This window comes from Scardinius erythrophthalmus (assembly GCF_964197995.2).
Source record: "Scardinius erythrophthalmus genome assembly, chromosome: 10".
In the NCBI taxonomy this organism is placed as follows: Eukaryota; Metazoa; Chordata; class Actinopteri; order Cypriniformes; family Leuciscidae; genus Scardinius; species Scardinius erythrophthalmus.
Genome location: NC_138230.1, coordinates 9855473 through 9999651, shown reverse-complemented (window position 1 = coordinate 9999651; position 144179 = coordinate 9855473). Strand labels below are relative to the sequence as shown.

The window sequence follows — 144179 nt, the reverse complement described above, 5'->3', positions numbered from 1 at the left end:
ATAAAGCTTCATAATAAAGTGAGTTTATTTTAGTTTTATTTTAAAGCCGCCTAACAACCACCCACAACAAACAGTATAAAGAGTATAATGCATTAGAAACTGAATTTAATGTATTATATGAAATGTTATGCTGCTGTTAAAACTGTTAGGAAAGTATTATAATACATTATAATAGTTTTATATATATATGTAATGCATCTTAAAGGTATTTTAATGCATTATAATGCATTATAAAGTTTTTCATAATACCTTACAAATGCAACTATTATAGTGTATTATAATAAATATATATGTATGTATAATTTTTCAAACAAGAACAAACTCAACTGCATTCACTTTTAAAATGATTGAATTATTTTGAAGTATTATTTACGTTTCATTTCATGTAGAATCTCTCCAACGACTGATACCAAACTCCACCTGTTTATTTCTGTATTTAAGCATTACTAAACGAACAGTTCATTCCATGTGTGGCAGAGTGATGTCTAAAACAATGTATTGTATGAAACAAGTGACGCGGAAGTCACTGAAACACACAGGTTCATGGGAAATGATTCCTTTTGCTCTTTTCTTCTGTTGTCATTGACAATGTTTATTTAAGCCAAAGTATTCCTTATCTCTTCAGCTTTAGGACTTTTTAAATTGAATATGATTCTTTTTTTAAACAACCGTTTATTACTTTTTATATTGTGTGTTTTTGCTTGTCAGATTTCTCAGCACTGATTCATGAAGCTGTTTTAAGTTTGAACTACTCCTGAAAAAGCTTGTTGTTACTGTGAAAGGCTTTCAGATGATAATGGTATTGATGAGGGCGTTTGATGTAATGGCTATTTATTTTTTTCCAACTTTATGCAAATAATAGTTGACTTTCAGTAGCAGAGCCGCACTGCAGAGGGCGACAGTGTACTGGGAATGAGAGTGTTGAGACTGAGCCGATTGTAGCTCTGTCTGATGTGTTGATTATGAATTTATGAGGGATTCAGCGAGTCAGAAAGAGTCACGTTTCAGTACTACTATTCTATACAATTCGTTATTACTACTATTATAGTTTTTACGCTTTTTGAAATGGCGTAATCTACTCTATTGCTGCAGTACACTGCAAAAAATGATTTTCTATTTAGTGCTTTTGACTTGTTTTCCAGTACAAATATCTACAAATATTAAATCAAAATGACAAATATTAAATATCAAAATTAAGTGAGTTTAAGCTTTAAAAAGAATAAAAATATCTGCCAGTTGGGTAAGAAAAGTACATTTAATTCAAAAGGGAATCATTGGCAGATATATGTTCTAAGCATAAAACTTCTGATTAATTTCTTGTGTCATTTTGCTTAAGTTAATGTAACTTGATTAATAAACGTTTGAATAAATTTAGATATTACTGGAAAACAGGATGAAAAATGCTAAGAAAACAAGTTTTGCAGTGTTATGTATAGTGTGCATAGTATGAATGTTCTATATGCATGAAATACCCCACGATGATAACCACAAAATTGCATTAAAGATGCAAAATAACTATTTTTAAGAACTTTCTAAGGATGGAATTGAATTAAACTTACAACCTAATGAGGTCATGCGACTACAATGATTACATACTGCATACAATTTCACATGCTACTTTAAAAAAAGTACAGTGTACAGTCAGTGTGTACTACAGTAGACAGTATGCTAGTATTCCATTCTGAACACAGCCATATACTTTTTTTTTACATTGGTTGAGCGAAATATTTTACAATTGAATACATTTGAATTGTTTCCCCTTTACAGTCCAAGTTGCACCTCATCTGCAAACACACTTTTGTAGAGAAGGACAAAAAAATTGAAGGGGAAGAAATAAAGAGAATTGGCTAGAGTCATGGCATATGTGAACATGATGTTTTTGAAACACAAGCTTTAGGTGTCTGTGTTCATGAGTGAAGCAGTAGTTGTGTAGAAGTGCTGTTCGTGTTGTGTGTAGGTGTGTTTGAGTGTATTGAAACCGAGTATTTTCCCTTTGCAAGAAGGTTTGATTGATTGTGATGTTTTGATAAAGTTTGCCTGAGCAGAATGGTGCTGAAACACTTTTATAGCTGCCTTTAAGATTATGGGAACAATAAATCTGCATGTCTTTTGTTTTAGACAGAGAAAAAGCTTTGTTTTTTGTTGTTTTGCACAGTTTTGAGGGTTGTATTACCAGTTTAGCAGCTGGACTGGGGTGAGTTGCTATTCAGAAGTCACATGTGTGTGAAAAAAGGCTTATTTTGAATTAAAGATGTGCCATGAATGGACGATAAGATTTCAGGCCTTGAGATGGAGAATGTTGTAATACAGAGTGGGTCATGATACCGACACATCCGTGACAGACTTTCAACACGGTTTTTCCTAGGAACTCCTGTCACGTATGTCATGCAAAAATGCAATGACTTTAATGTGTGCAAATGGATTTCTGACAATCCTTCTTAAGCGCCGCTCAGCAGGAAGTGGCGTGTGTAGATAGTGTATGATATGTTCTTTTTTTAATTTTGTATGAGCAAACAGCTGTGCTTTCCAGCACCTTTATTTATGTACAAATGCTCCTCTGTCAAATACTCTGCGGTCAGTTGAAATAAAAATGTTTTGCATTAAAAGTCGCCTTGTGGTCATCATTTACTGAAATGAAAACTTTTTGTCAGTAATAAATGGTGTATGCAGAAATTCCAGTTGATCAGTTCTTAAATATTAAATCAATAAGCCATATGTGTATTTAGCAAACTGTGTGTGTGTGTGTGTGTGTGTGTGTGTGTGTGTGTGTGTGTGTGTGTGTGTGTGTGTGTGTGTGTGTGTGTGTGTGTTTTTCATTACACAAATATAGGCTACTGCAAAACTTTGGGGAAGTCTCTTCTGCTCACCAAGGCTGTATTTGATCAAAAATACAGTAAAAACAGTAATATTGTGAAATAATATTACAATTTAAAATACCGTAAAATGTAATTTATTCCTGTGATCAAACCTGAATTTTCAGCATCATTACTCCAGTCTTCAGTGTCACATGATCCTTCAGAAATCATTCTCATATGCTGATTTGCTGCTCAAGAAACATTTATGATTATTATCATTTTGATTGTCATCAAATCTTGACTCAGTGTCTGGACATAGTCTGTTTTTAATATAGTCTTGGCTGACATTTTATCTTTTTGGCTCCTTTTTGCTGAATTCATGATGAATAGTACAATGTCAATTGTATAACCACTAAGAAATCACAATAGAGGTCAGACTGACTTGTTTGCTTTTCATAAGTCATTGGTTGCAGAAATATAATGTGACAAGAAGCGAGTTCATGGCCTCATGGGTCATTTAGTCTATACAGAGGCTTTTCATCCCCTTTAGCCGTCTTTCTGCAGCGCACCCACACTGGCACACCGGTGTGGACGTGCAGACCCAGCGCACCCTTACCCCCCGCGGACGAGAGACGCCCTCCTGGAGACATTCAGAGGGCGCCAAGGTACTATTTTTAATCTGAGCACTAAATTTGGTAGAAATCCTTTAAAACGGGCACGAAGACGGATGTACAACGGCCGCCAGTGGATAAAGGACGTGAGGTTGTGCCACACGGCCTGACTCTGGATCTGTTCCAAAACCAACAAGATCCCTGTCCAAAAGCAGCCTTTGAATGCTCTACGTTTACATTTAGGCCTTTTATATGCATTTGCAAGAGGCTTTTATTCAAAGTGACTTTGCAACATTGATTGCAACAATGATGCAATATTAGGCTAAAGTAAATTAGATGAATATTAAATAGAATGGATATTAGTATATTTATTAACACTTCTCACACTTTTCCATTTTCTAAGGATGGTTTCACTGTGCTTGTAAAGCATTTTGAGATTTGTCTTGTTTGCTATAAGGAAACATGCAGAGTTGCTTTAAATAAATTTATTACATGGCTTGGTTGAATTCTAATGTAGAATGCGGTGTGTTATTTCTTGATAATAGACCTCTGCTAAGTATAACACACCGTTGCCATGAAAAACAGAGCGTTGCTATGGATGCAGGATTCTAACCATAGAGACGGAACGGACTATTTTCTTTAGCGGAAGCAATACAATCGTTTTTAAATCAATAAACTCCTTTTTAAATAATATTTTGTGTCAAATTATTGATTTATTTGGTAGGTAGCCATGTAATAAGCGGGATAATGTAGAGCGAGGCGGTTGTTATAGCGAATACAACCCCTTCAGGCTGATTCAAGCTTTGCGTCGCGTCGGGGTCCTGATCAGCCTGTCGGGTTGTATTCGCTATAACAACCGCCTCGCTATACATTATCCCTTACATAGATACACTCACCGGCCACTTTATTTATGGCAGAGATTCAACAAGGTGCTTTAAACATTCCTCAGAGATTTTGGCCCATCTTGTCATGATATCATCACACAGTTAATGCAGATTTGTTGTCTGCACATAATCATTGATGATGTGAATCTCCTGTTCCTCCACATCCTAAAGCCGCTCTACTGGATTGAGATCTGGTGACTGGAGGCTGTTTGAGTTTAGTGAACTTATAGTCATGTTCAAGAAACCAGTGTGAGAAGATTTGAGCTTTGTGACATGATGTGTTATCCTGCTGGAAGAAGCCATCAGAAGATGATACACTGCGGTCATAAAGGTAAGGACATGTTCAGCAACAATACTCAGACTGTGGCGTTAAAATGATGCTCACTTGGTAGTAAGAGACCCAAAGTGTGTCAAGAAAATATCAATCACACCATAACACCACCAGACCCAGCCTGAACCACTGATACAAGGCAGGATGATCCAGGCCTTCATGTTGTTTACATCAGATTCTGACCCGACCATCTGAATGTCGCAGCACAACGCTTCATCAGACCAGGCAACGCTTTTCCAATCTTCCATGTCTGATTTTGGTGAGTCCGTGTGAATTGTAGCCTCAGTTTGCTGTTCTGATCTGACAGGAGTGACACTGGTGTGTCTTCTGTTGCTGTAGCTCTTCTGTTTCAAGGTTTGACATGTTGAGTGTTCAGAGATGCTCTTCTGCAGACCTTATTACTGTTACCTTTCTATCAGCTGATCCAGTCTGGTCATTTTCCTCTGACCTCTGGCATCAACAAGGCATTTTCGCCCACAGAACTGAAGCTCACTAGATATTTATTTCTGATCTTCTCTTTTTCTGATTATTCTCTGTAAACCCTAGAGATGGTTGTGTGTGAAAAACCACGTTCAAAGTCACTTAAATCACATTTCTTCCTCATTCTGATGCACAGTTTGAACTTCAGTACATTATCTTCACCATGTCTACATGCCTAAATACATTGAGTTGCTTCCTTGTGATTGGCTGATTAGATAATTGCATTAATGAGCAGTTGAACAGATTCCTAATTAAGTGGCTGGTGAGTGTATACATATTATTATAGGCATATTAAATTAAATTTCTTTTGTCTTTCTTGCTTTTGATTTTTGTTTCTCTGTTGTAATGTGTATGTTAATAATAATTGGACTTATATTATAGGAACTATATTACCTAAAATTTAGGACTCATATTTTCAGATGTTAGCCTGCAATGTTCTGTTAAAGTTTGCAGTATACAAAACATAGCATAATAATGCTGCAAACATTTTGAAATAGCCGTGTGATGCCACATATGCCATAAAATATGGCCTACAGTAGTCAGCTCACTATGTCCTGGAACAGTGACAGTCACTGATCAATAATGCTAGCTGATGTTTCTGAACAATCATAAACATTCCCATTTCAAAATCACAAACATGGATCAAAGCGTCAGCTCAATGCCCAACCATTGCGTCGTTTGTCAGCCACGTCACTCCCTATTTAGGCTGTGCGACCACATCAAAGCCCCCAAAATGAGTACCCACTGGAAACGTCCCAGGGCAAAGTATCCTGTGTTGAGGCCTCAACCCCGTTTGGATGCTTAGACCTCTGTGGACCTTTCCGTGGACCTTTAAATGAGCACAATGCTCATTACTTTAACAGCACCGCTGCGGAAGTTCAACAAGATGGTACAATAGAGTCACAGCAGAGGAATTTAATCAGCTAGTCTGGGAGTCAAAGTTCCCTGCTGATTATCGCTCGGTTTTGTTATTGTGTTATTTTGTTATTTCATTCCAGGATATTGTGTGCATTGTGCTGTCCAGCTCTGCTGTGCTTCAGCCGGCCCGTGTAAAGAGTCTTTCAACACTTCTAGTGAAGTATGGAGGGAGTCGCTAGGGTTGAGTGTTTCTACTTTATGCAACGTGCCTGGATACCGATTCAGGAAGTGCTTCATAAGAGCCGTGCATGAAGCCGAATCATCTTTTATGCCCAGAGGAATATTTTATTGTTCTCTTTAAATGCATGAAACGGAAGTTGCGATTGTCTTTTCTGCCCTATATTAGTGAAACGGCTTCTCGAACAAGAGCTAATGTAGGGCGGGATTTGATTTAGTCAATTGGGAATAGATTGGATGTTTGAATGGTTGTGGTTTGCTATTGGTGGATCTCATGTGAGTGACAGGTTGCCCCGCCCTCTTCATCAGAGAAGAGAAGAGATGCTCGCTGCATGAAGGAGGGGAAGTTATTTTGTTTAAATATCACAAGGCATATACAATAATAATAAAAAAAATAGGCTAATAATAAATAGTGCAATATTTCATAAATGAAGAATTGTCGATTTTGATTTCATGGCGACTTTAATTGTGCATTACATTTAATTGAGTCTGAAGTGCATTCATCTGCATATCAACTTTGTCTCATACATTTCTCTTAAAGGGATAGTTCACCCAAACTCACTCTCGAGTTCCAAACCTGAATGGGTTTCTTTCTTCAGTTGAACAGAAAAGAAGATATTTTAAAGAATGTTGGCAACCAAACATTTGACTGAGGCCATTAACTTCTATATCAGGAAAAAAATCCTATGGAAGTCAATGTGGTCCATCATCGGGTTACCAACATTCTTCAAATAGAGGTTTGGAACAACTTGAGGGTCTGCAAATGATGGCATAATTTACATTTTTGGATGAACTATCCCTTTAAAATATTTAAAATAGACAAAAAGTGTTGACATACAGACCATATAAAGCTTTAATGTGCATAGCTCTGATTTATCCTTGAGAATCTGATGAAATAAGTCTGAGAACAGATGAGACACTGTTGAGATCCCTTCTGAAACTCTGAAGAAGACGTGAGATATTTCCCATATATTGATTTTTCTCAGAACAGTGTTGTTATTGTGAACTATATAAAACTATTAATTGAAATATACACTCACCTAAATGATTATTAGGAACACCTGTTCAATTTCTCATTAATGCAATTATCTAATCAAACAATCACATGGCAGTTGCTTCAATGCATTTAGGGGTGTGGTCCTGGTCAAGACAATCTCCTGAACACCAAACTGAATGTCAGAATGGGAAAGAAAGGTGATTTAAGCCATTTTGAGCGTGGCATGGTTGTTGGTGCCAGACGGGCCGGTCTGAGTATTTCACAATCTGCTCAGTTACTGGGATTTTCACGCACAACCATTTCTAGGGTTTACAAAGAATGGTGTGAAAAGGGAAAAACATCCAGTATGCAGCAGTCCTGTGGGCGAAAATGCCTTGTTGATGCTAGAGGTCAGAGGAGAATGGGCCGACTGATTCAAGCTGATAGAAGAGCAACTTTGACTGAAATAACCACTCGTTACAACCGAGGTATGCAGCAAAGCATTTGTGAAGCCACAACACGCACAACCTTGAGGCGGATGGGCTACAACAGCAGAAGACCCCACCGGGTACCACTCATCTCCACTACAAATAGGAAAAAGAGGCTACAATTTGCACAAGCTCACCAAAATTGGACAGTTGAAGACTGGAAAAATGTTGCCTGGTCTGATGAGTCTCGATTTCTGTTGAGACATTCAGATGGTAGAGTCAGATTTTTGCGTAAACAGAGTGAGAACATGGATCCATCATGTCTTGTTACCACTGTGCAGGCTGGTGGTGTTGGTGTAATAGTGTGGGGGATGTTGTCTTGGTACACTTTAGGCCCTTTAGTGCCAATTGGGCATCGTTTAAATGCCACGGTCTACCTGAGCATTGTTTCTGACCATGTCCATCCCTTTATGACCACCATTTACCCATCCTCTGATGGCTACTTCCAGCAGGATAATGCACCATGTCACAAAGCTCGAATCATTTCAAATTGGTTTCTTGAACATGACAATGAGTTCACTGTACTAAAATGGCCCCCACAGTCACCAGATCTCAACCCAATAGAGCATCTTTGGGATGAGGTGGAACGGGAGCTTCGTGCCCTGGATGTGCATCCCACAAATCTCCATCAACTGCAAGATGCTATCCTATCAATATGGGCCAACATTTCTAAAGAATACTTTCAGCACCTTGTTGAATCAATGCCACGTAGAATTAAGGCAGTTCTGAAGGCGAAAGGGGGTCAAACACAGTATTAGTATGGTGTTCCTAATAATCCTTTAGGTGAGTGTACTTAAATAACTTAAAATATGAGTACTATATATATATGAAAAAAATAGTTTATGTTAAAGAAGAACTAAAAATTACTAAAACTTAAATATAAATTGAAGCTAAATAGAAATATATGTAAAAAAAAAACTAATAAAAATGACAGGCACAAAGAAAAATGACTAAATCATAAACTAAAATTACAATGAAAACAAAGCTAATTAAAAATAAGAATAATGGTGTTTAAATCCTAAAATAACACTGTATCAGATCCATTTGATCTGCATTTAATCTCATTGTTGTCTACGGGAAACAACCGAGACTTCTTTTGTAATGTTTCTTCCTATGAATGTTTTTATGTGCTTTTATGTGTTTTTGAGGTCAAAAGAAGTGAATAGTAAGTTCATTTGAGTCACACATACTGTATTATCAATCAGTGGCATAGGAAAGCAGTTAGTCATCGATATCTTGTTTTGTTCCTGAAGTTTGTGGTCAAATTCCCATCTCCTCGGCCGAAACAGCGGAGCGGCCCGACTTTATTGTGAATGTGTTTGACCTGGAAATGTTGGGAACACAGCGGGAAACTGCTGTAACGTGATCCGCTCAAGAAAAGACGTTTCCTTCAGCCCTTCTGGAATTTAAAGAATTGAACGGTGGGTCAGAAAAACAGATTCATTATCGAGGAGCAACAGTACGGTGAATGATTTCATATCAAAACAAAAACAAGAAGTGGCTTTCAGTGCTAAACCAGTTTGTTCTGGTTCGGCACACATTCAGTGTGGGGATTTATGGGGCACTGAGGACATCTCACGCCATCTAGTTTCAACCAGTTCAGCTTTTTTTTCATTTATTAGTCTTAATAGCATTTAACTTTTAAAAGACAACATCTACATATTTGAGATAGGGAATAAACAAGTGATTTCTTGTCAATTATATTTTCATGATAAATGGATTACACACACACAAACACACACACACACACACACACACACACATATATATATATATATATATATATATATATATACACACATTCAATCCATTTACAAAACTTGAACGTAACACTAAGGTCCCTCTTGTTGACATTAGTAACCAATATTAATTAACAATAAGCAATGCATTGGTTACAGTATTTACTAATCTTTGTAAATGTTAGTTAATTAAATTACAACTGTTCATTTTTGCTCAGGTTCAAATAATATTAACAAAATACAACTTTTCATTTAATAATATATTAATAAATGTTGAAATTAACATGAATTAGGAGATTAATTAAATGCTTTAGAAGTACTTTTCCTTGTTAGTTCATGTTAACATGTAATTAACTAATGTTAACAAATAAAACCTGTAATTGAAAAAAGGGTTACCAATTAAATTGTTTATTTTACATATTTGGATTTATTTTAGTTTACAGAAATGATTTTAAATTAATATTAATGAATGTTTTTTTTTATTTATTCATTAATTTGACATATTTTTATTATTATTATTTTGAAGATATTTTTTGATTTAATGAAAAATAACTTGTTTAATTCAACAATGCTGTGTGAAGTTAAAAGCACCACTGAAATAAATCTGATAAAAAAAATTATTAGTTTTATTTAATTCTAAAGTCAGTTGCACAATATATTTAAGTAATTTAAATAAAACATAAATAATAATAAAAAAAACAAGTTGAATTGATGTGCTTTAGAAGGTTTCATATCTAAAGAGTCCAAACTATAAACTGTGCTTGATTGATTTAAAGCCACTTGAACTTCCAAATACGGTTGTTTAATACTGTAAATATGATTTATGAGCTCTCAAAAGGGCCTATTTCATGCGCAAGACCTGCTCTTGTGTCTAGAAGACATCAAGACTGCATTCTTGAACTTAAGGAAGAAAATGAGGAAACAATGTCTGCATGCAGGCCTGCCCCCTCGACCTAAAGCATTATGATGAATTCCTCGAGCTGTGTGTCCCGAGGCTCCAGGTCCTCTGAAGTGTCTAATTCTGCCCCACCAAAGCTCACAATGTCCTGGGGATTTATGATGTTCGGTGTATCACGCTATTTTTAGCAGGGCCTCTAAAATGGACTCGGTCCTCGGCTCCATTGTTTCATAACACGCTCTCGCCGCCCTTTGCAGCCAAACGCAGACAATGGAGCATCCTCGCCCCTCGCAGGCGCCGGACAAGGTGCCTCTCCTTTGTTCATCTCCTCGGGGAGTGTGCGCTCTGTCGGGACAGCAGCGGGCGGTCGCGTGCGATGACAGGTCAGCTGTCCGCTGCTGTCACCTACTGTCCCGACGCCAGACACAGACCACCGAGACACGTGTCACTGAGGATGCTAACAGAAAACATCACTCCCTTTGACTTTTACCTGCATATGTCAGTTGCATAATCAGAAAAAGCTGTAGGCCTTTATGTTTAGACATGGCTACATTTTGGCTTCCTAACAAATTTTTATTTTTTTGTTAAATATTTTCTGCCACTTGGTCTTACATTCTAATGCAATGACATTCAAACATTTTGACGAGTGTTAATTTAGTATAATTATGCAACTATTATAGTTTTTAATCATATTTAGAATTTTTATTTTTAGATTTTAAAGTTTTAGTCATTTCGCAGTTTTTGTCATTTCATCTTTTTTAAAATGTCTTATTTATGAGATGCAAGTCAAAATTGATTTAAAAAGTCATAATTTTGACTTTTTATACCATAATTTCTGCTTTTTATTTCATAATTGACTTAGTATGTCATTATTCAGACTTATTTTGTCATAATTTCATTTTTATCTCATAATTATGTTAATGTTATAAGTTTATATCATAATTTAGATTTTATGTCATAAATTCTTTTTACTCTTAATTATGACTTAGAATGTAATCATTATGATTATGTCATAATTTAAACTTTTTTGCCATTTAATCAAAAGTCATTTATGAGATGAAAAGTTGAAACTGACTTTTATAACTATTGAACTATTAACTATGACATAAAAAGACATCATCATTTTGACTTTTTATCCCATCATAATCTCATAATTGATAGTGTGTCATAATTCTGATGTAATTCGTCATAATTTCATATTTTTATCTCATTATCATGGGTTATTATGTTATCATTTCAACTTTATCTCATAAATTAGATTTTTGTCATACATTTTTGTAATAAGTTTTGATTTTTAACCTTAATTATGAACTACTATGTCATTATTGTGCATGACTTATGTCATAATTTCGATTTTTTTTGTCATAATTTCAACTTTTTAACCTTTTTTTCATTTGATCATTTTAAATATATAGATATACATCACGTCAAACTAAATGTTTAATTTTATTTTATTTAAGTTTATTTTATTTAAAGTAACAAATGTTTTTTATGGTTTGGTTTAGTTTAGTATTGTCATAAACCAGCACAAGGGGGCGCCTGTGTCTCTCGCTCTCTATGCAGGAACACACACACACACACACACACACACACAGCGAAGCATCCGCTTGTTTGCTGCCAAGATTAGTCGATCTAAAGCACTCAGGTCAAGTTGTTATATGTGGAAGGAAGACATCATTACCAGAGTCATTTTGTTTGGATCCCTCAGTACTGAGACGGCATTGTTTAATAAAAGGGAAAATGCTGGAGAAATATTTGCATACAAAGAGCCAAATTTCTGAGAATCTGAGAATCAAAAGTGACTGATTTTAAATGACTTCTGGGATTGCATTTAAGCATACATTTTTTCAATTTGTCTAAAACTCGGCAAAGCAGCATAAAAATACATGGAACTTGCAGAAATGCAGAATATTTACAATTCTAAATTATTTTCGTATAATTTAAATACTATTTCAGGTTTATATATATATAGGTCTATGTCTAGGTTTAATTTTCATTTAACTTTTAGTTATTTTAGTGCATCAAGCATTATTTTATTTGTTATGGTTGCCTTTCTAATTCCTGCCACATAATAAATCCTGCTTCTGTAAACATGAAAAGTATAAAAATTAAATTTTTAGAAATTAGAAAAATTACATATAAAGTATGAGATGAAAAGTTGAAATGATTACTTAAAGTCGCAATTATGACAAAAAGTAATAATTTTGACTTTTTATCATATAGCCTAATTTGAACTTTTTAATCTCATAATTGACTTTGTCATAATTCTGATTTAATTTGTCATAATTTCATCTTTTTATCCCATATAATCATGACTTAATATGTTTAGATTTTCTTTTGTCATAATGTCAACAATGTAATATAACCTCACAATTATGACCTTTGTCATATTTATGACTTAGTTTGCCATAATTATGCTTTTTATATCATAATTATTATTTTTCAAATCAGAATTTTGACTTTTGTCATCATTTTGACTTTTCATATCATTAAAATGACTTAGTGTGTCATAATCTCGACTTTTTATGTCATAAATATGATTTACCAAAGCATGTTTTTTTTTTTTTTTTTTTTTTTTTTAGCAGTAATGGGCTTCCATAAAAATCAGAGTAGTTGGATAATATGTTAATATATTACTGGCATTATTCTGGCAGGAGATTTCCCACCAGATCATTTTTGAGAGAAAAAAAAATCTCTTAAGAGTCTTTGTGAGCACATGATCCGTGCTTGAACTCCACGTCATCATCGGTTCAACAGCAACCATCTCTGACTTTTCCAAGATTCCCTCCCACAGTTATGGTCCTCCGTGAGCGTACTGTATGAAATGCCGAGCGTGCGTCGATCCTCAGCAAACCCTTCGTTCCCCAAACCTTCACAATGGCTCCAGCTCTATCAGACATCAGCGCATGGATCTCACCTTCCGGTCTGACCCGGCTCTGACATTCAGGCTGTTCTAATGAGCCGTCAGCAATGTTTCTCCGCAGGTTTGGCGTCTCCCTGCCACCCTTCGCTCGGTGCAGCGGAGATGCTGTTTTTATCCCAGACATTCCAAGCAGTTCCACTGACCTTTCCATCGTGAGCCCTCGAAAAGCCCTGATTTAGATTGTAGGGGTGTAAGGCTACACAGAAGTCACGGTTCGGTGCGTACCTCGGTCTTGGGGTCACGGTTCGATACGACTTCGGTATATTTACATGTCCGTCCATCCCCCCAGATTCCTGACTGCTTGAAAAACAAAATTAAGGAATTGTTGATTTGTTACTCCAATGCTGCGCTGTAAATTGCAACGGCTGTTTTCAAACGTATTGGTTTGATTAACATGATGATGTTGTGCGTAGGGAACGATGTCATTTTCTTTGCGCGCAAGAGTTCATTAACATGCGGTGACAATGGCGGATACACAAAGCTCAATATTATGCTTTTAGTAGGAGAAAATGTCCCATCTACTGTACTGTACATCTGAGTCTACTTCCTCTCCACGAGGAGACAGCGAGTGAAGCGGCACCTTTCCCTTTCCAGGACACGCATATTTCATCATTGGACTGTAGTGAGACTTCCATGACACAAATCGGCACAATGCCAAATTATTTTGTCTCATTATAACAGCGCAAACAGCTTAAAACACTCCATCATTTATGGTCACATAAAATGTCTATTTTTATCTGTGTACACTCACAATAAAAACAAAACGTGCTTTTGTAAAACAAATAAAACAAACAGGATGCCGCTTTCTGCCGTCCTGGTTTCCTTTCCGTGACGTTTGGGAGCGCGAGTGGAAACTCAGCATATAGGCTAATAGCAAGCTCTTGAATGCCATCTGAACTCTTGTTTTGGGTTGGTGCGTAGATGCTATTTTTCCTGTTGTGGCGGTTAGCAAACAGCGTTTTGTAATATGGATTGCCTGTGACTGACGGTATTCGTCGTCTGACTGTATTCGCTGAACCGTGACGGTTCGGGACTAATGCATTTACACTCATATTAGATAGGGTTTTCTTTTTTACATAAGGTTACATAAGGCAGATGGCTCAATCAATCTTGAACTAACTCGAGATATTCTTAAAGGTGCTCTAAGCGATCCTGGGAGTCGAAACTTCTTGTTGACATTCGAATTGTTGTCAAACAAAATGGAGGCTAGCTAGACCCTCCCTCCTCCTCATCCCGTCTCCTCCCTCCTCCCCTCCCTTCCGACATAAAGGAAAGTCAAAGTAGTCACAAACAAAGTTAAGTTTTACTGATACTTCATTCAATGTGTAATGTCGCCAAGTTAGATAAATGCTTTTATATATTGCAGAACAGAAAGCAGAAAAAGAGAAACATTAGGCTATCTTAAAATCATTTCGCCACCTGAGGTTATAACTATAGCTCCCATACAAGGACGCAATAATAACAAGATAACGTTAGCTTCGCGTTTCCCAGTGAGCATAAACAACGGCGGCGGCGTAAACAAATTTAGTCAAAGTTGTCAACAGCCTATAAATAAACATTCAAATTCATAACAAACAGTGGGTGAAAACAATCATTCACACAAATTGTCGCCCTACTGTGAATTTGCTTGATCATTTACAATAGAGATTGATCACTAGCTGCTAGAAACATACATGTTGTATTCACCAAAGTTAACGCTGACTGCGTAGTTCTAGCTAATTACATCCTTGTGTTGGTTTGGCAAACATGAACGTCAGTTTAGAAAGAAAGCAAAAACAGAGCAACTGAATGTCGGATCGGAAGCCCTTCTGCCGGCGGAGTTCTCGCCACCTTTCGAAGGTTTTTCCGATGTAAATTCGGTATTTGGCGCGTTCCTTATCCTTGTCCCTCTTCTTTGCAATTTGTTCATCGGAACCTCGTCTCTTTGGTCGTGTTTTGGCCATAATTTAAACTTCCCTCGTCATGCTTCTCTCTCCTCCACACGCTCCACACCCACTTCATGTGTACTTGCACTAACCCCCCCAAACCCCACCCTCAAATTTTTCTTGTCGGTGATTGGCTGGAACACTGTTTGTTGTGTTTCGTAGTGCGGGTGAGCCCAGTTTGTTTTTGTTGCCGTTTGTGGAGCCTGTGGTGTCTACAGAGACCGCGTTTTTTTACAGTGTGTTCAGGGGACAGGCCGCTAGTTAATAGTGAGGAGATGTTTGCTGTATGTGACAAAAAATGTTTTGGCCTAAAAAACGCGTGGCATCGCTTAGAGCACCTTTAAAATGCATGACAGTAGTTGATCTGTAAGAGAAAACGGAGCATAAAGAAGACAGTTTTGCGCGTACACTCAACATAGCGCCCCTTGAGGCAATATTGAGAATGTAATTCAAATTGCGTACACTGTGAAATAAGCTCAGACACATTTTAAGATGCAAAAAAAAAAAAAAACCCTATGGAAGCTTGTTCCCGCCACAGAATACTTTTTATCTCACAATTGCGTGAAATAAACTTGCAATTTGTGAGTTATAAAGTCAGAATTGTGAGATGTAAACGCAATTCTGAGAAAAAAAAAAGTTTTCCCTCCGAATTGGACTTTAACTCACAATTTTGACTTTATATCTCACAATTCTGACTTTTTCCTGCAATTGCGAGTTTATATCTCGTAATTCAGACTTTATAACTTTTTTCTGTAAATGTAAATGTAAATGACTAGTACACTGTAAAAAAAGATTATTGGTGTACATTTAACAAGAAAATACTATTTCAGTCTTTCTACGTAGGCTACTTCAACATTTTTTCTTTAATTCAATGTATTGTTTACTGTCTCTTTGTAATCATTGATTTAAATTTACTGGCAATTTCTGAGTGAAAATAGTTTCCAAGTAAATCCTACAACAATTTTTTGCAAACACCCCTAATTATCTCCAGAACTTTTGCTTTTGTAGCAGCCGGAGTAGCAAAGAAGTGATTTAAATAACATCATAAGCAAGTTAGATATAAAGGAACACAATGAAAACTTCTTCTTGACTAAAAATAGATTCGCTACAAGGAGATGCCTAAACTAACATTTCTTCCAGGCAGTATCAAGGGGGGTAAAAGCAAAGTGAAAGGGTGTGAGTCATCAGCGCATACCCTCCCTAGTCTGGGTAAAAATACACACACATACACACACTCTCAGGAGCATATGTCTCCACGCGCCACTGGTATTACCTAACTCCAAGAGTGGGCGGCAGCCAGCGCCATGTTTAATTCATCAACGCGGAATTAAATCAAGCGCAAAACTTAGAAAAGCATATTACAATCTCTTCTCTTCACCTTCATCTCATTTCTTTGCCCGGTTTGGTCTGCTATTCAGGTTTCTAAAGCAAGAATCAATCATACGTCTCATTAGTTAAGAACAAAAGAGAATAAAGTTCACTGACTGTGCAAGCAAAGTTTTCTGTTCTGAATTACCAGTTGATTTATTCCAGCTACAATATTGCATAATTGCATGCCATTAAATCAGTGGTTGTCGACTGATTTAGCTTCACAATGTACATTTTACATTGGACATCAAGTGGTGAAAAATAAATTAATTTCAATGGTAATAATAATTTATTGCCGAATTCCAAATTTGCAATTCATTTGTGATGAATTTGTGATGAAGTTGGATTGGATACACAGTCTGAGATGACCCCGTTTGCAATGTATAACCATATTTATTTAGCTGTTCTCAATGTGCACAATTTTATTGCATTTCATTATTTGCATTGTATATTTAGAATTAGAACAGACCCCATTTTGAAGTGGCAACCCACCAGCTGACAATCACTGCATTGTAAAATAAGTTAAAAAGGGGGGCTGTAAGAATTGTCATGTATTAAACGCTTTTTACTGCCAATGTATGATCAGCTTGTAACGGACATTCAAAAACAAGACCTTCCCCGACTTCCTAGGTATGAAAGCCAGACTGATTTTTATGTGAGGGACTCGGGACGTTTTTGCCGGGAAAATCAAAAGGATGTGACGTTTATGCACGCCTCTCTTGAGTGACATACAGTGTTAAGGAAAATGGCAAAAGAGCCATTCTGTTCAGTAATATCAATGTGCCATGCAAAGAAAAGTGATTATTTCAAACTCGAGTCGCACATAGATCTATAGTCTATAGTTTCAGATATAGACTAGGCCTACTTTATAATCCATCATAACTGTACAGGCTACTTTTAATTACCTCATCTGTCGACATGACGCCAGTGACTGAGAGCTGGTGCACACATATCCACATCACCATGATCAGATGCTTTCGGAACTTCTGCTTTCTCAAGCTGTTATTTAGTCTCTGGACTAGTGTGTTACTTGTGCACGGGTGCGAGCATGAGCAATAAGTTGCTGTCTGCAGTTCACTTAACGTCCACCGGTGTCGCTAATATCAAGGGCTTCTGAATTCAATAGCCTCTTTAATACTAGTCATTTAAAACAGTTGCATAAAAATATAAAAAAAAAACATTTAAATTAAAAAGCAATAAAAAATTGAAGTATAAAACAGTATGCAAAGCCTGTTTGCATAATTATTGGATTGTGGAAGAGAATGAGCAAATATGCCTACTTGTATGTACTTGTGTTTTGGATGAAATGGAAGAATAGCTTAAGCTATTCACCAGATATTGTGTTGTTTTGCTTTAAAACAGACCGTCGAGACCAATAATGTACATGATGTAAGCATCTAAAACAGGGCTGTAATCTCATGTGACTCATTATACAAGAAGACCCTTCAGGTTCCTGGAATAAACACAAGCGTGTTCAGCCTACAGCCCACAGGAGGCGCTAGAGCACAGACTGGAGACGAGGGAAACGGACGTGGACAAACTTGAGTTGACCTAAAAAAAAAAAAAACATTCTATTATAATTTAATCACCCCCATGTTGTTTCAATGCTGTTTCATTTATTTATTTATGTATTAACACAAGCAGTCTTCACACAGCTCGTCTGTACAACAATAGTTTTACTGTGAATGAGATATCAGAGAAACGTGGGAAAATAAGTGAACAACGACTTAAATATGGGTCTAAAACTAGCATAACTTCAGAAGACTTGTAATATTGCACACAACATTGTTCTTTAGGATGTTATTTGTTCTTTTTGGAGGGTCGGGGCACTATACATTGATGTAAGTAGAAGAGATTCATAGAGATTATTTTGTTTTGAGTCCCACAGAAAAATAACAATATGGATGAACAGTTCGTCAGATCAAAACTTAACCACATTATCATTTCATGTTTATGACAGTCTGAGGTGGTTTCGGTTTTCATAGTTTAAAATTTATGGCTGTCTGGTGACATTGGTTTCTATTTCTTATAAAGATAAGGTGAAAGTGTTATCAAGACGTAATGTTCTTTTACAGAATTATAGGCTATAACATGAATATAAATCAAAACTTATAAACTCAAGTTTTATGTTTTACACAAACATATAAATATATTTTACACAAAATTGACTCAAAAAATTCACTAAAGTATTTGTATTTATGAGCAAAGCCTTTGAAGGTTTGGAACTAAAGGAGCCAGTGCTTTAAATCTCAAAATATCTTTCCTTTTATAATGATCCCTTTATTTTATAATTCTGATTTTATTGTTGTAGCAAAACGTTTCCTTGCTTGGCCTGTTTCTGTTAAAAAGTAATAAATTAAACCTGGAAGGCTCTGTGAAGATTTCTGGATGAGGGCATGTAAGGGACAAATGGTAGAGGCATGAATCGCATATTTTCTTGTGTCACATGCACTTCTGAAATCCCCCTTCTTCTCTCTCTATTAGCATTTTAGTCTCCAGAAGTTTCTTGCTCAGCGGTAAAGCACCTTCATCGATCGGCACTGTGCTTCCAGTGGGGGCGTTTCACAGACAGTTACCCAGAGATGATGCCCTTTCTGCAGGTATGTGGCAGTGCTCCGGTCCCTTGAGCTGCAGAGCTAGAGGAGGATTATTAGACGTGGTGTGTGGACCATAAATCAGATGATGTATGATCCAGTAGAAGTCTCCCCCGAGCAACGGGATTCACCCACTAAAGCCAGGATGGGTAATAATGATCTTTTTCTTCTTGCTGGCAGGGTTTCGGCTCGATTCCAGATCCATTCTGATGATTTAAGAGAATAAAATTAGTAATAGCTAAACCGATTGCTTCATGGGTTCCTTGAACTGAATCAACATTAAGGAAGTTTTGCTTGAGAGACTTGGATTAAGTTTAAAGGCATGCTTTGGGGTTTTTTCAACAGCTTCTAAGGCATGTTGCCAGAGACAATTTAGTTTGTAAAAACAAACAACAATCACATTTACAGTAATGCAGTTACAGTGGAAGTCTCATTTCCCTAAAAATAATTTGAGCAAATATATGAGTTTAATTAAAGGTGCACTGTGTAATTTTTAGCGCCATCTAGTTGTGATGTTGCGAATCGCAACCAACAGAAGTTACGGTGGCCGAGAGGAGATGTCGTCGTCTGAGAGTAGCCAGTTAAGCAATGATGTGTCTTTACAAAGATAAATTAAGAAAATAGGTTTACTTAATTATTCAGTTAAACGATATGTTATTGCAAATATTATTGTTACTTGTTCATCATTGTGTCAGTGTTTCATTCGCTGACTTTAGCTCTTTGCACGAAGAACAACATAGTGACGAAACGCATTTGTCCATATAGAGCTACTGTAGAAACATGTCAGCGTATTTCAATGTAAGGTGACCCCACGGTGTATGTAAGAAATGGCTCATTCTCAGATAATAAAAACATAACAGTTCATATACATAGTTATGTATATGATATTGCATTTCTAAATATTACACAATGCACCTTTAAACTCTTCAGAATGCATTAGTCCATGACTTTTTAAAAGTGCATTGTAAACATGGTTTTACAAGCGGAGGGACGAATCAATAGCAGGCCTATCATGCATGGTGTTTATAGAGTTCTACTTGTTTTGGAACAATTCATTTGATTGTGGCTGGAATTTTGCAAACCACAAACCGGAATCAAACTGAAATGTGGAGTGATTTGATTTATATTCATTTTGGGAGTCAGTGGAAAAGCTCCGGCTGATATTTTCCTCACTCTCTACATTTATCTGAAATGGTCTTTATTTGGCATGTTCCGTTGAGACGTCACCCCTACCGACAATCTGCCTGCTGGTTCTCCTGGAAATTTTGACTCTGTTCTGCATTTGGTAAAGACTGGATTCCCTGAAATGTTGCCTCACCGTTGTTTAAATGTTGTATCTGACTTGTCTTAAAAATGGAAATATTAAAAAAGTCATGGCAGTGATTTGAAGCCATAAAGAAGCACTTTAATTCCCAATTCTCGGTGCTTTCCTGCTTTAAGTTTTCTTCTAATGACATTCCAGTCACTTACAGATGGAAAAGAAGGACATTTTTCTTTCTCCTCAAACTGGTTTGGTGAGTTTTTCCCCCCTAAAAAAAATCCCCTTCTTTTTTCTTTTTCTTTTTTTTTTTTTGTCAAGACATCTAGGCTAAAGATTTTTCAGTCTGTCATGCTGGATGGGACATTTCCATTGGTAGCCATAGAGGAATGCAGATGCTAAGTGTTTTTACAGTGATGCGTTTAGTCCATTTTAATTTTGTGTTTCATCTTTAAAACAACCATTATTCTTTTTCACACAAATTATGATTACAGTAGCAGATTATCAATTAATAAAGACTCGCTGTGTCCCTTGACCGTAGTGCATTTTAAGCACTTACATTTTAATTTTGGCATCACATGAACAGCTCCATATTAATGGATTTTCTGATGCTCTAAACTTGCTCAGTTGCTCAGTATGTGCTTGTGATTCCAGGAACTCTGGTACTAGGAGTGTGAAACACGACACTTGACAGACAAGCTCAACGCGTTGTAGAAACAAGCTGAAATGACGTGGTTGCTTTTTTTTATCTCACATTTGCTTTTGCTCACACTATTGGTTTAGTATAGTTTTGTTACATGTAAACTGAAAATTCACAGTTGCTTGTCATGGAAGAGCAATAGGAAGATATGTGAGAATGTGTGGTGGAATTACGGGAAGACATAATAGTGTGTGTAAAAATGAATGAATTTTCAGTTACATGTAACATACATTTCTGCAAAAATAAATGTACTGTATAAGTAAAAATGTTCAGTTTCTTTTTGTGTACTACAGTATTGACTTTTCACAGTAAATATTTACCTATTAAAATCAGTATCTGAAAAGCTCATTCAGCTAGACAAAACAAAGACATTCTATAGACAAAGACATTCTTGTATATTGTAGAAAGCAGTCAATGTCATCAAAAAAGTTGAAAAAACATACAATTTGTATAACAAATACTTCCATGGCGGAAAAAAACCCCATCTAAACATATTGACCTCACACAATGACAAAAACACTTTCTATTTTGATGCAATCTACTGACACAATAAGTTTTGAAGCATGAGTCCAATGTTTTTGGCTACATTTTGCATTTCTGATGTTCCAACAAACAGTTGTGACAATTGCACTTAGAGTTTAGAGAATTTAAAGACTATATCGAAAAATGTGCCAAAATAACTGGACTAACCAGCGGACTAATCACATCTCAGAGTAACTTAAATGTTGGTTTGGTCATTCTGAAATGCCTGAGTCAAAGTCTGTCATCAAAATTATTTGGTTTAATTCCCTCCGAGAAGCGTCTCACATGATTGCGTTCCCAAAAACCAGCATCCGAACGCAGCTACTTCCATTTTTATTACCGATATTTTACACCAATTTCCCAGGAAGTGATGATTTTGTTCTCTTGAGTAAATGTTGGGATGATATTTCCATTCAGAGGTGCATCATGTTTTGGTCAAGATCTTGTATTGTCAATGCAAGAGTCCAGCTCTCTGTAAAGTCTCCTCCAGCACATCCCAAAGACTTTCAATGAATTTAAGGACTCATGTGTGAAAATGATTCTTCAAGCTCCTCCCAACCATTCTTTCACAGTTTGAGCCTGATAAATCTTGACTTTGTCCTCCTGGAAGATGGCCATAATGTGTCTTCCTACATGGTTGTTTAAGAAATGAAAAGCTACACACTCCATCAATTAGGCTTAGAAGAACTGTTGCCAAACATATAACATGCTAGAAACATAATAATCACTGCAGTAATGATCCAATTATAGACTCTTAAGCATTTGCCTATTTAAATCCAATCATAATTTGGGGGCCGGGCAGTGGTTTTTCATGGGATTGGGCTAGTTTTTAAATCATTTTAAAACTATTTGTTTGGAGACTCCCTCATCTAGACAGACATATTGGAAATGGCTTATATATGCACCAGATCCAAACTGAACAGTTATGAATCGCAAACATCTCTCACCAGCGGGCCATGCGTCATTGTCTAAATCATATCAGCCACCTGTGGGCTCTGCAAACACACTATAAAACAAGTCTGCTCAAAAGACGTCAAAACTTCGGAACGTGAGGAATAGGTGAAGACGAGACCATTCTAAAACAAAAAAGTAAAGAAATAAATCAAGAAAGGCAGATTAAATGGAACTTAATTGATTGAGTCCATACGGAAAGCAGCATGCATTAGGAACACCTGCACTGCCGTCCGGAGTGAAATCACACGTAATGCAAGAGTCTAGCAGATGGCTGGAAACAGAGGTCAAATGCCAGATGAATGAAGTACAGAGGAGATTCTGCTGTCTGAAAAAGCACTTAGCACTGTTGCTTTAGGTCAGATCCCAGAGTGAAGACAGATGAGGAAGGACCCCAGAGAGGAGAAGACAGAAACCGGACGGTAAATGACCTTGGCGCAGTAATAAAACGAGGATCACACAGCCACGAGCTCGTAAAAAGATTCACAGTGTTGCTATTGATATCACACTTGTGTATACAGACAGCGGCCTTCCTTTTCTCATTAGGGCTGTTTGGGATATTCCAAGGCTTTCCAAAATACAGTGTCGTTTGTTGATCCCACAGGCATGTTTTCATGAATAAATTTCATGCCACTGAAATGTAAGCAGATTTTAACAGCAGGGATATAATGGCAGTATTGTGGTCTTGGTTGCCAATATTAGAGGCCTTTCTTTTTTATAACATTAGAAACGACAAAAAGAAGATAGTTTGTGATTTGTTACTGAATACGGTACTTATTTACATTGCTTACTAATAAAGTACCACTGTATAGTTTTTTTTTTGACAATGGTACCATGTTTTTTTTTTTACAGTACCAAAATACAGTAGTAATCCTGAAATCAAAGATTTATTTGTCAGATGTGCAACTGTTACCAGTCCTACTCGAATTGGGGTCTCCGGCGTGGGAGGTGGGTGTTCTAACAAGGACGCTAAATACTACAGCCCCTAGTGTTAGTCGCTAACGTGCCTTTTGAAGCCAGGGAGTGAGGTTTACATGCACAGCTCTTACTCTCACGTTACACTCACCCCCCTTCACCTCACTCTCATCCGGGTCACGGCACCAAATGGATTTGAACCAGAGACCTGGGTCTCTGGCATAGGAGGCGGGGCTGCTAACAAGGACGCTAAAAACAAGGGGTGAGGTTCACACTTTTTGACATGAAATGTATTAAAAAAGAAGAAAACAACATTAAAGCTACACTGTGTAATATTTTAAGTTGATTTTTAGCAAAAAACACTTTGTTCTTTCAAAATTATACATTCTCATTAATGAGTAATCACTTCAACCAACTAATCAAGTATTCTCGTAAGTGTATAATCTGTAATTTAGAATACATACGAGCGAGTCGCTTGAATGGCGGAAGCCATGTTGCGCATCCATCTTGAATACATTAGACAAAGAGGGACAAGAAATTCAAGCTTCGCCTTTCGCGTTTTTACACTCAGTGGCACCGTGACGAATGGGTGGGGGAGATTACTCGCGACTGCCGGCAGATTTGAAATAATACGGCCACCGTAGGACTTAAAACGCCCTCGGAATGGGAGGGGCTAGAAAGTAATATTTAGTTGGTAGTCATATACAATTTCACCGCTAGATGGGAGAAAATCCTACACAGTGTAGCTTTAATAAAAATAATCAATCAATAAATATTGGAAATACCATGGTTTTTCTTTGAAGTATCTTGGAATACCATGGTAGCATCTGATAATCTTAAAGTACCATTGTGTGCATGAGCATCTGACCCAATAACTGTACTGTGTAAGAAAAACACATTCCAGAACTATGTATGACCAATATCCAGAGCTTTAAATTGGCCAAACTCCCTAGATGCGGGGCAACTGAGTGTCAGCCCTTTTGTTTGAACGTGGTGTGGGGTGGAGGGACGAAGAAGGAGGGGCGGGGCGTGGGAGTCAGGCAGTTGCCGTGGCAACAGCCTCGGTTATATAACATCATATGGTGGTGTGTAAACAAAGAAGTCAGTGCAGTGATGAGAGGATGGGCTTCCCCCGCCCTCCACCACTTAAAAACATTACAGCGCATAACATCATATCCACATTACATAAAGCCGCTCTGCAGAGCCCATCAGACAGTAAAACACTTGACTGCAGATTGAGTTATCTGGGCTGACTGACCATCACGGTTTTAAAAATAGTTTGCATATGAAAACAGACTTGGGTTCAGTGCTGATAACAGAATGATAAATGATGTCGATAGTCAAACTGAGTTTCGGCATGATCCTGATTTGATCGGGATAAACCACACATTGTTTTTCTGCCTGTTTTTTTTTTTTTTTTTTTTTTGCTTGAGGATCCTTTGCAGCTATTTCTTGCTACTTTCTAAATAGATTGTTTTTGCCAATTTAAGAAGGAAAGAATGTGAGAAAAGCAGGAGTGAAAGAAAAAATGTGAGAGTGATTGTGTGCAAGAAAGAATAAAAATTGAAAAACGTTTAAAAAGAATGTGAAAAGAGCAAAAGGAAAGAAAGAAAGATAACAAAAGGGAGATTAGATAGATAGATAGATAGATAGATAGATAGATAGATAGATAGATAGATAGATAGATAGATAGATAGATAGACAGACAGTATAGCAAAGGTAGATAGATAGAGAGAGAGAGAGAGAGAGAGAGAGAGCGACATGATAGCATAGATAGATAGGCCTTCCTGTAGATAGATTGATAGACAGTATAGCAAAGATAGATAGATAGATAGATAGATAGATAGATAGATAGATAGATAGATAGATAGATAGATAGATAGATAGATAGATAGATAGATAGATAGATAGATAGATAGATAGATAGATAGAAAACACAAGTGCATCCATGTGATTTGAGGGAGAAGGACTCAGGTCTTGCGGTCTACAAGCGGCTCATTGTTCGTAACAGTGAGACAGGCACATGTCGTCCTGCTCTGAACTCCCTCCAAGTTATTAATAGCTCCAATCTCCCTTTGCTTCTAGTGTGGAAGCACCAGTGGCTGGAGCTGAGACGAGATCTGCTTCTATTTACTGGTATTGTGTGAGAACTATTAGGCCTATATTAAACAAGCCCACCCAAAAATAAAAATTCTGTCATAATTTACTCTCCCTCATTCCAAACCTGTTTGCATTTCTTTATTCTGCAGAAGATATTATGAAGAAGGTTGGTATCCAAACAGTTTTGGTTCCCATTGACTTCCGTTGTATGGACAAAATATATAATGTCAAAAAAGTCAGTGGGAACTGAAACTGTTTGGTTATCAACATTCTTTAAAATATCTTCTTTGTTTCCTGTTTAACATGGTACAAGATAACCCCAGAAACAGAGCCACAGTGGTTTCCTCGATTGCAGCAACATCCATCTTTATGACAGATATTTTGCGTCAATTTCCCTGGAGAGACGATTTGTGTTTTCTTGAGCACATGGAAACGCTGCTTTATTTCCAAATCTATGTGATATAAAAATTTTGTGCACAAGTTAAATTTGCAACTTTGGATGGAAACATGCTTTGTTGTGTGGAGCTTATGCTTAAGTGAGTGGCTACATGATATCTAAAGTACGTAAATAGCATAGATAGATAGATAGATAGATAGATAGATAGATAGATAGATAGATAGATAGATAGATAGATAGATAGATAGATAGATAGATAGATAGATAGATAGATAGATAGATAGATAGATAGATAGATAGATAGATAGATAGACAGACAGACAGACAGACAGACAGACAGCTAATAAGTGCTCCATTTCAGAGTTAGGTTTCTTTCCAGAGTACAAGAACTTCAAATTAATTTGTTTAATGTAAAAAAGGCAGTACAATGAAGTCTTACACGCGTGTTGTAATATATTTGTTTATATATTTATATTTTAGTGATTTGTGAATTGAAAATGTAAATAGCCTTTCCCTTCTCCATGTAGTTTTAACATGGACTACACATTGGATGCACAGCAGTGTTAAATGTAGCCCTGCTAGCTTCCATATGCTAACGGCTAATTTGTTTATCTTTAAATAGCCTCTAATCAGAGATAGTGAATGTAGCCTACAGGAGATCCAAAGCTGACACACTATTATTATGTTCGGTGAGCATTGGAAGGCTTCAGCGGCGTGTACGATGACACTGATTTCTATCCGCGCTGGATGAAGTGCTAGCTAGGGTATATGCAGATAGCTTATTATTTTTGATGTGGTGCGGCTGAAACACGATTGCTCCCAGAGGACGTCTGTACAGACTCCAGAATGCACTTAGGATCAGACTGCATGTCACGAAACCAGCGGCGCACACGTCTCTCGCACCGCTCAGGGGATGATGCTACACGCCTCATTCAGTGAATGTTGACAAACTCCAGCTAGAATTACAGGCAATTACAGATATGTTGATATGACAAGCTGTTGTGTATTACAGTGATTTTACCATAATTAATGTGACACACAGCGTTTTAGCGTGTTTTTATGAAATGGCAACAGCAACAATGTTCAAAATAACCATTTTTAATACAGAATCATTCAGTAGGCTATATTCAGATTTATGTTTAGATCATTTCTGAAAACAAGATACCCAACAAGAACGAAGATAGAAAAGCAGTGATTAAATAGAAAATTTGCTATATAGACTAATAGTTTAGTGTGGCCTGTAAGTGATGCAAGTCTTTAAAGACAAAATAGGTTTTCTCTGGAGGAATGTGCACTAAATGAATCATTCTCAATAAAATCAGGAGTGTGTATTAAAAATTTAAATAAAAAAAGGGAGCAAATAGGGTCTAATTTGACTTTAGGGATTCATGCAGAAGATAAAAAAACTCAAAAGCAAATTCTAATTAACTCTCAAACTATTTAAAGTCGGCATTAAAAGGAAATAGTTGAAATAGTTTTTTTGTGATGTATATCCGAGTGAAGCGGCTTCACAAACTAGAAGGAATTTGGGGAGGGGCTTGATTTTGTCTAGTGGGATTTGATTGGATGGTTGAATGGTTGTGGTTTGCTATTGGTGGATCTCATGTGAGTGACAGGTCACCCCGCCCTCATCATCAGAGAAGAGAAGAGATATCACTGCAAGAGAGAGGGGAAGTGATTTTGATAACAGATAAATCATTTATGATAAATAATATTCTCAGTTGTCAATTTTGATTTCATGGTGACTTTAACAAAAGTTTGTAAACATTTTCAAGCTAACTTATTTGGGAGAAACAGCAGAGGCATCAAATGTAGGATGCCATTTTTGTAATTCATGGTGGTTCAAAGCGAGTGAGTCATAGACATATAATATGTTTATAGATATCTCCAATGTAGGCCATCATCCTTTTCTGGAAAGCTGCGTTGAAGCGATCTGTTTTGGAAAAAGAGCTATAAAAATAAATGTGAATTGAAAGGAATCAGTATTTTTATGCATCAGTATCATAATAATATGCAATAAGCACTGATGAATCATTCACAAAAAGTACGTAAATAGGTCCTAATTTGATTTTAAGTTTTCTTTAGAGATTCATGCAAAGCTGTAGACCAAAAAACAACAACTCAAAAACAAATTCTAACCAGCTTCGTGAACTAATATCGCTCAAGCAATTTAACAAAAGTTTGTGAACATTTTCAAGCAAACTTATTTGAGAGGAGCAGCAGAGGCATGAAATGCAGTGTGCCATTTTGTAGCGTGTGGCGTTTGAAGGCGAGTGAGTCAGAATGTGGAGCGTGTGCGGGCGGCTGGCTGTCACAGAGGCTTCTCTGAATGGAACATCATCACCCCCTCAAACCCATCGGGTGCTCAGCACAGGGACCACCAGTGTGACGTGCATGTGCTCTGCGACAGCAGTCTGCGGGGGGGTTGTTCTATGTACCAACTGAAATTAAACACGTGCAGTTGGATCCAAAAGTCTGACATCAGAAAGTGCAACTTATTTTCCTAATGTGTCCGGGGCCCCGGTGCCGGTTGTTGTTGTGGGCCCCGAGAATCGTCACAGCTTTCTCTCCTCTATAGCGACAGCCCTGCATGAACTATTTTACTTAATGTTAAATTCAACATTTACTAATACATTATTAAAATTAAACGTTGTGTTTGTTAATATTATTTAATGGACTTGAGTAAAATCAATATGAAATCAAAATTGACCATTCTTTTTTTAATGGAATATGCAGTATTTATTATAAATGATCCGTGCACATTATTATTTGTGTAAATTCATGTGCCCTTGTAATATTTAATTAAAATCACTTCCCCTTCCTCTTGCAGCTCTTCTCTTCTCTGATGACGAGGGCGGGGCAACCTGTCACTCACATGAGATCCACCAATAGCAAACCACAACCATCCAATCAATTCCCCATGGACGAAATCAAGCCCCGCCCTACATTTGTTCTTGTTCAAGAAGCTGTTTCACTCGAATACGTCACAAAAGGACTATTGCAACTAGAGTTCTCAACGGGTCGGGTCAGCCCGACAAACCCGACGGGACCCGCGGGTTCGGGCCGGGTTCGGGTCGAAAATATAATCAAATGACTCGGGTCGGGTCGGACCTCGGGCTTAATCTTTTCCGCTCAGTAAAAAAAAAAACAAACAAAAAAAAAACATGTATTAATCATTGCTGCTGGTCACCGTAAAGAAAGTCTGGCTGCTGCGTGTAACGTGCATCATGGAGAGGGGCGGGGGCAGACCTGACACCGCTGCGTGCACGCCTTTAGCCTGGAGAAGAAGATGGAGTTGGTGAGAAGTAAACTTGCCGCAGGTGAATTCACCGTCGCTACTACAGCCTAATTATATATTTAAAGTGTATTGTTTCAGTTGTTTGTATTGTTTGTATTGTTAAAAGGCGTGAACATTAAAGGTTGATTTGAATTCCCGTCTGCTGGTCATCATAATATGTGTATGAGAGAAAAAAAAAAACTGACGCGGCGTCGGGCCGCGGGTCGGGTTCGGGCAGATAATTCATGTTTATGTGTCGGGTTACATCGGGTCCGGGCTTTAAAAGCCACGGGCCGGGTCGGGTCGGGTTGTAATTTTCAGGCCCGTTGAGAACTCTAATTGCAACGTCTGTTTCATGCTGACTTTAACATGAACTAACAATGAACTGCACACTGTAAAAAGTGAATAGTTGGATCAACTTAAAAAAATTACTTCAATTGGTAACACCTAAATAAATTAAGTTTTCTCAACTTAAATTATCGTGAAAAACGTGATAATTTAAGTTGAGAAAACTTAATTTATTTAGGTGTTACCAATTGAAGTAATTTTTTTAAGTTGATCCAACTATTCACTTATGGCATAAAAATAAATTTGTATTGCTCATTGTTAGTTGATGCATTAGCTGACGTTAACCACAAAACCTGGTGATCATGATCTCCAGCATGATTTGAGATGTTCCAAGAGCATCTTGTGCTTCAGTGAAAGCTGGAAAATCTGGAGCCATGAACAGTGTTACTAATTTGATTAGTGATAGTCTTTTTCTTTAAATTTTGGAAACTCCCAAAACTTTCTGTTTATCCAAAGATGACAGAAATCCCAGATTTCCAGTGTGCCAATGATCCCACTGTTTGTGTGTGCTTGTTTTGGTATTTAAATATAGAATATAGAGTGTGAGATAGGGAGAAAGAGAGAGGCAGAGAGGGGGAGAACGCATATATATATATATATATATCCAGCGTGATGCTGTTCGCCCCCTATTCTTCGTCACCAGCACACATATGTATGCGTCCCTGTGGGCTTGTTGCTGGAGGAAGGACAGAACAGATAGTCACCTCTTCCACCTTCATTAAAAGTGCTATTTATATTCTCAGGGCTGACCTTTCTCATTAAGTGATGTGTCATTTGTGAACACAAACACCCGTGGACATATTGCGAGACGCTTTGAATGTGGGTTAAAAATAGCCGAGCAGAATTATTTGTGTTATCTGGTGGTGATGTCTCAGGGAGGCTTGGCACGGTTTTGGCGGATACGTGGTGTCCTGTGGTCCTGCACACACATCTGAAGCTTGAGGTCAACATTCAGTGCATCGCTTTTTGCAACCAAGGCAATCGCTTATATAGGGTATTTAAAGAAAATAATGCCATCAATTATTGTGAGAACAACCAAAACATCAATTAATAGATTAGTTTTAGTTTTTTAGCGCAATTCCTGCAATAAAGGCTGGTTTTAATGAGATTCTTATTGCTATTTTGGAAAGGTATTGATTAGCTGGTTTGACATGTGACAGATTGAACTGCAAATATAGATGACTAAGCATTTATTTATTCTTTCTTTTGGGTCTATCTTCTGAAATACAATTTTTCATAGAAATGCCATTCTTATATCTCCACTATATATATATATATATATATATATATATATATATATATATATATATATATATATATATATATAAAACAGCTTAAAAAAAAACCTTAAACCTTAAACTTTCTAAAAAAATATTTTCATCACCTTGGACATTCTAATTTATTATTGGTGGTTGTATTTTTTTGTATTCACTACACTGTAATAAATTGTGTAAAAAAAAAAAACAACAACAAAAAAAAAACAATTAACAATCTAGTAGTGCACTAAAACTGCTTTTATTCACTTGCACTGATTCTGTTTCAACACAAAATGAACTCGATTTCCTCCTAAGCTCCTCCTTCCTCCTTCGACTGTAGGCTACTGCAACAAAACGCAACGATCTGTTAAAGGAATAATGGAATACCTATAGAAGCGTGGATATCTCCAATATTACTCATTTTAAATGCAATATCAAACAACTTAACGCTGACAGTGACATCAGTGCACGTTTTCCCCTTAGAAACATCAGTACTAAAACGAGCATATTCGGTGCTTTCAGTTTTGCATGACTGTGAAACACACATTACATTTCAAGCGTTTACATTTCAGATCTGATTTTGCGTATCATCATTACATCGCAAACACACTCTGTGCGGCATTCTCCATTGTTTGTCTGGATATGTGCGGGAAAGCCCAGCGCTGGTTGAGGGGCACAACGTGACCTAACAAACAAGGAACCTCCGGGAACACCGTCAGTCCTGAACTATGCGCACAAGGGCCCGGTCCGAGGGGTTCCGCGAGAAGCGACACTTCGGAAATGACGCTCAAAATGTGTTTTTTTGCAAGTGCTGCTCGGTAAAGGCGCATTCATTTCGTGTAAACGTGAACTTTATAAGGACGGTTGACAATAGTAGTCACTCGGATAGAGCTTGGCACGTTTTATTCAACTGGTCCATCGGCCGTCGGGACACTCCCTGAGCGCGTTTGCTTGGCTTGGGAGGCGGAGACGGGACCCCCGTTGACGTCAGTGGGCCTGTCGGTTTCCTGCAATAGAAAGTGAGAGAAGATAGAACGAGAGACAGGAAAAAAACAGACCTCTGACCGTTGAAACCCTTGACAACAGTTCAGACTGCACCTGTAAGTACCAAAAGTTAAGAAATACACGCGTCTTAATAAGCGTTTGGACGCATGGTCCAGTGCGCTGCAAACGCATGCGGTGCGTAAACGCATCTCCAAGTGCTGTTGTTTTGGGACACAGTGTTTCCAAAAGATTTGATGGGTTGTTTAAACTTGTGAGCATGTTTGTGTGAGTTTTATGCTGATTTTGACTGGTGTCGGTCGCTCTGTACTGAGCCGGCCCGTGTTTTGTATCTCGCCGAGAGCGCACGTCTCCAGAATCCTAATACACGGGGTGTAAATGTTTATCAAGCCCGCAACGCTGTTGGAGAGAGTCGCCGAAGCACCGACCGCGACGGCAGGTAAGCGCCAAAACACCTTTCCTCGACCATGGGATGCAAACGACCGCCTTTCGGATGCGCTTTTCACGTCTTCGGCTGGTTTAAAGGGCATTTTGTTTTCGAATTAGGGAAGTGTTTCTCGTTCATGTCCTGTTGCAGAGGGGTTTTCCCCGGCTCCGCCCTCTTCATGTGTTTCTCAAAGGCAGTAATGCGCCATTCATCCTGTACGCACCTGGATTTGGCGCTGAACTGTGGCATGTTCGCGCAGTGGCTTTTTCTTGGAGAAGGTCATGGGTTTTGTATCCGTTAGGTTTGGACACATGGTGACTCATCGCATGCGGGTCTTATAGGCTGTAAGCATGTCAGATTGGCACTGGCATGGTCTGTCTTACAGGAGCAACCCCTGTTTAGTGCCATTTCCTTTTTTTTTTGCCAGTGCATGCATGCCAAGTAGGCTACACAGTATGTCCCATCATCACCCATCAACAGTTTCTGCTGATTTCAGGGTGTTTCCTAATGGCTTGATTGACAGATTCTTTTAACATTTTGCATTTATGTATTTGACAGATGCATGGCAAGGCATGCATTTTATTAGTATGTGTGTTCCATGGAAATCAAACCCCTGACCTTGGCATTGCCTGTCCTATTTATTATGAGTTGAACCAAGAAAACAAACAAAGAAAGAAAAAGAAAGAAAAAACGGCACCTCAGGATTGTGGTGCACTGTAACATTCAAGTTCTGCAATTACGTTGTATTCAAATTCGGCAGTATCATTCTGCAGTAACATTGTAACATTCAAGTTATTCAAATTCTGCAGCAACATTATTTCAGAATGTCAATGTAACAATGTCATTTTTAGATGATACAGTAGCATTCTAATTCTGAAACAATGTAACATTCTAATTCTGAAATAATGTAACATTCAAATTCTGCAGTAACATTCAAATTCTGAAATAATGTAATATTCAAATTCTGCAGTAACCTTGTAACATTCAAATTCTGAATTAATGTAATATTCAAATTCTGCAGTAACATTAAAATTCTGAAATAATGTAATATTCAAATTCTGCAGTAACATTGTAACATTCAAATTCTGAAATAACATAATTCAATTCTGCACTAATAACAATATATCATTCCAGTTCTGCTATTGTCTAGTTGAGATAAAAAAAAAAAACGGTCATGACTGCAGTGTAATATACATATATAGGATTTTGCTGATTATTTTACTCTTCTTATAATTGAGAAATATATCATCATATGTACATTAACACATATATATATATATATATTAAAACCATTATGTGTTAGTTTAAAAAATATATAGACACACATTATTTATCAACATTTTCAGATCATAGGACAGTCCTTGAACAAAGCTGTTCCTCTAATCAAGTGCACCTCGCTATTAGAGGCGTCATGTCTTGAAATGGATGCGTCAAATAATCCAAAATGTGCCATGCAGGAGGGCTTACTGGACCACGAGTGAAAAACACTATTCTAGGAGTGTGTGTGTGTGTGTGAAACCTGGTGCATGCGCTTTGTGTGTAAGTGTGAATGCTTAAATCCTCGGGGAGGTGATGTCATTGCCGTCGAGCTGCACTCGGTGGGAAATCATACACACTCGTAGTAAGCGTTATGTAATGTGTTGAGACGGAACATTCGTGTGGAATCTGGCACTCGCTGTGACTGGATGCTGGCGGGATGCAAGGGCGAGGCATGTCAGATGGAGCTGAGAAACATATAGAAACAAAAACCTCCTAAACGTTGAAACAAAGAGCGTCTTGTGTTGAATGTGGGGAGGGAATGCATCTAGTCCTGCAGAGCCAAGAAATGCATTTGCCATTTTGAGAGCTGCAGTTTTAAAATGTTTTGAAGTCTGGTGATTTTTATCTTGGACAACAAGTCAACCTTAGTGCGAGAGGATATACATCAACCTGCCTGATTGATTGGCTATTTATCTGCATGGATAGAGTATAAACTATGAATTTTAAATGTATTTTTTTTTGTCAAATATTTGCTATCATCATCAGCCTAAATTATATTGTATATTAGCATTATATATGCCAACTTAAGCTTTAGATTTCAGCAAAGATGTGCCATTAAAAATGTATCAGTTAACACAAGTCAATCTCTTCTGTTCTACTTTCATTGCATTTATGATTTGTATTAGAGCCGTTCACCCCGACGCCATAAAGAAAGCATTAGAGGGTTTGTTTTGAATTTGCATTGCTCCATTATTTTCATTTATGTTGAATTAACCTTCAGGGTTGTGCATTATTCAGAATTAAATGTATGCCTTTTAAATCCATTGTGTTTTTTAATGTTTAGGAAGTATTTGGTTTCTATATAAATGTATAAAATAATTTTTTAGATGCCATATTGTATCTAACACACTATGAAGTCATTAAAAAAAAAATGGTGGTTGTGGTGCTGTATGGCTAAAGTGACAGAATTGAACTTGGTAAATATTTAGAAATATGTATAATTTTGAGATGATTCAGAATTTTGAGCCCAACCTCACTTTTGAAATTCCCTGCAGTCTTTGCAAGATGTCAGAGATGACAGTGTGATTTCTCAGTTTGATGTCGGAGGTCTGTGTAGAAGCGCATCGACGGCAACAGATCGTTTAGATCAGAAATCTGATTCCTGCACCAGATCACCATATGATCTGTGTCAGTCCATCTAAAAAATCACACTAGTGATCTCTGTCACAGCAGAGACGGGGGACGCCACGGTTGAGTCGTTTCCAGAAGCAAGAATGTGTGTTTGTGGCCTGTTTTGCATTTGCTTGAGTTTATTTGTCTCTCATCCGTCCCAGATGTGCAGAGGGTGTCTTTCCTGTGCGGAATAGGAGATTGTCTTTCCTCCCTGTGATCGCCCGCATTCCATCCAGCATCTTTCCATGCGATGTTTCACTGAGCCTGCGGAAAACCACCCACAATGCCACGTACGAAGCAGAACAACCCCAAAAACCTGAAAGGTAAGTGTTGGCTTCCGCTTGACCAGACTTCTGTTTGTTTATTGGGTCGCCCCTTTCACAGGTTTCCATGCGGTCGCAAAGTGTCTCTTAAAACGTCTGTGAAGTTCATAAAGGGGAATGTTTGCATAGTTAATGCAAAAGCGTAGGGTTCCCAGTCAAACTAGTACATTAATTTACGTGGCTTGGACAATTGTTTTTTGTCAACTGTAAAATGAAAGCATTAACACATTTATTTTCCACAAATTAGTCAGCCTTCAAAAGTGTAAAGTGGTGGTTTCAATTCGACGTGTCTTTCAAAAGTTTTTCTAGTAATTCTAATTTGACGACACTGTAAAATCAGTTCAGAAGCACACGTTCCTTATTCCACGTTGATGAACTTCCTGTTGTGGATAGTTGGTGGTATTACAGGGTGCATTCTCTTATTCTATAAATAATTTGCGTGGAATCAATATTTATCGATATTTTTTTGGTCTGTTTTCCTGGAAGAGGAAAGCATTGAATTTGCTAAATTGATGTTTAAGAGTACACTAGAAAGTAGACGTGTCTGTTTAATTACAGCTAGCGGTATTTTATGTTATAATTCATCTCTGTGTTTCAGTTCAAGTTATTTTCATAGAATTAAAAGTACTCGCCATAGTTGAGCATGTAGCAACCCAGATTTTGAAGTGTTTGGATACTCATTGCTTTGAGCTTGGCCAAACATTATGAATAATTTAGTTTGATTACAGAACAGCATCCTCTAGAGACGACTGTGACTTTTCCCAATATTGGTATTATTAAGTGAAGAGAGGAACAAAAAAAAAAAAAAAAAATCCTATTTTTGCAAAGAAATGGCCATAATGATTATTTCTTGATTGAAAACAAGTTTAGGGGTTTAGTTTTAGAAGTATACACTGTAAAAAACTAGTGTAATTTTAAACGTAAAATATTGAGAGAAAACTTGTTAATAGGTTAACGGTTTCCATACTACAGGGAAAAACTGTAAAAGATCTAATCGGACATTTCATATAATTTTTCAGTAAAATACTGTTTTTAGAAGTAAAAATGTAATATAAATTACTGTGGAAAACTGTTAACTGACATTCCCAGAATTCTCTGTGTCACTTCACATATGAAAGAATTTTGTTTAAATAATTGTTTCTTAATAGTTTGTTTTATCAGTTATGCACATTTGGGTTTTATGTTACATCTGTGTTGTTTAATGAATGTTTATTGCATTATTTAAGTGTCATTTGTGTAACCAGGATGGTGTTTTGTGTTTGTGTGAATGACTATACAATTATACAATTTGTATTACGGTGGTTTTCAGTATATGTTAAAGACACAGAAGCAGTGTGTGTTGTTGGATTTACCGGTTTACATTTATTTGTTTGACATTTTTACTGTATTTTTTTAGAGAATTATTATGGCAACCGCAGCTTGCCAGGGCTATTATTATTATTTTACTATGGTTTTAATTACATCGCAACATTAAAGCTCTACATTATATTAATAACACTTTGGTCTTTTAAAAATACACAAAGACAAAATCATCGGGATAATGCACATGAAACTAATGCAATAAACATTAACTAAATAACAGAACATGTGACGTAAAACACTGTAATTACTGATAACAAAAATGAGAAGACACTCAATTATTTTTATTAAATATAATAATTTCAGATGTGTCATGCACATCTGCACATCTGGGACTTCTGGGAATGTCATTTTACTGTTTTTTTTTTATACTGTATCTCATAATTTTTACTTGCAAAAAACAAAGTTATTTTTGTGAGTTAAAGCAATGTAATTGAAAACATAATTGCATGAAAACATATGTTGTCGTTGTCATGACTTATTGATCATATAATTTGTTATAGGGTGTAGTGTTTTTTTTAGTTGTTTTCTAAAAGTAAAAAACTTTTTTTTACTGTGTGTTAGGTACTAAGCAGTTCTGGAGACAATCAAGAACTTTATTAACTTGAAGTCTTTGATCTTCTCCAGAACAAATTTGTTTTATTCACTTATTTTTCAAATCCAAAGTCGCTTTAAATATTTGTGTGATCGCGCCAAGGAAACGAAGCAAGCATGTCGGTACACGCCAGAATTGCGCTTCCATGCATGGCGTTTCTGTGGAATCCAAGACATTTCCTTTTTACCATTAACCAAGGATGCCCCCACCTTTAAATCCACCCACTCAAACAATTCATGCCGTTTCATGTTTTAATACAAGGTTCCTTGTCATTTAAGATGTCGAAACATTTGATTTTTACAGAATCAAAGTTTAATTAGAATCTTGAGATGCAATAAAAATGTAATAAAATGAAAGTCTCGCATAGTGTGGCATTTGGCTGTGCGAATGAAAATGGCTGTACGGCAATGTTTTGAAAGAACAAAAAGTATGAAAGAAAAAAAGAAAAGTACCAGAACATGGAACTAGAGGATTCCCTCCTTTGTGTTGGGTGGCTGTGTTGTTGATGTCATGGATACTGAGGTGACCTCTGTCTATCAGAACACACCCTTTCAAAGCAAGTCATAATGGAGTCAGATGGTCAAAGATTCAAATCATAAAGCTTTCATTGTTCTTGAGGTCGCCGTGTTATTCTAGCATGTTGAAATCATTGCTAGGTGCAGACTCAGCCTACATGTTGCTTTGTGCGTGTGTGTCTCATGACTTTAGAGCGGAGCAGGAATGCTTCAGTGACGCAGTTTGTGGGTAAACGGGCAGGAAGTAAGGAACCTCTTCCACCTCTCGCTCTCAGTGTTTACTCTTCTGAAACAGCTGGTCTCCAAACACACACACACACACGCTGGTCACATTACGTCGTGCTCACCTGCTTTTCACTGTTTATCAAATGATAAACCATTCGGGAACAGGAGGTCCTAAGTTATGATGTTCAAACTAGATACTAATCACAAGCACAACAGTCACAAATGGATTACGTTGCTATTTTGAATTTGAACCTTTGGACATTGCACTGCTTTAATATCTACTAGTTAAAGGAATAATTAACCAATTTGTTGACTCACCCTCACACTTGTTTCAAACCCATATGCCTTTCATTCTGCAGTGGAACAAAACTTCACACAGGTCTTTTTAAATGACCAAGATTTTAGCTACTAAACAGGCTTTCAAGTCCAACTTTTGACTCACTATTAGTGTATAATAACTTAACTTGATCTGTTACTCATAGAAAGCTATCTTGTAAATGCTTTTATGGTGAGTTTTGCATTTTATTTGAAGATTATCGTATGTAGTCGCTATGATGAACTGTTGTTGTATAGTGAAAAGCTATGTGAAGATACTTCAAAATTTGTGATCCTCAAGGACAAAATAACAAACAACATAGAGGTTTGAAATGAAAGTAAACGATGACAGAATTTTTATTTTGGGGTGAGTGATTTCTTTAAAACCTATAAAAAGGTTAAAGGCAGCCTTTTTGAGTTGTAGCATTTTTTACGAGAGTTTTCATAAATATAGTGGAAGAAAATCCGTACATTAGTGAGTTTTCCGCTAGTAAATGCACTGTGAATAGAGCATGAGGTGTTGGGCTGGGGAAAGGATTTGTGGTGGAAAGTCTTAAAGTCGTGAAATTTCAAAGTCAGAGTATTGTAAATTTAGCTGTAGAGGAGTGCATGACTTCACATACATTTGCTGTTCAAAAAAGAATTTGGAGAGAAAAATACAGTAAAAATTGTGAAATAGCATTACAATTGAAAACAACTTAATACATTTTAAAACGTAATTTATTCCTGTGATCAAAGATGAATTTTCAGCATCATTCCTCCAGTCTTCAGTGTCACATGATCCTTCAGAAACCAGCCTGATTTGCTGCTCAAGAAACATTTCTGATTATCATTGTTGAAACCAGTTAAAAACAAATATTTTTAATTTTTTATTTTTGCTCTATTTGGTAACTTTAATATAAGGTGGCATAGTTACACTACATGTACTTACTATAGTAATAACAGTAAATTATACATAATTACAAGTAACTAACCATAAACCAAACCCATAACCGTAGCTCTATAGGGAGTACTCGTAGGTACTTCTCTGTAATGCCACCTTAAAATAACGTGTAACCTAATATTGTTGTGGAAACAGTCACATAACAGGACATGACTAATTTGCATTGTTTTTGTAACCACAGTTTTGTTTTTTCCCTAGGCAATCCCAACAAAATGATTTGCACACACACAAAGAGGACTTATTATAATTATTTAAAAATAAAAGTCCTATTTGTATGTGTGCAAATGATTTTGTTGGGATTCCTAATAAATGTAAACGAGTAATTTATTACTCATAATTAATCATGAGTAATTCATAATCTGTTATGAGAAATTATGTTGAATGTCGGACCGCGTTGCACCTAAGTGTCCCAGTAACATCATTTCATAATGGTGACCGTCATTTCATTCACAGTGACCGTAGGCGGTGAAATTGCGGCGTGTCAATGCAGGAAGTTTCTCCTGTGGGTCTTCCTCTACTTCTCATTTCTTAAACGCCATTAAAACACGTTCTCTGTCTGAGACATTGAATTAACCTGCTCTGGGGCAAACACACTTCGCCCACACACAGGTGGTGCGGCTTGCAGACTGCTGCAGCTCGTGTTCGTGGGAGATGACCGCAGAACACTGAAATGGAAAAGCCCTATTTAGCGCAGCACCCGCACAGTAATCATGCGAGAGGCGCTGGCGGCGTAATCTGGAACGTCCCTTTTGAAGCTGCAGAGGTAAATGTTTTACCCAGAATGCCCATTTTGACTGCATGACCTGGCAAACCTGTTAATGATCGACTCGCGGGTTTGTTCGCTGACCTCCCGAGGGCCCGAACGTGTGGGGGGTGTGATTGTGTAACCCGGGCCGCTGCTGATAATCTCAGGTGTCAAGCGCGTTGGGCTTCTCACTGCAGTGATGGATGGGTCCATAGATTCAGAGTTGTCACTTTAAATTGTTTTTTTTGTGGCAGATGCCACCGTTTCTGTCTCTATTCAGTCCGTTGGCGCAGGAAGAGACTAACCTCCTTTGGGAATAACGCGGAGGAGAGACACTCATAGTAGCGGTGTCGGTTTATGAGACGGAGGAGTTTGATTCAATGTCCTCTTGTATGGTTGAGCCAAGTTTGACGTCAACCGAACACTGTAGGAGTATATATCTGTAGACATGCAGTATACGGTTTTGGGTTTGACATTTCAGATGGGCTCTTGCATGAGCAAAAGCATTTATCCCTCCTATGCTGTTTTTGTTGACGCATTTACATGTGAAACGATTAACGGTGCTTATACACTCGTGTACGATTTCCTGGTTTACTACCAGGTTCATTATAACTGTATGGTTGGCAACATGACATTGTGATAATAATTTATTATTTATGTATTATTTGTTGGATAATGCAAATAAAGTAGCATTTCCATTCCATTCAATCTTTGTGCGAAATAGAAACAGAAATGGACATTTGTAGCCACTGTGGGATTTTCACATTGTTTTTTTCGCTGAGGTAAATTTAGTCATGTGACTTTTTTTTTAACACACATTTAGAAATGTATTCAGTAAATGTGATTAAGTCGGGGTTTATGCATGTCGTCTTAATAAATTAAAAATTGTATTCATGTCAAGCGTTCAGATGTTTTTTTTTTTTATGTGAATTTTTGGAGATTTTAATCACATTTTTATGCAATATCCCAAAATACACTACTGTTTTTTTGAAAACCAAAAAAACACTAAAAACAGTAATATTGTGAAAAATGATTTCAACTTAAAATAGCTGTTTTCTATGTTAATATATTTTAAAATGTAATTTATTCCTGTGATGCAAACCTGAATTTTCAGCATCATAACTCCAGTCTTCAGTGTCACATTATCCTTGAGAAATCATTGTAATATGATGATGATTTGCTGCTCAAGAAACATTTATGATTATTATCAGTATTGAAAACAGTCGTGCGGTGCTGCTCCATATCAGCTATGCCGCATCAACTATAATACATTTTTTTCAGGATTCTCTGAATAACAGAACGTTCAAAAGAACAGTATTTATTAGGGCTGTCAAAAGATTAATCGCGATTAATCGCATCCAAAATAAAAGTTTGTGTTTACATAATATATGTGTGTGTACTGTGTATAATTATTTTGTATATATAAATACACACACTTGCATGTATATATTTAAGAAATATTTGCATACATATACTGTATATATTTATACATAATTTATATTATATATAAATATATTTTTTTATATATAAATTACACATTTTTCTTAAATATATACAAGCATGTGTGTGTATTTATATATACATTACAAATTTAATTATACACAGTACACACACATATATTATTTAAACACAAACTTTTATTTTGGATGCGATTAATCGCGATTAATCTTTTGACAGCCCTAGTATTTATATGAAATGTATAATATAAAATTTGAATATAAATGTTTTGTAACTTGATAAATGTCCTTGATGTCACTTGTGAACAGTTTAGTGCATCTTTGCTGAATAAAATAATCAATTTCCTTAAATAAAGAAATCCCCTGCCGAAACTTTTGAACGGTAGTGAATGTAAACCCAGTGTCTGTGGTCAGAAATTTGAGGATGTTTTGAATGTTTGTGAACTTTTGAGTTCTGAAAGTTACTGAATGTTTTCACAGTACAATGAACTGTTTTATTTCAAAAGGGCAAAACATTATTTCTCATCATGTGACCTATTGAAGGAGCCACAGTACGATGAATTTTTATCCTGTAATTCACAGTGGTTTTACGCTTCTGTTCAGCCGAGGAGATGACGAGATGGAGAGGCTGTCTGAATGCCATTTGTTGTTTTTCCCCAAAGGGCACACACTGGCTTCAGTTCTGACATCAGAGGTCAAGAGGTCAGGCTTGGGGTTAAGAAGGGGTCTTGAACTCAATGTAAGGCCTGAATTATAGTCTGTCTGATCTCAGAGACAGACCCCATGAATATTCCTGAGTTGTTTCAGTCTAAAGTTAAATGGTTCTGGCATCTCTGTTCTTTTTATAGCATTTCAAACGTAAAGCTGCAGTGGCAGCTGATGTAAAATCAGCATAGTTAGGCTGTCCATTCATACTAATATACACGTCAATCGGTTATTTCATGAGAGCACGGCTCAAGTTTTTCAGGTCTGATCACAAAGAAAGTGAATATTTTCATGTGAACAAAACGTGAGATGGAAATCAAAGCAATGCATTCCTATGTATTCATGCTGTCATTTGTCAGATGACAGAACAAGGTTTTTTTCCCTTATCTAACTTCTGCTTCCTCCTTTATTCTAGTTGTTTCACTAACCTTTTGGTAGCTAAGCTATTTTGCTTATCCTGCGTCTTTTCGTGTGTTTGGTTTTCCTGTTCTTCGTGGTTTGCGCAATGACTTTGCATTGTGACACCAATAATAATGAAGTGAATTTGCTTTTCATTGTTTTTAAATAATATTTTCGCTCTTGGTGTAAACAGGACTTTTTAAAAAATGGTTGTTATTATTAACAATAACCGTATTCAAAAAGTTTCTGTTTATAATATTCTGAACGAAAAATGAAAAACCATTATGAATCTGTTTCTGAATATCTTTTTTTTAAAGTGCCTAAATTGTAAAAAATCCATTGTATGTATACACTGTAAGTATACTGTACATGTTATGAATTTAATTTATGCTTATTTAAATGTAATGGATGATTCTATTATTGTATTACATTCAATTTAGGGTGAAATATGAGCTTATGAACTAAACATTTTACACTATAGATTCATATAAATTGAGTTTTGTGAAGATGTGGATTAAATGAAGTTCAGACCCTGACGATATAGATAAACGCTGCATCTGAAATCAAATGCAAACAGAGTAGTACGTCCGAATTCATAGTATTTGAAAAACAGTAGGCGAAAAGTCCCCAGATTACCTAATACTTCCCCCAAGATTCTGAAGTGTGCATTTGATGGACACTTTATTTTCCCATGAGGCCACGGGAGAGGATTTATGAATAAAAAAGTGAAGCGATGCAACTGATGCTGGTAGGTCACATGATAGTAACAACATGGCAGAGGAACCACGTTCGGATTTATACCCATATTCATACTATATAGAGCATGATTTTTTAACAGTCGCGCTTTCAGTATGCAGTCGCGTTTTAACAGTCGTGCTTTCGAGACAGTATGCGCTTTCAGACGCACTGAAACGCTAACAGTTTTAGATCTCTCAAAGGAGACGCTGTGATGGAGTTTTATTGTGGCGTCAGATTTTTACCTGTTGTGTCATGCTTATTAAAGCAAACCAGTATTTCCACACTTTACTGTACAGTTTGAATATGTGAAACCCATGCTGTCCTCGCTCTCTCTCACTCGCACTCCTTGTTCCCTGCGGCTGGGATCACCCTCCGTTTTAGCAACAGTAACTAAAACAGATGCGCAGTAACAGGTTTGGCCATGTCTGTTTGGCTCCCTGCAAACCTTAGAGAAATTTAAGAGTGTGTGAGTATGTGTGTGTGTGTGACAGAGAGTGAACAAAAAACTGAATGTGAGAGAGTGTTTTTTTTATAGTGATGTATGGAGCAACTGTGCATGTGTGTATTATCAAAACCTCTGTTCTTCTGTGGTCAGTGAAGATCTTTAAAACGTATAATGAAGGGAAAGGTATAATTCTGCTTTTTATTTCTTTAAGCAATAATTCTTTTTTCCCCCACCCATGGAAACACTGACTCTTTCCAGTCATTAAGCTATAAATTTAACAGCTTTGCTTTTTTTTTTTGTGTATTTTTTTAAGTGTGTGTGATCCAGCACATGTTGGTTGGCAGTCGTACAGCATGTTTCTTTGTTTGCCCACAGTGGAGAACTGAGGCGGCCACCTTAGACTCCGAATCATTGCTGGAGTTTCAGTTGTCTACTCTAGTGAGCGGTGCCAAACTAAGGCCATGTCCACACTAATACGTTTTTCGTTTGAAAACGCATCTTTTTCTCTCCGTTTTGGCCTTCCGTCCACATTGAGACAAGCTGTTTGAAAACACTCTCCCAAGTGGATAAATTTAAAAATGTCATTTTCGCGTTGTTGTGTGGACTATGAAAACGGAGGTATTTGAAAATGATGATTCATGTTTAGTCATGTGACGCATATTGTACCCATAGATATCTAGGGATGCACGATATATCGGCCGATATATGTTGATTTGTAATGTTATCGTTATCGGCCCTATAAGAAAATTTGGAAAATAAATAATGGATTTTTTCCTTCAGCTGAGACACTTCAGATGTGCACTGTTTATCATGATGGTTTTGAATTGCTTGAAATATGATTGGAATCACTTCAAAAAAGGAAAATAGTTAAGTGCAACATGTGCAGTGCAAGTCTGACATATCGGCTTCATAAAATTATAATGAGAATATTATAATTGTGTGCTTGGGACATGGCTTTTAATGGTGAGACTTTTGTTTTAGTAATCAGGCTATAAAAATTTGGATTCCGATTTATCGGCCATTATATCGGTTATCGGCTTTCAAATAAAAATTATCGGTATCGGCAAAACTTTTCGTATCGGTGTATCCCTATAGATCTCTATGGTTTCCTGCAAATTCTTGCAAAAAATCCTGCAAAAATTTTAATTTACTCGCAATTGCTGTCCTGTGGCAAAACATTACAGCTGCGTTTTAGACCATGTGGTTTTGAGTGCAAACTGGACGAGTAGTACTGGGATATTTTGCTAAATACAATTCTCACGCTTTTCTTCTGGCACGATTATTTTATATGTCTGCTCTCTCTGTATCATCTGGTATGTTCTACGCATGCACTGTAAGGTGATACTTACTGTAAGTATTTTCAGATGTTTCAATGTGGATGTGGACGCTAGTGCGGACAGGAAGCGTTTTGGACTGTTTTCAAATGTAGACGTAGCCTAAATTGTTCCCACTCTAATTAATGAGACGTTACACTTTAACAGTGTAGAAGCTTTTTTAATTATAATTGAAGCAAAGTAGTTTTGTTGTAAAAATGTGGCCCACTTATGGAATAGAAAGTCTTGTTTCTCAATTGCAAACTCTTGCACTTTCCATTAAATGTACATATTTCACCGCTGATGGAGGAAATCATATGTTGCCATTTTGTTTTTATCACACTAGGGGTCAAACAGTATTTTCTGGTTCAAGTCTGTTACAAAAGCAAGGTTTTATATTTCATTTTCCTACAGCCATAGTTGCTTTTGTTTAACAAGCTAAATCTGTTGCCATGGTCACGACTAAATGTATTTAACATTTTTCTTTGAATTGTTCCTGTTATACAAGAAACCCTTAGTTTTATCTAAAAGGTAGAACAAAAAAGACTGTGCTACTTGATATCAGCCTCCGTTGTCTTGGCTCTTGGCTTTTACAGTAGCAACAGTAACTGTAGTAATCAGTGTTTTGGTTGAAACTATGGTTACCATAGTAAAAAATTACCCTCACTCTTGAGCGTCTGTCCTCTTCTGTAACACTTTTAGCTGTCCTGCAAACCCTCAAACTGCTCACTCTCGTAAGGTTTATAATACAGCCGGTGTAAAATTTCATCTCACTACTTCCCTCTTACTGCACACAAGATTTTTCTTGGCTATTGTTCGTTCTTGCATTACCCCCCCCCCCCCCCCCCCGTTCGTTCCACCCCCTCGCCGTGCCTGAACACCATTCAGACTTTCGTTTTGAATGTCTGTCAAGCTCTGACTGTGTGTCGGACCAAAGTGACTAATGCTGGACCGACGCCACCCACCTGCTATAGGCTGAAAAGGTTGTGCGAGTGTGTGTGTCTCACACTTCAGGCCTGCACATTGCCTTATTTTCTCTTCAGAGGTATTTCTGTGTGAGCACTGCATGTCGGTCCAGCGTTTAGAAGAGATTGTATGTTTACATGCACATTTTCAGGGCATACGCCCACATACGCCTATACGCAGGAGTTTAGGCCTTCCAGTTTTGTGGTCAAAACAACGATTCGACTCTGTTTGGCATGACAGATTAAGATAGCGACAGAACAGCGTGTTTCTCTCTCTCTCTCTCTCTCTCTTTCTCTGTGTTTTCACGTAGTCAGTGCACCACATGCTCATTGCCGCGGTGTCTGTCAGCACGTAATGCTCTTTTTGTGTTTCTGTTTAAACGCATTGCAGTTCAAACACTACGTCACACTAATGGACAGAATATTCCAGTTTTGTTTCTTGTGGTTGCAGCTTGTGAATGAAAAACACCACACTTGTTGAATTTTACAATGTTTGTAGAACTGCACAGATTAATTAAATCCCACAAGTAAATCCCAGAAATATCCCAGGTCTTAAATGTGTAACCCTGCGGCGTTTTGTTCTTTCTAAGTCAATCTGAGGTTTTAGGCGCATTTGATTCTTGCGAGCTCATAAAACTGCATTTGAGACCCATTTCGCTTCCGTAATGTGATGTATTTCAACAATACTCAAGAAAAAAATGAGGGCAGAATTGATCAGTCAAAGTGTGTTTAATAATAGAATGAAGTCAGATCTAAATGTGAGTTTGCAATGCACTGTGGGGGATATACTCCCCATTGTTGTTTTTGTATCATTTATATGCTAACATAGTATTTTCATATTTTCAGTTTTCATTTTAGTATTTTTTTTATCATGTGCTTTTGTCATTTTTAATAGTTTATTTTTATTTTTATTTAATTTCTTTTTAGCTTTATTTTTATTTCAGTTTTAGTAAATTTACAACTTATTTCGGTTTATATCCCAAGGCAATATTTTGTGTAACAACATTTTTGTTTAAGTTTTCCATCTTAAATTTGCACTTTGTTTTATTTTAGCTTTATTTCATTTAACAAAAATTATGTTTAGTAGATTTAACAACACTGCTGTTCCCCAAATCTGTCGTTATTTGTTTTTTTTGCTGCAACCTTTACTACATAAATGTTAACCGGCATTCAATTACTGTTATCTATTTCAGAAAGGCTGCATTACCTACAAAAGTAGTCTAAAACAATGACTATTTGACTATGGATTATTATTAATCAGTAGTTTTCATGTCCTAGGTGGCATCAGCTTTTTAGGCTTGATAAAATATTACAAATTAGTGCTGTCAAAGCGATTAATCGTGATATGTTAGATGCGATTACTCACGATTAATCGATTTTGAAAGGACTGATTTTGTAATATTTTAGTTGAAAAAGCCTTTCCATTTTGGCTGATGTCACGTGTTTGTGTACAGTATTTATGTATGTATATCTATATACATATATATATAGTAGGGCTGTTAAAATTTTAAATCAAATTAATTACTCGATGTGGTGATAATTTTTTCTATAATCGCAAATTAATCGCATATCATATTGGGCTAAGAAATTGCCCCCAGAGGATAATTTAATAAGTCATTATAAAATCATTTGAAAATCAATGAAATGCGTTAATAATTTTAACAAGTTATTTTTTCCAAGAACTAGTTAATTTAGGCTAATTAACGTGTAAAACGTGTAAAATATTTGCAGACTTTTATGTTAGATGCGATTAATCGAGATTAATCTGTTTGACAGCACTATTAGGCTTCACATACAAGCTTTTTTTAAGTAACATGCATTAATGGATTGTGCACAATATGGAACTTGCATTAAAAAAAGTAAACTCTAAAGCTAAGGATAAAGTGATGCTCTATTTTTGTGAATGTGTCTTTGTTTGAAAGCAGAATTGCTCTAAAGATATCAAACCCTGACTGCGGACTACCGGCAATCCTTATAAGGGTGTTGTGTGGGGCATGCCTGTGTGTGTGTGTGTGTGAGAGAGACTACACTGGCAAAGCCTAACGGTTTACACAAGTGAAGCTGGATCTAGCTGTTGCTAGGGCAACAGGAGCAGCATGAGTGTGTGTGTGTGCAGGTGCCGTTCCTGTGTGAGACTGCGGGAGGAAGCAGGGAGAGAAAGAGGGTTTTTTCTAATTTTAGGAAGGAGGAATGACTCTGTGAACGATTGATTATCTGTGGGAGAGACCCCAACGGGAACGAGAGGATGACGATAGAGCAGAAGAAAGGATTGAGAGAGAATTAAGGGTAGTTTGATAGAGAGGCAGCTCTGAACGGGAGCCCAAGGACCCAGCGGGAGTGCGGTAACCCAAGTGACTTTCATACAGAGAGGAAAAAAAGACATAATACAGTAAAAGGGTGCAGTGATAGAACGTATTCAGACATAACGACTCCTAGAGATGCTGTCAAGCTCCAACAATGATTCAAAAGCACATGAAAATAGTCCGTTTGAGTCATATGCTATATTCAAAGCCAGACACTTTTGGGAGATTTTTATATTTGGGGTGAGCTATTCCTTTAAGGACTTATTTATGTGTTCATGTGTACTCTGATCTCACAGCCAGAAAAATCTGCTGCCTGCGCTGCTCTCTCTCTCTCTCTCTCTCTTTCTTGTGTGTGTGTGTGTTTTCAGAGGCGCACAAAAGCAGATTCCCCCTGCCAGCACAATGCCAGATTCACCCGGTCCGTTCTGGAAATTCCTCCAGTTCTGACGGGGAATCTGGGCTTTGCCAACCGCTTTCCTGCTTCATCCAGACCCAGTCTCCAGTCCCTCGTTTCTTTCCTGAGGTCACAATCATAACAGACATCGAGAAGATTTTTTAGAGGTTTTTAGCAAAGCTGATATATGATGCAGATTAAATGTGAATTTAATTATAGCAAATGAGATAATTTAAATAAGCAAATAAGTCATTTTAGCAGTTTTGTGGACATTTATTTAAATTTTTTATTTAAATAAACTCTACTGTTCAAAAGTTTGGGGCCAGTATAAAGTAAAAAAAAAAAAGGAAAAAGAATGAATTGCATTTAGAATGTTGTTCTTTTGAAGAGCTTTAATGTATTTTTAATCAAATACATGCGTCCTTGATGAGTGGAAGAAACCCAAACTTTTGAACCATAGTTTATTAAAATGTTATTTCACATGAAAAATAATTGAAATTTGAGATGTATCAGTATAATCTCTCTCCATTATAAAACCACTCATTAACCTGCAGGGTTAAAAAATAACCCAACCTTAACCCCACTGCTGGGTCACTACTGGGCAGAACACGCGCTGGGTTGATTTGAGTGCTGGGTTTTACCATTTAACCCAGATTTCTGGGTCATTTATTTGACCCAACCAGTGGGTGAAATTAACCCTCTTGCTGGGTTAACTCTGACTCATGTGCAGGGGTATTTCCGGTCTCATTGCCTTAACAATAATAATTATTGTCTCTGTAATACAATAAATCAAAGGGGCCACTGTAAAAAAAAAAAAAAAAAAAAAAAAAAAAAATATATATATATATATATATATATATATATAATGTTTTTTTTTACATTTTTAATGAAAAATCAAAACAAGTTATTCATTTTAACTCTAAAATGAGCGTGCTGCTACCACAACGTAATGTATGAAATGAATATATTAAATATATTAAATATTTCATATTAAAGTGGCGTGCTCCTCGAGTCAGACATGAAGAATCCAGAAAGTTCTGCAAAGAAGGAAAAACTAATAGACTAGTTGCTGGTTCAAAATAACCCAACCAGCTGTTTATTTGTGAATGACCCCCTAACAGCTCATTTGACCCAGCATGAGCAACCCAACAAGTTGTTTACAGAAACAACCCAGCATTTTTGGGAGTGTGGTTGATATAAATGATAAAATGTAATATAAGGCTGATAATCTAATAATTTGAAACTTTTGGCTGATCAAGATTTTCAGGCTTTGGTTTGTCTGAAAAACGTTCAGCTGAAGTGAACTCTAACACAGATTCGCAGAGGTGACCAGCGTTTGAAAATCCAACACTTTCAAAATGAGTATTGTTCATTCCCTTCTCTCAAATGCTTTGTAAAAAGATGGTCAGGACTAGATTCAGATGTTTCCTTCTGTGTTGCCATCACACACTTTCTCTTGCCCTTTTGACCTCAAGTTGCAAAGTAAATGTTTGTGTGCAAGTGTAAATGTGTAAAATGTGACTGTTTCCCTTTAAAACAGATTCACACCCCTAGTGGACGAGTGCCAGAGCGAGTCTTTGATTCTCGATACAATCTGTCCAGCAGCAGGACACCTCCTCTTTCTCTCTCTCTCTCTCTCTCTCTCTCTCTCTCTCTCTCTCTCTCTCTCTCTCTCTCTCTCTCTCTCTCTCTCTCTCTCTCTCTCTCTCTCTCTCTCTCTCTCTCTCTCTCTCTCTCTTTCTCTCTCTCTCTCTTCTCTCTCTCTCTTCAGCCTTGGCTTTGTCCTTGTCCTTCAAAAACGTTATTTTCAGCTCTGAGTGTCTTAGCGAGGTCATATAATATAACATACAAATAACTGATGCAGAAACATCCAGTTGTATTATATTAAAATATATGGTAAAAATATTTAAAAAAAAAAGTATTTTTCACATTCACATTTCTTTCTTTCTCTCTCTCTCTCTCTCTCTCTCTCTCTCTCTCTCTCTCTCTCTCTCTCTCTCTCTCTCTCTCTCTCTCTCTCTCTCTCTCTCTCTCTCTCTCTCTCTCTCTCTCTCTCTCTCTCGTACACACACACACACACACACACACACACACACACACACACGCTATAGAGCTGTATTTTCATAAATGCTACACCCTTACATAATAATAACATTTTTATTGTTACAACAAGTACGCATTACTAAAACGATATGTGTATTACTTCATATAGTATAGTTTAGTTTGTTAAACTAAATATTTCTCACTTATTGACCTGATGGTTTAGGCATCCTGCAGGAGAAATAGAGTTAGAGCGAACAGAAAGGCAAATGACCGTAGGAACAAGCGTCTGAATGAACCTCTGCATCTGTGAAGTGCTTTTCAGACAAGTGAAGTGTTTTACATGTAAATGAGATTCAGCACATTATTATGACAGTGAAGCACCTTGTGTATGATGTGAGACTGCCGGCGAGTTCCTGTCCAATCAGACGCGTCAGCAGAGACAACAAGGAACTAACGGCTGTGTGTTTGAAGTGTCGCTGGCCGTGCTGTTCACTGCAGGGTCAAACGTTTATGGCTGATGTTAGTATTGATTGTGTAAGCCGACACACACTGTAGACTGCACGTTCACGACACCTCTGATCATGAAACTGGGAAACCATGTAGGGCGGAGCTTCATTTTGTACTTTGTAATTTGATTGGATCTGATGGGTTCCTATGGATGCTGGTTTCCGCCACGGAATAAAACAATTTAAAAGCTAATTATTTGTAACTAACTTTTTATCCTTTTATCCCACAATTCTGACTTTTTCTCTCGCAATTGCGAGTTTACATCTCGCAAATCTTCATGATTTAAACTCACAATTCTGAGAAAAATGTCAGTCTTTTCCCCCCTCAGAATTGGACTTTTTAACTCGCAATTGCAAATTCATCTCACAATTCTGAGAAAAGAAATCATAATAGCGAGAAAAAAAGCCAGAGAAGTGAGAAAAAGTTAGAATTACGAGTTTTACGAGAATTCTGACTTTATAACTTGCAATTGTGAGATAAAAAGTCACAATTAGCCGGAAAAAAGCTTCAATATGTTCTGATGGTATTGATTAAAATAAATTGTCCTCATCCAACCCAGCTATGGTTTTATGTCTCCAGAAAATAAATATTACTGTTGTTGTTGTTGTTATTATTATTATTATTATTAGTAGTAGTAGTAGTAGTAGTAGTATCAAGACAGTAAACCGAGTCAATCTTTTAAAGCACAGTTATTTAAGTATTATTTACATACACTCATTTTTTTTTCAATTAGCTTTACATTTAAATTATTAGCTTTTATTTGAATTTAATTTTTATTTATTTTATTATGTGCTTTTTTATTATGAGCTTATTTCAGTTCAAATGTTTTAGTTTAGGTTTTTCATCTAATATTTAAGTATCTTCATGTCATTATAGTCACATTTTATTTTATTTCAGCTTTATTTTTATTTTTAGTATTAGTTTGTAGATAATAATCCTGCGTGGAAGTCAATGTAAATTGCCATTCCTAACTAATTTGAGTTATTCTGGAAATTCCATGAAACCATTAGAGTAGATCGGGACTTTATCCAGGAAATGAACAGTGTAGGAACTCTGATATTCCTTTTAACCCAGCAACAGAGAAAATACCTATTGAAAGTCTGAAGATGAGATTGTGTGATGGCATCATAATTATATTTCTGGTTTATTATGATGAAAAGGGTGTGAACTAAATGATTTGAGAGGCGTGTATGATTTAAATCGGAGAGCTTGTGAAATATAATAATGCTGAGTATTGATTTCTGCAGAGAAAATGACCGGGGTGTGCTTGGGAATAACTCGCGCTCGTAAAAGAGCAGAGATTGATTTCTGAATGAGTGCTAAAGAGGCACGTGAAGGTGTGAACGTAGAAACGAGAGATTATGAGCAGGAAAGGGTTAAACCGTTAAACCGGGAGTGAGCTGGGATGAATGGGTGTTTGAAAAAGAGAAAAAAGCGGAAAGACAGACGTTGATTGGCAGAGAGGGATGAATGGGAAGAGGTGGAGATGTGTTTGCGGTTCATGCGAGTTCTCATTTGCCCTCAAGCTTCATCCTCTTGTGTTCCTTCAGCAGCTGTTGCCATGGGAATTTCCTCTGAGTCTTCCCTCCTCTTTTCCTTTCATACATCCAAAAATTAGAAACAAATTAGTTAGAAACCATGCATTTCCTGTCTGGAGAACACAAGGGCGGCACCCTGACAGACAACGACTCTGCAATGGAATGGAATGCTAGTGCACTGCACACTATAGATTGCACACTACATCCTGCTTTTTTTTTTTTCTACCGTTTATAATTTTGGAAAGAAATGAATACTGTTATTCAGCAGGGATGCATTAAATTAATTAAAAGTGACAGTAAAGACATTTACAAAAGATGAAATACTCTATTCATCAAAGAAAATGTCACACGGTTTCCACAAAAATATGAAGCAGCGCAACTGTTTTCAATACTGATACTAATAAATGTTTTTGAGCAGCAAATCATCATATTAGAATGATTTCTGAAGGACCATGTGACACTGAAGCCTGAAAGTTTTGATTATATTTTAAAATATATTGCAATAGCAAATTGTTATTTTAAATTGCAATAATATTTAATAAAAAAATATCAAATAAATGCAGCCTTGTTGAGCAGAGATAAGTTAATAACATTAAGAAAAAAATCGTACCGACCCCAAACTTTTGAATGGTAGTGTATAAAGCAGTCTGCAAAGGTAAACATTAGTATGCGACACTGATGTCACATGACCTCATCATTTAGCATTTTTAATTCAGTCGCCCATTTGTCCTCTCAGAAATAGCATTAAAATGATTCTAAAATTATTATTTTGCAATTTAGATCCATTTTGTGTAAAAATGTCAGTCTAACAAGAAAAAAACGTTTAATATTATTTTTGTTTCATTGGTGCACCAGGAAATTGAATAGTCCATTGCATTGTGGGTGTCCAGCACGGTTTGTTCTATTGTACACTAGTGCATATGCAGTAGGTGCTCCATGCATACCGAAAATGTGCACAATACTACTCAAAAATCAGTAGTTAACTTTTAAAAATGAAGGTTCCGAAAAGGGGGTTTCCCAGCGACACTACAGAAGAACCATTTTTGGTTCCCCAAAGAACCTTTCAATGAAAAGGTCTTAACAGACCTTTTTTTTCTTAGTTTGAAGAACATTTAAAAAATCCAAAGTATCTTTTTCCAATATAAAGAACCTTTTTTTTTAATGGAAAGGTTCCATGGATGTCAAAGGTTCTTAATGGAATATGTCAATAAGGAACCTTTATTTTTGAGTTTATGGTGGGATACTGTTCCAAACATATTGCTTTGTTTTGGTTTGGTTTATTTCTAGGTTTTAGTCAGTAGGTTTTAAGTTTTTTTAGTGTATATGGGTCTGTTTGTGAATGTGTGTGAGGGCTTGTTTATAGGAATAAGGTTGTGAAAGTGTGTGTGTGTGTGTTTGTGTGCTCTGAGCGTGAGAACCGCTGGGCTCTGACTAAACTGTGCCTGAGGTCTATATGTGTGTGTAAGTCTAGGTGTATGATGACTAACTCCATATTCATGTGTGTGTCTGTTCGAGTGTGAGAACAGAACTCATCCACCCATAACACGAAGCTCTAGCAGGTGTTAACCAGAGAGTCACAGACAGCTGTGTATAGGTAAGCGTGTGTTTGTGTTTGTGTGTGTGTGTGTGTGTGTGTGTTTGTGTGTGTTTGCATGCCTTCCGGTGTGTTAGCATCTAATGTGTGTGTGTGGTCACAGTTTACCACAGCAGATGAGAGGAGCATGTCATGATCGTGACTGGTCATGTTTTTTCCCGTTACTTTTAGTTGTTTTTCACCTTTAGAGGCATTTGTGTGTGTGTGTTCTTGTGTGTTGTGTTGCCCAAGAGTTACAAAAAAAACGTAACATTTTGCGAAGATGAATGTTGTTTGGCCAGTAATTCATTTAAAGCTTATGTTGATCATTAAAAATGGCATTATGTTAATCTGAATGTACAAATCAATGTTTTGTGGTTATATCAGCTGAATGATAGATATGTTGGTAGTCTTAAAATATTGTTTGATTAATCGGTTAACATCCTGTGACATTTCACTATCGTAAACTCAATATCGTAATGTAGTGTAAATCTTCATATACATCTCAGAATATCTGATGATTCGGTTATTGGCTGATGTTGATGATCTAAAAACGTTACGTAAAAATGAACACTATTCAGCCAATTATTTCGTTAAACAGCCTGTGTTGATCATTTCAAATGTCATCATGTACATCTGAATGTATATCTCAATGTTTTGTGGTTACTGATATCGGGTAAATGACAAATAATTGGCGATAATATGGTGATCTCGATATCGTAATGTAGTCTAAATCATTATAAATCTCACAATATCATCTGATTATTTGGTTATCAGCCGATGTTATTCATCGATAATAACACAATGTTGGACGTCTCAATGTTGTGATTACTGACATCACATGACAACTGAATAATCAGTTGTATCTGCTGATTTATCTTTTATTTACCAATGTTGGTAGTGTCAAAATATTATATAATTTATCCATTAGCAGCATGTGGCATTTCAATATCACAATATATTGTAAATCTTGATCTAAATCTTATTTCGTCATCAGCCGATAATCTAAAAGTGCTGTAGCCTACTAATTGTTAATATACATTTCAAAATGTTAGCCAATTGTTTGTTGAGTAACATCAAAATGCTGGATATCTCAATGTTGTGAATCAGATGATAACAGAATAATCAGCCTCAAAATGAAATCCAAATGTTGTAATGTAAATTCTGAAGTATCTGCCGATTCATCTGTTGTTTACCAATATCATAATCTCAAAATGCCATAGTGAAAATCTGAGTGTAAATCAGAAAACATGGGCTAATTACTGGCCTGGCAGATCTGAGTGTTGTGTGTGTGTGTGTGTGTGTGTGTGTGTGTGAGCATCTGTGCAGGGCTCTGTGTTGTCTGTGTACATTTCTGAGCGTTTTGCGTGGGCGACTGTGCCGTGTGGAGTGTGTGGGCCCGACTCATGTATTAATAGGAGTGTGTGGCGGTACCGTGGGCGGCGACTCTCCACAAGTGGGTTAGAAGCTAATCTGATGCTGACAAACTCTCGGCTTCCATCGCTGTGTGTGTGTGTGTGTGTGTGGCTCGAAGCGTTCAGCCAAAGGAATTAGGCAGCCAGCTTTTTATAGCCCTTCCCTCCTGCTTTGTGTCTCTCTCTCTCTCTCTTTATTCACGGAGAGAGGAAGTCATCGTAGCGGTAGTCAGGGCTTTCCCAGTAATTTAGCGCAGGGATTAAAAAAGTAGTTGGGGAAAAAAAGAGCAGAGGAGGAGGAGACACCGAGATACAGGGAAGGAGGGAGGGTTGGTAAACGGTAGCTTTCACATGACCGAGTGAGTGAGTTAGTGAGTGAGTGAGCTATCAACACCCAGCTGGCTTTTCAGTCGAAAGCGAAAGAAAGCGAAAGGGAGAGTTTCTAGGCGAGGTCTGTCCGCTGTCTGTTGTGGTCGGAGGTGGTTATGCGGTCGGAGTGTGTTTGAGAGAGAGAGGACACACTCTTAGGGGAGGTCCAGGTGTTCCCCAGCGATTCAGGGAAATCCGGCTTGTCCTGATACAGACACACTTTCACTGGAAGACAAACTGAAGCAGCTCTGCCGCTCAGGTACTCATTGTGAAGGTGTACGATCATAACATGTTTACCTCCTTTCGCATGTTGACTTCTTTTCTAGTCTAGACTTGACTTAACTAGACTTGTTTTGAATGATTGGCTGTTCATCTGTCTTGCATGATTGGCCAGATTTACATTTGTATTGTTGTTGACCGTATTGCATTTATTTATTTATACAGTGTTACAGGATTGGCCAGCTTAATGTTTGTGTTTTTTGGAGTGTTGCATGATTGGTCAGCTTTATATTTGGATTTTATGAGAGCAATGCCCAATTGGTCAGTCTTGCATTTATTTGTTTGTTTGTGTACAATTATGGCTTGATAGGTCAGCTTAATGTTTTTGATTTTTTAGATTTTTTGCCCAATTGGCCAATATTACAATTGCAGTTTTTAAAAATGGTTTCATAACTAGGCCCTTAATTAAAAAAAATTTGTGTTCTATTTTTCGAAATAAAATAAAAAATAAATTATTTTCCACTTTATATTTGCATTTTATAAAGTTGTGGCACAATTGTTAAGCTTTGAATTTGTATGTCATTTATTTTAAAATATTGCTTGATAGGTTAGCTTCATGTTTATTCTTTGATTGTTGCCTGATTGGCCAGCTTTTTTATTTATTTATGCATGATCCATTGCATACATTTGCCTTTTTGAAATTGTTGCATGATTTGACCAGTTTGACATTTATTTATTTTTATTTCTAACTGTTACATAATTGGCCAGCATTGATAGTGCTGTACATTTGTTTAGCTTTACGTGTCTCTTTGAAGTATTTAAGTGTTTGATTTATCTGATCTTATGTTTGTATTTATATTTTATTTTTCACTTGTGTAATTCTTGTTTGTCAGTCGTCATGTCAGGATTACTGTAGGTTAGCTTACGGTCGATTAGTGCTGCAAGGTCATGAGTCTCTCCTGTCTGCTCTAATGGTTAATAGTCTTAATAGGACGGCCAACTTTAATACTGACCAGTGCCAGAACAACACTCTAGTCTACATGCTCTTTTTTGTTATTAAAGACTCATGCTAACTTTTAGGCATCATGATTGAGGTTTTGCATGGGTCACGGGGGGATATCCTCCACCCACCCCCACCGAGGGCTGAATAACTGGACTGGGTGGAGAGGATCAGCCCAGAATGGATGAACGGTTATGCAACCGAGTCAGAGATGGACGTAATGCTGAAAACACTCAGTACAGGCCTGGCTCGAGAGTTCTGGTTTACATGAACACCAGAAAGACAAATGACCCCCATTAGCTGGCAAAAAGTATTGTTCACAGGCATTTCATGCAACCATGTGTGTTTGTTTGAGTAAGAGAGTTTGTTTTGAAGTTGGCATTTGATGGGTCGCAGCTGAAGCTGTGAGATCTTCATCATATGGATGAATGGACAGAGAAAATGACAGGGAGCTCTGAGCATGAATCAAGTTCGTGAAGTAATATTTGTTTTATCCAGGACTCGACAGTAAGAATGACCACATGTCCAAACAAATGGAAATGAAATGTCCCTGTCGGCTAGTGTTGTGTCACTACATCTCACTGAGACTGATTGATATTTTCTTTATTGCAGTTTTTCAAACACTCTTGACCCTATAGAATGGGGTACATTTACAATTATTTACTTTTATCCAAAGCGACTTACAAATGAGAACAATAGGACAATATGCAAGTGCCATGACCCTTCCCAGTTTAATCTTACGCAGTACGTGTACTTTTTTTAATTTTAAGTTTTTATAAAGAGAATAGATATGAAATAGAATTGTTAGTATTAATGGATCAAGTGTTGCCGAAAAGTGTAAGCTGTGTCAGAGCTCAACTAATAGTAAGCTTTGCATCTAATACAGTATTTTGAAGGAGAAAGTATAGAAAGAAAAGGTGAGAGAGAGAGAGAGAGAGAGAGAGAGAGAGAGAGAGAGAGAGAGAGAGAGAGAGAGAGAGAGAGAGAGAGAGAGAGAGAGAGAGAGAGAGAGAGAGAGAGAGAGAGAGAGAGAGAGAGAGAGAGAGAGAGAGAGAGAGAGAGAGAGAGAGAGAGAGAGAGAGAGAGAGAGAGAGAGAGAGAAGTGTGTAGGTATAGAAAAAAAGAAAAAATATGTGCAGATTGTTGTCTCTATAGCGTCTCTGAATTGGCTCCCGGTCCATTTTAGAATTAGATATAAAATATTATCGTTTGTGTGTAAATCGTTAAATAACCAGGCCCCACTGTATCTTTTAACCCCATATAACCCTTCCAGAACATTATGCTCAGATAATCAAAAACTACTTATAGACCTGCAGTAATAGGCCTGCAGTAATAGGGCCGAGACAGTGGAATGAGCCGCCGCCTACATCAGGTCTGCTGTCAATGTTTAAGAATTTGTTGAAAGCGCACCTACTGTTGGTAGCGTATAATGGTTAGATGTGGTGTTTTATATGTTGTCTATTTATTGGTTTATATGTGTCCTCCTTATTTTGTTTTTATTTTTTATTAAAAATTTTATGTACAAAAACAAGAACAAGGTGCATTGCGGAAGAGGTGAAGATGAAGGGAGAGATGGATAATTGTTATTTATAGATTCTCCGTTTCGCTCGTCTCACCGGGTGTGTTTTGCCGTGTTAGATTACATAATGCTGCCTCCAGCCAGGCTCTAATCGGAGCGGGAAAACACAGAAAACAACACACACACACACACACACACACACACACACACACACACACACACACGCACACACACGCTGCCATTCCGACGGTCTGTAAGTCATCATGGTGCTTTGGCTGACACTCTGAAGCGCCAGGCAGCCTGACATACACACACACTCACACACATGCTGCTGTATGGCGAATTAGAGCCAACGGAACTCAAATGATATTCTCACAATATTTTCCTGGAATCTACTGCCACAGATTTTGTGTTCCGGCTGCATCCTAATTCAAATAGATCCTACGCTCTTAAGACTAGGATTAGCGCAATGTTTTCAGTGGATTTAAAAAAATATGCATTGGTGCATGATGTTTGGGCTGATATTACCCACAACCCCTTGTGCTGTGAGGGAGGAGGAGTTTCTGACCGTTCTCTATAACAAGGGTCTAAAATTAAAGGTGCTCTAAGCAGTGTCATGCGTTTTTTAGGCCAAAACATTTTTTGTCACATACAGCAAACATCTCCTCACTATCCTCTAGCTGCCTGTCCCCTGAACACACTGTGAAAAAAAACTAGGTCTCTGTAGACAGCCCAGGCTCCACAAACGGCAAGAAAAACAAACTGGCCCAGCCTGGACCACAAAACATAACAAACTGTGTTCCAGCCAATAACTGACAAGAATGGTTTGGGGTTGGGGGGTTAGTGCGCGTGCACATGAAGGGGGTGTGGGGAGTGGAGGAGAGAGAAGCACGAAGAGGGACGTTAGCTAGAGGAGAGATGTCCTAGGCAACGACTAACTTTAGAATTATATTCTCTTGAATTTTGATATGGCCGACACACGACCAAAGAGACGACGTTCCGATGAACAAATAGCAAAGAAGAGGGAAAAGGAAAAGGAACGCGCAAATTTACATCGGAAAAGCCTGCGACTCTTTCATGACTGTTTCAGGAAGCACGGAAGGGAGGGGAAGGGGACGGGATGAGGAGGGAGGGTCAAGCTAGCCTCTGTTTTGTTTTACAATACTTCGAACGTCAACAAGAAGTGACGTCACCCAACATCGCTTAGAGCACCTTAAACACTTGCTAAGTGCCATATACGAGTGTATACATTTTAATGAGTGTATAAAATGTTAATTTGCTGGTAACAAGGTGATCTAATTTTACTGCTGAAGTTAAAAATTAAATAAAAAAAATTATGAATTAAAAAATGTTCCTCAAAAATTTGGAACATGTCGAATCTTCCTCTATTCAATTAAGAAGAACAAAATCGCTATGTCATGTGGTTTTACAATATAGTCCAGCCATGTTCATACTTTAAATGAACAGCTGTTGGAGTGTTTTTATCTAGGTGAGAGTTACGGGAAGTAGTTCCCAGGTCTGCAGGTGTTGCTGGCATGAGGATGTGATAGTGTGTACGTATGAAGACAGGAAGTACAGTATAAACTTCAGATGAACCAGCCAGAGGGACTCTGTTATTCACAAACAGACAGGAAGAGGCAGAGAAACACCTGTCACCTGTCTCCTGAGACACACATACACACACACACACACCCACGCAGGAAGTCAAATGATTAGTGTACTGTGCAATTGACACCATAACATGACTAGTACTATTACTCATACTTGGGTTTAATAAACTTTGCTATGAAGCCCTGTTTTTTTTTAGGAAATGTGAGCTGTTACTGTACTAAGCAAATTAGTCATTTGTATGTTTTTCACCTGGCAGATGATAAAATGAAAAACATCCCAATAGACTTGCATTGTAAAGTCAAATTTAGAGAGCACAATATCACAGAATATCACTGGTTTTAGCTGGTTGTCAGCTAGTCTCCCAGTCTGACCAGTTAAAGTAGTGATTAAAACTCTTCTACAACCAGCCTGCTAAACCAGCTATGACCAGGTTGGAAGACTAACTAAGATCAGCCAATCCGCTACACACTATTCCTTATCTGAGCTCATATTTCCTTTTGGAAATGTGAACCTAGAAGCCTACAATTTAACACCAATCAGATTGCTTGCCTATACTTACCTACAGCGACACTTTGATATATCATGACATGTATAATCAAGGTTACCCTGCAGAACTAAGGCAGCGAGAGAATTCCATGAATGAACTCCATGATCAGCCCCCGGTCTAATGAGCTCGGAGGGATTAGCATGTTCTCTGTAAACATGACCCATGCCGAATCCCCTCGGCTGCCCCGTAACAACACGGTGTTCCCTGCCTTTTTAGTGCCCTCGGACTGCCTCGTCATAATTCCACCGCTATTGACTTGGCTAAATCCATTTAGCGGGGGGAAGTCACAAATTCTCTTTCACATTAGCGGTGTCTAGTTGTCGACGGGCGTTGTGTGGAGGATTTAATGGGTTTCGAGAGGGAGCTGGGTGGGGAGTTACATGAGAGTTTCTGCTAATTTAATGCGTTTGCATAAGACCAGAGAGAAATCCTGCCCTCGATCCTTTTAAAGAAAATCTGACGTGTGATTTGCCAAAAGCCCTCATTAAACGTTGTCATGGGACAACAGTGTTCTAAAAAAAATAGCGTGCAGTTTGCTTATATTCTATTCAAACATAGCATGTATACTTGCAGCTCATGACCAAAAGTACTATGGGCGATGTCAGTAAAATTTATAGCTGGTCGTAGAATCTGTATTTCTGTTCTGTTGAATTTATTTGAATATACACTATGGTTTAAAAGTTTGAGGTTGGTTTTTAAAATGTTATTGAAAGAAATGCTCACCAGGACTGCATTTATTTGATTAAAAATCCTGGAAAAACAGTAATATCCTGTTAAATATTGTTGCAATTTAAAAGAACCGTTTTGTAATTTCTTCCTGTGATCAAAGCTGAATTTCCAGCATCATTACTCCAGTCTTCAGTGTCACATGATCCTTCAGAAATCATTCTAATATGATGATTTGCTGAGTTTTGACTAAGCGGTTAGCTGAAATATTCCAGATCTGTGGTGATTAAGTGGGAAACACGGGTTCGATTCCAGCCTGTGACGGACGCGTCTTCTTCCCATCTTGACGTTTCTGCCAATACAAAATAGCAAAATCCCAGAAAATAAATAAAAAGAATCTGAAAAGGATTCTCCAGTGAAAGCCAGTTAAACAGTTGGTCTACGAGACGTCGTGTAATTACCGTAAATGGCACGCCGGCTTTCAAAAGAAAGCATTGCCCTTTTCTCCTTTTCATACGGTAATATTAATTTTTGATGAGAGCTGGATTCCTTTGCTTCGCTGGAAGTATATGGATGAATAAAGCTCAGCGGCATAAAGGACGGGAATGAATGTGCTTTTGTGCTGGTGCGATACAGTCGCGATGACAGCTGCATTCGACACGAACTCCACCGTTCTCTCACTGAGCGCCTCTGAAAGGGAACGCTGATGGAAGAGAGTTTCTGTCTCCAGCGTGAGGCCTTTTCTTTTTCTTATTATTCAAACTGTCCTTTTGTCACATTCAGATCGGTTTCAGATTCAAATGCAAAGAGACTCTTCTAGCAAAGCTGGATTGAGTCTGAGGGAGTGAGCGAGAGAGAGAGAGAGAGAGAGATTCTCTTTTAAAACTGAGTGTAAAACAGGTATGTTAATCCACAGGTATTTTCATTTCAAACCTGCAGACCTGGCTAGTTTGCTATTAAGCAATTGGATGTATGATTTTCAATAGATGTTATCTTCAAACTGGCAAAAAATCCCTTACAGTGCACTTTCATTTTGACAATAGGATCTGAGCCCTATCTAGAGAGCAGAATATCAGAAATACAGCAGAAACATGACTTTAATATGTTACGGTCTGTCCTCAGCAAAGGTTTGCTTTGGTGACATTTTGGGTGTTGGTTTACACCATGTGAAACAGTCGCCCCTGTGATCGTTTAACAGGTTTTTTTTTTAACTAACCAATGAGGGGCTTTGGATAAGCTGCCAAAATTCCCCCGATATAAAAACATTAGCAGCTTATAAAAGTAGAACACTGGGGATTTCCTAACTATGTTTGTTGTTTTTCGCACTTATGTTCACATTTATTTAAATGTAGCCTAAATAAGAACCATCTTGTGTATTTATGTGTTAGTTGAGGTTTGAGAGTGCCCTCGTAAAAATAACAGGTTTGGCTGCTAGATGGTTTGGAGATCAAAAAAAGGTTTTGCTTTATAGGTTCTTCAGATCAGTGTTTGGTGTCTGGGTTCTTTAAATCAGCCGAACACTGATGTTTTTTTGTTTTTTTTGAACTAGAGAATAAAAAGTTCTCTGTGGAACTTGTGGAAAGTTCTTCTTCTATGACATCAGGCTGTTTTTTGTTCTAAGTGGAAACTTTATTTTTTAGGATGTTCACACGCAAAAATGTTTCCAGAACAATCAGGGCAAATGACAAACTGCAATCTTGTTATCCTGGCTATTTAGATCTCGGATTAGCCCGTGTCCGTTTCCAAACCGAGCTCTGATTGGAAGTGACACAGATTTCCTTTGTCAAGCGTCGTGGAGTTTGTGCAGTGAGAAAAACCAGTCAGGAAAGACTGTGAAGAGGAGAGGCTCTTTCTGTCTACCAAAGTGCTTTTCTGTTTTTCTTTCTTGTCTTTGAATCAAAACATTCATGAGTGAATGTCATGAAACCTGTCTGAGCCAAATCAAAAACAGAAGTGATATTACTTCAAGAAAATGAAGCCTATTTAACATTATTATTTATAACAATTAAGCACATTTTGTCACCAAATCTCTTTACTGAAATGCATATATATATAGCATACATCAGCATACATTTCAAAAAAAAAAAAAAAATAATAATATATATATATATATATATATATATATATATTTATTATTTTTTATTTTTTTTTTAATGTATATATATATATATATATATATATATATATATATATTTATTATTTTTTATTTTTTATTTTTTTTAAATGTATGCTGATTGAATATATAAATCATTGTATTACTATATAAAAGATATTCTATTGCGAATAACCATAATGGCAATTACAAAAACTGAAATGTAAAATAAATAGTTGGATGCTTTAAAGTAATGAGTTTTTTTTACAATGAGTTTTCATTTGTTAACATTAGATAACTAGTTTGAAAACACTTCAAAAGTTGTATCTGTTAATATTATTTAATGGACCTAACATGAATAAACACTTCTGAACAAAGATTCATAAATACTGTAACAAATGTATTGCTCATTGTTATAATGTTAGTTATAATACATTAACTAACCTTAACAAATGCCTTATTGAAAAGTGTTACACAATTTTTTGCTCAATTGTCATGAAAATATAAATACAAATATACAAAAAAATATTTTGCATATGCTTAATTATAAAAATAATGACTATTATATTGTCACAATGAAAAAAAAAATCGTAATTTGTTGCTTAATTTTTTATGCAAACAATATTTATTTATTTCTATTTTGATTGAAATGGGACCTGGACTTGTTTTTGTGGGATTTGTGCTTAAAGTTTATCCTGTAGAGTCGTGTTTATTGAAATCCCCCCAGTCGGAGCAGCCCAGGGCTTAGAGGGTTAAACCTGCCCGAGAGAGAAAGAGAAAGCAAAACAGGAGAAGTCCGAGAGCGACGCTCATAAAGGAGGGATTGTGTGGGATTGTGTGAGGCAGGATAGAACAGGATCGCCCACGCCGAGCTCCAGCACTGATGATGACATCATCTGTTTGTTTGGTCAGGAACGGCTCGGCCTGCCCTGACAGGGATTCCCCGTCCACTCCGCATGGACACCATGTGACTCCTCTTTCTCTCTGTGTGTGTCTGTGTGTGTGTGTGTGTGTGTGTGTGTGAAAATCAAGTCCCCATAAAACCTGGAAACCCAACAAGTGTGTGTGCGTGTGGTATGTGTTTTATGTGTTTTGTGTGTTTTGTGTGTCTGTGTGTGTGAGTGAATAAATGCCTGTGGCGCACGGTCACATTTACACAAGTGCCTCCTCTATATTTTGTGGAGTAGAGGGTGTGGTTGCTTTAACTGGGCAAGCAGGACTCTTCTCAGAGGAAGAAGAAATGCACACTTTTGTTTTATGCTTTCTCAGGTTAGTTAGGTGAATTTCAGAAAATCTGTCGAGAACACTTCTAGGCCATATTTCACCTCAAGAAAAAAAGAAATAAGAAATTATGTGTTGTATAAAGAAAATAAAGCCAATTTTTTTTTGGACCATTACATTTTTAGAAAGAGCTTTTCTTTCCCAAATTCTCTTCACTGAAATGTGAAAATTAGTATACAGTAGTCAACATTTGAAGTGGATCAAAAAAGTTCATCAAAGTTATCATCTATGACAAGAACGGGTATTGTTTAACATAACTTTGATAAAAGGTTTTGATTACTGTATATTACAATTACAGCATTTTCAGTATTTGCATCATATTTTTTCTTACTTATTAAAAAATAAATATCTAAAGAGAATCACTGTTGAAATTATCATGTATGATTATGCTAGTTAAAAAAACATTCAAAACTCAAGTCATATTACAGTAATGATAAGTGGTTAAAAATATGTAATGCTTTATTTTCTTCATGCAAAATAGAATTACTTAATTAGTTTAATACTGTGATAGTTTTGTCAGAAAATAGATTCTTAATTTACATCAAAAAATGACAAACACAAGTCAGGAGAAATAGAAAGTCTTTGCTGAATGGTGATGTGTGTATGTCTGTCTGTGTGTGTTTGCGTGGATTGTCCACTGTTAAGTGCACTAAGAGAATCTGATGTTATGGGAGGCGACAGGGAACAGCTATTCTGCTTTCAGTCAGACAGACGGCTGTAAACACACACACACACACACACACACACACACACACACACACACACACACACACACACACACACACACACACACACACACACACACACAGCTGCACGCTGTTCCAGATCACTCTGGATGCAATATATTATCCTGACACAATGAGGAAATGAAAACTCACTTCAGAGAAGTGTCACAGATTCAAACATGTCAGCTGTGCCTGAAGAAAACAGGTTAGCCTATCTTTTATTTTTTATTGTGAAAATATATTCACTCTCTTTTCAGGGTTTTGTTTCATTTGGTATGTTGTTATATTTTTAGCCATTTTAGTTTCTGTTTTTATGTATCTCTTATCTCTGATGAATACTGTTAAAATGGGAAATGCTATTCATTTCAAAATACTGAACTTATGTTGGGTTTACTTTTGGTGTGTTTCGGTGAATATCATATTTTCAAGGCTGATTATCAGATCTGTTTTCAATTTGAGGAATGTAATGAAGAAAAAAGTTGTAATATTTGATTGAAATAAGGCCTAATTAAAATATAAACACTAGGATTTTAAAATATTCAAAAAGGATCATAATATCTATCAAGCTAAGATATGACTGTTAACGTTTTAACCTGTTGCATTTTCATTTGTTATGCAGATATATGGTTAAAATGTTGAAATAATGGCTTGATGGTAAATGGCCTAATTTTAGAGTCAGGGAAGCTTCATGTCATTGTCAGTTCACACTCGTGTTTCCCTGTTTTAAGCAGATTCTGGTAGTCTTGAGCTTTAACTTCTGCATCTGAAATGTGAGAAAAAAAATGTCACACTCTTTGGGCAAATGTTTGTAATCATAACAATCTTTTTTATAGTAAATTGGTATATGTCTTTTTCAATTCTCAAAACATTCTGACACTCAGCAGTTGATCACTGTAATGGATGTCAGTTTGTTAACTTTGAGATCGTACATGCTCCTGTTTTGTGTCCTGGTGTATCTAAATTCAATATGAAATGTCTTTCTCAACCCATTTTACTTCTGTTAATGTGACATTTTTCTGAATGAAACATTTTATTCTTCATTTGATTAATTAAAAAAAAAAAAAACTATATATAAAAAGTATATATCTAAATGACCCAAACTTGTTTGTTTGTTTGGCTGAATTTCAGGTGAATATTCCTAATGCAGATGTCCAAGTTGTTAATGTTTGGGTGCAGTAAATGGTTTGGAAATATGGCCAATATTGTGTGTGTGATCGTATTTTTTTATTCACTTTAATTCTTGAAGTTCAGTGTTGTCCCTCTACTCTTTATTTAAATACAGTGCTCTGTTTTGGGAGCTGTGGTGTCAGGTTTGTGATGCACTTGGTTTGTTTCAATTCCTGTTTATGGGAGGTAAAAAAAAATAGGAGCATGCTATTTTGCGCAAGGGCATAATAGTCGGTCTCCGAACCTTCCTATTTTCAGTGGCGTGATTTCTTTTGCAAGAACAGCTATTAACATTGCGGCATCAATATGAGACATGCAGCTCAATTTGGTTTGTCTTCAATCTCTCTTGAGCGAATCCACAGCAAAACAGAGCGAGTTTAAAGATCGGCCTGTGTGTGTAAAAAGATGTGCACTGCGTAAAAGTGACTCCAACCTCCGAGTGCAGGTGACCTGCAACGGGAAACGCTTCTTCCATGTGGATTCTCTCAAGTCCCTTTGTTAGTCTGTTTAGCATTAGTTCTCATTAATTATTGAATACAACAAGTGTTAGTCCCAGGTAGATCAGCGGTTGATGAATAATTAAGCCTGTGAATAAGGTGTGTGTGAGAGAGAGACTGTGCGGATGAATCACCTCACCCAGCTGGATCCAGCGGGAACATTCATTGAGAGAACACAGGGTCTTTAATGAAGCGAGTGAGTGTGAAAGATCCCAGCATGAACTGCAGGAGTAACTCAACTTTGATCCATTATTTTCCAAATTTGAATTTTTTTTTAGCTCCAGATGTAAAAAAAAAAGGTGCGTTTTGAGACAAAAAAAAAGTCATTGCAAACGAATAACAAAATTGCTGATTGCACAGAAGCACACTGAATTCAGTCCCGATTAAAAAAAAAGGTCTAGCAATATTAATTGTGTAAACTGTATGGTGCAATTAGCAATTTAATCCAGCTGATTATCCCTAATTGGTGATCTACAAAGTAAAGGTTGAGTGTTTGTTGTAATGGGCTGAAACTTATTGCTTTTAATTCATGTGCACTTTGCACTTTTTTAGTCCATGCAGTTTATTTATTTAAATTAAATTAAAAAAATGTATTAGTCTGCACTGAATTTATTAGTCTGCACTGAATTCAGTTTGCAAATGCATTATTAGCCACCCAGAAAACTCCAGCAACTGCATAGGAACACCCTGACAACCATCCAGAACACTTTTGTAACCAGCATAGCAACGCCCTGACAACCATTTAGAAACCATAGCAACACCATGACAACCATCTAGAACACCCAGCAACCATATATCAATACTATGACAACCACTCAGAACACCCTATGGACCACATAGCAGCGCCCTGACAACCATCCAGAACACCCTAAAATCCATGTAGCTGTACCCTGACAACTATTCAGAACACCCCAGCAACCACATTGCAATGCCGACAACCACCCAGAAAACTTTAAAAACCACATAGCAACACCCTGACAGCCATCTAGTGCATCCTAACAACCACACAGTAACTCCAAGACAGTCACCCAGAACACCCTCAAAACCACCTAGCAACGCCCTGACAACCATCCAGAAAACCCTAGCAACCACATAGCAACGTCATGACAACCACCTAGAACGCCATAAAAACCAAGTAGCAGCACCCTGACAACTGTTCAGATCACCCTAGCAACCGCAATGCCCTGCAAAACATCTAGAACACCCGGCAACTGTTTAGCAATGCTGACAACCACCCAGAACACTTAAAAAAAACAACAACTAAGCAACACCCTGATAAGCATCTAGAGCATCTAGCGTCTAGGTTTGGTGCCTTGCTCAAGGGCGCCTCAGTAATTTCCTGCCAGTATTGAGACTCGAACCCACAACCTTCGGGTTACCAGTAGCAGCCACATACACAACACCCTGACAACCATCTAGAGTATCCTAGCGACCACACAGCAACGCCACCCAGAACACCCTATCAACCACATAGCACTACCATGATAATCACCCAGAACAACCTAAAAACCACATAGCAACACCCTGACAAACATTCGCAAAACCGTAGCAATGTGGCCGTGAGATTGCACCGGCAAACACCATTCATATTTTCTTCAGAATGTTAAAAGGTACAATGTGCTAAATGTCTGATGGTCTCTCTCAGTGTGTTTGCGGTATGGGAATATAAATATAACTGTTGTCTAGGAGGTGTATGTTTGTCCTAAAGATGCTCTGGATCAATGTTTCACCAGCGTGCCCACGCAGACTTCACTATCAGCTCCGTCTACTGCTGCATCCACCCACCACTTCCTGCGGGGGCAGTCTCGCGGCACACGTGTGTGTGTGTGTGTGTGTGTGTGTGTGAGAGAGAGAGGAGTTGACAACAAATGGTTCTGATTTGAAAGCATTCTTTGCGGATAAGAAGTGTGAATTGATGCACACGAGTGTGTGCATTGCTGTGTGCACAGGATATCAGTAACAGATGCGAGTGGTGTGTGTGGGTGGGACACAGAGGTCATGATCCAGAAGTGTGGTGTGAAATCTCTGGAGAGTAGATTCATCTTATTTTGCATCCGTAAAAGTGCCGCCACTATACATTTGTGCAGTAGTGCATATGATTTTAAACTCGTCTCGATTTTTATTGACGATTAATTTTCTCAACTTCTATTCATCCTTTTCAAACTCCATCATTTGTGAATATTCGTTGATTTATAAGGTTAAAAAAAATGTAGGGTAACACTTTATTTTAAGGTGACGTAGTTACACGTTGCTACTTATTATAGTAATAACAGGATAATATGCATAATTACTAACCCTAAACCAAACCCTATCCGTAACTCTATAGTAAGTACATGTAGTTAAATAATATTACTCAGTACTTATTTGAGTAAGTACATTAATTGCATCACCTTAAAATAAAGTGTAACAAAATGTAGGAAGCTCATGTACATCTCAGCATTTGAAACCGTTTCTCTTCACGTCGCTCTCATTCTTTGTGATTCCAGCCGTCTCTTTATTTTCACGCATTATTAAGAGTGGCCTCGGGCTCGCAGTAGTGCGCCTTATCAGTAATGCTCTGTTCTCTGCCACTGACTCCAGAAACATCTAACAAAAACTCTCCAGACATTCCTAAAAAGGGAGTTTTTGGAGCCTCCTCAGAACTCTTCCAGTTTTCAGGAGATGTTTGCGTGTGCTGTTTGAGCGTTTTGTGGAGATGAGCTCTGCAGAACTCATGTCTCGCTCTCAGTCCCGTTGGTTTCTTCTTGACTGGGGAGTCAGGAAACTCATTTCGGGGGAAAGAAAAGAGGAAGTTTGATGATGCAGCTTATGAAGATAGAGTGTTGTGTAATGCAGTCTGAGATGTGTTTATATGTGTTTGTGTCAGTGGGTGTGTGGGCTCTGACAGTAATGAGGAGGGGAAGGTTACCGACTCTGCTTCTGGTAAGCGGCTCCCTTGTTTGTCTCATGCGTGCTGATTGGTGGCTTCAGGCTCATCAGAGTTTCCTGTAAGGAAACCTTGGGAACCCTGTGAACTGCTGTGATGGTCTTTTCTCTAGAAGAGGATTGTCTATACACTGGATAAACAGTGTTGTGTAGTGTTCCTCGGGGTTCCTTGTGTTCTCTGGTCACTCTGCTGCTTCTAATTGTTGCTTTGTTTCACTTTCAAGTTGTTATTTAAAGTGGTCATATCATAAGGAATTAAGTTTTCCCTGGCAAATTCTTTATACATATCAGGTTTTGTGTACTTTGAAAACTTTCAGAACTCAAAAGTTCCTTTCCATTCCAAAAAGCATTACCATCCAGTCACTGTAAGGTAGTACGGGAAGAGTACATAATAAAAATTGGTTATAATCTTAGATTAATGTTTTAGTCTCTTCTGCTCACAAAGGCTGCATTTATTGGATCAAAAAATACAGCAAAAACAGTAATACTGTGAAATAGTATTGCAGTTTTCGGTATCATTACTCCAGGCTTCAGTGTCACGTGATCCTTCAGAAATCATTCTAATATGCTGATTTGCTGCTCAAGAAACATTCGTATTGTTATCAGTGTTGTAAACAGTTGTGCTGCTAAATATTATATGGTGGAAACCCTGATACATTTTTCAGGATTCTTTGATGAAAAGAAAGTTCAAATGAACAGTATGTTTTATAACATGATAAATGTCATTTTTAAACAATTTAATGTATCTTTGCTGAATAAAAGTTTTAATTTCCCCTTTCTGAGTGGAAAAAAAAACATTTAAAAATGTGATATGACCCTTGTAAATGCTGAAAGGTCAGAGAGCAAAAGGTTACTGTACATGCAATCAAAAGGCTTTTCCGAGTGCAATTTCTTAACAAGTAAATTTGACGTGACAAATTACTAACAAATGTTCTAGGCGGATGTTATTTCAGTCCTGTGGCAAAATATTAGGGTGCAAATCGTAAAGCTGATCCAGTGCGGTTTGTGGAAATCCTTGAGCAATCAACTGAGGATTTTGGCTCCATCTCTCCCAGTGGAACAGTGTGGGATTGGGAACAGCAGTGCTGGATTCGGGAGAATCCTGGAGTAAATTCCATGGAAGTGTGTCCGTCGAGTCCTTGCGTGCTCGGATATTAGTTTCTAAAGTATGTGTGCGCAAAGGGGCCAGATAAACCGCATGCAAAGGAAGTGCTATAGTTCTCTTGATTCTTGCAGGTATTTCCTCCTGAATGGCATGTTTCTTTTGTTCTTTCTGTGGCAGTGTGTTACTTCATGCATGGCAGGACACAAAAGGTTGCATAATATGCTTTCGTCATGTGAATCCCACAGATTGACAGGCAGCAGTGATGTTGTCTGATTTGATCACATCTGGGACAGACGTGCAAATGCTCAGTTAAGTGTGTGGACAAGTCATTCTGATTTAGTGATCCACTCTTAATAGATGCAGGCATTGTATGCAGGGCTTTTTTTCTTTAGTGTGTGTTTGTGTGTGTGAGCCAGGCTGGTTTGCGGGCACTCAACCTCTGTATGCCATAACAAGTCCAATGCTATCAGGCAAATGACTTTAACCTTTTGACACCTACTCTGTTATTTGTCAAAACACGTGGTGTGGAAAACTAACAGCGGTGTTACACAGCCAGCCTCTGATGATGCACATGCTACACACTGCAGAGTTGGATGCTGCAAGCAATTCTGTCTGTTTTGTCATTGTAGATTAGATCAAATTAGGTACATTTATTATCGATTTCACTCCATATAGCCTACAGAACTTAGCAGCAGAGATTTTATTTTTCTGTCCCAGATTTTTACTTACTTTATATAAATACACACACACACATTAATGTTTAATACATGTGTAATAACTGAGTACGTATAGCCATATCTCTTGCATATGTGCAAGAAATAATTCCAAAATGAAAGCTACCCAGTCAGATTGGAACTAGCTGATTTTGCCTGTTCTTGCCATGTGCAATATGCATCAAACTGCTTTCGGACACTCTGTGGCTGACTATTTTTCTAATGACCCTGCTCTTTACGACAGGTACACTCAGTCCAGCTCTCATTTAAAATCTGTTTGTGAATAAGCACCACCCACTCATGTGATATTTATACCCACATGCTGCTCTTACTGCCACGGCCATTAAAAACAGATCTCTGATCACATTAAATTTCCATTAGCCTCTATGTCGTTAGCGCACATGCGCTAGCATCTAATGAAGTCTCATGGACCAGTCGAGATGACCAGTGCATGTTCCTTTATTGAAGAAAGCCACTTCAGAATCTCTGGTTGTCATGGCAGCATTAAACAGGGGAAATTTCAGCGTGTATTATTGTCCTCATTTGCCACCTTTGTGCAGCAACTCTGTTTTCCAAATCACCTTGCTAAGTGTTCCACTGAATCTGAGGTTTAGGTTTGGTGTGGTTGCTGTTTTGGAAGGAAAATCTTGTGTTTTGGGGGAAAGAATGTATGTGGGAGAGATAAATATCTGGAAAGATGTCCAACTGCTGCCCATCTACTGTGGTTTGTCCCATATGTCAACTGCAATGAATAGCAGTTGATCCTCATGCCATTTAATAGCAATAGCAATTGGTCTACAGTTCAAGGAGTTCCTCTCGAAACATTACAGTAGATCCACCATATCTACAGACTCATGATTTGAAAATGCCATCATAGAGCAAAAGAGGAAGAGAAATCTCTAGAGGAGATTCTTTGCATTGTGTTCATGACTAGCAACTTTCTGAAGTGTTTCTGTTCTTCTTTCACTCTTAATTTTGTCATGAGGTTCCTTCCCTGTCAGGTCATTAGACTGTGTATTTGTGATGTAGGTGAAAACATGACTTTTGAAACTAGAAACGCAAATATAGAGCCCTACACCTGAAACATTTTCTAGCCGTTTCAGAACAAAATGTGCAAAAACAGCTCGGTAATCGTGATTTCGCCAAGTAAGACATGTTCCTGGATCAACTGTTTGAAATTTTAGTTCTAATCCTAGCCCTACCCATAAGCTATCCTTAAAATCAGAGGGAAATGATAGGTGAATAAATCTGATGTTGAAGCACCTAACCCTGGTTGTAAGTCTAAACTTGACATAAACTGTAAACTTGTCCCTCAGATCTGATTGGATGATTGGAATAGTGTTCCAGGATCAACAAAGACGTTGATCCAGGAACATGTTGTACTTGTTGAAATCAGGTCAACAGGTCCCCAACAGCTCATCACTGGGGTAGTACCCTTATCTTTGTACCACCAAAAGGTAAATGATAGAATAAAAGCCTAAAATAAATCGGATCATCATATAAAGCAATTGTGTCTCTCCACAAGACTTGGATTAAACGGCTCAATTCATGGATTTTTTCTCGTGGGCTTTTTTATAACCTTTTTGGATCTTTTAAATTTTGTTCACCTGGACTTTCAATGGACGGATCGAAACCTCTCATGTTTCAGTAAAATATCTTAATTTGTGTTTTGAAGATTAACCAAAAGTCTTATGCACAGTTCAGACTACACGATTTTTGGCACGATCTGTTTGATGTGTCATGGGGATTCGTAAACAACAAGGGGCGTCGGAACGCAAGAAACGATCGTTTTATCTCATCTAGTGTGTTAAAGTTGATGACAACCAACTGAGTCTGTGATGCTTCATGACGTCACGACAGAAAGACTGGCATGTTTGATTTTTTTCTTTCTTTTTTGGGGTTTTCTGACAAAAAGACATCCAGTGCAAAACACTGGATAGCCATTGGCCACTGGATAGTACTTCGGTAGCCATTGTTTGTTTATGCTCGATAGTTCTGCATGTCAGTCGATAGTTCTCATGTCATTAAAGATGGCAAGCGATAATTTGTCGGGAAGCAACGTGTAGTCTGACTTGTTTTTTGTCAACGACACGACAAGAATTTAGGAGTCAAAACTGCATAATCTTAACTCCGTGACTATCTAAGTATTGTGTAGCCTGAACCCAGCATTATGAGTTTGAAATGACATTTTGTCCCTTTAAGGGTAAATATTACTACTCTAAGGTTCTAATAAGTCTCTTCTAAGGGCTAGATAAGGTACAATGTTGTCCGTTTAAGGCTATTGCCTCAGTGACAAGGTACATTTTTTGCTAATTTTTTTGTGTCTAACCAGGCATGAAGTGATAAGCTTCTCTTTCACTGAATCTGTTTTGTCCTAGGCATCTGTGACCGCTATACGTGACAAGTAACATGACAATTTATCAGTTGCTTGATTTCAATACTTGTGTGATGTTGTTTTGCACAGTGAAATCTCCAATTCATGCAGTTGTGTCATGCTGCATTTACTTTTTCAGCGTGGGCAGACAAGTTACTTGTGACTGGAAACTTTTCCTGGTTTGGACACGGTGTTAATCTCATGTAGCAGTTGAAACCAAGCATAATTATCTCTGGTAATGATTTTCCTAAAGTATGCAAAGAAGTCACTCGGCTCAACAGTGCTCTTGTGTTTGAGGCCGCTTTGCATTCGCTCAGTCCACAGTTGAGGAAGCAGCACCTGCAACCACTCTCTTTTGCTTCAACCAAAATATTCTGATTTTGATTTCTTGTTCACAGGCTTTGAGTTCTTCCATCCTTGGTGGAGTTCTCGATCACCATCTAACCCGAGGAATTCGGGGACAGGGTTGGGTGGAGGGGGGTCCTATTTGCGGTTCATTAAGTAACAGTTGTTATCTGATCCCTCAAGTACTGATGTCCATATGCTCCATTTATTGCTCCAAACGGATGAGGGTAGGATAAATCTGAATGTGTGGTTAGACCAAGCGGTTCAACCTATAAATGTCTGTGGTGACTCAGCATCCAGAAATCCCCTAGATGAAGGTGCAGAATGGGATGGTGTTATAATTGGTGATGACTGTGATGCAGTGATGCTTGAGGTGGTTAAGTGTTACGAGAACGAGTGAAGTGATGCAATGGAAGACACTAGAGTTTCCATTCTTAGGGTTTAGATGAGCCCTCCAGAGATATGGAGCAAGTTTAGGCTCTCACGGACACACCGATCATGCTGACCTTGGTGATACTGAGTGTTTTTTGTTTAACCATCTGGTGCTCTTTGGTCACTTTTGACCACGAAGAAATGTAGAGCAGAGGGTTAAAGTGTTGCTGTTTAAGATTCTCTCTCTTTTTCTGAGTTTTTTTCCCCAAAAAAACATTTAGAGACCTCCAGTGGAGGATTTTGCAGTGTAATACTGCTGGGCATTTTGAGCTCTGTAACTTTTAATAAATGAATATGCTTGTGTTGTAATATAAGAAAGCATTTCTAGAAAACAAGTTGTGTTGTAAGAAAAGAAAGAAAACTTTTCGATTAGGGAAAGAAAAAATTAAGAATATTTCTTTATAGTAGGCTAATTTAACTCATAATAGTTCTTAATGAAGTGATTTAAAATTCATAAGTGTTACTGTGATACAAGAAACTAAATGATATGATTTCCATCTTGAAACATTTTAATAATTTATGTTAGTATTTAATAATATTTTATACAATATTTTCAGACATCTGTAATGGGGACATGGAAATGTACTGCATAACGGGAATGACTCATTGTTTGTAGATTCATCAAAAGTTTCTCAAGTTGTGTAACTTTTGTATTGCACAGGTTCCGATTTTAAAGCTATTTGTTGAGATTAAAGTCTTTTGTTGTCAACCCGGGCTCAGAGACATGCTTTTCCCCTGAATATACTTGCATGCTCAATGTTAGCATGCACACTTACATACAGTAACAGTTAACTCAAAAATCTATTTTTTTGGTTTTGTGTGGTAAGTGATGCTGGATGTGGGTTGAAGGGAAAGATTTGCGAAGATTGGGTTATATATAAATATATATTGGGTTATATAACAGATTGAGCATAGAGAGAAAGAGAGGGGTGGGGGAGTTAATCAAGGGTGTGCCTTCAGCCCACTCATCATGACATAACATGCTGAAACCTTGGTCAGTGGGCACCCCCTCGCAACTCCACCCTGTTCCTCATGCAGAGAAGAGTGTCATTCCCATTACAGTGATCCAAAGCAGCGTCTGGGAGTCTCTTAGTGGCCAGGGCATTTTCCAAACATCAAGCAAGGATTCTTTCCGAAACCGCTCCGGTTCTTGCTTCACAGCGAGGCATTGTTTTCAAAGCAAACCAGTGTTTGCTCATGCTTTGTAATGGGGTTATGTGGTTGAAACACACCACACCAATCTGTTCTGCTTTTAAATGCTTTTTTTGTATTTGTGTATGTCATTGCTATGTGACTTAAGGTAGTGAAAGGAGATGACTGCTTCTCATTCCCCTTATAGCACATGTACATGCATACATACAAACAAACACACACACACACTCAGTACACACTGTCCTGTCTTGTCTTATATAATAATCAGTAATTGCATTCTAAAATTGGGTATATTTTCAGTGTGCATATCCCTCCCACACACAGAGCAGATGATATGAAATATTAAATGTCTGCTGTACCTGTAAGATGTGAGAAGGAAAGATAGGTTTTTTTTTTTGCAGACCAAATTATTATATTATATTATATTATATTATATTATATTATATTATATTATATTATATTATATTATATTATATTATATATTTACACAACATATTTAATATGACATTTATACTATTATTATTGTATTCCATAATATTATTGATTTAGGGATACATAAATATCCACCTCTAACTACTGTAATACTGTTGTATAATTAAGCCTTGGTATTATTTTTTTAGTGTTGATCAAAAATTCAAATATTGGTTGATATTGTCACCACTGTCTCTAGTATTGATAATATTTGGATTAAAAAATTACTTATTGTACATTTGACTTTGACGTTCTTTGTTTTTTAAAGCTGTATTTTGAAATGCTACTTCACTTTGTCCTGAAATGTACCATAATTTATGTTTATTACTATTATCCAATATCGGATTGCAATGTGGCTAAAATGGAAATCTCCTTTTCTGTTTCAGATAAAATAGAGGAAGCACAGAAGGAGCTCAAAGACCCTAAAGTTGGACACAAAGGTATGATTCATCATATAAAATAACATTTCTGTGACTGTTCCTTTCAAATAACGTCCACAGGAAGCTTTTCTCTCCGCCCCCTCCTCAATACCAGAACATCCAGTACCTAAGCTATTTCATTCTCTCAGAGAGGCACGAGCACGTCTGTTGCTTTAAAGAGGAATTGCAGGGTCTTTGTGCCGCAGTTGAATCGCTCTGCTCATTAAGTTTTCAAGGTAGATGCTTGTCACAGGAGAGAAACACAAGATCCAGTTGCGAATGAAAAGGCAGTTTATTAAGTAAACAGAGAAAAGATCAAGGCAGGATGGACTGATGCAGAAGTGCAGGTCGGAGTTCACGTCTTGGCAGCGAGGAGACTGCAATGGGCTGAAGTCCGATGATCCCTGTAGAAATCAACCAATTGTGAACAGAGCAGATAGTCCAAAACTAGAGCAGGCAGGTAACACAGGAACAGGTAACACAGGAACAGGTAACACAGGAACAGGTAACACTGGAACAGGTAACACAGGAATAAGTAACACAGGAACTGGTGACAGAGAACCACTGACAGGACTAGGAGACAAAACGTGAACCTCAAGAACGATCTGGCGATGAACACGACAACCACAGGACTACTTATTGGACACATAAACGAGCTGCACCTGCAGTTGATCTGATAGCTCGTCAGCGCAGTTGGTAACTAAGCGACGCTGATAGGCAATCAGTACACACAAACATGAACAGGCAAACCTGCGAACCGTGACAATGCTTTTCTGTGTGGAATCCAGGGCAAATTTCTGAATATTTTTTCATACTCTGCATATTCTGCTTCTCAACATTTAAATGTTCTGCCACACCCTTTGCTTGTACCGGACTGTATCTGTACTGAGGTTATCTGGTCTGCCAGCATGTTGCTTTCAATGGTGCATTGGATGTTCTGGGGGTTTCCTGAAGTTCCAGCATCTCTGCTGGCTTTCACCTACGGCCACCACATTTAGCTCTGCTGTGCATGCACTCTATGAATGTACCTGTCACACTTTACACACCATGGCAGTTAACATGTCTTTGGTTTAACCAGAAAATACGTGGAGCAGCCATTTCAAAGCTGTGTTTCACTAGCATACATAGAAAAAGAGCTGATGCATAATAGGCTGGAATGGGAAAAATGTATATATTATGTAAAAGCAAAAAGTAAAATAAAAAAAGTGTATGAGCTGTTGAAGTCTTAGTTTATATGAGAACATGGCACCATTATGGAATTTTTTTGAAGAACATTGTACAATGTAAATAAAATTTAATCCTTTGTTATCATGTAACAATAATATGACCATATTCATTTACCATCGTAGCATGAAGGATTCATTTTAAATATGAGGTTATTAATAATTAGGTTTATCCTGGCCTTATTTTTCATGTTGGGATGGGTTACGTCAGAATGCAACTGGTTCAATAATACATAAATCCCTTCTCAAAATACAACAGGCAGTCATCTCCGTGTTAATCCCGAATCTGTTAAAAGCGGTTAATTAGCTCAGAGCTCAGAGATGTCCTCATATCCTCTTTCTACGTTCTCTAGAAACATGTAAGGAAGTTGTCTTATTTAGGTATAAACAAGAAAAAAGTTAGATTGAAGTCTTGGTGAAATCCTAACAGGCTATTTGAATTTCTGGGGAATTTCTAAGGCATCCAGGAATTGATGACTTTGTAGTTCTAATGCTAACCACTTCTCTCCACCAACCATGCCAAGCAAAGTAAAGAAGGGAAACCCTAATAAGTGCAGGGTTGCCACAGATGTTCAGGCATGGTTATGTGTTTTGTAACTACTTGGTGCCAGGCACACAAAGAGCCTTCAGTATATCTTTAAAACCACAGGGAATCCAAACACAGCAAATGCGGTAAACTCTGCCCATCAGTGCGTAATTGTGAACAAGTTTTAGTTGTGTATGCTCTACGGCAGGTTTCCTTTTCCAAATTAATAGTGATTTGTTTTCTGCAAGATGTTGACTTAGGTGCTCAGGTCTCAATGCTCAGTCTCTGGACCACGTTCAATCTTGGGACAGATTTCACGAATTCACACAAGCTTATTCATCCACATAAACACCTGCATGCAACTTATGTCTTATTGTCTTTCTCTGCCAACTGACTGAGAGCTTGTAGAAGAATAGAACAAGGTAAGGCTCATCCTAACACAATTGCAATGTTGAATGAGATGTTGGAGAGCAAGTTAGGGAGGGTTTGGAAAGAGAGAGCGAGAGAGGGATGGTGACAGAGGGTTGAGAAACGGAGAGTGGGTTTTGTACATAATGATGCGTGGGCCTCAGTAGCAGCTCCGGAGATCTTCTAGATTCCAAAACAGTCTCGTCTATGTGCTAGCTGTCAGAGGTACCTATGCAGCTTATAGTGTACTGGGTTTGCTAAGAAGAGGATTGTATTTTTTTTTTCATTGTGAATTGAAGTTCTCTGCCTACACTACAATTCATCAACACTCGTTGCTTAGGTATGTTTTGGTTGGTCTGATATAGCAAGATTTTTGCTGTTGTTGATTTGTCTGAATTCCGAGTAATTTGTGCTGTTAAACGTAGAGTTTATGTTGATGTTTAGGTGTTGTGGAAAGTGCAGTCTATGGTTGATTTTGTTTTTCTTACGAACTTTGCATGATGAAAGGTATTCTGCCAAAGGGGGAGGAAATGAAAGCAGAAAATAACACATGGGTGTTTGTTTTGAAGACTGACAGGAAAATGCCTGTGTAATTTGTGTGTTGATAGATTACATAAACGTTGGCTAAATTTTATGAAGAATCTTATGTAGTGCACACTAATAGAGATTCATTTGATTTTTTGATATGAAGGCTTTTTCTGCGCCTTTTTCTGTCTGATTTGAGGTGTAGGCTACATGTTGTTGTGCTCTACACTGTACTGCATAGTCAAAATTGTCAACAATAAAAATATAATTACAGTAATATGTCAATAATTCAACTCAGAAGCCAGTTGTTGCAAGTTGTTATAATAATCCTGTTATAATATAAATTGTAATGTAATCAAGGATCCTACATTTTGGAAACTCAAAAACTGTCTCTAATTTAATAATGATAAAACAATTAACCTTTACAAATCATTTCGAGTTATTGTGTAACCGGAATGTTTTTGTTTTTTCTTTGTTTTTTCCTCAGCCTTGTGGATGGTCATAAAGATTTGTCTATTTAAATAAGGAATATTTCATATATTATTTTTCCAATTATCTGAAAAAAATCTCAAAAAGTATTGGACAGAGTACGGTTGAATTTTGTTTGGGTTGTTCATTATTTTATTTATTTTTTCCCCTACAGACACAAATGAAAGTACTGGCAGAAACTCTGAGGTCATTAAAGGACTGAAGAGGAAAAAAGTTGTGGTACAAAACCAGCTAAAGAAAATACCAAAATCTCCTGTCAAAAAGCAATCGCAAACCAAGAAGTCAATTTCTCCGAACATCTCTTCGTCCAAGGAAGCCACACCCTCTTCTTCTTTTTCTAGTGGTTCATCACATGGATTGCCTGACCCTCAAGATGCTGAAGATGCACCGCAGGAGGCATCTGAATCTAGAGCAGTAAAAGTGGAGCACGAGGAGTCATCAACCTCAGAGCCACAGGCTCTCAGCCACAAAAGTTCTGAAGAAGAACCTTGTGCTGGAGGGCCAGTGCGGACAAAAAGCTGGTGTTGCAACAGCAGCAACAAAAACGCATCTCCCTCTCACACAAGCGCTCCCCTTGAGGTATTGCTCAAGGCTATGGAGCCAGATTTCAATACACTGACAGAAAGGAAGAACAGCAGTCCAATAGGACATCTTGGAAAATCAGTTTCCATTCCTGTCACATTTTCAGACCATGCTGTGGCTATGCCTGCTGTTAATTTCAATGTCCATTCACAACCCTCATTTATGCCACAATTCAACACAGCCAAACACTTCTACAGCAGTGTGGCATCTACAGGGCAACACACAACACAGCAGTATGTGAACATGTCAGGAAATCGTCAGCAGGACAAACCAGGGTTCCAGAAAAGCTACAGTGTGGGTCCTTCACTTAACTTGACGCATGCACCTGTTCCATCTGGATCAGGTGGTTTCCCTCAAAGCCAGCCCCCTGTTGTTCAAACATGCCAGTCTCTGTCAGCCACAGTACCCAACTCAATTCAAGTCCCAGTCACACCTGGTTTCAACCCTGTTCAGATGACAACTGTGGTCAACTTTGGTGCAAATCAAGTATCTGATATCTCTGCAAAAGATCAAAAACCAAAAAAGCAAGGGAAGTATGTCTGCGAATACTGTAAAAGAGCTTGTGCCAAGCCAAGTGTGCTTCTTAAACACATACGGTCCCACACAGGAGAGAGACCTTACCCGTGTGTGACTTGTGGTTTTTCATTTAAGACAAAGAGCAACTTATACAAGCATAAAAAGTCTCATGCTCATGCCATTAAACTGGGTTTGGTTAAAGACTCCGGAAGTGGATCCCTCTCCCAAGAATCAGACAAAGGTCTGCCAACACATTCTGATGTGGAGGAAAGTGGGGACAGTGATGAAGAAGGTAGTACAGCTGACTTAGACCCGGATTCTTCACAGAGCAGTCTAACAGCATTATCTGAGAGCAGTTTGCAGAGTGCAGGCATGGTACCAGGAAGCCAAGGTGAATCAGAGCATTTGTTGGTGTTTGAAACTCTGAAAACATTGGCTACACAGAGAGGATGTGAGCCAAAGGTCACTGCTGCTCTCCCTAAAGTGGTTGTCCACCCTGTAAATGTTTCGCCTTTGCGTGCAGACAGCCCAAGAGTTACAGATTCAGCACCTGAACATGCCACAGCCCAGAGGCAAAGGGATTTCCAGCCAGCAAACCTTCGGTCCAATGTAATGGTTCTGTCCTCACTGAAAGAAGTGGATTGCACAAGTCCTCTACAAGATTCAGTTAGTGAGGATGAAGATCAGCATTGTAAATCACCACTGGGAGGCAGCCATGCTCAGCTACAAAGGCAACAAGCAACTGATTACTCTCAACAGCCACAAGGCAAGTGCCTGCTAAGTCCTCGGAGTCTTGGAAGCACTGACTCAGGCTACTTTTCACGTTCTGAGAGTGCAGATCAAGCTATGAGTCCCCCAAGTCCTTTTGTTAAGATTACTCCACCAGCAGAAACCGACATTACAAAAACCCCACAAGTTCCTCCTTCCCCGGTTGTGGCAACTGTCATGCATGTAGCATCTATTGAGAAGCCTCGAGTTCCTTCTGTACAAATGCGTCCTCCATTGGAAACTAAAGCTCTATCTCTTGAGGAGCGTATCTCAAAGTTGATCTCAGACAACGAGGCTGTTGTGGATGACAAGCAACTAGACAGTGTCAAACCCAGACGGACTTCTCTTTCCCGAAGGGGTAGCATTGATTCCCCTAAATCCTACATATTTAAAGACTCTTTTCAGTTTGATCTAAAACCACCAGTAAGAAGATCTAGTTCCAACTCGGACATACCAAAATCTCCTTTCACTCCTACAGACAAATCAAAGCCAGTATTTCTTCTTTCTGTACCACCTCAGTATCCAGCTATGGATTGTTTACCAATTACAAGAAGTAATTCAATGCCAACCACACCTGGTCAGTCAGCTCTCTTCCCCAATCTAACCCCTCAACCTCACCCACTAAGGATCTGTCATTCATTTGATGACAAGATTAGCTCACTAAATGATGATGTATTCTCTTCAGCTCCCTCTACTCCAAATTCTGCTGTACATCCTCGTACCTTAGTGAGGCAGATAGCAGTTGAGGATTTGTCCACAAATGATGGTCACGTTCTTATCTCAGTTCATTCCATGGATGAAAGCCATCATGGACCAAGTATTACACATGAGCTGAGAAGTAAGTCCTTTGAGCATGCAACAGAAAGAAACCGAAAACCCCAGCAAAACAAAGGGACAATGTACGAATGTGAGACTTGTCGTAACCGTTACAGAAAACTAGAAAATTTTGAAAATCACAAGAAGTTTTATTGTTCTGAACTGCATGGTCCAAAAAACAAGCCTATGCATGCCAGAGAGATTGAGCCAGAAGTGTTTGGACGTGGAATTCAGCAGCCTCTTTTGAACAGAAATGCAGTAATTACTGGCATTGTAGAGCAACCACTCATGGTAAGAAAAAGAAGGAAAATTAAAAGTGTTGGAGATGATGATGACCAATCTCCAACTGAAACCACGCCTCCATGTTCAAGAAGTTTTGACTCCTGCCAGGCCTCTACAGATTCGATAGGGCGACCTTATTCTCACCATACCCAATCTTTAAGTAACTCTGCTATTTTAGGACAAATACAAATCATTGGTAGAGCTGCTGAATCCCAAGAGTCAAGATTATCTCCAATAAGAGAGGCTCAGATCAGCACACCAAATAAAGAAAGAGGTGACCTCCAGAGACAAGGAAGTGGAACTTCAGTCATTCGACACACCAACTCCCTCAGCAGACCAAATTCTTTTGAAACATCTGAGTCCATTGACAGGTCATCTCCAGTTGATCCTGGGGAAAAGGAAGTAAAGAGCTCTGTAAAAGGCCATACAGAGGCTGTAGTGAACTCTTTCTCACAAAGTTACCATGACAGAATGTCTACACCTAAATGTGCCAGCCAAGGGATGGAACCTCATGGTAAGCAAACCTTTACCATTGCTAGTGATGGCACACCTGTACAGCAATCACGGCTTGTGCGCCAGAACAACATTCAAGTCCCTGAAATCTTAGTAACAGAGGAACCAGACAGAGGTCATGAAACTCATGAAAAAGTTGTAGAATCAACAGAGAAACCTGCCGATACATTTAACTGGCCTCAGAGGAGTGAGAGCTTGTCCAAACTGCCTACGGAAAAACTCCCCCCAAAGAAAAAGCGCATCAGACTTGCTCAAATGGAACACTCTTCTGGTGAATCCAGCTTTGAGTCAAGTCTCTCTCGTAGCCTCAGTAGAGATAGTAGCTTGTCAAGGTGCTCTAGTATTTCAGCCTCTTTTGACAGAGATGATCCACCAAGATCTGACAGCCCATCAAGGGCTGATAGTGTTGGGAAGCCACCAGAAGCTCAAGCGATCCCAGTAGCAAACAACACTCTTGGAGTGCCAGGCATGATGAGACGCGCTACCTCAGAACAGATCAGCTGCACTCAGTCATCATTGGAAATTTCTTGTGACTACCGTAGCAAATCCTTTGACTGCAGCAGCATGTCACCCAGCAGGCCTTTGCCACCAATACAGACTGCCCTGCCAAAAAATGCACAATGTCCTCCAACTACCCAGGTGCCTCTCATTGAAAGAAGAAGAGGGCCTCTAGTACGTCAAATGTCCTTGAAGATTGCACCAGACCCTCAATTGGCAGTGAAACAGACTCCCCCCATCCAAAGAGTCCCCTTCACCAATGAATGCTCTGGGTCCCAACCTAGACCAGTAAATCTGAACACATCTGCAATTGTTCAGTCCTTTGTCCTACATTCTGGAGAGGCCCCGCTAACGAAAAATGAGCAAATGGTTCAAAGCATCAACCTTGGAAGCCAAACCCAACAACCCCAAGTTCACGGCCTTCCACATCCATGGCATCAGACCTCAAGGGTTGTGGCATGCCACATGCAACCTCTGGTCAATAAGGGGGCTGGTCAGAGAGACATTCAGAAGAGCTCTGATGAAAAAAATCAGAAGTGCTTTGAACCTAAATACCAAATGAATTGCCCCGTACTAAAAACAGGCCAGACATATTCTTTAGCAGGTGTGCAAGGCACGCAGATCACATTGCCAGTCATAACAATACCAATTGCTAAGGAAATTAAAGTGTCACAGTCAAATGATGGAATGCAAAATGTCTATGTAGCACAACAAGCTTATCAGGCTGTAATCAATAAGCCTCCAATTGTACTGCCTGCTGGTGCACTTGCTGATACAACATCTCACATAACACCAGTATCTACACCTGTACCACAGATTCTAATCACAGATGAGCACGCCCTTGCACCTGCATCTGCGGTTTCTAAGGTCAACTTCCCTACGGTACATGTTGTGAACAGTAATTCAAAGATTGGACCAGAAATCCAAGCACACAGGCAACATGGGTCTGTTGCTATACAGATGAAAAACAACATGAAAACCACTGACCAAAACCAAACCACTGATAAAAGCATCCTCTCCCTTGGTTCACTGCATTGTACACAAAAACTGGCTTCTGCAAATTTATGCCCCCAAGAATCCACTGCCTCAAGCAAACGTATGCTCTCCCCTGCCAACAGCCTGGACATTGCTATGGAAAAGACACAGAAACGGGCTAAAGATGAGCATGGAGCTGCATGTCTCACTGATGGTAGATCTCTAAACTATTTGAACTCAAAGATGTCAGAAATTACCAGGCAGAGGAAGTTAATGCTGGTTAGACAGGTCTGTACCACAGAGCCAGTGGATAGCCCAATTGAGACTGATGCCCCAGAACAATTACCAGAGATTTCTGAAGCTGTAAAGAACACCCAGGCACCAGTATCTCAGATAACAACAACTGAGGTCAGTGAACAGGAGATGGAGAGGAGAACACCTACCACAACACCTGCTACACATTCTTCACCTGGAGTTCGAAGCTATGCCATGCCAGAGAATTCCACTCTGAAGCCACAAGAAAAACCTGAAGAGCAGCGCTGGTCTCCATCGAAATCACCTCTGAGGCCTTCGACATTTCAAGGACAAGTGAAGTTAGCTTCTTCTGTGTCCGTTGTCAACACCAGAGACAGCCATCGCCTGTCTTTCCCCAGTCTGAAAACAGCTACAACCTTCACCTGGTGTTTTCTCATGAAAAGGAAATCCCTCCATATTCAGCAGACAGACCAGAGGATCTCTGCCTACTCTGCATGGGTAGTAAACCCAAACAATCCCAATCCATTGGGACTTCCCACCAAAGTGGTTATGTCCTTGTTCGACTCCAAACAGACATCCAAGAAAATACACTACACCCAAGCAAAAACAACAACGTTGAAATCTGACATTTTGACCTACTCTGGGAAGCTGAAGGACATCTTACCAAAAGTAAGAGCATTTTCACTCGACTGATGCTGCTTTAACAGATAGCTTTTATATTGTTTGCTATTTTTTTTTTTTTATTTTTTTTTTTTTTTGCATTTGTTATGGTGCATGCATGATTAACAAATTATTGTATTTTGTATTGTTTCAGGTTTTGATTCAGCAAAGATCTGTGCCAATTGAGAATAGTGGAAAAATAAAACCAGAGACTCAACCAATTAATCAGACCGAGTCAGACAGAGAGTCCTCCAAATCTGAACCCCAACGAGTGAAGATCTTTGACGGAGGGTTTGTAAATCTTGACATTTATCTTACCCCACTTTCTAAATATTTAACAGGAAATTGTGTTTTGATGTGCTATTTGTGGTATATTTTCAGTTACAAATCGAATGAGGAGTATGTGTATGTTAGGGGACGTGGAAGAGGAAAATACATCTGTGAGGAATGTGGAATTCGCTGCAAGAAACCTAGCATGCTGCGGAAACACATCCGAACTCATTCGGACATTCGTCCATTTCACTGCACGCACTGCAACTTCTCTTTCAAGACTAAAGGTGGGTTCAGTCTGAAACACTGATTTTAAAGCGGTAATGGGTAAATTTAGTTTTCTTCCTCAATTGGCAATTATTGTAACCATTAATGAACAGGAAAAAGAAGATACTAAAAACCAACTTCATTCACAAATCTAAACAGGTTTTTAACTTTAAGTTTTAATGAAATGTGTTCGAATTTGAGAACATTTAGGTAATTTAGATCATTCTTAGGGATGGCTGGAAATGGCTTTTTTTTTTCTTACCTGCTTTTTTTTTTTTTTTTAAGATTCTGCCTGTTCTCTTTAAAAAAGCCAGTATGATTCATCACTGTTGAACTTCCCACGCTGCACTGCAGAACAGCACACAGTGTCAGACCAGCCCACGTTCCTTTAAGAACTTCTTTATCAGTTACTCACCCATTACATAGAGCTAGTGCTTGGGAACATGTCATGCTTATGTAAACCACTCCCATGCCCTGCATCCGCCTCCCACCTGAGTGACCTCTCTGTTCCCTTTATCCACACAGGGAACCTTACCAAGCACATGAAGTCCAAAGCCCACAGCAAGAAGTGCATTGAAATGGGAGTTTCTGTGGGTATTATTGAAGACCAGGACACAGAAGACTCAGGTAGAAGTCTCTCATGCGTTTTTGGGAATATAAGTCTTAAACATATTGAATATAAGTCTTAAACATATTGAACAAGGGGGTTCATTTCATGAGGATCCACACTTTTACCAGCTTAGAACAGCTTAGTTTTGATTGCACCATTACTTAGTTATTTTTCATTACATAATCAACCTGACCATTAATAGGTTTACTAATAATAGAACCATCTGTTAAATGTGGATTGTGTCTAGCTATGTTCTATTGCAGTGATGATCAATGGCAATGCCACGGTCTAATTAGAGATTCTAAACGCAGTCTTTTTCCTTGTTAACTCTTGGTGCATGTGGGCGGCATACACAGCGTTTACTGTGAGGAAATTGCAGCATCTAATTTTAGCAAGAAAGAGAGAGAGAGAGAGAAGCTGTGAGCTTTCTCTGGTCTCAGTTACGGAGAGCATATTTGTTTTCCTCTCACACAGTTCTACACAAGCTGTCAAGCACAGGCTGCATTTGTGGTCTGAGGTGTTAATGTCTTCCCTATATTATGAGAGGGGTGTTTCTAGACCTATTATTCCTTTTTTGCTATGCAGAAGGACCAAACATTATTTAAAGATGGTCATACTAGATCATACTATCCCAGTGGTGAAATAATTTTTTTGCATCATTTTGAAAAAATAAAGTGCCTAGGAGAATTTTCCAAGTAAAACCTAGCTCTTTTATAGCTATGTGTTTGGATTAGCTATTTTATATTGTAGAATTCCTCCTGTTCTTTTTGGTCATTACCTTGTTTTTTTCCCCAAAGGTGATCGAGGAAGAGCAGGAAGTGCTGACAGACAGGACTCAGATGGTGATGACTCTGATGGCCCAGATGATGAAGATAACGATGGAGAAGAGGAAGACGAGGAGGACAGTCAGGCAGAATCTGGCCTCTCTGCAACACCTTCTGTTTCTGCAAGCCCACAGCATTTTCCTGCTAACCAAGCCGACACAGCTCCTAGCTCTCTGCTGGCTCAGATGTCCATCAGCCCGAATCCAACCCCAGCTCCTCAGCCTCCTCCAGCTTCAGACTCCCAGACCTCAGACACAGAGTCTGTGGCTATGATGAGCCCAGTTTCATTGGTCAGACAGATGTCAATTTCTGCATCCTGCTCCAGCCCCGGCCCTAGTCCCACCTCTTTCACATCCCACCCCGCCCCTGCCTCAGAATCCCAGACCCAGAACTCTGATACTGACTCCGTACACATGATGAGCCCAGTGTCACCTTGCAGGCAGATGTCCATCGACTACCCTGAATTTGACGTTCCCCCTAGTCCCCCAGTGCCAGGCAAGGGCGCCAAGCTCGGCCAGGTGAGACCCGTGTCCTCGCAATCATTGTCTTTCTCGTCGTACATCCCTCCCTCTCTACATGTACACCTCACCCCATACCAGTACCCGACCCCATATGCATTCAAATGTCTTGAGTCTCGCATGCCTGGCACGTCAGCAAAACTGCTTTGAATGCATGAAAAGGTGAATAGAATTTTAACTGGTAGTCAGCGACTGCAATTTTGTGTTGCTTGGCAGTGTTGATAAAAGTATTCATAACATTGTTTTTTTAACAGGATGGAGTGTCGAGCACCATTTCTCAGCCTGCAAGTGAGTGCAATGCCAATGTCGACCGTGGTACTCAGACCTCTTCTGACCCTCTTCAGGGACCACTGCACTTTCCAAATGCAGGTCCGATCCACGAGTCCAGAATAGGAGCCACTACTCATCTCTTCAGCCACCTGCCTTTGCACTCCCAACAGCCCCCTCGTTCCCCATACAGCATGGTACCTGTGGGTGGAATCCAGCTTGTTCCTGCTGGCTTGGCTGCTTACTCCACATTTGTACCCATTCAGGCTGGGCCAGTCCAGCTAACCATCCCAGCACTCAGCGTTATTCACCGGCAGACTGGCAGCCCTCTCCCAGCCCCTAATACCTCGCCCCGGCCAGATGGTTCTCCGACCCAGCCACTGGTAGTCCAGGAGCCAGTCAGTAGTGTACTGCCTTGTTTCCCTCTGGGCCAAGTGGCAGGGCTTCAGACACTTGGTGCTCCCCAGACTGCCCTGCAGCCTATGGGTTTGGAGACCTTGAGTGTTGTGGGTTTAGCCAACTCCACCCAGCTGGTGCCTCAACAGAGTCTGCCATTAAATGCCACCCTAGGCGTGCAGGTGTTGGCAGCTAGCCCCACCCCTCAGTGCAGCACTGCTTCCCCAGCACAAATCCCTGGCCTGCAGTTTCTCAATATTGCCCTGCCCGCCCTTATACCATCCCTAAGCCCTCTCTCAGCTCTCAGCCCACTCCCTGCAGCCCAGGACAAGCCACGTAGCCCTGGGGGTGTAGCGTCTGCACCTCCACCAGCACAGGTTGCAGAATCACTACCAGCAACTATTCCCTCAGCCAGTCATCCAACAGCCAATCCAGGAGATGATCCTACAAAAGCAAAGCCATCCATAGAGGTGAAGCAGGTCTCTCAAAACAGCACTAGCGCTGGATCTAAGGATACAGGGCGCACAGAGAAGACTACAGCCATGGTGGAAAAACCAAAAACACCACCACAACCATCTTCGTTCTCCTCCCCCTCATCCTCTAATGAGAGAGGCTGTGATCTTGCACACAAGGCAACAGCAGGTGGGGCTAGTGAAGTGAAACCACGTCAACCTGTCTCTAGACAACCAGTGACTGATGACTACAATGAAGCCTCCAGCGATGATGAGGACAGACTTGTCATAGCTACCTGAGAGTCCCAATAAAAGCTCTTTCTTTTCTGCCTATGAATTTCTCTCTTTCTCTTTCCACCTCTTTCTCCCTCTTTTTTGTAAAACTGTGTCACTTTGTAAAACTGAAACACTTCAGGAGGTTTGCAGCTCTGCAAGCCTTCTCTAAAAGCACATTTTCTGACAGTCATATTGTATGTGCAATCATAAATGATGACCAATTATTTTATTTTGTACTCTTTTGTCAGCACCAGACAGTTATTTTCTTTTTGTACATGTTGTATAGACAATTGTGCCTTTTGGAGTTTCACGTTTAGAAACCTGTATATAATATCTTATAAATCTAGTAGTTGCCTATTAAGTTGATATGGAAATTAAAGAAGAATAGATGAAATTTGTTTTATTTTTAAATGTTTTCATTTTGAAAAGTTTTATGTCTATCGTAAATTGATGGGGAAATTAATGTTGTACTGATATATAAACATTTCTATGGCTTTTGGGGGTCAGTGTTCCTGTGCACAGATGTTGTGGTCAAGTATTTATTATATTACACCTGGTGCCCATTTTGAACTCCATAAGTCCATAGGTATGAGTAAAATGGTGGCTTTACATTTGCTGTATCTATAATATCGACAGTATCAGTAAAACCTTGTTTACAAGTGCAGAAACGCCTCTGAAGTCTCCTTTTTTCTTTTTTAACCGGTGTAATTAGCTATCTGATTTGCTGTCTTTTTCTTCTTTAATCAACCCGTAGAAAGGGTTGTTCCTGGGGCTCTTCAAGGCACTACAATTATTCAGCAGTTCAAATCACTAATGAAGAGCTTGGAGAGGCCAGCAAATGACGTCACCAATCAGCTCCTTTACGAGGATTATTGACTGTGACATTGTCCTTGCCTCAAGAGGCTTGTAGCAAAAGCTCTCATTACAGCCCTGGAATGACTCATTCAATTGACAGTATTTGCTGTCTGCCGCCGCAGTCTGCCAAGACTGTGAATCAATAGCGTAACCTGCTGGACGGGTCGTGTCACTGCAGGCAAAGCAGAGGAGTACAGGGTGCATCATGCAGGAAGGTGGGGTGGGGGAATATGTTGCTTAGTTACCCAGCCCACAGAAGAACATAAGTGTGGGTGAGACTCTCTGGAAACAGCTCTGAACATTCAGTCCATCCAAACCTAGTGAATTTAGTAAAAGTGAGAGTAGAACATTAAAATCCCTTGTGTATACTAAACTATTCTGCATCCAATAGAAATGTCATTCCATGATTTGACTATAATCTAAATCAAACATTCCCACTTCATTCTGACCAGAAATGTTTTCTTTCATTGGTAATTTTGCTGACTTCAATGCATTTACAATAAAGCAATGCATGTTTACATCAGTGCTGTTTATATATATATATATATATATATATATATATATATATATATATATATATATATATATATATATATATATATAAAAGAACAAGTATCATCATTATGACCTGTATGTACAGGTGAGGCTTAACAGAATATTTGGAAAACTATTACTGTATTCATACCACCCTTGCCTGAGGAGAGCTCAGAGCAACATTGAAAAACAGAACTGCATATTTCCATAATTGTCCTTAATGCAGCATCCATATGCATCTGATCTTAATAGATTGCTTTTATTGTTGTCTTAATTCTCTGTCTTAGATGGAACAAGCATGAACAAGCTACACGTATGGAGTCTTCGTGCTGTAATATTTAAAGGGACAGTTCAGCCAAAAATGAAAATTCTGTCATTGATTACTCACCCTCATGTCGTTCTAAACCTGTAAGACTTTCGTTCATCTTTCGGAACACAAATGAAAAACTTTTTGATGAACTCTCCAGTGACAGCTTCGCAACTACCACTTTGATGCTTCAAAAAGTTCATAAAGAGATCATAAAACTAGGCCTAAATGAATTATCATCTAAATGAATTCCCTAAGAGGTTTAGTCCTGAAGAGACATGATCGCTTTATATGATGAACATTGAATTTAGGCTTTTATTCACATGAAAACATTGATTAGCGAACATAAACAGAAGCTCAACCGAACTTGCTTGATGCGTGAGAGCAAACCTCTTGCTGAACTCAAACGAGCTGCATAGAGAATGAAACTCATTGGTTCTCGCATATCAAGTGAACATGCCTGAGCTTCCGTTTATCATAACAGATGTGCAAGTTGATGAATGTGTATGAATAAAAGCCTAAATTCAATGTTTATCTTATAGAGCGATTGTGTCTCTTCAGAAAATTTGGACAAAACTGCTAAATTCATATGGATTCGTTTTACGATCTCTTAATGAAGTTTTTGAAGCGTCAAAGTGGTAGTTGCGTAGCTGTCAATAATGACAGAAATCTCTCAGATTTCATCAAACAGATCTTCATTTGTGTTCCGGAAAAAAAAAAAAAATCTTACTGGTTTGGAACGACATGAGGGTAAGTAATTATTGACAGAATTTTCATTTTTGGGTGAACTATCCCTTTAATACATTTTTGGAGCGGGTGGATGAGGGTTGGGTGATTGTGAGCGCAAACTGGCATGAGTTTCTATTAACAGGGTTTTCCATTGGGCAGGGACAGAGCTGGAGGCTAAAGTTTCTGAACTGCTGCTGCTAGTATCATTCACCTTTTAAACCAAAAGGGATTCAGGGAAACCCAAATTATTCTAAATGACTCTTGTAAATCTGCTGTGAAGATAATTTTTTTATCACATTGATATATTCATAGGCTAAATTACAATTACAACGAACAAATATTTGAATGTAAATGTAATGAAATTACTATACTGGTGAATCTCGGCCAGTTTTGTGAGTTGTTATGTGTTTTATAATTTGTTTACTAGTTAAATTGTGCTGAAAAGTCTATTTTACTAGTTAAATTGTGCTGAAAAGCCTATAATAGCAGGTTCAACTTACCCCATATAGAGTGCTCCAGTAGCTCCAAAACATATTTAAGGAACTATTTTTTTTCTGGGCAATATCGACGAAAATGTTTTTTTTTTTTTTTGACTTGACATTTCGCTTCTATACACAACTAACATTTCGATACACTAAGAAACATTCTGTAAAACGTAACTGAAATAACCTAAATGAATATATACAAGGAATTTGAAGAATTATATTACTTACATTTATTAGTCAGAATAGTCACATTATTCCTCCTGACTTTTTGTGTGGGAAACGTCTTTTGACGTCTCAGTATTTGTGTGCGTAGTCTGTACTCGCGCGCCCTCTACTGCCCTGTATGAAAACTACTCGTTTAAGTCATCTTTCTTACCATAAAAACTTGGCACCGAACGACCGCCCGGCGTCTCCATCCCGCTGGAATCCCAGGAATACAAAGTTCTTATCTCGCTCCACACGTTGCTTGTCTGTGACTATTAACAAACAGCATTGTGTTCGCGTGAGTGAGCGGGCGGGAGGCGGAGAGCGCGAGTATATAAGCGCTCCTGTACTAGAGTGAGCTCGAGACTCCAGAATGATGCGTTGAGAAGACCGCAGCTTAAATCTTAAGATTTGTTACTGTTTGCGAATTGATTGGACTATCACCGCTTGTGCTACATCAGGGACTTGCATAAGATTAAATAAAATGGATTTGAGGATTATTTTTCCAGTGTTGTCTATGCTGTCATCTGGAATGTTTGACTTTGGTATGTACTTATTTTAAGTGTATTTATACCCAATATTTGTGGTAAATATGATTTGACTACTTTTTAAATAGTTTACTCTGTTACTGTAAAAGTTTTTTTTAACTATCAAACAAGCTAGAATGTGTAGTAGGCTATACAGAAAAGTGCAGGTATTCAAATACAATAAAGTATTAGTACTACATGACGTTGCTTAAACAACATAAACACATTCAAGATAAAGTTTTAATATTCTTGTAGGCAGCATATGTTGAGCATCAATGCCATTTTAATTGAGCGTGACAAATTCCAGATTTTCCAGTCCATCAAGCATCTAGGTTGTGCAACTTAAGAGTGTAAAATCGCAGTGCATGTTTGTAGGTGGGAATCTTTATAAAGTAAAAGCTTATGAATTCAACATCATTTTATGGTTTTAGCTGCTCCAGCATCTTTGGGTCATGGCACAGAACCAGGCACGTCAATCTCTGCGCACCACTCCAGGACTAAGAGGTGCTCCTGTGCAAGTTTTATGGATAAAGAGTGCGTCTACTTTTGCCACCTGGACATAATATGGGTCAACACACCAGAGTAAGTCATAAAGTGCATATACTATCAAATCTAAATATATATCTTATAAATATAGAAAATATGAATCTATGACTTTATAATCATAACTCTAGAAATCATTATTTAATGATGCATACCTCATGCTCATTGCATGGCTAAATTTGTTTTCTAATCATTTTTTTGTTTCCCCCTAGGCGAACAGTGTCATACGGACTTGGAAACGCTCCACGGAAGAAGCGCTCAGTCACGGAACCTGTTGTGCCCAAGACTCGCTGCAAATGTGCAGATAGCAAAGACAAAACATGCTCTTCATTCTGTCAACCGAACAATGCGATACGGTAAGTACGCACTGAATGCAAATAAGGTGAACATGGTCATAGTTCAAAGCCAGATATTTGAAATCTTAAGAGCAATTTCAAGGACACCAGACTTACTGGTTAAGAAATATTTTGGGACACGCTTGTTTTCTCAAGCATAAGCTGTGCATGGCATTACCGTGCAGGCATAAAATCTGTCACTACATGACTTGACAAACTTGCAGAAACAGGTTTCATTTCTATTTGTGGACTTTTATCAAACTTGTTCAGGAATTGACTGCTGAACTTTCTTTCTTAGGTTTAAAGACAAGGCAATCCATGCCTCCCAGGGCCACGATTGTGCCGAGAAGCAATGCAAACACAAGCTGGCAGTCAAACAGACAAAGATTAGACGGTAAGACAAACCTCATAAACTGAAAAAAAAAAAAAAAAATGCATTAAAGCAGCACATTCTCATTCTCCCATGCATTTGAGAAATAATTGGGTGCTTTAATTACAGCCTCTGTAAGATTGATGTCTCTTGTGGCTGCCATTTTCATGACAGATATAAGCACATTAACTTTGAAAGTAAATACCTTTTCAAAGACTCCATTTAGTGAATTATACCTTTAGTATGTTCAGATTGTGGTTTTATTGTATTACTAGAGATTATTTCATGAAATCTTACATTTCAGTCAAATTTTAAAACTGAATTCTCAAAGCACCTGATTTCAGTTGTACAACTAATGCTTGCCTGGAAAATCTGTGTTTGCTGTGATATTGACCTCATTGCTTTGCTTTTCTATAGGGTAAAAAACACAGAAGAGATTGGAGATGTCCTCTCCAGGGTGAGGGCCGTCAAGAACATCCATCTTCTCCTGGAGAAATGGCGAGTGAGGCAGCGCCACAGGCCACGAGCGAGGATGACTGAAAACGCTTCCTCGTAGAGCTCAACCTCAGCTTTTGAGCTTCGCTGATCCACTACAGGATTTTCCTGAATAAGAAGCTCCTCTCTGCTCATTCATTGCACATGTCATGCAGTCGTCAGGTGTGTTGGAATACCTGCAGATGCAACCGTCTTGGATTGCGGTTTTTGTCACGTGGTCTCCACCCTCGGGGAGAGTCAGCATCAGCGTGGAGCTCAACGGGAAGAGGAATCAAACCTCTGATGGAGATGTTGACTGAAACAAACCGAACCTCAAATTATCAAGACTAACCTCTACCAACCTTTCTGAACTAGAACTTTTGGTGCATGGGATAATTAGTCGGAGAAGCCAATGCGTCCTCCAGATTAAACTGATCGCAAATAAAGACTTTGCATTGAAGACACTTGTTGCACAGGAGGAATATGCTAAATGAAACTGTGGACTCCAGAAACCCAAAGCAGTGTGTGTGTGTGTGTGTGTGTGATGCCCATCCAGCCACTACAAGCCAAAGACTCTGGTGGAAGAACGGTTCTGGTTCTTGTTACTGGACTTTATACACTGTAAAACAATGAAGCTCTGCAATTGTGTTTATGCATCAATGGAAATGTTATTTTTCACATTTATGTTAAATATCTTTAATTTAGCCATATTGGCTAATAAGATTTTTCTTAATGTTATTATTTCTATGAAATGATAATATTTAATTGCCATTTTTGTGGTAACCATTTTTAATTAATAATAAATATGTGGCATTATTTAAACAACTTTTTTGTTTGTGAATTTTTCCGTTAACTTTGTTTGAATCCCACTGAAATGCATCATTTAATTTGTGCCAATGATAAGTTAATAAAATGTCATCATGTGCTCCAACTAACGAAAATGTACTAAAAAGTACCATAATATATATCCATTTCAATTTCTCAATACCACAGTGTACAGTATATACTGTAAAAGTGCCATGTACCATGTTACCATGCTGTACCATGGTGCTGCCATGTTTTTGAGAGCAGACTTTGTGCCAAGTTTGCCTTTTAAAATGATACGTTTATGAGCAAAAGTGTTAAAGATTTCCGTTATGAGACAATAAAACAACTTTGTGCATCAAAAGCACTCCTTTCCTGGTAAAATGTTTTTTTTTTTTTTTTTTTACTTGAATCAACAAATATGCAATTGCTGTCAAACACGTCATTCTAACATGTAATTTATTTAAGCCACAAAATAAACTTCATTCAGTAAAATAAGTATAACGAACTAAGCAAAAAGCATTTCGAACATCTCCAGCACATTTTATAATCACCCAAAAACCAAACATATTTAACACCTTAAACACATTATCACGTCCGTCAAAAACTATAGGCTGGCTGTTGTTTGGAATATTAGCACTAAAAACAACAGCCACACTCATGGGAATCAATCACGTCACTGAATACTTGATTATGTTTTATTAACAAAGTTCGGGAGGAGCACGTTCAGATAATTAACACGAGTGGAGAGCACTCAGCAATCAACGGTAAGAGGTATACATTCAGCAGTCTCACCTCAATCCATTGACAGTTTAGCAGCATCCCTCCACCACCCCTTCTCCACACTTCTAGTCCTAACCACTTACATACGGGGGGGGAGTACTCTGGGTTCGGGCCGAGCACCGAGGTCGGACGCCAGCACGCCAAATACGCATTAAACTTTACTCCCTCTAATTGTATGTAAGTGTGAACTCGTGAACTTGCTAAGAAATAAATAATTATTACCTGAGATCCATCTGTTTTCAAATCCACATAATTTAAATATCATTACATTGTTGTCTGTCAAAAACTAACGTGCACAATACATGGTATAGTATTTATTTGGATGCAGTCTAGGGAGAATGTACGCATTCCCTGGGAAACCCACACTACCGGATGTTTTGACTATGTCATTGCTCTCCAGGAAGAGGGAGAACATGGCGGAGTGAGCGGCATCAACATGCTGTCTGTCAGAGACGATAACGTGCAAAATACATAACGCGCGTAAGTATAAATCTGTTCTTCACTTGCTGAAATTGAATAGGAATGATCAGGGAACTGAGTGAAATATGTCACACTGCATGCAAAAGAGAATAAACGCTAATCCAATTGAAAAACTTTGCCAGGTTAGTGAACATCGTTCAACATGTGTAGGTTCCTGAAGGAAACAGGAAGTTGTACGTTATATTTTGACACCGATTTTTTATGCACAAACTGCACATTCTGATTCTGACATTCATAATTTTGTCAAAAGATGAACTGTTAAATGAGCGATCTTGAGACGAGTCCCTGTAGTCGTCCAATTTGACTATGCCAATGTAATATACTGTATCCTTTAAACTTGACTTTTGACGTGATTTTTATAAAATGTAGCAGAATACAATGTTCTAAGTTGTTTAAAAGATTAAGGCAATTTTCAAAGTTTAATAAAATGTTGAAAGATGATACATTTTTACATGATTTGTTACTTTTAATTACCACATAGCAGATTATATATAATATAATTGTAAGGCCCTACTGATACTACAACAAAAACAACTTATTTAGAGTGGTCTATGCTTATATGCACTGTTTATTAAATTAATTTGGCTTTATTTACACCAACAAAAATTCAAAACGGTTTATTATACATAGTTCCCACATGACGTCACAACATACGGGCATTTGCCGACCCGGCGCCATTTTTGAGGGCAGAACACAACATTCTTACAATGCAGAACATGAGAAGAAGAAGCTGAAACGGAAATTTTGTGATTAAAAAGTGAAAATGGTCATCTCCTGCTGAGTCAATGTATGTTCCAATCGTGCCGGAGGTTCAGTTAAATTGAGTTTTTTAGCATTTCCCGACCCGGCGCCATTTCTGTGGGCAGAACAATAGTAGAAGAAGCTGAAGCGAGTTAATTTCGTGAAAAAAAGTGAAAATGGTGATCTCCTGCTGGGTCAATGGATGTTTAAATCGTGTTGGAGGTTCAGTTAAATTTGGATTTTACAGTATACCCGTCATTAGACTTCATGAATGTGAGAAGACTAAGCTTTTGTCAGAACAACGAAGGAGGTTATGGCTGGCGAGGATAAACCGGAAAGAAACTCCCTCAAAACACGCAAGAATTTGTTGTTTTTTATTGCGAGTGTACACAAATAGAAGATAACACTTTGCAGTTTGAATTTTGTCCTGTATAAACAAAATGACGAGATATTAAAAACATACAAAAACAACATTGTTTCCACTGTTCGATCACGCCCGCGACTCTCTCACTCTCTCTCACACACACTCACACGCACACATTCCAGCACGGCAATCTCAGATTATGTCCCTAAAGAACCCGCGTATAAAGTAGTTCCGCATTACATTAATTAATTTGCACGCGAGTTTTATTTATTTTCATACCGTGTATATTCGTATTCATGCACATATTTCCAGGCTCGGAATTGCTCACATATATTAAAACTCTTAGCCAATACCAGATAATGGCACACATGATAATACTGTATCTGAGGCAAAGCTGCATAATCAGTGCTCAGTGCTTCCTTTGTTAGCGCATACGTATCCACACCATTTATGACTGAAATTTTCGCATTGCACCTCTCTTTGTCTTGTGTTAATAGAGTCTCTTTATAATCTCTGTCACTTTGTCTCTTCATGATTTTCGTAACATTATAAATGGAAAGAAATATTCGAAATTTGCTTGTAAAACTCATAGACAGTATGGTAAAACATTGTAAACACAGCAGCTTTTGCCCTCAAAGATGGCGTCTCCGGGGAGGTCACGTGACATTAATTGGCCTGTGGGAACTATGTATATTGTTAATAAGACTCCATCCCCATTGCATTCCTGCGTTACAGGAGCCTCAGAAAATACATTTTTAAAAGTAACCATTTTTAATTAAAGGAGAACTCCGGTCAATTTTAACATTGAGCTCATTTTTTTGTACATTTGGAGTGCTGTCAATACAGAGAACAACGACAAATATCGGTGTTACCTGTTTTCGGGTGAAGTCCAAAGTAGTCGATTGCCGAGTTCACGCGCGTGATCATAGGTACTAAACCTATGCGCGTGAACTCGGCAATCGACTACTTTGGACTTCACCCGAAAACAGGATGTAAACAGGTATTTGCGCTGGCTTAAATAACATAATTTTTATACATTTCTTTCACATCTACTGCAGTCAGATCCACTCGTGTTCACTCAGAAGGAATCACTCACATTTTCTGTGCACTTGTAATGACACATCAAGGATGTTAAGAGGCTAAAAGCAGGTTTAGTACTTGCCCTATTGAAGTCAACAGGGTGCAAATTTTAAAAATAGAATAACTCGGTGTAGGCAACACCGATTTTTGTCGTTGTTCTCTGTATTGACAGCACTCCAAATGTACAAAAAAAATGAGCTCAATGTTAAAATTGACCGGAGTTCTCCTTTAATAATAAATATGTGGCATTATTTAAACAACTTTTTTGTTTGTGAATTTTTCCGTCAACTTTGTTTAAATCCCACTGAAATGCATCATTTATTTTGCGCCAATGATAAGTTAATAAAATGTCATCATGTGCTCCAACTAATAAAAATGTACTAAAAAAGTGCCATGGTATAATACATAACCATTTCAATTTCTGCCTCAGAAAATACACCCTGCAGGGAATTTCCGATAGATCCTTTTGATTTGCCTGTCTTTGTCCATACGTGTAGAAGAGAGCAAGAGAAAGAGATATTCTAGGATCCTCTAAAGTCGAGCACAAAGGCTGCCTCTCCTCCTGAGCTGTGCACTTTTCGCACGCGGGTCTCCAGGGGCCGGGGAAACTGGCGTAGGTCATTAGAGCTTGAATAGAGCTTGAGCACAAATAATAGCCCATTATGGCACAAGGAATCTCCTCGAACCGACAGGCATTCAGCGTGTATGGAGCGAACAATGGAAGATACTCTGGGAGGGGCAGACACTCCTCGGACTTCTGACGTCTCCGCGTGCTGCCGGGGTCACCGCCCTGAGCTACCTTCACACACACATGCAAACAATGCATCTACCTTACACACACACACACTGCCATTTAATAGCATAAAACATTGACGCAAACATGGACCAAATTCCAGCGATGTCCCGGGACTGTGATTTTGTGTTGTTCCAGCTCAGTCTCATCACTCATCATCTCAGAGCTAGACGGTCATATGAGAGTTGAGTGATGGGATCACTGCTTGTTGAATGAGTGCTGATCAGATGATCTAGGCTGTCTTTTACACTCATAAAAGTTCTAATTATGCTTTATATGGCTCATGGAGAGCAAATTACACTCATACAGGTGAGTTGACTCATTAATCCTTCTCCGCCAGGTGTAGTAGAGATGACGGCAGATGTGCTGCATGACACATTGGGTCTGTTGCAAAACCAAAGCAGGGAGCATTTCATGGCAACATACGCACGCTAATGACATGAGGGATATGAGAATAGATACCTACCTTGTCCCAGAATCAAGTCAAGACATTTATCCAAGCCCAGAATGCAGTGAGCACATTTATCCAAGATGGCAACTATTCAGTATTTAAATGAATGATTTATTAAACTAAACCGCTAAACGGCTCAATTCCTATGGATAGTTTTACAAAGTGGTAGTTGCATAGCTGTCAATGGAGGGGCAGAAAGGTCTCAGATTTCATCAAAAAGATCTTCATTTGTGTTTCAAAGATGAGCGTAAGTCTTACGGGTTTGGAAAGACATGAGGGTGAGAAATTAATGACATAATTTACATTTTTAAATTAATTACCCATTAACCCATACTAACTTCAAACTCTATTGCGAGTCAATATTATATTTGTGGCATGCAGAGACTTTTACATCAGTCACTTATGAGGTTACATTAAGTTTTTGAAAGAAGTGTCTTCTGCTCACCAAGGCTGCATTGATCAAAAATGATACAGTAAAAACTGTATTTTGAACTATTATCACAATTTGAAATGACTGTTTTACTTGAATCTGTTGAAGTTTCACTATTTAGTAAGTGAACACTATTTTGACAAGTAACACATTATTACTCCAGTCTTCAGTGTCACACGATCCTTCAGAAATCATTATGCTGATTTGCTGCTCAAGAAACATTTTACTGATACCAAGCTTTTGAACGTGGTGTGGCTTGTAGGCTTTGAAACAGCTTTCATTTCACAAGGCCAGGAATCAACATAGACTTCATTCAGTCTTTTCATCCTAATCCAGCTTTCTCTGTGGTAAACACACATTTCAGACACACACACACACACACACACACACACACACACACACACACACACACACACACACACACACACACACACACACACACACCTCTAAGCCTCCAGTCATCTCCGTCAGTGACAAAACAACATCAGAAAGCTATTATGGAAGATCCCCAAAACATTCTCAGAATTCTTTTTTGACAGACAGCAATTTGCAAATGTCTAATGAGCTCAGATGTACGTAACTCGTGCTTGTCTTTATGAAAATTTGACACACATTTCATGCCATGAGGGCTTTAATAGTCTCACAAGCTAGAATTTTGACTATTTACATAATGGTTTTTTTTTTCTCATCCAGATTTTAGAAAAGTACTGATCCCATGATGTGCTTGAGCAGTTTGCAGTCTTTTGACACGAATTGCCCTTTCTTCTTACATATCTCCAGTAAAACTCAACATCACACAATATACATGACTTTTTAAAGACTTTATTGATTACCCACTGGCTTATTCACTTAACTAGTAAGTATTACAGAGACTTAAAAAATATGATATAGTGCCAAGGAGACTTGATGTAACATGCATGAAAATACTGTGATTTTCAGATCAGATCTGTTTGTTGACACTGCCAGGAAAGCATCACTCAAATTCAGAAAGTGAAACTTACACTGTCTATTTTACCAGAATAAAATGGTGTAAGTTTCATATTTCACTTGAAAATGGTGGAAAAACAGAAGAAAAATAAAATCACAGAAATATGTCATTTTCACACAATGTATAAACCTTAAGCTTTTCAGTTCACCAAAAAATGACACTGACCTGAAGAGTTAATATTTCAAAAACACCTCAGATAAGCAACGAATACGTCGCAGGTGTGTTTCGAGTAATATTCTGAAATAGAAAAAAGGGTGCGTGCGAATGGGCCGTGGTCATGAACTCATCTCTTTCACATAATATTCGCTTGCACTTGACATTTAACCACCCAAAAGCTAAAAAACATATATAGGTGCTGCAGGCAAAACCTGCATGCTAACTACATACTGAAAATAGAAAAGTGCTCAGAGTGCATTCCAGCATGCCGCATCATCAAAGCATCCTGGCACGAAACACAAAGGCCTCTGGGAACTCCAGGGTCCCCTGCCGCAAACAAATCAGACAACGCCTTTTACCTTTGCCAGGTGAGTAGAAATGTCTCCTTTGGCTGAACCAGATGGTGTCTGGTTATTGGAAGGAACGCCTACGCAAAACCTTCTATTGTTTTTTTTTTTATTATTATTATTATTATTACAAGGATCCAGCTCCATTCCTGTTGAAATGCAGAGAGGAAAATATGTCAATTTCATGCCACCAAAAATGTGAAAGTTGTTAAAACATCTGCTGCAATATAATGAAATATTTGCAATTGATGTGTAATAAAACAGATGCTTTTTGCCCACGTCATCTACCAACTGGTCCATACTAACCAGTCAAACCTCCCATTGTCCATAACACCATGCAAAAGTTTTGGGTCAGTACGTTTTTTTTAGGAACAAATTAAATGTAAAACTTTTTAACTGTATATGCACATTATTTTTGGCCTTCCATCATTGTCTGATATGTGCTTTTATTCATGTTTTAGTAAGCCTGGTGTGTAACGAGTGCAACTTTGATGGTCGTCATCTCATTTCTTATTTGAAACACAACTAGACAGCACTTGGCACGTAAATGCTCAAAATCGTCCAGACAAAGGTCGGTTGGAAAATAAATTAAAAATTTTCCCCACCTGGAATACCACAGTTATTTCTGCGATGCCACAAAACAAGACATTGTTTTAAAGTTGGAGGCTCTTGACAGACCTAATGAGGTTCTGCTAAGCCAAGGACACACATTCTTCCATGCACTTTTTTTTCTTCCCCAAAGCAGCATTTTTTTCCACACTCCTGTCACTCTCATATACTGTAACTGAAGACTACTTGACATTGCATACCACACTAATAGACTGAACAAAAACAAATAAGATGGGAAACACTATCCTAGGGGAGGAGTTCCTCCTCAATGCTGAAATTCACTGACCTCGGTTTCAGCTAAATTGTAGTGAATACTCTGTTTCAGGTAATTAGACTCATCTTATTTCATTGTTTTGGTGAGGCACTTTGAAGAAAAATATCAAAAGAAAATTTCCCTCAAGGTGTCTTGGAGTACTTGCGTCTGAGTACTCATGTAAAGTAGCTGTTATCTAACACAAAGTGATTTACTCAAGTAGGACATCAACATCCATCCTGGGACATTCCTACAGAATTAACCTATAACCATTAATATCAGAGGAAAAACAGGAAAAAACGTTGAATGTGGTTCATTATAGAACCTTGGGGTTCTTGACTTGATTTTGAAGTACTATTTGTGCCAAAAAAAAAGGGTTCTATATAAGAAGGAATGTCTTAAAGACCCCCTGTGGTGAAAATCAGGTTTTTAAAATTGTTTATGTCTATGTGTGTTAAGACAAACCATGTGCAAATTCATCAGTCAACACCATTGCTGAGCATTTCTTCTTAAGACTGAAGTTTACTAAAGAAAGGCTGTGTCCCGAAATCGCATACAGTATACTCTCTTGAGTAGGTACTTATTTTGAATATGTATAGTAGGCTATATATAATCCGCACGTACTACATCCGCCATGTTGTGCACGTCGCTTCACTGACATTCACAAATCCTCTCCCGTGGCATCATGGGATAGTAAAGTGTCCATCAAATGCACACTTCAGAAGTAGTAGGTCATCCAGGTACTTTTTGCCTTCTCTTATGAGTACTGTGAATTCGGACCTACTTCTTTTGTCACATACTGTTTTTCGCCTTATACAGTATATAGTAGGGAAGTATGCAGCCAAAGTCTCGAAAAAACGCAGTTTGAAACCGCCCCTGTTTCCTAGCATCATAAACATGCAACCAATCCAGTCGATGAGTGGGGCGGGGCTTTTCCACTGTGAGCACAAGAACACCTTTAAGAAGGGAAAGGAAAAATCGGGTACGTATAGGAATATAGCGGGTAAATTATTTATATGATGTATATTACAATGTTATGATGTTTCGCTCTTCCTCTTCTGAATTAGTTTCTGCTTCAACGTATATGGCTGAATTAAACCAATATTTCCACTTGCCCTTATAGTGTTTACTACAGCTGAGTGAGTGGATCAGGTAGTCCGAGCTGTGTGAGTGAGTGGAAGCGGGGCTAATTTGCATATTCATGCTTATACTAAATGAAACAAGGGTGTACACTCAAAAAATGAATTGCTGGCTCTTGTTCAATTTAATTAATCAAAATAAACTAAACAAGATTTTTTTTAACATTTTGTTACAACTTCATTTATTTGTGTTCAATCAACCTAATATATTTACTTAATTCACTTGTGTGAAAACTACATGAATAATTTAAGTTGACAGCTAACTACAGTGGATCTAGTTCCCAGCATGCTTTGCAAGGGACTGCATTAGGAGGGTAAATTTAGGGATTTAATTGTTAATTTCTTTTTTTCAGTAAATGGAAAGATGTTGTTAGTTAATTGTAGTGTTTAATGTTCAGTTATGTTAGAAACTTAGAGGACTTTCTGTAATGTTTTTACAAAAGTACAAAGTTTTTAAAAAGTTTGATTTTTGTGGTTACCATTATGCATAAGAGTGGTCACTGTGTTTTGGCTGTGGGCACTCAGTATACACTATATATGCATCAAACCTCATACTTAGACCTAGATAACTAATATTTATTGTTACTATGTAATAAAACAAGTATTTCATTTTTATTGTAAGTAACTGTAGGGTCAAGTTAGCTAAAATTATAATGATGGCAATTTTATTGTCATGACAAAAATTAAGCGTAGGAAATCTGACAAAATTTTCTCTCTTAGGCATTGCAAAACTTTATCTAGTTGGACTGACACAATTTTTTAGTAGTCTTGACTAAATGATTTTAAGTTCATACAACAAGATCATAAATAAAACAAATCATATAAAAACAAATCATAAAACAAATCATAAAAAAAAAAAAAAAGATTTTGTTGGAAAAATTTAATTAAATTTTGTGGAAAAGTTTCTGTAAGGGTGGAATTCCTGCAGTGGTTCAAGCTGCAAGAACTGCCGAATGACTAAAGAAACGTTATTGGCAAGATGGTAGAAAACTGCACATTTCTTGTCTATAACCACCCACTGCCACTTATACCAACGACGGAAATAAGTGCAGTTACAATAGCTTAATATTTGTGGGAGAGCGTTGCTATAGATAGTGATGATATTGTATTGCAATATGTAGCACTTCAAAGTCAAATCCAAATCAAAACTAGTTAGCACATTAGTTGCAATTGAAAAGGTTTAATGACAAATTATGGTTATGGTTACACCTAAAATAGTTACAAAATATATGTATGAGATGATGATAACTTATATTATTAATTGTACCCAGCATATATGAAAAATGTTACCAGAGAGATAGATAGAGAGAGAGAGAGAGAGAGAGAGAGAGAGAGAGAGAGAGAGAGAGAGAGAGAGAGAAGAAGATAGCCAGAGCATCAAAGAGGCAGAGCAACAGTTACAATCTTCTTTTATCCTTTCCTTGACCATGTGACTAAAACCCAACTGTGAGACATTCAAACTGACCAATCAGATAATTACACTCCCACCACTGTACTAAAGGTGTGACAATTCATCGACCCCCCAAAGTACAAACATTTGGCCTGCATGCCTAGATCACTATCAGCCCCTCTGTGCCTTAGGAACTCCAAATGGTCATTGTCTCTGAAAGAGGGGGTAGAAAATATATTTTCAATCCTACAAATTCCCCCCTTGGCACCGTTGGCCACACACATGGAGTCCAAAGGTGACACAATCCATAAAGACACGCTTTTTGTTGCGTTTAGTTGTATCTTCAGACTTTTCGTCCAAGCTTGTTGCAATCTCGGTTGGTTAATGTTCAGTCTTTGTTCTCCTTCAGCCTTGCATGAGGAGGCTCCATTAAATGGTGTTGCACCGTTCATAGATGCAAATCATCCATCGAACACTTCACACCTCCACAAGAACAGGCACTGAATCTGTGAGCAAACACTGGTTCCTCTTTCTGAGGCAGGACACAGAATGTGAACTTTGGTTGCAGGGATCCTGTGGTCTTAAAAGAGCATAACAACAAACAGCAAAAGCAGACACATGGCATTTGTCATTGGTCAGAGGTTTGATATGGTCAGATTAAAATTAGTCTCAGAGCAAAAAGCCCTTAAATTGATGTACTTAAAAAGATGGTCAAGGGAGAATAAAAGAAGATCTCACAAGCTCTTACACTCATTCTGGAAACATTTAAATAAATTGCATTATAACAAAACAACAAATGCTGGTTTAAAACCCCATTTCATGAAGAGTCTCAGCAAAATATTCAGTGTAACCAAACACAGAGATTCAATTGAATTAATGTCCATAAACATTGTTGCAAGTAAAATGGACAAAATACAAATAAGCAGAAATCGTTTCAAATGCATTAATGAGAATACAAATATTTGTACTTGGGTAAAAATGAGAAGTACTGACATACAATTTAAAATTTAACTTGGTGAGACAAATGATTACTTAAGTGATAAAGTAAATCCAAAGAAAAACAAAACAAACAATTACTGGATGCAATTCAGTTATAATTCAGTCTAGATGTAAAGACTTAAATAACATTGTATGCATTCATTTTGTGAGGCAGAATCAGATAGATGCAGATTTGTCTTTGTGTGAAGATCAAATGGTGGCTGCATTTAGCTGTGGCTATGTGTAAATTCATCATGCCCCAAAACAAAGGTGAGGAGGTTTTACAATTGTGATGCAAATTTGGTCCTGTTGTTGTAACAGGGAGCCAGCATGAGAATGTGAGTATGAGGTGTGATCTGGCTCAAAATGTTCCCACACCATTGTTTCAGTTAAAGGAGCATGAGAAAAGTGCAAAGTACAGAGTTACTGAATCCTGTTGTGAGGGAAGCATTTTCATGGTTAATGCAAATCGTGATTAACATTGTGGCCACATGGCAATTCTATGCTCCTTTACGTGGTTTTACTACAGCTATATGGAAAAATAGCAGAGTTTTCCACTAAGGAGACAAACAAATTCAACATAGTCACACATGCAACTTGAAATTGCTATGCAATTCCAGTAAACAGTTATTCCAGTTTACACAAGATACATGGTCTAGAATTCTTAGCATCTACAACCTTTTAACCTAAGTGTTTCATACAACACTTACAGTAAAGCAATCATGTGTTTTAAAGAATTAACTTAATTAGCCTATGTGCACATGTAGCACAAACATGTAGCACAAACAACTATAATGTGTGTTCTATGAGCACGATGTGTTACGCACAATTACAAATTTGAACATACAAACAGGATCATTGCAATTTGGATATTAAACTTCTTGCTATTGGGCTACTAACCCACTAGCAAGTGAAGTTAATAGCTGAAGGCCTTGCATGAACAAAGCAGTTAACTCACTAAGAGTTTTACCTGTACGTGCAGATCGCTGATTTTTGCTCTTAGAAAGTGGTTTACTATTTTTCTGAAAATAAGGAGGAGGTCTGCCCCTTCCCAGTGACCAGCATTTTCCCTCTTTATGGCCTATTTTCTGACAGGAACTGCAAAACCTGCTTTCTTTACCATAGGGATGTTTGCTATGTTCTCCTGGAGTTTGAGGGTTTTCACGACTCTCTAATGCTTGTACACCATGCGTTCTGGTACATGACTCTGCGCTATTATGGTGTTGCATCACCTTAAGAACTGAAATAGGCACACTTTCTTGGTCAGTTGCACATGCATTTTCTGAACTAAACGTTTCAGATTCATTAGAGCTAGTCACCTCCTCTAAGAAGCGAACGTGCTTTTTAGTCCCATCGCTGTTAAGCATTTTGGGCAATGTAGCATTTAGCTTAGCCTTGAGATCTGCAATGGTCTCTTTGTGATTTTTACACTTTTCAGTCAGGGCTAACTGCTCAGCTAGTAATTTATCTAGCTGTGTTTGAAGATCTTGAATCTTTGCCTCAGACTTTAGTGCCTCTGCATTTTTAGATTGCACTTTACATTTAGCATCTATACTTGAAGATAGACATGTTGTTAACTCACGTAGCCGTTTAAAGCGCATGTAGTTTAAAGCTTCAATTATTTCACCATGTTTTGATTTCTTATCATGTCTACCAAGTATTTGCCAATATGTGAGAATTTCATCATCTGAATTGAGATTTTTTGGTACATATTTGCTGTTCAAGATAGGCTCAACTTTTTTGCTCCATAAAGCAAACAATACATCACTATTATCAGATTTGTTCCCTTCCATCCCCGAGGAGATCTGAATATTCACGATATGTGCAAATTATACAGTAATGGGACTGTTAAAGCTATTCAAAACCTTCTAAATTCTGTTTCATTCAATTCATGCAAATGGAGACATTTCCTATCATACCATTAAACAATGAAAACAGACTTACCCATCCCATGGTCAGAAGGTCAGCTTTAATCCATTCACAAAATCAACTGTGAAAAATGTCCTCATTCTGATCAAAGTGAATTTCAGAAAACACACTGCAAGGGATCCCGGGTTTCGGCACCATCTGTAAGGGTGGAATTCCTGCAGTGGTTCAAGCTGCAAGAACTGCCGAATGACTAAAGAAACGTTATTGGCAAGATGGTAGAAAACTGCACATTTCTTGTCTATAACCACCCACTGCCACTTATACCAACGACGGAAATAAGTGCAGTTACAATAGCTTAATATTTGTGGGAGAGCGTTGCTATAGATAGTGATGATATTGTATTGCAATATGTAGCACTTCAAAGTCAAATCCAAATCAAAACTAGTTAGCACATTAGTTGCAATTGAAAAGGTTTAATGACAAATTATGGTTATGGTTACACCTAAAATAGTTACAAAATATATGTATGAGATGATGATAACTTATATTATTAATTGTACCCAGCATATATGAAAAATGTTACCTGAGAGAGAGATAGAGAGATAGATAGAGAGAGAGAGAGAGAGAGAGAGAGAGAGAGAGAGAGAGAGAGAGAGAGAGAGAGAGAGAGAGAAGAAGATAGCCAGAGCATCAAAGAGGCAGAGCAACAGTTACAATCTTCTTTTATCCTTTCCTTGACCATGTGACTAAAACCCAACTGTGAGACATTCAAACTGACCAATCAGATAATTACACTCCCACCACTGTACTAAAGGTGTGACAATTCATCGACCCCCCAAAGTACAAACATTTGGCCTGCATGCCTAGATCACTATCAGCCCCTCTGTGCCTTAGGAACTCCAAATGGTCATTGTCTCTGAAAGAGGGGGTAGAAAATATATTTTCAATCCTACATTTCCATAATTTAATTAAGTTCATTCAACAGCTTGTTTTTTTTTTGAGTGTAGAGTTACATTCAAGCTATTTTAATGCATGAAGAAAACATTTAAATATGTAATTTTGATGATCAAAGATGAGTTTTAAGGAATACAATTATTGACTCTAGGGTTATTTAATTTAGTAATAAAGTAAGTTTACAAGCTGTTTAATTCATAAAATCTTATTAAAATGAAAATAAATCCATAAAATGTGATTGGTTGCTGTTCAAGCAACAACCAAAGACAACAAAGCATATTGATCCAAGCACATGTCCTTCTTCTGTAAATCACATTAAGAATGTGTTGTTTGTGTTGACAATAATCAGAAATGTTTCTTGATCATCATATTAGAATGATTTCTGAAGGATCATGTGACACTGAAGACTGGAGTAATGATGCTGAAAATTCAGCTTTGGAATAAGGTGGTACAGAGGTGCTAGTTTTTTGTGAATGGGGTTTCGGTGTCAGCCTAACCCATCAACATGTCATTTCAGACACAATACGAACAGACGGCGCTCTGGCTCATCTTCTGTTGCGCTCAACTTTCCTACCCAAGAGGACAGACTGAAAGAACTGAGCTATTATCTTACTGCTATTATCTTATGATACCAAAACATAAGCATCATCACACCACAGAATGTTCTGGCAGAAATAACAGAATAAAACACAAATAAATGCATGATGTTACCGGAAATGATTTTGTCAGAAAGGAACTGGTGACCGTATTCTGGTGATCATTAATCCGTTGACATTTCAAATAAGATTCACTGGGAAACACCTGCTCTTTTAGTAACATTAAGGCCCAATGGCCTGACCTCTTCTCCTACGGCTTCTCGTACACTCAACCTGATTTATGTCAAGACACTAAACACAAGCTTTTATTGGGGCAATTTAAGGGGTTTTCAAGCTATTCAGAGCAAAAGAAGGAACATTTGAAGCCACTTCTATATGAAACCCTGCAACTGCCACTGAGAAATACAATCAGAAGTTAAAGGGATAGTTCACCCAAAAATTAAAATGTTTACTCGCCCTCATGTCGTTCCAAATCTGTATGAGTTTCTTTCTTCTGTTGAACACAAAAGAAGATATTTTGAAGAATGTTGGTAACCAGATGGTTGATGGCACCCACTGACTACCATAGTAGGAAAACAAATAGGAAGTCTGAAAATGTTTGGTTACCAACATTCTTCAAAATCTCTTCTTTTGTGTTCAACAGAAGAAAGAAACTCATACAGGTTTGGAACAACTTCTAGTTACCCATCTAATGAAATCACCAGGTTTCTCTATAAAAAAAATGAATGAATTATTTATACTTAATTATGCAGGTATGAATAAGACAAACAAGGTATAAAGAAAATATAGTGAAATAAGAAATACAATATCGAAAAAGAAACGTGACTTTCTTCAGTCACTGGGACATTATGGAATACCTCAAGAAGGCTGCATGACCAAAACATATTTCTGTGCCAGTAAATATTAGGTATCAAGCAAGCTAGAGTAGGATATTTTATTTGTAATGCACACCTGCAAGCATTCAATTGTGCGAGGAGTGTATATTTACTAAACAGTTTTATAAGAATTTATCATTTGGTTAAATAATTACATTTAATTACCGGTAATAATTAAGTTAAATAATTCTAATGCCAACAGCACCAAAATACTCAAATAAAATCCAATGAAATCAGGAAGTTTCGCTATAAAAAATAAATTGTTTAGATCCCTGACTTCAGTTGTCCATGTTAAATTAAACAATATTTCTTAAATGTTTAAAGTTTATTTCTAATAATAATTTCTGGCTTTGTTGTTTTCTGCCTTCAAACATTCCTGGGAAGTTACCATTAAGGATATAACGGGTTAACAGAACATAGGCTTACTATAAATCCATTTGTGTTTGGAAAGCAGCAATAGTGTTTCTTCATATTTTAATTTGCGAGACTAAACATTTGATTGGAAAATAGATGTAATGAAACATTGATGACAGCACTCATTACCCTGGCAAACATCAGCTCCATGACCTCAAGCGCTAGAATAAGGTTATAAATGACTGTAGGCCAAACACAGCAGCTTGTTCCATAATATTTAAAATGCAACAATGGCATTTGCCCAAACGATGACGAGGGAGAGTGACATAAGATCATTGCTACAAAGATATGTGCTTAAAATGTCAGTGTAACTGCCACAAGACATTAAGAAACGTAATAGAAAATGTAGAGATCAGTGAGTTAAGAGATCATGTGTGAACAAGTCAAAAATATCGGTAAATTCACTCTGGCAATTTCCCTTAATAGACTTAATAGGTATGAGAAGTTTTAACATTACCAGTCAATTACCGATATTATGTTGTGTGTGAACAGAGAATGAAGATAATCGGTGTGAGCACGTGTGTGATGTAAGAAGTCTGTTTTGGGCCAATCATTAAACTTTCTATGGTTCACGCCATGTCGTAATTACGCGCTTGTAGAACTTGTAATAACAAGCTGAACCACCCCAGACAGCAGACGACTCCGAGCCGGATAAGCCGGCAAATCCGCGTTACAGTCACGTCCGTTTTACTGCTGTAATACGGATCCAGCCCGGGCCCTAGTTTTAGTGTGCGGGAACAACAGACGGGAAAAACATCGCGGGAACAACATCGCGAAACAGATTCGGGCCACATCCGTGATACGAGCGCGCGATTTTTCTGCAGAAAGAAAAATCGCGCGAAGAGCGAAGAAGGCAGCCAGATCGGTAACTCGGTCGGTATCTCCAAAACTTCACCAAGGTAAGTCCCATAGTTTGCTCAAACTGCTATTAATGAATTAATTTCTTGATTATGTTGTGTATTCGTTAACTTAAAATGTTTTTTTTTGCTCCTTTGATTGGTTTTGAATAGTATTAAGTTAGCTGACTCTAATGTTATCAAAGGGAAAGCATGCTAACACGAAGATGGTCCAGAAGACTGTAATTAACGAATATATAATTGACGAATTTAACTGCTTCTATTTATTATTATGAACTATTATAAATTTATATTTTTTTAAATGTGCTGCGTGGTTATGTCAGTGATAGCTTGCATTACGTTATGTCAACCCTTAAGCTAACTTAGCTAAGGTCTCCCGACCACTGCAGATTTAAAGGGATAGTTTACCCAAAAAGCGATGAGCTCAAAAGGTTTTGCGAGCGTACGCAACGTTTCTCGGGGGAATGCAAAACATTGGCGAGAGAACTCAAATGCATTGACATTATTTTCCCTCCCAGCTAATTTTTTTTTTCCACCACCATTTACATTTCTGATGATTGGCGTAATATGCATACCTGTCAACACTCCCGTTTTCCTCGGGTGTCTCCCGTATTTCACACCCATCTCCCGCCCCCCTCCCGTTTTGTTATTTCTCCCGTGAAACTCCCGTTATTTGTATGGCCCAAACGTCGTTATATGAATAATCACATCAATATATTAGGCCTATTCCAAGGTTGTCCAGTTGCCAGATCTTGTATGAAACCCATCCTACTCGCTCAATCAACACAAATTTCAACCCATTTGTGAGCTCAACCTGGCAACCTACAACCCAGTTGTGCTGTCGATATCTGCGCAGGTAGACGCGGGAAGTTGAATAAGCGTTTCTGGTAGAAATGGGAAAAGACTCCGTGTTAAAGGTATAGCGGAGGATTTTCTTTTTCCGGGTGGGTAGTGTAAACTATTGGTCCACCTAAGTGTCAATCATTCTGGTGATATGTTTACGTAAGGCCGTCGTACGTGCTCGTCCCTTAGTTTTCGCTTTCTGCGCATGCGCACTTTCAGGTGTTTATGTGTGGTAAGGGTGGTGAGCTAGAGCTAAGCCATTCATTGAAGCTCGCCGTTTCACCAGGTCCTTTGAAAATGTCTGAGGGTCGCAAGAGAAAAAGTTTGTACGAACTGTATGAGAAGAAGAGAAAGGCTTCAGAAGAGAGAAACAAGATCAGAGTGTTTTTGTGAGATTGTTTCACACGATGGCGTGCGCTGATAACACAGGTTGGGCTTCCCACTGATGCCTCAGTCGCGAAGTTTCTACTCGACAGGTAAAGTTTGGCATGCTATTTGGAGAAAAAGTGCAAATCTTCTTTTGGAAAGTAATCTTGTATGAGCGATGCCGACAGCAACTTGTAAACAGAGCGTGCACGAGGAGAACCTCGCATATGTTTAATAGGCGTTCCCTCTCGGGAGCAGGTAGAGTGTTGCGCATGTGCATTTTTTCAAAAAGTGGAGAGGGCGGTTCTTATCTAAAATTCGGAAAGATCCTCCGCTATACCTTTAAGTAAATATTTAATGAAATTAACGCAGCATCCGTTTTTTTCTGTCATCCTTTGGCTGCATGGCGTTACATTGTCTGATGGGCTTTTATTCTTGCTAATGCTTTTAAACCATTTAAGCCATATAGGCTACTTATTTTATAAAACTTTAAAAGCGGAAAGCGCATCACTCATTCCTGGGATTTCATTTGACATCGCAGCCTGACCTTGACAGAAATAAATATCCTACGCTAAAAGTAGGCTACCAGAGAAAATTTTACAGATTTGTAAACTGTACAGTTGCTTTGGTTTTTCAATCCATACCCGTTTCGCTCCGTGGCTCAAATGGGACACAACAAAAACAGGGACGCCCGAGAAAGCCAAAATAGAATGCAAAATTTATTAACAAAATAGAACTATACAGAAAAAAAATAAATAAAAAATACTTAGAACGTAGCTGAACAAATTCATAATCCGTGCACGCTTTCGCAATCGTTGTTTTGTAAATCGTTCTTTCGCAATATGTTGTTGTTTGTAATATTCAGTTCCTGTGAAAAATTGTGAAATACTGTTACAATAGGTGAAGTTACACAACAATAGGCTGATTGATTAGGCTACATAACAATATTTGGATGTAATATTCAGTTCCAGTGAAAATCTGTTCCAGTTAATGGAGTAGGCTATACAGGTGATGTGTAATATTCAGTACCAGTAAACTCCACCCGCTGGAACAGTTTCTCACAGAAACTGAATATTACACAACATCACCTGTTCAGTTTTGAAAACTGTAGCCTAACAGTTTTTCTGTATATTGATTTGTTGTGTATTGTTAAGATTAATACAACTGTCTTAACTGAATTTTTATATGATTTGGCGATAGGGTGTGTAATGTATAGATGACATGAAACCGCATGTGGTTGAACTGAAACCTGTTCAGTTGAGTTTAGTAACTATTACTACTTTAGTAACTAGTAGAATCTTAGTACAATTTGTGAAATAGAGAAATAAATACAAAAAAAAAAAAATAGATTTGCAGCTACTTGCACAATTTGACAAATTTCACTTTTATTTTCTTAGGAATAAACATGTTAAAGAACAAACAGGTGTAGCTAAAGTTTACAAATGGTTCTTTGTAGTGTGACTGATAGTGTGCAGGCTGTCTGGACTCACACTGAGATGTTTTCATACAGATACTGATGTCACGTCCTGAATCACTCTCTCCGTCAGACGTGTGTCTCGGGAATGAAACAGGTCAAAGCAGGGGCCAAGAGGAGGGAAAACATACAACATACCTGTCTGTCAGTTATGCCACACACTTTTACAGAGAGAGAAATAGCTGTTATTGAGGTTAATGCCTAAATTACAGTGCAATGTAAAACCTAATGAGTAAAAAAGAAATGCCTCGTAAAAATGATGGGATTACCCTGCCTATAAACCTAATCTTAGCAATACACTACCATTGGTAAAATTAGGATATGTTATTATCAGTTGGCAGTTGTGCTGCTTCATATTTTTGTGAAGATTTTTCAGGATTCTTTTGTAACATAAATGTCTTTACTGTCACTTCTGATCAATTTATTTGCATCCTTGCTGAATAAAAGCATTAATGTCTTTAAAAAAAATCTTATTGAACACAAACTTTTAAACTGTAAAGTGTTTGTTATGTATTTAAAATACAGTATTGTTGTTAAGTAGTGTTTATTCAAGGTCAAAATACGAAATAACATTTTGAATATCAACAATAAGTGTTGCAGATAGTAAAGCAAAATCTAAACATAGTGTTTCATAATGACACATAAACACTGATTCACTATTCAAATACTTACTATTGTGAGAACAACTGCAAGATTATGTGCTTTGTCCAGCTGTCTTTGAACCAAAGAACAGCCCTAAATTCTGCTGAAAATAAATATCAGCTTTACATTACATACCTAGATTTGATGCGGGAGCTGTGAAGTTGTGTTTTCAAACACACCTTTTCCATCTGTCCATGCAGCCTTTCTGATAGGTTGTCTTTGTCTCCTCAAAGCTGTAGGTGTCTTTGTCTCCTCACACAAACAGTCAGCAGTGGGAATTCCCTGCGTCCGGATACGAGGCAGACCTCCGAGGCCTGTGATGCCCATGCACTGCATGGAAATGTGGGTGGCTGGGACACAGAGGTCACCACACAGCAATGCTTTGCTCCACAGACCTTGACCACATCGTGCATTCAAGGTTTGAATAAGACAAACAAGCTATAAAATACAGCACACTGTTGCAACTTGCAAGAAATCCAACACTGAAAAAGAAACGTGACATTCTTCATTTCCTAGGACAATAATACCTCAAGACTAAAATATATCTTGCCATGCCAATACATAGCCTAATAGATTTCTAGCAAGCGATGGCAATGTTAAGGATTTTCAATATATCCAAAACACCTGCAAACATTCAGGTGTTTATTTACTAGACATTTTAGTGGACTCTTTTATCAGCCAAAAATGATAATTTTATTAATTGAATTTAAAATATAAATGACTAACTTAAGGGTAAAATGCCAACAGTGTCTAAATAAATAAATAAATAAATAAATAAAGTTTTTTAAAAATAAAGTTTATTAGCATTTTTTAAGCATTTAAAATTATAATTTAATTTAATTAAATAATTGAGTTCAATTCATATTTTAATTAAATAAAATGGCAACAGTATAATAAAAAAAAAAAAAAAATACAAATTCGGACTACCCCGTTTTTCTCCCCTAGCTGTGATTTTTGTCAGTCAGTGTCCGTGTGTCTTCATGTATTATTGTTCAGATGCCGTGAGGAAACCTGCTGGCAGGGTGTGCACTAACATCCTGTCGTCTGCTGTCCACAACTGTCTGCGTCTGTGCCACAATTGTTGAGGGCCTTTTCCAATTCCATCACATCATCATGTTCGTCAAAGGAATTTTTACAATGCAGTACAGTAGTTTATAGGAGGGGTGACTGTACATGGAATCTTACACTACTGGAATTCCCGGCCACAAATTAATAGCCTTGACGTTTTTGCATTTTGTTGAATGCCAGGAATCTATGATGCCATTTAAAGGGGTGGTAAATTGCCCCTTTTTACAGTATGTAAAATAGGTATCTGATGTCCCCAGAGTGTGTATGTGAAGTTATAGCTCAAAATACCCCCCAGATAATTTTTTACAGCATGTTAAAATTGTCCCTTTTTGAGGGTCAGTAAAACGCGTTGTTTCGTGTTTGTCCCTTTAAATGCAAATGAGCTGCTGCTCCCGGACAGAGGGCGGAGCTTCAAGAGCTTGTGTGTGTTGGCAGCAGCTCGATCGCCTCATGCAGACAAGCTCTAATATGTCAGAAACTGTTCTGCCTTTTTTGTTTAAACTGGAGTCGGACAATGACAAGAGACTCAAGAAGCAGTGACAACGTGTAAAACTCAACAGGACATTTCTGAATGGTTAGTTGACGAATTTATGTTGCTGATGTGGAGTTAACTATCTTCAATTAGCATATTCTGTCTATGAAAACGCTCGTGTGGGAACTGTTGTAAGATGCCTACAGAGCAGGCCCGGATTGGGTAATCGGGAGAATCGGGAGAATTCCCGGTGGGCCACTTCACTTTTGGGCCGGTCGAGGAATTTTTTTTTTTGTTTGTTTTTTGTTTTTTTGTTTCACATTTCAATGTCACGTTAGTAACATTACACGTTCCGCCTTCTGACACTGCAGCGCGCAGCCTCTGCATGGGTTGTACCATGTGAGGGAGTTCTCCCCTCCCCTACTATAGAGTTGGTTGGGTCCATAGCCAGTCTTTTCCAAAACGTTTTAGGTAGGCTACTGCGGCCGCGGGCCCGCGGCATCGCCGGCGCCTACCGCGCCTGGTCGGCCCTACCGTAACGGTACGCGTCAGGGAGGATGGATGGGAGGAAGAGGCCAGGAGGTATGGAAGCTTGTTTGCGTCACAGAATAAAACGTTTTAAAAGATAATTGCGACTTTTTATCTCACACTTGCGAGTTTACATTTCGGAATACATCAGAATTGCGTGAAATAAAGTCTCAATTGCGTGTTATAAAGTCAGAATTGCGAGATGGTCAGAATTGCGTGATATTAAGTCTCAATTGCGTTTTATAAAGTCAGAATTGCGAGATATAACTGTCAGAATTGCCTGAAATAAAGTTGCAATTGCGTGTTATAAAGTCAGCATTGCGAGATGGTCAAAATTGTGAGATATAAAGTCGCAATTGCGTGTTATAAAGTCATCATTGTGTGAATTAAAGTCGATTGCTTCTTATAGTCAGAAATTGCAAGATATAAAGTCAGAACTGCGTGAAATAAAGTTGCAATTGCTTCTTTTTAAAGTCAGAAATACAGAATTGCGAGATATAGTCTGAATTGTGTGATATAAAATCGCAATTGCTTCTTATAAAGTCTAAGTGAATTATTATTTAACCTTTACATTATTTGTTGAACTATGGTATTAATACCAACACACAATAGTAACAACTGAACTGTTGCTTCATTTATCCAAATTGGAAAAAGTGCTAATTTGGAATTCCACCGTGGAAAAAGTGGGCCGGTCTTGGGCATGAACTCCAGGGCTGAAAAGTGGCCCCACTCCGGCCCTGCTACAGAGTGACATGCTATTGCATTTGTGTTACGTAGTACTATATTGCATGTGAAATGCTTGAGCAGACTCACTATGTGCTTGACTAGAACAACTCTTCCTTTTTCCCGGGCGGGTAAATGTACATTTATATGTAAATTTTATGGTTAGTGGTGTTACTAACCCGGGAGGAATGTCACGTAAGTTAGTCCCTACCAGCCGTTTGTTGTACGTTAATCCTTAAAAAACGATTTCTTTAAAAGAAAATATTTCCCTTTGCTTTGAATTTCGAGCGATGTAACTGCAACATTACACACTAAATAAAGTTAGAAAAGTGAAACCATAATCAACCATCCCTTTAAAGCCACAAATTCATAACTTATAGCCTAGTTTCTACCTATGAAAAACACATTACACACATTAGGCCTAATAGCACATTAAAGACATTAGCAGATAATAATTAATATGTGCAGTATATATTTTTAAACAAAAACTGCATAATTATTTGATGTTTTACCATGTGATTCTTCAAAATGAAAAAAATTCTATTTTAATTTGTTTTCATTGACATATAAAAGATAACATTCACATAAAGGACACGTATGACTACTTCCACTTTCTGCTGAGGAGCAGATTTGCACTCTATTCACTTAAATAATTATGCAAATTAGGTTGGCCAATTGTGAATACCATTGGTGAATACCATGCACACAAAATAAATGCTGATTGCAATTTGCATAATGCATAATCTTGTAGGTTGGTCCTGAGTGCTAGTTTAAAAAAAAAAACTACTATCTGTCATACTTGATCAAAACGCACTGTAAGAATTGCAATCAATTATTAAAAGGTTGATGACATCAAAAATCATTCAGTTGCGCAATAATAAACAGAACAGAACAAAACAAAACAGTGCTATTTTCAGCAAGGTGGTTTTAAATTATAATTTAGTCAAATCACTTTAATGAATATTTAAATTAAATAATCTAATTTAAGTGTATAAGCCAATAATAATAATAATTAAAAAATAAATAAATTAAAGCTCCCCTACGAAAGCACTCTTTTTTAATTTTTTTTTATATCATCCCTGTTCCATATATTTTCCTCCTAAAAGCACTTCACAGATTAAACTGGAATGCAGTGCTAAACTAACAGGGCCAAAGGGCCCCGTCTGGACGCAGGGGACACGGCAGCGCAAACGCGTTTATCGCACCGTCCACTGCTGTTTGCTCAAGTGACAACTGCATCCTGTCTGAAAAGTGTCACTCTCATTTTCAGACCTCTGCATCCGAACCAGACTGCAGGCTGTCCCGTATCACACGCTTATCACCCGCCTCAAACAGGCCAAAACGCTGGCTGAAACTCAGACATCTGCACGCTACAGGACGGTGCAGAGGAAGAGAACAGAGGATACGGTAAGGTATATCAGAGTTTGGAACGAGACTTTGAGATAACTTCTGCATTCCCTAACAGACTGTTTATGCACTTAAAGGGATAGTACACCATTCTGCCATTATATTCTCCATGAAATTTTTTTTCTTAAAATTTAGCTTTTGCATTTCAAAGAAAAAAAAGTCGTTTTTGAAAAACACGAGGGTAAGTATTTTACATGTTCAGGTAAACTAGTCCTTCAACCCCTCTTTTTATCTATCTTAAGATAAAGATGGATTGAAACGAATGAGGGATGAAAAGATTCGCTGCCCTCACCCTCTCAGTTTATCTTGGCGCTTTGTTTGTTATTTTAGCCTCGATGTTTCATGTCAGAATTCTTGTGTCCTTTTGTCAAGAAGAGGGATTCTGCAAGAATCAAAACAAACAGCTTTCAGAGGCTCTTTCAGGGGCAGGGATGAGCGCGCGTGAGCGATGGATGCTGGGACTCTCATTAGGTGACTAGAAGGGAAGCTGCTGGTGTTAGTTCAGGGTCAGCTCACCTATTCACGCAAGCTTCTGTGCACACAAACATGTCCAGAGCTTTCACACATCAAGATCCTCTAAAAAAACATGCCAACTGCTTTATAAAACATTGCAGCAAAAGAAAAAGTTACATTTAGATAAAATCTAAACAGCCTCATTCAGAGCTGATTAAAAGATTGTAATCTTTTTGGATGTTTTTGAAGTATTAAATAATAATAAAAAAAATACACTAAAAACAGTAATATTGTGAAATATTTTTACAGTTTAAAATAACTGTTTTCTTTTGTAATATATTTTAAAGTGTAATTTATTCTTGTGATCAAAGCTGAATTTTCAGCATCATTACTCCAGTCTTCAGTGTCACATGATCCTTCAGAAATCATTCTAATATGAAACATTTCTGATTATTATCAATGTTGAAAACAGTTGTTCCGCTTAATATTTGAGCGGAAACTAAATTATGACTGTTTTTGGTGCACGAACTGTACATTTAGGTGTGGTCACTTTAGCGAAATGGACTTCAGAGGAAAATAAAAATGCTAAATATTTTAAAGTTTAACTGATCGGTATGTATAGAGAGACAAATAAGAGACAGGGGAAAAAAACATGAAAATAACTTAAACAAAATAAAATAATAAAAGAAAACTCATTTTGTATTGTATTGTATTTGTATTGTTAGGAAGGCGGATAATCAATATGTAACAAAAATTAAAACCTCTTAATTTATCTGTATTGGTGGTTTAGGAAGGCGGGTAAGAAAAAAAAATCTGAGCAAAAATAAAATACTGCTACAATGATAAAACTGAAGACAAATAATAGACAGATAGTTGTCCTCAACTCATTAATTAGTGACAAGTGCTATTTAGGTTAATGATTATCTGCTAAAGGAATTAATATAAATGTATCTAGACGTTTTCTTAATAGTTTCATATATTTTCAGCAGCATTGCTTTAATGCAGTGACACATTTCTCTGAGACGGTCTGTCAGCACACGACTACTCCGCTAATCACCGCTAAAGCCATCAAAGCACAGCTTTCTGACAAATCCACCGCCTTCAGTAATATATTTCAACATAATTACTGTCATCAGCCGGGATTTGAAGTTCAACAGAAGCTGCTGAAAAATCCTTCAGCAGCTTTGATTGAGTTTATGATGAGGCCAAAGGTCAGCAGGGTGACAAAGAAAAATAACCTCAGCGAACAAAGCCTTCCATCGGCCTTCGCCCATGTCTGTGCCCGAGCCCCGTTTTCACCCCTGCTTCCCTGAAAAGCAATGAACCGGAAAAATGCATGTTACTCTTAGAGGAAAAGAAAGACTAGACAACAAAGACGAAAGGCTGCAGAGAGAGAGAGGGGTCTTTCAGTGAGAGGCTAAAGGTGATAAGTGTCTCTCAGGAGGCGCCGTGGTTTGAAGAGGATCCGCTGGTGGGCCTGGACTCACTGCATGTGCTGAATGGACTACAGGACACCATTATGCTCCAGTCAAAACCTCGGGATTGAGTTACGGCTGTGCTTCAAAGGGGACGAGTGCATTCAGCTCTATACCTGCCGTTCCACTTCACCTGCCCCGTCTTCTTAACTTCCGCTCTCTTCTCTCTCTCTCTCTCTCCCTTTCATTAAGCATTAACAGCATGTTTCCGTTAGAAATGAGTGCAAGTGCTTTTGTGCAACAGCAGGGCCGGGAAAATGCCAGAATTGGCTCCCTTTCAATTTATGAGTGTGAATGTGAAGTTGATTTAGAATTACATTGGAGAGCTGCCATCAATACTTGTTGTCAATATGTCAAAACAATGAACACTTTTAACAATTAAGGTTTTTATTTTTGACAAACGGCACCATTACCGTTTCAAAGTTTGTGGCTGTTTAAATGTTTTTTTAAATAATTCTCTTCAGCTCTCAAGGCTGCATTGATTTGATCAAAAATACAGTAAAAACTAATATTTTGAAATATGATCACAATTTAAATGAACTGTTTTCTATTTGAATATATTTTAAAATGTAATTTTTTGAGGGTGAATGAGGGAACTAAACAGGCACAGGTGGAGGAAGATTCAACTAATTAGGACTAACAAGAACATGTGCAGACAGAAAGAATGTAATCGTTACACTTAAACACTGACATCTAATAATCCTAAACCTAACCCATAATTTGTATGATACAGTAACAAATCATTGGTAAATAATAAATTAAATAAATATGCATTATTAAAAACGACACAAATTTTATCCTTAAATTCAAATCTGAATTCTTGAAATGGAATTTAAAGAGCATTCTCAAACCTGAATAAAGTACAATCCTGGCACAAGATAAGAATCTACTTATCTTATTTATTATTGTTTTGATATGGACACAGTCATAGCGCATGAATTGAAACCACAGTGGCTCACATTCAACATTTCCAAAGCACTGACTCACTTGTTTTGCCACTGAAGTGTTTTGCCATTTGCAATTTCAATTTCTGCACAAAGTTTCCTCACAGACATTAATTCAGCTTGTATAAGCATTGCTTGTATAATCGCCTCCAAAAAGTAAATATTTTCAGGCATGTATCTACTGTACAATGAATATATCAGTCTCACATATTCAGTTTCTTTCTTTTCACAAAGGTGTGGCTTTATTCAAGTCACCTGCCGTTTCACAGCATCTGTGGGCATGCGTTGCCAACCGCTGTGTTGACACCCTTTGTTTGTAGATACCATAGAAAACTTTCGCTGCTGGCTGCAATAATCGCATACTTGATGAATCACCATGCGTATTATCACAGGAGAGCTTACTGTAAGCGACCCAGATTACGATCTTATTCAGAAGTGTTTACTACTAAACCTTCATACATTCTTTGGGCCCAAGTATAGCAATTGTTTAATCTGAGGAATCATGCGGAAAAACTCTGCATAACATGGCAATCTTGTGCATTGACGCTCATTGGCTGTATGATAAGGATGAATGTCCTCATGTAAAAAGATCGTAAACAACCTTATCTACATTTTCCAAGTGAATCTTATGTTGGTGTATCTCTCTCTGTGATGCTAGTGTGCAGTGCATTTTATTTCTAAACCCAGGATAACAGCTACACACGGCCAACCGGAAACCCATTGCATGGAGGAACTCCTTTCCAAGGAACAAATACATGCTTGAGTAAATATGAAGTCATTTGCCTCATACCTGGGATGGAGTAATATTTTGACTATAGTAAAAAAAACAAAAAACTTTAAGCAACAAAGAATCCTACACAATTAGATAACTTGGATTAAAGTTACTTTTAATTTCGTATTGACCTTAAAGGCTGAAGCTAAAATATTTTCTCTGTGTAAATGTTTAATGAGTCAACTATGAAAGCTTGTTTCCCTATCAGTCAGTCACGTTCGACGTTCGAAAAGACTGACGTTGTCCGATATCATTTGGTAGCCCAATCACCTTCAAGTGGTAACAACCCAGACAGCAACATAGTGTCCGCCCAGATCCGGCCCACATCTGGTACACATGGATTCCACACGTACCAGATGTCGGCTGGATCTGGGCAGACACTATGTTGCTGTCTGGGAAAACAACCCAACAGACATTTAAGTGCAGTGATCACGCCCCTGGGTGCTTCAACAAATACAAGAGCAATTTCCCTCAGTCTTTTTCAAGATGGCATTCCACCTGTGTATTTCTGGATGTGGTCCTTTCCTGGCCCCGTCTGACAGCCACGATACCGTGTCTGAGCCGTAAGCACGCTGAGGCAGCATTCATTGATGTACCATGCTCTCACTTCGGGAACATGACCATCGCGATATTAAAGGTTGTATCAGCGATTTCAGGCCCAAAAAGGCCCAAACATAAATGATCACATTCATCTAATCTTTCCTAACGATCCGTTAGCTGCCCGCCCCATAAGCAGGCCGTCAAAAAACGCGTCTCTGTAGGCAGCCTAGGCTCTGAGATCTGCACACAAAAACAATTGGTTTCACCAACCACTCAAAACCAATCACCGACAGGGGTGAGGTTTTGCGCTCGTGCACGGCTGCACACGAAGTCAGAGAACACAAGCGCAAAACCTCACAACACCCACCCCCTGTCGGTGATTGGTTGGAACACTATTTGTTTTGGTTTTGAGTGGTTGGTGAACCCAATTGTTTTTGTGTGCAGATCTCAGAGCCTAGGCTGCCTACAGAGACGTGTTTTTTTGACGGCTTGCTTATGGGGCGGGCAGCTAGCGGATCGTTAGGAAAGATTACACGAATGTGATAATTTATGTTTGGGCCTGAAATCGCTGATACAACCTTTAAGGACGAGACTCCAGTACCTTGAAAAAGGTGGAGACCCCTCTGCTTTTCCCCGTTCAGTGAATACACAGGGTGATCTGAGGATTATATTACACTACTCTCGATGGTGGGGCAGCCAAGGGTTATGCGGTGATTCCTCAGGTGGAGCGTGCAATTGTTGTGCATTAATGCCTGCAAAGTGCTGCCACCTTGCAGAATCACCTGCACCACCCATTCAAGGGCTAAGTTCTCGGTTAAACTCGCAACCAAGGCTTAAAGTGCCACTGGACAGGCTGTCTCTATCTTACACGCTATGGCCGTCCTGCAAGTACATCTGGCCAAAGCACTCAAAGAGAATAGTTCTGAGCCGGGGTTGATGCAGGAACTGTGTACGACGATGGACCTCAGCCAGAAGATGTTCACCTTGGTGTTCCAGGAATGCCATATCTGGAAAAACCTGGCTTAGATGAAGGAAACGGAAAAAATCTGCTTTTTCGACGCCACCATCTCCCAGGCCAGCCTCTTCGGCGACACTGTTGAGGACTTTGCCCAGCAGTTCTTGGCAGTAAAGAAGCAGACAGAGGCAATCAAGCACATCTTGACCTGGAGGGATGCTGCTGCCACTAGACCCCCGCTGAAGACAGCACAACTACTTTCAAAATTGATAATAATAGATATTTCTTGAGCAGAAAATCATGTGGCACTGATGACAGCATTAATGTATTTTTGATCAAATAAATGCAGTCTTGATCTTACAGACCCCAAACCTTTGCACTTTTTTTGTGGGTTAAAATGTATTTAAAGTGGTGGTATAATGCTCTTTTCACAAGATGTAAAATAAGTCTCTGATGTCCCCAGAGTGTGTATGTGAAGTTTTAGCTCAAAATACCCCACAGATAGTGAGCAAAAATGCACCGTTTTTGTGTCTGTCCTTTAAATGCAAATGAGCAGCTGCTCCCAGCACGGCGGGCAAAGCTACAACAGCTTGTGTCCTGAAAATTTCAAAAACTTTTTGGTTTGTTTAAATTTATGTTGCTGATGTGGAGTTAACTACTGTATCTTCTAATCACTGATTAGCATATTCTGTCATGATAATCTCTAAATTGTGTTCCCGGGGGCGGGGTTTATGTAAATTTTAGGGTAAGAATGTTGTGTAGTCCTTACCAGCCGTTTGTTGTAGTCCTTAAAAAGCAATTTCTTTAAAAGAAAATCTCTCCCTTTGCTTTGAACGTCGCAACTTTGCAGATTGTTTATGCTCAAGCAGCAACATTACACACTTATTAAATTTAAAAAAGTGAAATCATAATCAACCACCCCTTTAAACATTTCTCTCTGTCCAGAAAATAAAAGAGCCAAGTGTTTAGTATCAAACACAATCTCAGATGTCGTGACAGTGTTGCATTCCAGTGCACGGCATATTATGTCACACTCCAAACCCCAGAAGGCTCATGTGCTGTAACTGCCAATATACTGCTCTTTTTGCTGGTATGAACCAGCGTTCGTTCTGAACAGGGGCCTCAAGCTTCATCTCACGCAAAGAAGCCTCCCGTGACACTGAGAGCGCGCTAACACGGATCAGGGAGGAACCCCAAACACGCTTAACTGCTCACACACACACACACACACGCTGACAGGCGGCTCTTTTAGCCGGTTAATCCGCAGACTGATGGGAGAGACACGGCAGGCGTCTGGGACCTCCGGACTGGAGGGGTGTGAGCTGAAGTCACTCTGCTTGACCGACCCCCACTAACTCCTAATAAACACATCCATTAGCACTGCAAGGACAGGACACATGCTGGGCCACAGCTAGCTCTATACACAAACTCAGATTTGAAACTGGTGTTTTTTTTTTTTTTTTTTTTTTTTTTTACAAACGAGTTATCTGTGAACATAATTGATGTGTGTGATGGAAGTACAAAGTGAACTTTCAGTTGTTGGAGATAGTATGAGTAGTTCTTGCTGGTGTAAAGAAACATTTACAAGATTGTCAGTCAAATCATTTAGAAAAGTAGCAGCACACCTCTTCTGAACAAGACACATTAAATAATAGTTAAATAGTTAGTCAGGCCATGAGAGACTTGACTAAAACAGCTGATTCCAATCAAGTCTAGTGTTAAAATATCATTAACATCATTCAAAAGTTTGGGATTAGTAAGATTTTGTAATGTTTTTTGAAAGAAGTCTCTTATGTTAACCATTTATTTAATGATAAATACAGTAAAAACACTAATATTTTGAGATTTTATTACAATTTAAAGTAACTGCTTTCTATTTGAATTTGAATGCAATTTATTCCTGCGATCAAAGCTTATTTTTATCATCATTATTCCAGTCTTCAGTGTCACATGATCCTTCAGGAATCATTTTACTGATTTGATGCTCCAGAAACTTTCGATGCTGAAAACAGTTGCTTCATATTTTTATGGAAACTATACTTTTTTTTCAGGATATTTTTATGAATAGAAAGTTCAAAAGAAGCATTTATTTGAAACAGAAATATTTTGTAACATTATAAATGCCCGTCGTCCGCCATATTTGTTTACTCTAAAGTCACGTTTGACCGCAAGAGATTTTGCGAGATTTCCCTTGTTCACAGGTTGTTTTGTGAATGGAATCTGTTAGTGTGTGGTGTGCTGTTGGTCGCATCACAACACTCCACACACTATTGCAACAAAACTATGAAATCTTTGATCACTGTTAAATCTTTCTCTCACATCTAATAAGATTTAAAAAAATATTTTAGTCTGGGCCAGCCTGTAGATGAATCTGTGCTATCAGTAATTAAGACTCAAGTGCTTGAAAAATCTCTTGGTGATTGACGTCAATGCACATATATTTTTAACACATTTTTACTCTGTTCAGCGTGCGGTAGAGCAAGACCTCAAGACAGGATGACGAATGACTCTCTTTAAATTAGGAATGTAAAGTTCAGAGTTGGAATGTAAAGTTCTGAGTATGGAATCTATGTACAGTGGGAATGGTAGCCATCAAACACACTCTACATGTGTGGAAAATATTGAGAGATGGAGCAATAGAGACACATCCAGCAATGAGTAATGAGAGGTGATGTTAGAACAGACAACCAGGGCTTGACATTAACACCTGCCAACCCCCTAAATTCGGGTGGATTTCAGCAGTGGCATATAACGCATTCACTCCTTCTAGCCACTTTGGCGGGTTGAATTTTATGTATAATATATGCATTTTTCTATTTTTCAAAAGGCATCTGAAATAATAAACTATGTGCAATGTAGCGTTGTCAAAAATATAGATTTTGAGATACATAGATACTGAAATATCTGGAACACTTGCAATTCTCCGCAGAATAGGTACCACAATACCAGCTGCGCTTTCTCTCTCTCTCAACTCTGACAACGAGTGACACACAAACCCTCCTCCACTCACTCACTCACTCACTCATTTCATTTGCTCCGGATGAATATTGTTGGTGTTACAGGGCTTGAATTTTGGCATGGGATTGCACATATTGTGCATAATTTTACTCATTCCCTCAGATTTTGTGCTCACACCCAAAGTGCGGCGCATAAAGCCGCCTCTCAGTACTAAATTGAGTTATTTTTCACTGATTATTGCGCTTAACAGTCAAATACACACAAAATAATGTCAAAATGTTGTATTTAAAAAGTATTCACTTAAACACAATCAGTTATGTTTTAAGTGAACATAAACAATTGAGAAAGAAAACGCATGTGTAACAGTATAATGGATCCACATGTCAGGTCTTAAAGTGACAGTAGCCTAATATACCTGTTTCCAAATTATGAGATAATATTAAAAATATCTATATGGCAGTTTTTCCTCATGCTATGGATGTCAAAATTGTGGCCAGTGAAAATGCTGAGTGGCTAGTAACTTTGGAAAACCACTAGCCACAGTGGCTGGTAAGCAAGCCCTGGACACAACACTCTAACTGTAAATATATATCCTCATTGGTTCTACCAGAAAGACTCAGGAGGCAAGAGAAAGTATGAATAAGATTTATTTAACGTTAAAGTTCTTTGGCGTAGAACCCGTCCGTAATCAAAATCCGTTGGGTAGAAGACACTTGCAGTTCCTGCCTGAAGATGAAGGCAGGGGTGGAGCCTACCCCCGATGGATGGACAGAGACCGACCTGGTGGTGGTGGGGAGGATGGGAGTGAATGCCGGCGTCTGCGAAGGTAGTAATGGGTGTTAACCAGGCTTAAATACTCTATGTCGAGTAGTGATTGGCTAGAACTGTGGTTAATGAATGATGTGATATTAGAGTATTCCCGGCAGAACTTGCGCTAGAGCAGTAGCTTCATTATTCATTGGTGTAGTTTGGGCGTAATGTGAAATAAACCAGAGCGAAATCAGAGCGACATCTCACATTCCCTTTAAGAGCAGGCACGCTTGTTCCATGGCAGATTGTTATTATAATGGCGGATTTGCCAGGCGCACCCCAGGAGCAGTTCACAGCCAAGGAGACCGACGTTCTCGTCAGGGCCGTAAAACACAGAGAAGTGACGTTGTATGGGGATGGGAGAAACCCACCCAAATTAGCTTCGGTTAAACAGGCGTATAAAAATTTGTGTAAATGTGTAAACTAGATTTATGCCTATTTTTTCACATCTTCATGGACACAACAATGATTTCCCTCGTGTGTTAATATCGTTTCTTGTAATAATCCAAGAACTGAGAAGAGTCCAATCAAGCAGCGAGTTCATCTGTCAAATCTTCATTAAACGACAGCAGCTTTTATATCTGGGTGGAGAGAGGATTATTTGAGTCATGTGTAGAACACAAAACCTCTAAAACCTTCAGAATCAGATGACACACAGGTAATATCTCTGTCGCTGTAAACTACCAAAAGTGAAACCACAAATGAATACCCGCAACAACATGGTAGACACGCATTTGTGCAGCGCAGAGCGGCTCTCTCGCACTGTATGATGTGACAGACAACTAGTTATCCAGTCTGGTTGCGTTCACACAGCGCAGGTTTTCCCAGAATGCGGTTGTGAGGCCTTAAAATTTGTGAGTTCGGTTATAGAACGCGCTTTTCACTCCCGTAAATAACTGTGAGTGAACATTACAGTACTAAGAACTCAAACACAGCGCTGACAACTGTATTCTGTTGCTGTGTGAATGTAGCCATAGAACGAGAGAATAAAAAGTTGTTTTTGGAACTAAAAAAGTTTTCTCCAATGACATCAGACTGCAAAGGCTCCTTCTAATTGGAGTGTGTCTGTACTGAGGGAAGAATGCATGTTTCAAACGCACCCTAATTTCAAATTGTGTGGAAACTGAGACACTGCAGTCCCCGCAGGGAGCGTTACAAGTACAGTCTGGGTGCCGAGGGGCACCTGCAAAGAATTTTCAGGCGAGAAACCTTCCATTCATGCACGGTGACCTCACAGTTCACACAAGAGCATTCCAGGGGCGCTGAGGTGGAGAATCAGCCCAGAGAATGAGAACACATTCCACTAACACATGTGAAGCTTCTGATATCATACTGTTGCAAGGCAATCTCAGAAAGTTCAAACGTACTGTACTGTGTGTAAAAGTGCATGTATCTATTTATGGCTGACGGAGTGTATGTGTTGTGAAAATATTGGCACAAGATAATTCTACATCTCAAGATCTCAACATCTGGATCTCAATTTACACATGAAATGCTAGTGGGCTTGAAAATTCAAAACGTGCATTATAGCAGCAATTTTGCATTGTCAAACAACACTCAAAACCGAGAGTCTATAGGATTTTTTTTATCACACACATGATGACGGCACCAAGAACGATCCTCTCATTACACATCTTGTTTTGTTCTGGAGTAACAGATAGCATGCATCACTCATGTCTGGTGTTTGTGTATACTTCTTTGAGGAATCTGGGACATATGAAGGATCAGAGAGAATATTTGGGTGGGGAGCGTAATGTGATATTTATAGATTGAGATGTGTTGGCTGACCGCAGGGGGTCTCAATGCCCTGACAGGAAGAGCCACTCTGGAGAGCCGCCACCTGGAAGTACTTCTCAGAGGTCAGAGGTCAGATCTATTGAACATGAGTGACAACATCTACACATAAACATACCGACATGAGTCCGCGGATTAGAGAGACACTGGGATTTAGCCTCGAGGCTTTTGTTTAGATTGTGCTGCTGCCAAAACCAACTCAAAGTTGCTCATTAAAGGGATAAAATAAAAGTCATTCTTTACTTCCACATTGCACTTTTCCGTATTACAAAAGTAAAATAGAAAATGACATAAAGCACCTTAATAATATCCTAAAATACTCCATACTACTGTACATCGTCCATAGAAAAAAGAAGGGTGGGTCAATTATATGATTGCTTGATTAATATCACACATATGTGATGTGAAATTTATGTGATGTGATATATATGCCATATGCACTGCATGTTTCAAAGTAAAGTGTAGCTCTGTGTTCATTTACACATGTGCAGATAATGATCGTGTTTTCCGCAGCTCGGTTCACACTAAGGGGCCGACACTGTTTTGAATGTCTTTTTGGCAGTTCATTTACACGACAATGCCGTTTTGGGGGCCTGAAAATGCAAACTTTTGAAAACGTTTTTGAAAATTATACTTTTATTGTCTCTGTGTAAACTACAAGAACGCAAATTTGTGAAAAATGTGGCATCATGCACATGCATATTACTTGTTCAGTCTATAGGCGATTAGTGTTTCTTTACAAAGTGACATCGCCAACTACTGGCCTGGCATGAATAATACTGCGTTTTTAGCCGTTTTCGTGGATCCCTGTGAACGGGGATTGTTTTGACAACACAGACGTCTGTAAGCGAAAAACACAAAGAAAAAAAACATTCGTTTTTTTGTACATCGTTGTTGTGTAAACGCATCCTTAATGCAAAAGTACTTTGGACCACTTAAACATGCACCTGGAAAAGCAACAACTGCCAATCAACTTAATAAATTTGCATAGAGACGTGCTTGTTAACTGGCTGTCAATAAAAGAAAAGCTTTAATGGCTCCTTGATAAATAAAAGAAATTAAGATAGTCAAATATTATTATTGTAATATTGCAGTTATACTGTAAAATAAAATTGTTATTACTATATAGTCATACTGATATATAATCACAAATTGTGCAGCCAAACAAACAAGAACAGTAAACCTGGATACATAAAATAAAAATAAATAAAATAAAAAACTAAATCACAATCACATTATTATTATTTTTTTTAATTCTATTTAAATGTCACAAAACATGCAACACATGCTGAAGAAAATTGAGTTGATCAAGATCTCCCCAATCATTCGTTAATGACAAACTCAAATGAGCCACATTTCCTTCTGGTGTCCTTGAAACTCCTGCAGTTGCTTCAACAAATGGAGTTGCTCACACAATGATAGGAAACATTAAAATGCGTTAATATCGTGCCGTGCATCTCCTGCAACAATGAGACTTGATAAGGAGCCAAAAATAAGAAAGGGCCAGTTAAATGTCAGTGCCTGAGGTTTAATTATAGGGGCTGTATTCACATGAACGGCCAGACAAGATTTGTTATGAAATTGCAGGTTTAAATTTAGAGCCTGTCAACTGGTTCTGTTTAATTTGTTATTTCATAAAAGTGAACTAAAATGTATTATAATATAATATAATATAATCAGCATTCTAAACATGGGGACAGGGAACTAGAAATGTTGCTAAAATCAATTATAGAAATCTATTAAAAATAATTATAAATAATAAAATAAAAATAAATATAAAAATCCTGGCAGTTAAAAATTCTTTCTAAACATGCGGGCCGGAAAAGGGAGCGATAAAATTTGTCATACCAAGTAAAGAAAAACATTTCACAAGTTTCAACAAATGTGAGCATATCACTAGTTTGTGCGTGTCGCAGACGATAAGAAGCATCCTTGTCTGAAGAATGCACTCCGTTTTTAAGTCAACAAGCAAACGTCCTGATCCATAACCACGCTGATAACCATTTGTTCAGATTAACTTAATCAGAAATGTGGGAAAGAAACCGGCTTTACCGCGTTGACCTGAAACCCGACCCAGTAATGTGGGTGACATTAGCAAAGGCTGCTGGCTCGACCGAGGGACCCATATTTAGTCTGTTCAGCCCTGTGACAGAAACAACACCACTGGGATAGTGTTCATCATGTCTCGACCGATGAAGGAATGCCAATACTGTGCTCTGCGAGCGCAGCCTGACCTGAGCGTAGTCACACCATAACATGGATTCACAGAAGAAAAATACTGAACACTTGTGACCCCTTAACTAAAACAAGGGGGGCAACTTCCTGTTTTGCTCCTCTGCCTTCTTACCATTAACCCTTGTTTTGATCCACTGAATCATATGAAGGATGGAGAGTCAAAAAAGATCTTTAAAACAATGTAAATGATGTTTTAGCTTCCTTTAAACCAGTATTTGGTCATTTTCCTTGTTAAGTCATTCACCAGCACTTATGTAATTGATTTCACAAAGCTTAAGATGGAGAACGAATAAATATTATCTGGAGCAAATGTAATTATAAATGGATGCATCACACAAAAATATGCCCAGGTCACGCACCAAAATGAAAAAACAAAAATATATTTCAACCATGACAAGTCTCGGAATAGTTTCAGCATGTTATTGAATATGACAATGTTAATGTATTATTTATGCATTGTTTTTTTATACATTTGATTACTTTATTAGCCTGGGAAAACCCAGACAACTTCCAGCAAATTTAGATTTGCTCTGCAAGTAGTCTAGCAAAGATCAGACTTTCAATCAGAAATGTTGGGGCGGGCTTTACACGATGACGATCGCTCTGATTGGTTTTAGGTCTATCCAATTGCACCCAGAGGCATTTGAGTGACGTCGTATGTCGTATGTCCCAAAGCTTGCCTACTTTTTTGCTACACATTCAAAAGTAAATACCTTTTCTTCACAAAAAGACTGCATACCTTTATGGCGTAGTGTAACTTAGGCGAATTGGGACCAGTGGTCAGTGGTGTAGTCTAGGTTTTGAGTATACTGTAATATACTATTATATAAATTTGTGTGATATTCCCTTAAAATAACGTTTTTAATAGATTTTATTATTATTATTATTATTTTAAAATACATTTTACTGTGCAATTTCTTTCTAATTTCTTTGAGTTAGACCGAACTTTTATTTTGGTGGGTTGTAGACATTTGAGTTTCTGTGTGTTTTAATAAACTATTACTATTATTATTATTAGGCCTACTTGAAGTATACTATATTGTGCAATAGTAATATATTTCTGTTATAATTTCTTCAAGTTAGACTGAACTTTTATTTTGACAGGTTGTCGTAAAGACATAATTTCTTTGTGTATATGAAACGAATGAATGACGATAGTTTTATCAAATGAAATGGTGTAATTCTCGTGAAGTGACTCTCATAGCAGCTCTGCGATGAAGTGCACATGTGTAGCCTACATGTCTCAATACAGTGAAACGCTGAAAACACCACGAGCGTGAGTCACGCGTGCTTCAGTGTGTGTGTGTGTGTGTGTGTGTGTGTGTGTATGTATGTAGTGGAGCACACATTGAGCGCTCATTCCCAGAGACGCGTAGAGCAATTGCAGTCTCTTTTAACTCTAATATTCATAGACACTAGTCCATATCGAGATTTGATTCTTTGTACAGCCCTACTTTTGATTTATTCATTCAAAAATAGCAAAATTCCGTGACGTTCTGCATTTGCAAGCTCCATTTGTGACTGGATTCCGCGATTCGATCGTGTCGCCTCGCAAACCCAGACGGGGTGAATATGACTTTACACAATGACGATCGCTCTGATTGGTTTTAGGTCTATCCAATTGCGCCCAGAGGCATTTGAGCGACGTCTGTTGGTGACGCCCCTTTGGAAATGAGTAATTAATTAAGCTTTGCCAGACCATAACTCAGTTACTACTAAGAATAGTCTGGTTTTAACCAGGCTATTACTTTATAGTAGTACATCTCATTTCTAATGCTTGAAGTTTTTCAGGTAGCCTAGGTCTATTTTTTGTGTCTTTGTTTATTGTAGTTTGCTCTGTTTGCTCTTTCTTTATCACTGTTTACTTGTCTTCAGTAAGCTTGAGAGTTTTGTAGGCTAGTATTAGTTTTTTAAATTATATTGAAAATGGTGATAAGAATTATGAAATTTGAATAGCATAAAAAATATGTAATAAAAAGCTTAAGGCAAAAACAACTAAAATTTGTGGACTATATCGTTTTTGTGAAATAAAATTACTCATATCGTGACATAATATTTTGGTCATATCACCCACCCCTAGCTGTGGGCATGTAAGATATGCTGCTGCTGCTTAATTAGACATACATAAATCCCGTAGCAAATCTAGGTAGGTGGAGCTGGGGGAGGTGGAGGGTTTCAGAGGAACTCTGATAGCATGCTGCATGACTAGATTACAGCAAACAATGAACCAGACTATTTAAATGTTGAGCAAGCAACCTCATTGGCTCATTGGATCAGAAGAGGCCAATCAGCTTGTGCTATGTGGTAATAATGTGATTGCTTGCAGATTGTATGTAAAGGACCTATCAGCCCTGCGCACTCTAGAGTTTCATGACTAAACTAGATATTTTTGCAAAATGAAAAATACAGCCTATTTATTTGTCGACATACGACTGGAACTGCAAAATTGTCATCTTAATGGTTCCAAATTGTATTATTTTTCATAACACAATTTGAATTATATTTCTTTCGGGATAAAATATAACTGGGACACGTTTCGGTAAATTCACACAATTCTTTCCACAAAATGTCATGTGCTTTGTTTTGAAATTTTGATGATAAAAAAACAAAATCCCTCGAACATAACAGGCATGGCATCGGAAACAACCCATTTAAAAACAATTAACATGCTTTGTCACATATTCTTCTAAAACATACAGATTAGTTTCTAATTGAACCCTCGACTATTAATATGAACAGCATATGGGCCTGCCTCTCAACACAATATAAACTCTCCAGCAACAGGAAAAACACACTGGACCCTGTTCAAGTTTTCCAGCAATCCGGGAAGACCAGCGCAGTGCGGAGAGGACAGGGTCTCCTTTTATTGCAAATGCAATTGTTCTTGAAAGTCAAAACAACGCACGCTGGGCCTACCATGGGCTGGCATTGTAATAACAAACAATCTAAATTCTTTGCCGCGGTGCTTTGTACACAATCTGAATTGTTCGACGGTGAAAAAGTTGGTGGATCGTTGCACAGCCAGGCGGGTGCACGGATCGGCCCCCGTGACATGAAACCGCAATAACAGGAACCACTAACCGGTCTCTGCAGCGGTGCAGATAAGAGCCGCGCTGAATGAAGCCCAGAACACACCGTTACTGTAATAATAACAACAGAATGGTGACTGGAATGCCAAAGATGCAGGTAATAAAACAAACATGGTCCGACTTCAAATAAAAGGTGGAGAACTTATGGAAAGTGATACAAACAAGCCGATAACAGCCCTCAGGCATCCCAGCACACGTTAAACTGACACTGGAATGCCATTAACCATAAGGATGTGTCACATGAAATGTGTTTCTTTTGACAAGCTGAGCAACCGCACAAAAGCATGGGCGAGTGCTGGTAGTTTCCAGTGTAATGGAAAACTCATTTGAGAAACACTCCATAGTTTACTCAGACTGTTATGTCTGTTCAACCATGTGAGAACTCATAATTCCTATAAAAACAACTTGAGATGTATCAGATAGCATGAACATTGTCAATACAGCCTGGAATGCTGATTTATAGTCTGGCTCGTTACACTAATTGATGGAATTTAAGTGATTTTTAAAACAGTGTGAAGTCGCGACTTGATTATGTTATCGTGCAGCACAAACCACGTCAGTTATATAGAGTGCACCAGTCATGTTCCGGAAGTAAACACTCATTCACTTTCTCCATAGGGAAATCGATTTTTAACAATAACTTATAAACCTTTGAAATACAGACCTAATGTGAGCTCTGAGGTTAATCAATGATATATACTTTTGTTGAACCTCCTGCTTGCATTAATTCAACTTATTTTTAAATTAATTGGTCAACAGAATTTGTGCCAAAAAACTACATTACCCATGATGCTGTAAATTCCACCAATCAGAGAGTCACAAAAACACCAAAAAGATTCTGCAGGGAACGCCACAAATGACTCAATCAAGTCGATTTCCCTGTGCTCTCAACTTGCTTAAATATTTGTATATATAGTTTGCAATAAACTTAAAATAAATTATAGACCTATGTACAGTATATACTATATATATATATATAAAATCAACAACTTGAAGTAGTTTTATACTGTATTTCTTCCTCGTTTTTAATTTGAATATGCTGTTCTCAATGCTTCATGGTATTGTAGTTCTTTTCCTCACTAAAGCCGTTAAGTACACAGTCTTGCTTTTCTGTCTAATTTTCAAATAATTTTTAGCTTCAAATCAAAGTTTGCAATGTTGTGATTCACCTTGTAGCTGGTTGGCTTGGTTCCTGCTTATAACACTTTAACAAAGATTTTGTTAAAATCCCTATGGGAAAAAATGAATGGAAAACATACGACTGGAACCAATGCCATTGAAAAAGTGGATGGTCAATAACACACTCTATTACAATCTTGAGCAACAGAGAAAACCATTAAAGGGATAGCAGATACACCCAAAAATGAACAATTTAAGCAGGTCTGCTGCTTCAAGGCCATTTACACAATAATGTGCGAATTAATGCAAAATCCAATATTTTTTTCTTGTTTTCCTAGAAGCACGCACTGATTTGATTTGCTAGTTGGCCAAGATGACATGTTATGGAAATCATAGCAAATATTTGGAAAGCCAAAATAATAGTTATCAGTTATGATGATCTGAATGGGAAAAGAGAGCAAAGGGTCATGCCTTCCGGTCATGCCTTACATAATCCTCTCATCGTGACCAGGCTGAACTTCGGCCACACTTTGTCTCATAAAAACGCAAAGATGTTGAGAGTGAAAACCGACTTCAGCGAAGCTAATGGAGCATCTGTAATGCGCCTGGTATAAACAAAACAGAAATATCGCCCAGACCTGCCTTCCAGAGTGCACGGCCTTGCCTTCATCACAAATATAGATTAATCATTACAAATACAGACACACAAGTAATCATCCTGTCTTTAGGCGTTGGACGCGTGCCAGTACAGAAGCCAGGTATTAAGGTCAATGCCTGTATAGGGGCGTGGCGGGGCTTGTTTGTGTGAGTTTGGACAGTTCTGGCCCACCTCTTTATCTGCGTTCCCTGTACGCCCTCCTTTTTCACACGTTAGGCATGTTAGCAAACACATTCTAAAAAGAACAACATTAAGGAGTGGTTAAAATGACAGTTGTGCTGGAACAAGATTTTAGACTGGGTGGACTGCACAATAAAATGCACAAAACTATAAATGATGATCTATCTATCTATCTATCTATCTATCTATCTATCTATCTATCTATCTATCTATCTATCTATCTATCTATCTATCTATCTATCTATCTATCTATCTATCTATCTATCTATCTATCTATTAATTACAAGAACAAACTCAAATACAAAACAGAATCTCAGGAACAAGGATGACAAACAGAACAACCAACGTAACATAATGTAGAACTGACAATGAACTGAAAGACACACAGGAGCTGTTTCTTAATTCCAAGAATGCAAAAAACAGACTTGCATTCTCGTTGAGACCAGTCTTGCTAGGTGACCTTGAAAGAAACTCGAGAGGACGCGAGGACACAGAACGCATCTTTGTGAGAATTGAGATGTGCTGCGATCTTGCTGCTTAACTGACCATCTCAGCAAATAACGATTAACGACCAAAGCACAATAAATACAACATAACATCACAAACAAATGTCACAACCTATTAAACATTTCTTTCATATTATTATAGACATTGTGGTCATATACGTTTATATATTTTATTTTATTTTACCGTGTGTAGGCCATTTATGAGTAGCCTATGTTTTACCTATGTTTTGTCAATGTTAAGATTATTTCAAAAATGCCAATAAAAATCCTGCCGCTTTCTTAAGGTCTTCATCACTTTATTAAAATTAAGCAAAAGAGATGGACAAATTGTTTACTTTCACAGGCTGTCACGTATTTCAAGCTTGCAGTGGGAATCTCTTAAGTGAGAACGAGAAGTTTAAGCTTACAGGCTTCCGTACGTCAACCGCCCAAAGCGCCTTCTGGGACTTTTAAAGGGTTACTTCAGGATTTAGCATTAAGCTTTGTATTAGTAGAAAACCTTTAGTATTTTCGAATTACCATGCTTTCCCCCCTCATATCCCCCTGAGACGAGAGATTTATGTATTTTTTGTCTGGAAAAAATCCTCCGATGACGCAAAAATCGTCATTTTGCGTCATCGGAGGATTTTCTGTCCAGAGGCTAAAGACTACAGCCAGTAGATGGCGTTGTTCCGCATGTTTTCAGCCCGCCCATAGAGGGTGGGATCTCACTCACAGAATGTACACAGTATCAGCCGTCTTTCTTTGGAAGCTAAGCTAGCAGGCTCTTGTTCTGTGGAGAATGCTGAATAATAGGAGAAAGCTGAGTAAGTAGGGGTTACCATCTTCCTTTTCCCGGACTTGTCTGGCGGCCGAGACTGTTAAAAATGTCTGGGATTCGGCTTTTGCTTTCTGCGGTCGCCATTCATTGTTTACATGCACACCTTTCGTTTCAATCTAACTGAATTAATTCCGATCGGTGAATCTGAATGTAGTGTTTACATGAACGCTAAACAAGTGATCGGTTGTTGTGCGTTTTACCCTTGCTAAGAAAATTTCCGCTCCTCCGTGAGAGATACGAGACCCGGCGCGTCTCAGTAATGAAGCCACCGGCCTCGCGCTGTTCTCCCGCGGCCGTCAGCCTCGTCCTGCTCGCCACAGTAAACATGATGAATGAATGGCGACTGTAGAATGCAAAAGCCGAATCCTGGACATTTTGGGCGATCTCTAAATCCTTGGCAAACTCATCACTTACTTAGGCTAGCCTTGTTGTTTTCAACTGTGCTCTCTAACCGGTAGGCGTGGCCTCCTAAGGCAGCGAAGCAAGTGCATTCTGGGAGTTGTTGTCTTTCATCCACATAAGCCAAAAATACATTTTCTGGCTTTTCTCAGTCTAGAAAGCTCCAAATTCAAAAATTTCTCCACATTTCTTCTACATAAATGACCTATTTTAAATACACATTCATCTTCCCAGAGGTGAAGTATCCCTTTAATGGTTCGGTTCTCTCAAGTCTGCATTCAATGCATCCTTGATATCAGGAACGCATCCATGCACTTTCATGCGTCCTCTGTGCTTGCGTTCTTGAGTATTGGCATTGAACTTAGATGGTTGATGATGACAAGGACACAAGATTACTGAAGAATAGTGAGAAACAGCCAAGGTTTAAATACAGTACACAGCAAACAGAGGAACTAACAAGACTAATTAACTAGATGCATCTGAACTCAAACTTTAATCAATATGTAACTGGTGACAAACAGGCAGGGGAAACTGAGGATGGCAGAACCAAATAACACACTGACAGCAAGACAGAAGACTAGACATACAGACGTGAATCAAAACACACACAACACGTGACATATATCAAATAAACTATGCAATTTGTAAATATATATTTATTTAACTAATTTCCAATCTATCTATAAATCTGTGTCAACACAATAAATCTGTGTTACCTTTTATGTAAGTGTCACAGCCATGAAACCGCTTCCAAAACTGCTGGAGCACAACATGAGAAATAACAGGAAATCACCCTTCAAATCAGTGGCCTTTCAGAATTTATGCCTTCTGTAAATGCGGGAAAACCAGAGGGTCTGACCAAACTAACACTGTGTTCTCCTCTGACAGAATAACAATACCCCTGCCTGACGCCCATGTTCGCCGCTCTGTTCTTAGCTGTTTGTGTGATCCATATTTGCCCAGGAAAGAAACTCACTCCATCTTTGATGCTTGTGACAGCTCATGCCGGCTTCATCTGGTGTGTATTTTTGGCATGTTATGTTGTTGAAAATAGTTTTTCCTGAAATAAGAGAAAGAACAGACTATGATTGTGATGTTCTATTCATGTTAAGAATATTTTCAAAAAAGCTGAAACAAGTTTAAAGGATCAGCTGTCTACTCGACTGACCCCAGACAAACCACAGCTCATTTATGACAGCTAGAGCTTGACCCATGTCTGACATCTGCATATATATTGCGACCTAATAGATTCTTGAGATTTCTGCCATTTTTGTTTGAATTGTTTAAAAAAAAATTGAGGACATCGTCATCCTCATTATAGATATTTGGCCAATTAAAACAAGCATATCAACACTTAAAGTCTTCAAGATCTTCGAGAATGCCAAATTAAAGAAATGAATTTTCTTTAAATGCATTTTGCTGTGAGCATGTTGTGCATTAGTGTGCCATTGTTGCCAGATTGTTAAATAAGTTAAAAATCCTTTCACCATACGTGCTACAGCAATTGAAACACCACCTTAAATGAAAGTCTTTATGCAGAATTATACTGAGCTTCGATAAGATGGACTATTCGTTTTTACCAACTGGTAAATTATTAAAATGTGTAAATATTAAATGTAGATAATGTCAGAGAGATCTTGTTTCTCCTAGACTGATTCTTTTGAAGGCATGTAGAGGCAATGGTGTCTATGAAAACAAGCCTGGTATGCCGAACACGTGCCAGTCAGAAGATCGACAGCTAGACAGAACAGAGCCAAGTGCTAAAAACTCATCATGTAAATCTGAATGATCTATAACAGCACATCCATGTGAATAACGTGCCCTCGTTTTCATGTCACAATGACGCAAACGGCTTTGACTGGAAATGGGTGGCGATGTGGTTTTGAAAGCGAGCCCAGATTCCTAGAATCATCTTCAGACCTTACACCCTCCTGTGACACCGTAGACGAACACGTCACTTCGCGTTTTTGGCAGAAACTGAGGCAAAGGTTACATTTTGCATCTCAGACCCTGAGGTGTGTAAATATTTGCTGAGCCCATGTCTGGTTGCATAGGGGATTAGGGAAGCCAATCTCTTTGCACGCTTCATTCCTGGACTCACGCCATTAAGACGGGATGGTGAGCTGCAGTCTTCACAGTTATTGCACAGAGCAATACAGACGGTATGCGGGACGACTCTTACAAAGTGTGAAGTCACGAACACCCACATGGGATTACCGTACGAGAGCTGCCAATCAATTCACACTGGACTGGGCAAATGGGTCAATCAGGGTCCGCATGTGCTCATCGAAAATACCAGCATGCAATACAGCGCATATTCACTAACCTGCTTACAGGGTTCACACAGGATGGAGACAAGAAATGCAAAAGTGCAAATTTTGACAATTTAAACATGATTTCACTAAGTAGAACATGTTCCTATATCAACATCATTGTTGATCATGGAACAACATTCCAATCAACCAATCAGATTTGAGGGACAAGTTTGTAGTTTATGTCAAGTCAATGCCTGCTATACAGACGGTTTCAGCAATCCTATAAGATCATTACAGATCCCACTGTACAACATAGATCTAATAAACTTGGGTACGACATGTACATGTAGACTGTACGATGATGACACTTATTGAATCTTGGATGGGACACATGTTAGTATAGAAGAATAAAACATCATCAGTATGCGCTAGTGGTAAACAAATACAGCAAGATAAATCGCACTTTGGCAATTGTGTTTTTTATGTGCGCTGAAAAAAAGAGGAAGTGAATTAAGAGAATATGGACGCGGTCATAGCTAGGGAAAAGTAGCCAACTTGGCTTGGGAGCTTAAAGGAGAACTCCGGTCAATTTTAACATTGAGCTCATTTTTTGTACATTTGGAGTGCTGTCAATACAGAGAACAACGACAAAAATCGGTGTTGCCTACACCGTGTTATCCTCTTTTTAAAATGTGCACCCTGTTGACTTCAATGGGGCAAGTACTAAACCTGCTTTTAGCCTCTTAACATCCTTTAAGTGTCATTACAAGTGCAGAGAAAATGTGAGTGATTCCTTCATTGTCGAGTTCACGCGCGTGATCATAGGTAACTAAACCTATGCGTGTGAACTCGACAATCGATTACAATGGACTTCGACCGAAAACAGGATGTAAATACAGGTATGTGCGCTGGCTGAATAAACATCATTTTTATTCATATCTTTCACATCTACTGCAGTCAGATTCACCCGTGATTACTCTGAAGGAATCACTCACATGACCTGTGCACTTGTAATGACACATCAAGGATGTTAAGAGGCTAAAAGCAGGTTTAGTACTTGCCCCCTTGAAGTCAACAGGGTGCACATTTTAAAAAGAGGATAACACGGTGTAGGCAACACCGATTTTTGTTGTTGTTCTCTGAATTGACAGCACTCCAAATTTACAAAAAAAGGAGCTCAATGTTAAAATTGACCGGAGTTCTCCTTTAAGGGAAGTAGTTTAAGCGCCATGTCGCGTTGATCAATACGCCATTTCATGTTGCATTTTTATTGGCTAATCAGTAGGCATAGGTCGTAGCAGCAAACACACTGTGAGATGATCATGCAAAATTTCTACAGCCCAAATCATTTCCCTCTGGTTTTAGGGATAAGTTAGGTTTAGAGGTAGACTTAGGACAAAATTTTCAGACATGTTGTTCCAGGATCAACAAAATATGTTGACCGAACATGTCTTACTTGGAAAAATCACAGTTACCCATAGAATACACAACTCATGCATAATAATTATAAATATATTAATTAATAAATTATACTTTAACATCCACAAAAGGTCTTTAGAATTTTAAACTCTAAGCTTTAAACTGTTCACACTAAATAAAAAGGTTATTTTAACAACTGAAAGAAAGAAAGAAAGAAAGAAAGAAAGAAAGAAAGAAAGAAAGAAAGAAAGAAAGAAAGAAAGAAAGAAAGAAAGAAAGAGAAAAAGAA

At 38.2% G+C, this 144179-nt stretch overlaps 2 protein-coding genes across 5 annotated transcripts; both read left to right on the top strand.

Moving 5' to 3' along the window:
• Window positions 1-31499: 31499 nt before the first annotated feature.
• On the top strand, window positions 31500-91643 carry hivep1 (HIVEP zinc finger 1). 4 transcript variants are annotated; one of them, XM_081377161.1, is made up of 9 exons: window positions 31500-31931; window positions 35074-35235; window positions 77324-77377; window positions 80682-86401; window positions 86547-86683; window positions 86774-86949; window positions 87455-87556; window positions 88337-88881; window positions 89136-91643. In XM_081377161.1, the coding sequence occupies exons 2-9, from the start codon at window positions 35196-35198 to the stop codon at window positions 90294-90296; spliced, it is 7935 nt and encodes a 2644-aa protein (XP_081233287.1). In that variant the 5' UTR covers window positions 31500-31931; window positions 35074-35195; the 3' UTR covers window positions 90297-91643. The 4 variants fall into 4 exon arrangements, with proteins under 4 accessions (XP_081233287.1, XP_081233288.1, XP_081233289.1 ...); XM_081377162.1 differs by having other exon boundaries at window positions 31844-32272; XM_081377163.1 differs by lacking the exons at window positions 31500-31931; window positions 35074-35235 and adding an exon at window positions 55924-56355.
• A 2105-nt stretch (window positions 91644-93748) lies between these two features.
• edn1 (endothelin 1) lies at window positions 93749-96930 on the top strand. Its single transcript, XM_081376195.1, has 5 exons — window positions 93749-93931; window positions 94345-94495; window positions 94669-94812; window positions 95090-95185; window positions 95579-96930. The coding sequence occupies exons 1-5, from the start codon at window positions 93871-93873 to the stop codon at window positions 95715-95717; spliced, it is 591 nt and encodes a 196-aa protein (XP_081232321.1). The 5' UTR covers window positions 93749-93870; the 3' UTR covers window positions 95718-96930.
• The last annotated feature ends 47249 nt before the right edge of the window (window positions 96931-144179 follow it).

What these genes read in the sequence shown, in the direction of transcription:
- hivep1 (XM_081377160.1), top strand. Translation starts at nt 71,713, where the DNA reads ATGTTGTCTGATTTGATCACATCTGGGACAGACGTGCAAATGCTCA. An exon ending in GTGAAGATCTTTGACGGAGG is followed by an intron (nt 86,684 to 86,773) that starts GTTTGTAAATCT and finishes GTATATTTTCAG; the next exon opens with TTACAAATCGAATGAGGAGT. An exon ending in CCAGGACACAGAAGACTCAG is followed by an intron (nt 87,557 to 88,336) that starts GTAGAAGTCTCT and finishes TTTTCCCCAAAG; the next exon opens with GTGATCGAGGAAGAGCAGGA.
- edn1 (XM_081376195.1), top strand. Translation starts at nt 93,871, where the DNA reads ATGGATTTGAGGATTATTTTTCCAGTGTTGTCTATGCTGTCATCTGGA. An exon ending in ATCTGGAATGTTTGACTTTG is followed by an intron (nt 93,932 to 94,344) that starts GTATGTACTTAT and finishes TTATGGTTTTAG; the next exon opens with CTGCTCCAGCATCTTTGGGT. An exon ending in CAACCGAACAATGCGATACG is followed by an intron (nt 94,813 to 95,089) that starts GTAAGTACGCAC and finishes TTTCTTTCTTAG; the next exon opens with GTTTAAAGACAAGGCAATCC.